Source organism: Schistocerca cancellata, chromosome 1, assembly GCF_023864275.1.
Source record: "Schistocerca cancellata isolate TAMUIC-IGC-003103 chromosome 1, iqSchCanc2.1, whole genome shotgun sequence".
Lineage (NCBI taxonomy): Eukaryota > Metazoa > Arthropoda > Insecta > Orthoptera > Acrididae > Schistocerca > Schistocerca cancellata.
Window position 1 is genome coordinate 1,171,069,672 of NC_064626.1, and position 123,539 is coordinate 1,171,193,210.

At 40.7% G+C, this 123,539-nt stretch overlaps 1 protein-coding gene across 1 annotated transcript; it reads left to right on the top strand.

The window, feature by feature from the left end:
- The first annotated feature begins 18,154 nt into the window (after positions 1–18,154).
- Positions 18,155–114,090, top strand: LOC126094026 (probable ATP-dependent RNA helicase DDX28). The gene is made up of 12 exons (XM_049908764.1): positions 18,155–18,437; positions 29,430–29,516; positions 45,282–45,428; positions 63,354–63,473; positions 76,162–76,371; positions 78,047–78,197; positions 78,327–78,433; positions 89,200–89,310; positions 91,366–91,523; positions 91,679–91,862; positions 105,429–105,581; positions 113,938–114,090. The coding sequence occupies exons 1-12, from the start codon at positions 18,345–18,347 to the stop codon at positions 114,031–114,033; spliced, it is 1,617 nt and encodes a 538-aa protein (XP_049764721.1). The 5' UTR covers positions 18,155–18,344; the 3' UTR covers positions 114,034–114,090.
- Positions 114,091–123,539: the final 9,449 nt, after the last annotated feature.

Genomic DNA, 123,539 nt, shown 5'->3' on the forward strand with positions numbered 1-123,539 from the left:
TCCAAGACTAACCGTATTTTACTGAATTTCGATGTGTTTCAGAAAGAAAGCTCTCTATTAACTTTAGTCACTAAATTAACTTTCGATTTTCCGATTTTGTTAATTCTTTTGCTAAATTAAGTCAGAGTGTAGCGAAATTTATTACTTCTGACAAACTTTCAGTTTTCACACTACACTTGTCAACCTTCAGTTGCCACGCTTCTAGTGCTAATTATATCTGTAATAATCTTTCTTTTTCAGTTACTATAGTAATTGTCCTTAGGACTGGCGACCGTAATTTCCCCCAAATCTCAAATATCTAATTACCGCTAGTTGATTGTTAACGTAACGGCCGCACATTTACTTTCTTTATTAACTTTACCCCTTTTTCAAAATTAATTTCCACCAGTTTCATTAGCATTTTTCCTTTCATTTAGATGTAACCCTTTCCTCCCTCTTTACCGACAAATTAACTTCGGTGACGATTGCTTTTCCCAAATTTCCATTAGGTACACGCGGTTTAATTTTTCACTGTCATTAAGGTCGATAAGTGAGGGGCAGGTTACAAACTTTCCAGTCTTTGGGTACGGATCTTTCGTCGAGCGAACTGTTGTATATGATTGTTAAGTATGGAGCTAATGCATCAGCATATTCCGCAAGGAACCGAATTGGTATACAGTCTGGACCAGCAGTCTTGCTTTTATGAAGTGATATAAGTTGCTTCACTACTCTGATGATATTTACTTCTACATTATTCATGTTGGCAGCTGTTCTTGATTCGAATTCTGGAATATTTATTTCGTCTTCTTTTGCGAAGGCATTTCGGAAGGCTGTGTTTAGTAACTCTGCTTTGGCAGCACTGTCTTCGATGGTTTCTCCATTGCTATCGCACAGAGAAGGCATTGATTGTTTCTTGTCGTTAACATACTTCACATACGATGAGAATCTCTTTGGATTTTCCCCCAGGTTTCGAAACAAAGTTTCGTTGTGGAAACTGTTATAGGCATCTCGCATTGAAGTCCTCGCTAAATTTCGAGCTTCAGTAAAATCTGTGTAGGTGGAGATGCAATTATAGAGTCCGACTTTGTAATGTTGAAATCGTGTCGGGAAGGAAAACTGAAGTTGTCGGTGACAGCTGGAGATGAATAGTGTAACTGACATTGGTGACACTGGTGTCCTGTGGTCGTCAAACTGTGGTGGGTGGGCAGTAATCCAATGTAGAATCAGGTGAATGTAGTCATTGGAATCGGTGATGCCTTGTGAAGATCGACAGCGGACAGTGATCAAGCTGAATTCCAGTGAGTCATGCAGAAGAGAAATGGGAACAATGTCCTCTCCAGCCAGAGGGGCATGCCTTAAGATGTCAATGACAGAAGAGCCAGGAAGGGAGGAGAAACACAGTGTGCAGCCGTGTGTGTTTTGTTGCATGTCCAGGATCGATGGCAGTGCAGATGCTGCAGCCAGTAGAGCCGAGAATGGACGTGGTCAGACGTTGGGTTTGTGTGACTGGTCAGAGGCACCCAGGATAGACGTGTGCTGCCACACTCGTCATCAAGATGGCCATGTGCCGAGACCATGAGCTACTCGTACATCATGATAAGGGACGTAGATGTGACATTATTGCATTGCAGGAGCAATGCGGTCTCTGCACAGAGTGCATCTGATGATGCATGGCAGTCAGTGCAGTGTCGGCGAATCATCAAGAACTCATCCGCTGAGGAAGCACACTGCTTCGCTATGTTGGTGAATGTACGATTGTTTTCCTGTTGATTGTCTTGAATAGTCGATGTACCAGGTCGCAACGGAGTCGCCAGGGCAAAAGGTTCTGGGATGCAGTGGCCCACGTCGAAGTGCAGGAGCGCAGCGAAATGTACACTCCTGGAAATGGAAAAAAGAACACATTGACACCGGTGTGTCAGACCCACCATACTTGCTCCGGACACTGCGAGAGGGCTGTACAAGCAATGATCACACGCACGGCACAGCGGACACACCAGGAACCGCGGTGTTGGCCGTCGAATGGCGCTAGCTGCGCAGCATTTGTGCACCGCCGCCGTCAGTGTCAGCCGGTTTGCCGTGGCATACGGAGCTCCATCGCAGTCTTTAACACTGGTAGCATGCCGTGACAGCGTGGACGTGAACCGTATGTGCAGTTGACGGACTTTGAGCGAGGGCGTATAGTGGGCATGCGGGAGGCCGGGTGGACGTACCGCCGAATTGCTCAACACGTGGGGCGTGAGGTCTCCACAGCACATCGATGTTGTCGCCAGTGGTCGGCGGAAGGTGCACGTGCCCGTCGACCTGGGACCAGACCGCAGCGACGCACGGATGCACGCCAAGACCGTAGGATCCTACGCGGTGCCGTAGGGGACCGCACCGCCACTTCCCAGCAAATTAGGGACACTTGCTCCTGGGGTATCGGCGAGGACCATTCGCAACCGTCTCCATGAAGCTGGGCTACGGTCCCGCACACCGTTAGGCCGTCTTCCGCTCACGCCCCAACATCGTGCAGCCCGCCTCCAGTGGTGTCGCGACAGGCGTGAATGGAGGGACGAATGGAGACGTGTCGTCTTCAGCGATGAGAGTCGCTTCTGCCTTGGTGCCAATGATGGTCGTATGCGTGTTTGGCGCCGTGCAGGTGAGCGCCACAATCAGGACTGCATACGACCGAGGCACACAGGGCCAACACCCGGCATCATGGTGTGGGGAGCGATCTCCTACACTGGCCGTACACCACTGGTGATCGTCGAGGGGACACTGAATAGTGCACGGTACATCCAAACCGTCATCGAACCCATCGTTCTACCATTCCTAGACCGGCAAGGGAACTTGCTGTTCCAACAGGACAATGCACGTCCGCATGTATCCCGTGCCACCCAACGTGCTCTAGAAGGTGTAAGTCAACTACCCTGGCCAGCAAGATCTCCGGATCTGTCCCCCATTGAGCATGTTTGGGACTGGATGAAGCGTCGTCTCACGCGGTCTGCACGTCCAGCACGAACGCTGGTCCAACTGAGGCGCCAGGTGGAAATGGCATGGCAAGCCGTTCCACAGGACTACATCCAGCATCTCTACGATCGTCTCCATGGGAGAATAGCAGCCTGCATTGCTGCGAAAGGTGGATATACACTGTACTAGTGCCGACATTGTGCATGCTCTGTTGCCTGTGTCTATGTGCCTGTGGTTCTGTCAGTGTGCTCCCTGCCGCCGTTGGATAAGCAGCTGCAGCAGCAAGTCGTATACTCCTAGCTCACTCATTTGTTACATAGTTTAATTCTTAATTTATTTGCGTGTTTTTGGTACTTGCATTGTTAAATTCATAAATTTCGGGCGTATTATAGTATTTGAGAGTTGTAGCATCGCGTTTTAGTACCTGAATAGTGTAAATTCGCGTAGTCGTCTGTCTTATGTTTTTGTTTTGAACGGCCAGTGTCGGTTGGTCACAGTCAGTGTGCTCCCTGCCGCCGTTGGATAAGCAGCTGCAGCAGCAAGTCGTATACTCCTAGCTCACTCATTTGTTACATAGTTTAATTCTTAATTTATTTGCGTGTTTTTGGTACTTGCATTGTTAAATTCATAAATTTCGGGCGTATTATAGTATTTGAGAGTTGTAGCATCGCGTTTTAGTACCTGAATAGTGTAAATTCGCGTAGTCTCCTTCCGCCGCCGAGCAGTGTGTCAGCAGTGCACAAGTTACTGCATTTACTAGGCAATCTCGTATTTTAATAACCGTTTAAATTTTGTGTCGATTTGTTTGCGCTCTGTGTAGATTAGTTCAGACGTTCTTTGCACAAGTTTTTAGCATGGATAGGGACTGCAACTGCTGTGTTCGGATGCAGGCTGAGTTGGCATCCCTTCGCTCCCAGCTTCAGGCAGTGTTGACTTCGGTCACACAGCTTGAGGCTGTTGCCAATGGGCATCACTGTGGGGGTCCGGATGGGAGTTTGTCGGGGACGGCCAGCTCGTCCCACGCATCCCCCGATCGGGCTACGACTGTGGTTGCCCGGGATACTGCCCGCATTGAGGCTGATCCCTTACCTGTGGTAGAGTGGGAGGTCGTCTCAAGGTGTGGCAGGGGGCGAAAGACATTCCGGAGGGCTGAACGGAAGGCCTCTCCAGTTTGTCTGACGAACCGGTTTCAGGCTCTGTCTCTGGCTGATACTCAGGCTGATACTGATCTTCGGCCTGACATGGCTGCCTGTCCTGTTCCAGAGGTCGCCCCTCAGTCTGCAAGATCCGGGCGGTCGCAGAGGGTGGGCTTACTGGTAGTTGGGAGCTCCAACGTCAGGCGCGTAATGGGGCCCCTTAGGGATATGGCAGCAAGGGAGGGGAAGAAGACCAAAGTGCACTCCGTGTGCATACCGGGGGGAGTCATTCCAGATGTGGAAAGGGTCCTTCCGGATGCCATGAAGGGTACAGGGTGCACCCATCTGCAGGTGGTCGCTCATGTCGGCACCAATGATGTGTGTCGCTATGGATCGGAGGAAATCCTCTCTGGCTTCCGGCGGCTATCTGATTTGGTGAAGACTGCCAGTCTCGCTAGCGGGATGAAAGCAGAGCTCACCATCTGCAGCATCGTCGACAGGACTGACTGCGGACCTTTGGTACAGAGCCGAGTGGAGGGTCTGAATCAGAGGCTGAGACGGTTCTGCGACCTTGTGGGCTGCAGATTCCTCGACTTGCGCCATAGGGTGGTGGGGTTTCGGGTTCCGCTGGATAGGTCAGGAGTCCACTACACGCAACAAGCGGCTACACGGGTAGCAGGGGTTGTGTGGCGTGGGCTGGGCTGTTTTTTAGGTTAGATGGCCTCGGGCAAGTACAGAAAGGGCAACAGCCTCAACGGGTGCGGGGCAAAGTCAGAACATGCGGGGACCAAGCAGCAATCGGTATTGTAGTTGTAAACTGTCGAAGCTGCGTTGGTAAAGTACCGGAACTTCAAGCGCTGATAGAAAGCACTGAAGCTGAAATCGTTATAGGTACAGAAAGCTGGCTGAAGCCAGAGATAAATTCTGCCGAAATTTTTACAAAGGTACAGACGGTGTTTAGAAAGGATAGATTGCATGCAACCGGTGGTGGAGTGTTCGTCGCTGTTAGTAGTAGTTTATCCTGTAGTGAAGTAGAAGTGGATAGTTCCTGTGAATTATTATGGGTGGAGGTTACACTCAACAACCGAGCTAGGTTAATAATTGGCTCCTTTTACCGACCCCCCGACTCAGCAGCATTAGTGGCAGAACAACTGAGAGAAAATTTGGAATACATTTCACATAAATTTTCTCAGCATGTTATGGTCTTAGGTGGAGATTTCAATTTACCAGATATAGACTGGGACACTCAGATGTTTAGGACGGGTGGTAGGGACAGAGCATCGAGTGACATTATACTGAGTGCACTATCCGAAAATTACCTCGAGCAATTAAACAGAGAACCGACTCGTGGAGATAACATCTTGGACCTACTGGTAACAAACAGACCCGAACTTTTCGACTCTGTAAGTGCAGAACAGGGAATCAGTGATCATAAGGCCGTTGCAGCATCCCTGAATTTGGAAGTTAATAGGAATATAAAAAAAGGGCGGAAGGTTTATCTGTTTAGCAAGAGTAATAGAAGGCAGATTTCAGACTACCTAACAGATCAAAACGAAAATTTCTGTTCCGACACTGACAATGTTGAGTGTTTATGGAAAAAGTTCAAGGCAATCGTAAAATGCGTTTTAGACAGGTACGTGCCGAGTAAAACTGTGAGGGACGGGAAAAACCCACCGTGGTACAACAACAAAGTTAGGAAACTACTGCGAAAGCAAAGAGAGCTTCACTGCAAGTTTAAACGCAGCCAAAACCTCTCAGACAAACAGAAGCTAAACGATGTCAAAGTTAGCGTAAGGAGGGCTATGCGTGAAGCGTTCGGTGAATTCGAAAGCAAAATCCTAGGAAGTTCTGGTCTTACGTTAAATCAGTAAGTGGCTCGAAACAGCATATCCAGACACTCCGGGATGATGATGGCATTGAAACAGAGGATGACAAGCGTAAAGCTGAAATACTAAACACCTTTTTCCAAAGCTGTTTCACAGAGGAAGACCGCACTGCAGTTCCTTCTCTAAATCCTCGCACAAACGAAAAAATGGCTGACATCGAAATAAATGTCCAAGGAATAGAAAAGCAACTGGAATCACTCAACAGAGGAAAGTCCACTGGACCTGACGGGATACCAATTCGATTCTACACAGAGTACGCGAAAGAACTTGCCCCCCTTCTAACAGCCGTGTACCGCAAGTCTCTAGAGGAACGGAAGGTTCCAAATGATTGGAAAAGAGCACAGGTAGTCCCAGTCTTCAAGAAGGGTCGTCGAGCAGATGCGCAAAACTATAGACCTATATCTCTGACGTCGATCTGTTGTAGAATTTTAGAACATGTTTTTTGCTCAAATATCATGTCGTTTTTGGAAACTCAGAATGTACTATGTAGGAATCAACATGGATTCCGGAAACAGCGATCGTGCGAGACCCAACTCGCTTTATTTGTTCATGAGACCCAGAAAATATTAGATACAGGCTCCCAGGTAGATGCTATTTTTCTTGACTTCCGGAAGGCGTTCGATACAGTTCCGCACTGTCGCCTGATAAACAAAGTAAGAGCCTACGGAATATCAGACCAGCTGTGTGGCTGGATTGAAGAGTTTTTAGCAAACAGAACGCAGCATGTTGTTATCAACGGAGAGACGTCTACAGACGTTAAAGTAACCTCTGGTGTGCCACAGGGGAGTGTTATGGGACCATTGCTTTTCACAATATATATAAATGACCTAGTAGATAGTGTCGGAAGTTCCATGCGGCTTTTCGCGGATGATGCTGTAGTATACAGAGAAGTTGCAGCATTAGAAAATTGTAGCGAAATGCAGGAAGATCTGCAGCGGATAGGCACTTGGTGCAGGGAGTGGCAACTGACCCTTAACATAGACAAATGTAATGTATTGCGAATACATAGAAAGAAGGATCCTTTATTGTATGATTATATGATAGCGGAACAAACACTGGTAGCAGTTACTTCTGTAAAATATCTGGGAGTATGCGTGCGGAACGATTTGAAGTGGAATGATCATATAAAATTAATTGTTGGTAAGGCGGGTACCAGGTTGAGATTCATTGGGAGAGTCCTTAGAAAATGTAGTCCATCAACAAAGGAGGTGGCTTACAAAACACTCGTTCGACCTATACTTGAGTATTGCTCATCAGTGTGGGATCCGTACCAGATCGGGTTGACGGAGGAGATAGAGAAGATTCAAAGAAGAGCGGCGCGTTTCGTCACAGGGTTATTTGGTAACCGTGATAGCGTTACGGAGATGTTTAACAAACTCAAGTGGCGGACTCTGCAAGAGAGGCGCTCTGCTTCGCGGTGTAGCTTGCTCGCCAGGTTTCGAGAGGGTGCGTTTCTGGATGAGGTATCGAATATATTGCTTCCCCCTACTTATACCTCCCGAGGAGATCACGAATGTAAAATTAGAGAGATTAGAGCGCGCACAGAGGCTTTCAGACAGTCGTTCTTCCCGCGAACCATACGCGACTGGAACAGGAAAGGGAGGTAATGACAGTGGCACGTAAAGTGCCCTCCGCCACACACCGTTGGGTGGCTTGCGGAGTAGAAATGTAGATGTAGATGTAGATGATGTATCTGACCCCAGGAATGTGTCAATAAAGTTTCCCCTTCCTGGGACAATGAATTCACGGTGTTCTTATTTCAATTTCCAGGAGTGTATGAACAAGGGAAGGTGGAACTGGCATAAGAGGTCCATCGTTAGGTCTGGTTTTGTGTAGCTCTTTTAAGAGAATGTCGATGTGAGGTGGCGAGGTTGGTCGGTTAGTTACATATTCATTGAATCAACATGGACAATAGATCGTAATTCTGTGGAACTAGTCATTTTACACTCATATCGCAAATTAATTTGTACATATGGTTACATTCTGAACATTTCTAATTTTTTTTTACAAAAAGAATAAAGATGTATAGACGTGAGTTAGTAATTGCTGCCCACCATCTTTTACACATTACAGTAATGCCGTAGTAGAAATTTTTCTACAGATAGAAGGAGTTATTGAGGAGAATCCTTCTCAGTTTGTTATCAAATTGTAACGCTGGAAATGCATATCCTCTTATTTCCATCTAGTGTAGTGTAATTTTTTCCTTGTTTTGTTACCTCAAGATATGACATTTCTGTCTCTTTATATAATGTAATTGTTTTACTGTTTGTATGTAAATATATTTATGCATTTATGTTGGTTTGTTTCGTAAATATTATTTGTACTTTTACGCTGGGTCTTGCCTAGGGAAGACTGCTATCGAACGATTACGTCGATAGGTCGTGTGAAGAATCAAAGTGTGTAGGATCTTTGGGAGTGTTAACTCTGCCGCGTGGAGCGCGGGCTGAGCAGAGGGAGTCTGGCGAGAGTAGCGAGTGGAGCAAGTGTGTTGTGTGAAGCTCCCGCGAGTTGCCGCGCTTTCGGGGTTTGGCAGCATGTAATTGCGCTCGACTTGTGATGATAGTTTCTGACATGGTGTCGCGGACGGGAAGCATTAGCTGGCGCACATCAAGAGCCCGTTTCGCCTGGTGACCGTATCGAGAAGAAGGCGCGCCAACATACAGCTTCTGCAACAGCGACGGCCGACAATGAGTGACTGTCGCCACCTCCTCGATCGACGGCTTCAAACCTTCAATCAACCAACAAGGAAGACTGGAAGCAAGTAAAGTTTTAGAAGTGTATGGCAGACCTCAGCTTTTCAAACTGTACCATTTTCGTAACTATAATTACAGCAACTTAGCATGAACCTTTGTTGCTCATTGTCCCAATTGCATTACCAAGCAGGGTCCCTTCCTTTTCCGGAATGAGCCCGAGTGTCGTTGAAATTCAGACGCCAGCATTAAAGTAACATCATTTCAATGCTTTAATTTCAAAGTTAGATTACACAAGCACAAATTAAGAGTGCGAGTTTTGTTAGCATATTTTAGCTTACCTGTGACTGCAGCTCAGCTTGGTACGTACTAAATTTTACTATTGTTAATTGTTCAGAATCATTTAATTCAAGTTCAAAGTTAAATCTCTTCTTTCTAAATTGCGTAGATTCAAGTAGCTTTTGAAATGATTGTTGAGGTAGTCCAAGACTAACCGTGTTTTACTGAATTTCGATGTGCTTCAGAAAGAAAGCTCACTATTAACTTCAGTCACTAAATTAACTTTCGATTTTCCTGTTTTATTAATTCTTTTGCTAAATTAAGTCAGAGTGTAGCGAAATTTATTACTTCTGACAAACTTTCAGTTTTCACACTACACGTGTCAACCTTCAGTTACCACGCTTCTAGTGCTAATTATATGTGTAATAACCTTTCTTTTTCAGTTACTATAGTAATTGTCCTTAGGACTGGCGACCGTGATTTCCCCCAAATCTCAAATACCTAATTACCGCTAGTTAATTGTTAACGTAACGGCTGCACATTTACTTTCTTTATTAACTTTACCCCTTTTCAAAATTAATTTCCACCAGTTTCATTAGCACATTTCCTTTCATTTAGATGTAACCCTTTCCTCCCTCTTTTCCGACAGGTTAACTTCGGTGACGATTGCTTTTCCAAAACTCCCATTAGGTACACGCGGTTTCATTTTTCACTGTCATTAAGGACGGTAAGTGAGGGGGAGGTTACAAAATCTTACTCTTCTGTCTGTTAGACACTTTATATCACCAGGTAAGTGATCAAAAATTTTTGTTGCAAGATTATGCATTCCTTTTTGTGCTAAAGACAACCTTAAATATAGTAATGAATGTCATTTTTGTTCTGGTATTGTTATTATGTACCTCATTGTTCCTTTTGAACTGTAGTGGATTATTTACAACAAACTTCATGAGGTAATAAATTGTGAAGCAGAAATTAGTGGAAGAAGCATCTGCAGTACCAGCAACAGTATCAGAACCTGTTACATCACAAATACCAGTAGTAGCTGATACAACTGAAGTAGCAGCAGTACTAGCAGCAGCGACACCACAACCTCCACTTACATAATACATACATGCATACATTAATACTTGTTCCATAGATCATGAATACGACATTTCATAATGATGTTGAATGTGACATTTTAATGTAAGTTTTCTTTACGCAAAATAGTTAGTTTTTTTTTTTACAGTTACTACTTCATATCTAGAAATTCATCTACTGAGTAGAAGGAGTTGTTATTCAGAAATTCTTTTAATTTAATTTTAAGTGTTGGTTGGCTATCTGTCAGACTTTTAATGCTACTAGGCAAAGTGAGATTTAATCAAGAATAATGAAGATCATCCTTTTTTCTAGTGTTGTAGCTATGCACTTCGCTGTTATTTTTAAATTGGGATGGGTTATTAATGACAAATTTCATAAATGGATATATGCATTGCGAAGGTACTGTGAATATCCCAAGTTCCTTATATAAATGTCTGCAATGTGATCTTGAGTGGGCTCCAGCTATTATTCTGATTACATGCTTTTGTGCAGTGAATACTTTCTTTCTTAGTGACGAATTGCCCCAAAATTGATGTCATATGAAAGCAGTGAATGAAAATAGGCATAGTAGGCTAATTTACTGATATGTTTATCACCAAAATTTGCAATAACGCTAGTAACATAAATAGTTGAACCTAAGCTTTTTAGCAGATCATCGATGTGTTCCTTCAAGTTCAATTTATCATCAATGTATACACTTAGAAATTTCGAATATTCTGTCTTAGCACCAGACTTCTGTCCATAGTCTATATTTATATACGGTGTTACGCCACTTACTGTACACATTTGCAGATTCCAGATCATAGATCAATGAACTGTGTCCGATGAGCCGGCAGCTTTGTATAGTGATGTAGATTCGTCCATTGTCGATAAACCATTAAGTGGTAGCGAGTTGATTTCAAATCGCAGTTGGAAGCACCACAGAACATTCGTTTGAATACGAGTCGGTGAAAAGATCATGTTCAGTGTGCAGTCAGAGATGTGATATGTGGTAGCAGCCATTGTCACTGGGGTGAGAGAACATTGCCTTGCGGCATGTAGAGGCAACCAGGATAGTCTTCTCGAATGAATGAAATTATTGTGAGCGCTACGGAGTAGTCATGAGATGGGCGGCAATTGTGTGCAGTGTTGGTAAACAGCTCCCACTTGGACGTGCTGTCTGTGAGATGTGAGACGTGGTTGCATAGCGCGAAGTTGTTTGTTTTCATAGATCACAGGTCACTGTACCAAGCTACAGAGATGATTTAAGATACCAGGTGCCAGCTGTAGTAGTTTTGCACGGATGTGGCGCAGTCGACCACATGGGATCGCTGCACAGGCGCATTGCACTTCACTATCTTCAATGCAGGTGAGGATGCAGTATACTCTACGGCGTTCCTCGAAGGGGAAGGGCCGAGCGCGATGAGGACAGGCATGATCTGCACAGGTGCGACCGCAGCATGCTCGGCGGCGTTCTGCATAGGTTAGGGCGTGACATGGATGGGGATAGGCAGTGAAGGCGTGGGATCAGTGTGTTCAGTGGAACCCTGCACAGCCCTGAGTGGATGCAGATGTTCAGTGCAGGTGTGAAAGCAAAGCGGGTTGGGGGGAGGTGTGGGTTTGTTGATGTTGCGAAGGTCGTCGATTCAGCCAGGTGAGGTGACGTTGGCCAAAGATAGTCATGTTCAGCAGCTGTGTGGAAGGAAGCAAGGCGAGGCTGATTCTGTGGCACATGGCTGTCACCTTTGTCATCGACAGTGGGAATATGTTGTATGTTCTTGATGTGAATGTTCGTTAGCTACAAACAAAATGTCGACACTCGCACGTTATGTCTGAGATTCGTCCTGTCAAAAGTGGGTATGTTCCACGTTCGCATTAGAAAGCCAAGCAACTGGCGGCAGCAAGGGTGGTTCGAAGGAATTAACACGTGGTGGGGAAAATGTGCTCTCTGTTGCGATCGAAAGGGAATCCATACAGCCAGAATGTTGTACTCTAGTCTTCGCATAGTATTTCTGCAAGTAGGATATGGCGATAAGGTTCCACAGTAGATCATTTGTTGCCTTCAGTTGTTTCATACTAGTTTGAACCACAGTATCTAGGCACTTCCCTTGCACAATTGATGTCTAAAGACGGTGGAAGGGTCAGTTGAGAAGCTCTGCGCTGTCCAGAAGGGAGGCCATCGGCATGACGTACGTATGTCAGCGGTCGGCAGTTACATGTGGATCGCGTTGTCGTAACTGTATTGGCGTGAATTTTACCTCATACGCGGTCGTCGCGAGTCACTAGTATGGTAACTTGTGATACAGATGGATGTAGATTATTCAATAAATGATCTGTATGAAGAGAAATACCACTTTGTTGAAGACAGTGCACGCTCTCACTGTCAGTGATGTTCTTATAGAGGTCGATAGGCACCACAGATCTGTAGACTAAAGCTACTTGACGAAAAATTTAATAAGTCCACAAGTTGTAAGATCGTCGATTGGGGCTTCTAAGGGCTATCTTTCGTCATCAGATGTACAGTGACATCCCAGTAACTGATAGTAATGACATCTGCAGCTCATCAGCCTACAGCAACAGCAGCTTCAGCTGCACACCTACCTAAAGCAGTACTGTTCACCAATCACGTCAGTCCAGCTTCCCATCAGCATCACGATATGACAATTATGCTAGCACTGTTTGATGAACTGTTTTTAATCCAAGCTGATTCTGTTTACTGTGGTAGTGGTGGTGTATGTATTGTGGGAGAAGTTGGGAGTGGGGTTGATAATCAGAGTTTGATAGGTTGGTACACAAAGTAATAAAGGCTGTGACAGAAATAGAAAATTAGGTGCAAACCCGTTATTGTTTCTACTTTATCCCAATAGTAACATGCAAGATGGAAGAGGTACTTTGATGTTATGGCAGATTTGAAATTTGAATTTAACAGTAGATTCTATACTCTAGCAAGAGTATTAAAGCTCAAGGTGATGAGCTGTGGGCTAGATTAAGTATTGCTAATACAAGTATCGAATCTCAAAGTAATGGTATAGTCTACATGGAATCACTTGCAAGGTTGTGTTGGTGCGAAAACTGACTGCAAAGCGATTATTTTAGCATGAAAGCACACACAGCATAATAACCTCTCTGTGTCATTGGGCAGGCCGATTCAATATAGGAACTGGAATTTTGTCAACAATTTCGCAATAACTGCATGGATTTAAATTGTCTGTTACCATCAGATGTTAAATTATATGATGTGTACGATATTTTCATGAGATTAAACACAAATTACTTAGTATTATCTTCCAGTGTACTAATTACTTATGAAAAGTACAGAGGGAGTTGTAGTACATTTTCGTTTGAATTTCACCTTATGTCAGGAAGTGATTTTTGAACTTTTAGGAAAATGAAAAGAAAATGTTAGGTTTGAAGTTGATTGTAGGAAGTCTTGTGTCAATATTAAGCAAACAGAGGTATTTGGTACGATTAGTGATATCAAGGCTAGCACTTTGTGTACTCTCATTGATGCCCTGGTCACACAGAAATAAATATCATATGCAATTTCCATCAGTTGAGTCCATGTTTGCTATGAACTATGCAGAGCAATGTCCACAAGGAACCCAGTTATCTGTATACTATTTCCTAAAAATGTTTGCATATAGCAGTCTCTTTATTTTTTACTTACATCTTCTTTATGACTACAATTTCTTCGACTATCCTATACCCAACAGTTACATAATAAGACATGAGCTACTGACACTTGAACCCCAACATAGTTAAGGTTTCTATCTAGTACGCTTTTTGTTGCCAGGCCATGTACAAATAATGAGCAGGTCTTACTTATCATTGAATGGGAACGTCACAGTCATCCAGTTTTTACTACATGTAATGATGGCGCTCTAGGCCAGACCTGATAACTTTTTTAGAGGGCACACAGGCTTCCCTTATTTAACAGTCAAATACATTAAATACCCATATATCTGGGAATTAGAAAAGGTGGAGTAACGTAGCCTCTATGCCTATCTTGCATTAATTATGTGCCATAGGTTAATAAACACCATAGCTGAAATAAATACTATGATCACTATTTGCATTTATACTAAGTTGCAAAAGCAAGTGAGAAGTATCATATTTGTAACTGAAATGCACAAATGGTAAGACATGAAGTAATGTTACAGTAACCATATAAGCATTACTGCCTGCCTCCTGCAGGGATTTTTAGCAGATGGAAAATACAAGTACTATGTCAGTTACACCCAAAACTAGAGAATAACTAATTGACTGAAATCGCTGGACATTGGTTTCAGAGTTGTGTGTTGTTTGTTCATAAAATACTGAAAATAATAATCATAAATAATACAAGGAAAAGATAGGTTGCTACTTACTGTAAAGAAAACACATTAAGTTCGACACACACACAATAAAAAGACTTCCACAACAGCTTTTGGCCAAAGCTTTCTTTCACACAAGCAAGCAAGCCTCACACACACACATGAGTGTTTTTAATAGTGCCTGAATTTCTTTGTCGTTTTCAGGCATCACTAAACAAAAAGAGATAGGCACACCAGGCTTGGCAGGGCAATACTAAGTCAGTCACCAAGAAAAGAGAATATCAAAAACGAAAGTGGAAGTGCACAGTCTCAAAAACAAAAGGTGGATGATGATATCTGAAGAAATGCAACATGTAGCAGAAAATAAGAACATGCACACTTTCTCCAACATGTCCAGTAACTGAAGATCTAAAACCACTTAAATCCAGGTTGCATGGCGTAATGGTTAAGATACTGGCCTCACATGGAAAAAATGTGGGTTCGAATCTTGTCATGTGCTATGAAATTTGTTGTTTTTAAATCTTTATGGAAGTGACTATGATCATTATTTTTGTTCAGTTAGATGGATTAAATGTATTTTTTTTTCTATTCTTCTGTCACGACATACTAGTCATCATTTGAAATACATGTTAGCCAATACACGTTATCTCTGTCTGCTAAAAAGATACAGCGAAGTAGTCAGACAATAACTTTTCATTTTCTTAAGCTCAAACGCCATTCAAATGAAAAATCTAAGTCAAAACAAATAATACTAATAAAAATCAAAGAGTAAAGTAGATTGTCTGTGTGCTCCTCACCACAGAAATATGCTGCATTTCACCGTGCATTCACAGATGTTCTTCTGGCGACTCTCACACAGGCCCCCTCTGGTAGAGCGGAGCTCCAGAGGGGGGAGGGTGGGAGTGTAGGGGTATTTATATTTCACCTGACTTCCAGGCCTCAAGTGTACTGAAGTCATTACTTGCACTTCTTCAGACTCCGGTGCTGGTAGTGTTGTTAGTACCTCCTCTTGTGGCGCCGAGACAATGTTGTGTGTGTACAGTAGTGTGGGAGGTGACGCTTCATGTTCTGCGTGCACATCCTCTTTGATCAACAACATACGTGCAGGTTTGACCCATTCCAGTGATACCACCTGGGTGTTCCCATGTTGATCTACATGCATGGTATGTTCATTCCAGGGAAGAACTATGTAAGGCCCAGAATATGGGGGCTGCTGCAGTTATTTGACAGCGTCTGTACAAAGCATCACATTGTACAAGACCATAGATCTTTGTGCACGAACGTAGTTACCGCCCCACGTCTCGAGACAGTGGATGGACGAAGTCTGGCCATATGTTTCGGCACTATTTACAATACATAAGGCAATTCGGTCTGTCATGCCCTGGTTTGATCAGCGAAGAATTCTGTGGGCAGTCTTAAAGGTTCACTGCAAATAAATTCTGCACTGCATGCTGCTAAGCCTGCTGTTAATTCTGTACAAAGGCCCAGCAAAATCAGTGGCAAAGCTGATGACCAAGACTGCACGTGACGCATTAACGCGGTTTTTAACGTTCTGTGCCACCCTTCTACCATTCCATTGCTTGTTGGGTGGTAAGCCGGTGTATCACGACGGTGGAAACCGCAGAGGTTGGCCAATTCTGAGAACAGCGAGACAATTCGAACTGACGTTCCTGGTCTGTGGTGACATGTAAAGGGTAGTCGAAACGTGCGATACACTACGAAAGAAATACCCTTGCCACCGTTTCCCCTGAAATGTCCGATAATGGAATTGCTTCCTCCCATCTGGTAAAGTGGTCCACTGCAGTGAGGAGGTAACAGTATCCTTCTGATGGCAGTAGAGGTCCCACGATGTCCAGGGGCATATGTGTGAAATGTTGTGTCGTAAGTGGATAGTCTCCTACCGCTTTATGCAAGTCTCGTACATCTTGGGCCCTGTGGCAAACTAAGCACGTTTATGCCCAACTACGGTAGTCCTTCTTTATATTGGACCACACGAATCTGTCCATCATCAGTTTGGCGCTGGCGTTTTTTCCCATATGAACCAGCCCATGGATGCTGTCAAATAATTGGTGTCGCAATTTCTTAAGTACAAAAGGTCTCAGTTTCCCTACGATAGTTTGCAACCAAACTCTCAAACATCCATCAGCAGGTTGTATTTGCCACAGATGTGAGCCAGATGTACTGTCGCAACAAAGTTCAGCGAGTTGTTGGTCTGTCTCTTGCGCAGCAGCTAAATCTTTGTAGTCAACACCCTGGGAGATGGATTCCAGATGTACATCTTGTAACGGAAAATACATTCTTGACACAATTGCTCTGTCAAAATAAATAGATTATTTCGTCTTTTATTTTTAAGGTATGATTGAAATTTTCAAATGTTTAAACTTTATAACAGATAGATAAACTACAATTAAATTCACATGCAGAAAGATTCCGAGTAGAAAAGAATGCTAGGAGAAAACAAAAATGCAACTGAACAAGTTAAAGCATTGATTAAAATAATGTGAGAAAGGAATACAAATAAAAGAAACTGAATGTAAGCCAGTTAATTAAATAAAAATAGTGATCAAAATCATTTTAATAAAGATTTAATAATAAAGAACTTTCACTTTCTCTGACAACATTTATTTACAAATTTTTAACAGTTGCAGATTTTTACAAGAAATATAGTACTATATTTTTAAATGAACAGAAATTTTTCTTGTTTTTTGTGGTTTCATAATGTCTTTTGTTAAGTAAGAAGATTTTTTTGATTGTCCTTCAAATGATTTTTGCTTAGGATGTTTATCAATTTTGTTAAACCAGCTGAATTACTTTGGTTTGTTGCAATCTGAAACTTTATGTGTTTAGATTTCACATATTTTGTCAGTTTTGTTTCTATGATAGTAGCATTTGTTATGTGCTGCAAGACCAGACAAAATGCACAGGTGCATTGGATTTAGGATGTGAAAACAAGTAAAGTTAGAGGCATGATAATGGCATAGAAAGACAAAAACATACATCCAAATAATACTATATAATTGATACTGATTTGTGTAGTAAGGGTTAATAGACTTCAGTTATCACACAGATTGTCACACGTATTTGTTTTCCTTCAGAAATAACTATTCCACTTATGAATCAGTTGTTTATGTCTTATGCCTTATCTCTGTTGGAGACTTTTTTTTTATTTGATAAGGCACATTCATCGGAAATATTAAATGAGTCTCTGAATACATGTATACAATAGAAATCGTCTACAGATGAATAAATAAGTAATATATGAGCACATAATAACTCCATTGCTTCCCTCGTCCTTGCAAAAGCCGATATATAGTTTCCATACATGCAGGCGAAAAGAGCTGCAACACAAGATTGTTTCTTAAATAAATAAATAAATAAATAAATAAATAAATAAATATATATATATATATATATATTCCTAGGAAATGATAGTGTGGAAGAATAAAGAGGCAGGAAGGATTATTTTTTCTTTCAATGATATGTAAATCGCAAGGCTCAGCACGTGATCAGAAAGATTTTTTATAATTCTAGCTGGGTCTCGCCCCTTGAACACTAGTGAAATTGTCAATTATTTTTTGCGCTTTTAGAGTAATCTCCTTCCTTCAATAGCTTGATCAAGAACTATGGCAAGTAATAATGTTAAAATAATAATACTTTATTCAGCATAAAATAAATCATTGCATATGTATAAAACAATTTATATTTATCAACAGGAAATCGCCCCAAGGCACTGATAAAATGTTTTCCTACATCTGAAGCATTGGCACCAAAGACATTTATTTTACGTTAATTTCGGTTTACTGGCGCCGTTCGATAGTCGTTGCGGTTTGTCTATACCTTTACGAATGACTTTGACACAATTAACATCTGTGCTAGTGTTTACTGTTTACTGTTTATAAACACATAGCTAATAACACTATGGGTTATAGAAGACGAAGAGCGTGACAGTTTTTGACTGATGTTATTTGCTAGGGAGATTTATGCGAAAATCTGTGGGAATTGTTAAGCATATATGAGAATTAGCTGTTTCGAAACTTTCTTTTAGCAGCAGGTATGAGGCAAATGATATTTGCCAGTGTTTTCGAGGAACTTTTGCATGTACCTCGTGTTTACCTGCCGACGAGGAGAAGTGTTGGTATTACGAAAGTAAGTTTGTTACTCTTAACAAATCGGTTTGGGTATTACGGATCATATTTCACAATAGGAATGACACCAGTCCTATTCTACTTGACAAATTAGCAAATAAGTATTACTACTGTACATCTTGCTAAGCTTCCCTAGTTTTCTTTTTGAGTTGAAAGATTACATTTATTTTACTTTGTAACCAACAACACTTCCACATTTTAATGAACTGTCATCTGTACGATTTTATTTCTTTACTTGACTTTGGGTCACTTCAGAATGTTTATTTCTTTACATTTTTTGCCAGGAGTCGTCACAGTGGTGCCTATTCCTAACTTTAGAAGTAATAGTATGACTGTAATTACACTTAGAAAATATGTTTATACTGTAGCTATTGTATATCTGTTTTATGCATTTAATACATTGCAGCTGATATGCTGCTGGTTCATGTTAGTCAGTGTCTTAAAATTCGTTGAATGAATATAAACATTTTTGTATCAGAACAGATTTCAGTTCTGTTTGAAAATAATTTCTTATATATGTTCTTGGAGAAGTTGGTAGTTTATTAAATCAAATTGAACCATTGATGTGTGGTCTTCTATCTCTTATTTTTAATGTTGTTCTTTTTTGCAAATAGTTGTGCATGCAAATTCAAACCAGAGACACTATCTCCAAACATGTCCTTCATTTTGTTCCCTAAAACCAAACTAGAGAGAGATACAAAAATTGGACTTGGGTCAGTAGTAAGAATCAAACCTGAACCAAAGGCTCAACAGTCTTTGCACTGCCACTTCCTCTGTGAAAAGAAGTGGCACTGATTTTACCTGATGGGTCACACGATTTTGCACATGCAGTGACCTGATTGGTGAACTTCAATGCTAAGTAACTTGGAAATAGTGCAACACATCAAATTTTTATTCTTAGCAATTCTTTCTCTGCTCAACCTATTGTGGAACCCTCTTACAAGGTTTTCAGACTGTTTCTGACCATCCTTGACATAAAAGGTGTAATTAGTGCTCTCTTTATGATACGGGTATAATTATAGAACAGTTAATGATACACCAAATGGTATTTTTTCTAAAATAATTCCTGGGTCTACAAATGTGAGTTTATTTTGAGTTTTAAAAAGAGAATTTATCCAGTTTTATCCGGCAAAAAACTTAACCGATTGATAAATACCACAATATTTTGCACTACATTTGAGACAGAAATTTATGCAATTCAGTCATGTCCTCTAATTCTATCCTGAGTTTCTCCATCAGAAATTATGTACTTCAGGTGTCTAATAAACTTTCATGAATTAAAATATCGTATCATGTCTTCCATTTAAATAATTGAAACCAAAGTGCAGTATTAAACCACGGGAGACGGCCGCTGTGGTCGAGCCATTCTACATGCTTCAGTCCAGAACTGCACAGCTGCTATGGTTGCAGGTTTGAATCCTGCCGCGGGCAAGGATGTGTGTGATGTTTAAGTAGTTCTAAGTCTAGGGGACTGATGACCACAGATGTTAAGTCCCGTAGTGCTTAGAGCCATTTGAAACCACAGGAAGAATAACAGAAAGTTAAGAAACTATTCATTATATTGTTACATTGGATTTTCCATTGTTTGAAAAAAAAAATAAATAAAGGTTACGTTACTCTCAATCCAAAGGTTCGTCTAAACATTGCATTGAGGTGCCCTTACTTTCTTCCAACATGTGAATTTAGTCAGCTAGCTATAGGAGAGCTTACAGCTTAATGCGGACTCCAAACCATGATGTTACATGGCATTTTTCGCTTTTTGAGAAATGAAAAGTGACAGATAAAAAACAAGGCTTTACTGAAGACTGAACTCCATACCTTTCGATTTGTAGTCTGATACTTAGCTACCAAATGTGCTTAGTGTATTCATCTCTTGGTCTCCCTCTACAGTACCCTCCAATACTAAATTGGTCATCCCGTGATGCCTCAGAACATGTCCTACCAACTGATCCTTTCTTCTAGTCAAGTTGTGCCACAAACTCCTCTTCTCCCCAATCCTATTCAATACCTCCTCATTAGTTATGTGATCTACCCATCTAATCTTCAGCATTCTTCTGTAGCACCACATTTCGAAAGCTTCTATTCTCTTCTTGTCCAAACTATTTATCGTCCATGTTTCATTTCCATACATGGCTACACTGCATACAAATACTTCAAAAACGACTTCCTGACACTTAAATCTATACTCGATGTTAACAAATTTCTCTTCTTCAGAAACGCTTTCCTTGCCATTGCAAGTCTACATTTTATATCCTCTCTACTTCGACTATCATCAGTTATTTTGCTCCCCAAATAGCAAAACTCCTTTACTACTTTATGTGTCTCATTTCCTAATTTAATTCCCTCAGCATCACCCGACTTAATTCGACTACATTCCATTATCCTCGTTTTGCTTTTGTTGATGTTCATCTTATATCCTCCTTTCAGGACACTATCCATTCCATTTGACTGCTCTTCCAAGTCCCTTGCTGTCTCTGACAGAATAACAATGTCATCGGCGAAGCTCAAAGTTTTTATTTCTTCTCCATGGATTCTAATACCTACTCCGAATTTTTCTTTTGTTTCCTTTACTGCTTGCTCAATATACAGATTGAATAACATCGGGGAGAGGCTACAACCCTGTCTCACTCCCTTCCCAACCACTGCTTCCCTTTCATGTCCCTCGATTTTTTTAACTGCCATCTGGTTTCTGTACAAATTGTAAATAGCCTTTCGCTCCCTGTATTTTACGCCTGCCACCTTTAGAATTTGAAAGAGAGTATTCCAGTCAACATTGTCAAAAGCTTTCTGTAAGACTGCAAATGCTAGAAACGTAGGTTTGCCTTTCCTTAATCTAGCTTCTAAGATAAGTCATAGGGTCAGTATTTCCTCACGTGTTCCAGTATTTCTACGGAATCCAAACTGATCTTCCCAAGGTCAGCTTCTACTAGTTTTTCCATTTGTCTGTCAAGAATTCACATTAGTATTTTGCAGCCGTGACTTATTAAAGTGATAGTTTGGTAATTTTCGCATCTGTCAACACCTGCTTTCTTTGTGATTGGGATTATTATATTCTTCTTGAAGTCTGAGGGTATTTCGCCTGTCTCATACATCTTGCTCACTAGATGGTAGAGTTTTGTCAGGATTGGCTCTCCTAAGGCTGTCAGTAGTTCTAATGGAATGTTGTCTACTCCCGGGCCTTGTTTCGACTCAGGTCTTTCAGTGCTCTGTCAGACTCTTCACGCAGTATCATATCTCCCATTTCATCTTCATCTACATCCTCTTCCATTTCCATAATATTATCCTCAAGTACATCGTCCGTGTATAGACCCTCTATATACTCCTTCCGCCTTTTTGCTTTCCCTTCTTTGCTTAGAACTGCGTTTTCATCTGAGATCTTGATATTCATACAAGTGGTTCTCTTTTCTCCAAAGGTCTCTTTAGTTTTCCTGTAGGCAGTATCTATCTTACCCCCAGTGAGGTAAGCCTCTACATCCTTACATTTGTCCTCTAGCCTTTCCTACTTAGCCATTTTGCACTTCCTGTCAATCTCATTTTTGAGACATTTGTATTCCTTTTTGCCTGCTTCATTTACTGCATTTTTATATTTTCTCCTTCCATCAGTTAAATTCAATATTTCTTCTGTTACCCAAGGATTTCTACTAGCCCTCGGCTTTTTACCTGCTTGATCCTCTGCTACCTTCACTACTTCATCCCTCAAAGCTACCCATTCTTCTTCTACTGCATTTCTTTCCCCCATTCCTGTCAATGGTTCCCTGATGCTCTCCCTGAAACTCTGTACAACCTCTGGTTTAGTCAGTATATTCAGGTCCCATCTCCTTAAATTGCCACCTTTTTGCAGTTTCTTCAGTTTTAATCTACAGTTCATAACCAATAGATTGTGGCCAGAGTCCACATCCGCCCCTGGAAATGTCTTTCAATTTAAAACCTGGTTCCTAAATCTCTGTCTTACCATTATATAATCTATCTGATACCTTCTAGTATCTCCAGGCTTCTTCCATGTACACAGCCTTCTTTCATGATTCTTGAACCAAGTGTTAGCTATGATTATGTTAGGCTTTGTGCAAAATTCTACCAGGCAGCTTCCTCTTTCATTTCTTACCCCAGTCCATAGTCAACTACACGTTTCCTTCTTCCCTTTTCCTACTGCCGAATTCCAGTCACCCATGACTATTAAATTTTCGTCTTCTTTCACTATCTGCCTAATTTATTTTATTTCATCATACATTTCTTCCATTTCTTCATCACCAGCAGAGCTAGTTGGCATATAAACTTGTATTACTGTAGTTGGCGTGGGCTTCATGTCTATCTTGGTCACAATAATGTGTTCACTATGCTGTTTGTAGTAGCTTACCCGCACTCCTATTTTTTTTATTCATTATTAAACCTACTCCTGCATTACCCCTATTTGATTTTGTATATATTCGCCTGTTCCTCCTGCCCCTGAACTTCACTAATTCCCACTATATATAACTTTAACCTATCCATTTCCCTTTTTAAATTTTCTAACCTACCTGCCCAATTAAGGGATCTGACATTCCATGCTCTGATCCATAGAATGCCAGTTTTCTTTCTCCTGATAACGACGTTCTCTTGAGTAGTCCCCACCCGGAGAATGGGGGACTATTTTACCTCCGGAATATTTTACCCAAGAGGACGCCATCATCATTTAACCATACAGTAAAGCTGCATGCCCTCGGCAAGAATTACAGCCATAGTTTCCCCTTGCTTTCAGCTGTTCGCAGTACCAGCACGGCAAGGCCGTTTTGGTTAGTGTTACAAGGCCAGATCAGTCAATCATCCAGACTTTTGCCCCTGCAACTACTGAAAAGGCTGCTGCCGCTCTTGAGGAACCACATGTTTGTCTGGCCTTTCGACAGATACCCCTCCGTTGTGGTTGCACCTAGGGTACGGCTATCTGTATCGCTGAAGCATGCAAGCCTCCCCACCAATGGCAAGGTCCATGGTTCATGGAATATTACATGAATATTAAAGTAAATAGAAGCAATACTTAATATAAAGCTGCCTTCAGCCAAAAGGTTGGTTTGAGTATTGCATTCCTTCTATGCATGGTCCTATTTGCCCTTTCCTTCCTCAGACGTTTGTAGATTCACCCAGACAGTTACTGGAAAACTTAAATTTACACAGACTCTGATCCACAATGTGACTTGCTATTTTTTGCATTGACAAATCAATGGCAGAACCGAAAAAAATATAACTTACAGAAGACACTAAAGCTTTGGATTTGTAGTCACATTTAAGGTGCTTACTGAGACTGAGAGAGTCACTATGAGAGAGAGATGCAGTCTGTAGTATAAAGTGAAATAATTGTGATCAATGGAATGATTTTATAATATATGAATGGCAATGGATATTCAAGTGATGTATGAATGAAATGATTAAACTTAGTTCATGAAATATTATTAAGAATTAAATGTATCAGATCATCAATCTCATTTAATATCAGTAGCTACAATAGTATTTACTATGCCTGTCTGTGGGATTAATAACAACTTGTAAGCAACATGTCATTTTTATATCATGAATTATTTTCAGACAGATTTGTTTGTCTGTCTTCCCCTCCGATCTGCAAACAAAGTCAGGTGCAAGCAGCTGAAATGGGATGCCTCTAGGAAAGAAAGGCCAGGTCTAGGAGCGACAAAATCCACCACTGTCGTGGTTTGAGGCAGTTCTCACATAACTCTATCCTGTGCAAGTCCCTCCATCTCCTAATAACTACTGGGACTACTTGCTTACCATATTCATCTCTTGGTTTCCCTCTCAATCCTCCCACCTAATCCCCACCCCCCTCCCCCCACACACACACATGCTTCCCTCCAATAGCTGGCTGGTGTGGCTGAGCAGTTCTAGGCGCTTCAGTCTGGAACCGCGTGACTGCTACGGTTGCAGGTTCGAATCCTGCCTTGGGCATGGATGTGTGTGATGTCTTTAGGTTAGTTAGGTTTAAGTACTTCTAAGTTCTGGGGAACTGATGACCTCAGATAATAAGTCCCATAGTGCTCAGAGCCATTTGATCAATTTCCCCCTCCAATACTGAATTTACGGTTATGGTTCCTTGATCTCTCAAATGTGTTTATCAAATGACCGGACGATGTAACACTGTGCCAAGATGTGCTGGCCGTTCACCAAGGCATGTTTAGTCACAGGGTGATCCTCATTACCAACAAACACTGTCTGCCTGTGTCCGTTCATGCGAATGGACAGTTTGTTGCTGGTCATTCCCACATAGAAGGCTTCACAGTGTAGGCATGCCAGTTGGTAAATCACATGGGTGCTTTCACATGTGGCTCTGCCTTTGATCGTGTACATCTTCCAGGTTACAGGACTGGAGTAGGTGGTGGTGGGAGGGTGCATGCGACAGGTTTTACACCGGGGGCTGTTACAAGGGTAGGAGCCAGAGGGTAGGGAAGGTGGTTTGGGGATTCCATAGGGATGAACCAAGAGGTTATGAAGGTTAGGTGGATGGCGGAAAGACACTCAAACCCGTCCGGGTTATCTGGATACTTCCCACTGACACCAACCTATCAGAACTCCGGAGATGGGAACTTGCTCTTCAATATATTCTCTCTTCCCGTTACCCACCAGGCCACACCTCCGCTAATTTCAAGTTGCCGCCCTTCGTACATCACTTGTCATTCAACATCATCTTTGCCTCTGTACTTCTGCCTCGACTGACATCTCTGCCCAACCTCTTTGCCTTTACATATGTCTGCCTGTGTCTGTATATGTGCGGATGGATATGTGTGTGTGTCTGCGAGTGTATGCCTGTCCTTTTTTCCCCCTAAGGTAAGTCTTTCCACTCCGTGGAATGACTCCTTACCCTCTCCCTTAAAACCCACATCCTTTCATCTTTCCCTCCCCTCTTTCCTGATGAATATATATAAATTGCAATGTATGAAACAAAGTTACACATTATAAAATATAGGGCAACTTGTACATTACATGACATATGTACACTTTCTTACTTCTGCCATAGCCAAATTAACTCAATGTAAAAATACATAGCATTTTATTTATAATATTTAAGCATTTTGTCAAAAGCCAATATTGTCAACGCTGCATAAAACGCTGGTGCAGCAATCTGCATCCAAGTTGATTCAGAACTACACATGTGACGAGACACTTTGATGCTTAGATAATATTTTATTGCATGAGAACCACTTTTCTTCCACAAACTTTGAGGACTCTTTGCTCAGAGAATAAGTATGGCCTGTTGCTGTGGTGGTATCAACTTCACGCTGAGTATGAGATAAAGAAACATCACAAACAACATTATCAGGCCAGTAGAAGGATGGGGATGCCCCATGAGGATGCATGAACCTTACTGTAACATCTCCTCCTTCACAATTCACCTTCTCAACAATTCCCAAATACCAATAAGAGTCATATGCACTTCAACATAGCCATATGCACTTCAACATAGCAACTTGGGTGCACAGTGCATTCTGGAATTAGTGGTGAACGTTCATCTGAGAAATCACGCATGTTACTAAAGTCCATATCACAGCTCAGCCTTTTTGCTCCAATCTTGGTTGGTGATATCATTGGTACAATGTGATGCATAGATCATGTTCCAGGAATTGTTTTTGCACTTGAGTTACCACTCCCCCATCATTAATGATTTTTTGTGAAAGCTTTTAACTCAGTTTCAGTAAAATCTTGGGAGTATCTGCATTGAAACTGATCTAACATACCTCTTGCAATGTCCTTTTTTTGCTGCTCCTGAGGGCATATGCTGCCTGTGTGGTGAAGGAAACAATGTGTGCAGCTGGGTAACAGTGCTGCTGCTGATAAAGATGTGGTTGCTTACAAGGTCATCCAAGCTGTGGAGCAGGTGTGCACCCCACAAGAGGTGGTGTGACATCCCATGTAACCAGTACTAGAGAGTTGACTGCTGCAATGTTTTTTCCCATCAGAAACGAACTCTGAGCAGCGTGGGCAGTTTTGTAGTCTCATAACTTCTGTCAGAGACAGATCTGATTTCTTCAATATTTGGTTCCTTACTTCAGAGTCAGCATTAGCTAAACTGTAACATCCCTGATAAGGGGGACCACATAGTCATGCCCACACGAACATTTAAAATTGCAAGTCGTACTTAACCCCTATAGGTTGGCAGTCCAGTCTGCGTGTGGTTGCCTACAGTCCCTTTTTTTATGCCAGAATTCTAATTTAGCAGCAATAACACGTTTCTTCATTAAAAAATGATCTAGCAATAAAGAAACAATCGAGGTAATCAAAGTTCCTTTGGATTTATCAATGAATCTAGTTTTTGTATTATAGCTGATGCTATTCCTAACAAGGAAGTTACCTTTGTCTTTCCACGCTGAATATCTGACAGGGCCAAAAAATGTAACTGCAGTTGTGATGTGACTCAGTTAAAAAAGTTGGCTGTAGGGAGAATTGTACCATTAGTAACTAATACTGCATATAATCAAAGAAATTTTAAACTTCACATCGTGTTTATCTCTTTTCAAGTATACGCTTAAAAGTGGAAAAATGCTCCTATCAGAGCACAAAAAAGGTGAATATGCTGCTCCACTGTATTAAAAAGACTCTGACGTTCCTCAGCACCTTTTTTCCTAAAAATATTGGCATGAACAAACGTTTGTTCTTTTTTTAACGTGCAACTCACCTCCGACTCCCGCAAGCTGTCTAAACTGTAACTCGCTTGCACCCACTAGTCCATCATTGTAAGTCTGTCATGCCCACCTACTCCCAATTGCTCATTCTCACTCACTTACTTGGCCCAACTCATTGTCATTATCCCTTTGTGGCTCTCCAACTGTCACTGTCTCCGGTCTCACAGCCACAGCTGCCTTCGTTCTGTCCTACTACTACTACTACTACTACTACTGCTTTCTCTCACTGTCGCTGTCTTCATCTTGTTCTCTCTTACTGCTACAGTCTCATTCATTCCTTCCCACTGCTGCTGTGTCTTATCACTGTCACTATATTTTTCTTATTGTCATTGTCATTATCACTCCCTAGTGTCCACTTGCAGTCTCCTTCTCCTTATTCTCTCCCACTAGCACTTTTTCCTCCTTCACCCATTTCCTAACACCTTTCTGTGACTGTCTATTATGTTCCACTGTCTCTCTGTCCCTCTCTCTTGCACTGCTATTGTCTCCTTTGATCTTTCTATACCACAACCACTGTCTACTATGTTCCTGTATTTATTACTTCTCTGGCTCTTTCCCACTGCCATTGTCTCCTCTCTCAGCATAAAAAAGTGTGAATGTGTTCGCATGTACATATCTATGTCTGCTTGTGTCTGTATATGTGTGGATGGATATGTGTGTGTGTGCGAGTGTATACCCGTCCTTTTTTCCCCCTAAGGTAAGTCTTTCCGCTCCCGGGACTGGAATGACTCCTTACCCTCTCCCTTAAAACCCACATCCTTTCGTCTTTCCCTCTCCTTCCCTCTTTCCTGCTGAGGCAACAGTTTGTTGCGAAAGCTTGAATTTTGAGTGTATGTTTGTGTTCGTTTGTGTGTCTGTCGACCTGCCAGCACTTTCATTTGGTAAGTCACATCATCTTTGTTTTTGGGTATATTTTTCCTTCGTGGAGTGTTTCCTTCTATTATAACTATATGAAAATATTTAGAGGTGCTAAGGAAGGTAAATAAGGCAGTTGGTACAACACTTTTCAGTCAGTTTTTTTAATAAAGAGGAGCATATACCTTTTTTGTGTTCCAATAGGGGCATTTTTCTGCTGGTTCCATCGTTTCCCTGCCGCAGCAGGACATGTCACTCATATGAAGAGAACGTGATGGGACAGTAAAATTTCCATAGTTTGCTGATGTGAAATTGAAATAATGCAAAACTAATTTTATGCCTCAATCGAATTTTACATGCAGAAACATTTTACTTATGCTTCAGTACTGCAGCAGACCCCTGCTGATACCAAAAACAATCCACCTCAAATTTCCTGTACTACGTCACTTAATGAACTATGTTTCTGCCTCACACCACATTTCATGTGCACAAGTAGAGTAACTTTGAACATCTGTATGTAGGAAACAGATAAGGATATATAGAAAATGTTTAAGGTTGTTTGAGACCAAGATCTTAGGAATATATCATAAAAATTACAGCCATTTGCTATATCCATCTTGGCATCCGCAAATGAGGTTTGATCCAATGGTGACAGTGAAAATACATTAAAAAAAACCTTCTTTTTTTTTAGTTTTATGAGGAACTGCCCATGAACTAACAGTGCCTCCATAAGTTCCATCAAACCCGCTGTAGACCACATCAAATGAAGAAGAACCAACTGACTTTCTCCATTTACCTAAGCAGGAGACTAATATTCATACTTTGACCCTGTACTGTAGGATAGTGACACCAAGACGATCCTTCTGTAGCCCAAGGTTATCCAAAAACACTTGGCCTACCTTTTTGTCACAATTATAACCTGAAGTATAAACACTGGAAAAATCCTATTTTTATGTGCGATGTTTTGTAACATATCGGTAAGCATGCTGTTGCCTGCAGACCAATTAAAGAACTTTACAAGCAGCGCATGATCCTTCTCAGAGACAGTCATGTTGGGCATCTCGTACAAAAACTGAGGAACAGCAGTGTGTCGCACATTTGTTGGTGTGTATTTCTTTCCTTCTTAAGTATATGGACAACCTGCACATTCAAAATTTCTGCGGAATCGAAGGTTTTGTCATGCAAATATTATTTCAGTTTGTTGGTGGGTGTTTGGATGGAACAGGGTGCATCACATCTGGATGTTTGTATAAATTTTGTGAGGTTAGATTTGATGTAACTTTCAGTGTAACATTGTGCAGTGGTTTGACAATCATATTTTATAAGTGTTATAAGTGAAATAGTTTTCTCTAATACCAGAATGACTTGATTATTTATGTGGCTTATGATTTGATAATATTCTGGAAATGTGTATCCCCCCCCCCCCTTGTTATGTTACTTCTTCTAAAATAGATCTTTGTATTCTGATTATTTTTCAGACAGCTTCTGCAAGGCATCGTTATAAAACCAAGGAGAAGCAAACTTTTCATCAGGATCTGGAATCATATCCAACAAAATATGAGAAGGTAGTATATGTTTAAGCAAATATGAAAATTTTCAATGTTATTAGTGATCAGTGAGGTAAGACATTCATTAAAAAAAAGGCTGTCATCAGACCGAAGGGTGATTTGAACACCATTGCTAGAGATGGCCTGGTTGGAGGTGGTATGACCTTCCTTCTTCCAAACACTGAACTGACCTTCTTGGTCTGAAGTAGGTGGCAGTACAGGTGAACATGTATTTTGAACAATGGTACGTATTCATTCGACAGAACTGACAATTATGGAAAGGGTAGATTGCTACTCACTTTAAAAATGACACATTGAGTTGCAGACAGTCACAACGAAAAGATTGTGACATGCTGAGATTTCAGCCAAAGCCTTCTTCAAGAAAGAGAGGAAAAAACACACACACACACACACACACACACACACACACACACAGACCTCAAAAACACATGACTGCTAATCTCTGGCATGCCAGACTGCAACTGTTACTTTGAATGGTAGCAGCAATTGGGATTGGGACAGGGAGGGGGGAGGGATGCAGGGTATGGGTGGGGGGCAGAGAAGAGTGCTGTCTCCGAGAGCGACCAGGGGCTACAAGGCTGCCTGGCAGAGCATTGGAAGGCTGTGGGAGAGGGTGGTGGAGGAGGGGGGGGGGGCAGGAAAGGAGAGGAGAGGGAAGACTAAAAAAGGGTGTGTGCGTTAGCAGAGGGTGTCACACATTGAGGGTGATAGGACCTGAATTGGGAGGAGATGTTAGGACGAAAGGGGTAGAAACTGTAGGGCGGAGGGCGTGGGGACATTATGTTATTGTAGGTTGAGGCCAGGATAATGTTGGGAATGCAGAATGTATTGTAAGGATAAGTCACATGTGCACAGTTCAAAAAACTGGTGATGGAGTGAGGATCAAGATGGCCCAAGTTGTGAAACAGCATGTTATGTTCAGCTGCATGTTGTGCCACAGAGTGGTACACTTTGCTCTTGGCCACAGTTTGGCAGTGGTCATTCATTCTGGTAGGCAGATTGTTGGTAGTCATACCAATATAAAAAAGCTGTCTCATGATTACAGCAGAGCTAATATATGACATAGCTGCTTTCACAGGTGTCCCAGCCTCAGATCAGGTAGGATAAGCCTGTGACAGGCCTTGAATAGGATGTGTTAGGTGGGTGGATTGGCCAGGTCTTGCACCTAGGTCTCCCACAGGCATACACATACGGTCTCTGTGGCAAGGGGCTGGGATTGGTACTGGCCTGGGGTTGGACGAGGATGTTGTAGAGGTTGGGTGGAAGACAGAGCACCACTTTAGGAGGTGTGGGAAGGATCTTGGGTACAACATCCCTCATTTCAGGGCATTACAATAGGTAAACAAAGCCCTGATAAAGGATGTAGTTCAGTTGCTCTAGTCCAGGTGGTATTGCGTGATGAAGGGGGTGCTCCTTTGTTACTGGTTCTTGGGGGGATAGTGAGAAGATTTTGTGTGTGTATGTGTGTGTGGAGGGGGGAGGTGGGGCAGTATGGCACGAGAAATCTGTTAGCGGACAAGTCTCAGGGATAGTGTCTGTCTGTGAAACTCTTTGCGCGACCTTCAGCATACTGGGCAAGGGAGTTCTTGTCAGTGCAGATATACTAGCCCAGATGGACAGTCTGTATGGGAGGGATATTTTGGTGTGGAAGGGATGGCAGCTGTTGAAATGCAGGTGCTGTTGGTGGTTGGTGGATTTGATGAAGATAGAGGTGTGGGTGGAGCCTTTAGAAAGGAGCTGGTCAATGTCCAGGAATGTGGCACTCCGGTTTGAGGAGGACCCTGTAAAGCAAATGGAAGAGAAGATGTTGAGATTGTGAAGGAATGAGGATAGGGTGTCTTGGCCCAGATCATGAAGATATCATTGAACCTGAACCAGGCTAGGGGTTTAGGATTTTGGGAGGTTAGGAAGATTTCCTCTAGATGGCCTATAAACTGGTTGGCATAGGAGGGTGCCAAGCAGGTGCTCATGGCTGCAATATTTCACGTAATAGTTCTCTCTCGCGAATTGTTAAGTTGTTGCTCTATGGTTTCTTTATTCTCTTTGTAACAACACATTTACGGAAAGAGTTACGTGAAATACTTTTATCAATGCTGTGCTTTGCTTTTCATTATCATCATTACCTTTTAGCGGAATAAAATGTGTATATGGAAGTTTGATTGTTCTGGATCTGGCCTACAATTTAAGGAACGATTTTTCGTAACTGCAACTCATGCTAGAAATCAATATATCTTCCCTACTTCATAATGAGTAAAAGTTGAAATTACTTTGTTATGCACACTAATGTTACAGTCCGTATGATCGTTCAAAAACACAAGTTCGCAGTGGATTTTATCTCTCGTTAAAATGCTATTTCACACCACGACTAGCCCAAGAACATGAGACTCTCATTAAAAAATACGTTGTCACTATAAAGTTTGCCAGATCAGAACGGAGCACAGCAAGATTCCTATCAGATTCTGAAGGTACATTAAATTATTTGCACTGTAAATTATATCCTATCAGCAGCCCGCGTCAATCTGCAACACATCATAAAATCCGCTGATCTTCACTGCCAGTCTGGGAGCTAAAAGAAATAATATTATTTTACTATTATTTTACCGCTTCCTTGCGGTATGCTCGACTATATCGTAAGTCGTTTAAATACGCCGCGGCAGCGGCTTTTCGTTCTCCACGCAGCTCAGCACCACAGATAATATTTATATAACTGAAAAATGTTTCAACAGGATGGGATAATATGCAAGCAAGCTTAACAATAAATGATACAAGTTTTCATTTAAACAACTCTATTAAAACCTTTAAATATCTCAGTGATTACAGACCTTTGTGAATTCAGACGTAATGGCGTAAAATGATTAGTCTCGACAAAAGAGTGCTACATTCGCGTTCTCTATGACAACAACAGGAGATCTTACTCGCGCAACTTCCAAACTAAGAAGACAAAGACATTAATCTACATCACGTATTATATACTAGTTCATTTCTTTTATCTCTGTTTAACATTTATCTTCTGTGTCGGTTTTATTACTCGCCGACGCAGACGTTTTCAAAAATAAATAATAAAAAAAAAAATACATAATTTTATGCAATGACACAATATGATACATCTAATTCTCTAATTACTACATAATATATTGTTTTTGTTTCTCTAGACGTTACAATGCCCCCTGGCAGCAATTGACTAACGTTGGAAATGTTCGGCAATATGCTGCCACTAACGTCTGTTTGGTTATTGTCTGTTACCTTGGTTGGAACATTCACCATACACTTCTTAGTTCTTTTACACTGTAGGTTTAATTACACTTTTTATACTGTTCTTACACTTTGCGAGGTGACCGTCAACCTAGTCCCAGGGTCATTACATTTATTTGGCTCCCCCATTCGGGCTACGTGCGATCAGAAAACCTGGGAAAACTGCGCCGGAGCCATGGTCATCTCGCCTGGTTTGTTTTAATACCCAGTTTGATCACAAAAAGTTCAGATTCTTTCAATGTTCACATATAACAAAGGCTATTTGTGAGATCATGTTAAACTTTTAGTCTCTTTGTTACCCATATAATATTTGTGTTTTGGATTATAATGAAAGTCACTTATTACACATTTTTACAGTAGTATCCTGAATCGTCCTTGCATTTGCTCGCGACAATTGGTTTAAAATGTCTAGCATTCATGCGAGTATACTTCATTAACATGACGAAAACATATTATATCTATATATCACTGAACCAATGAATACTTTGAGTCCGTATTGAATAACTCAAAAAAAAAACTGTTTGTCACGTCATTTAGTGTCCACTAAACCCTATTCATGTTAGTGCATTAAACACATATTTGATAGTTCATTTGAATGACAACAATGTTGTACGGAGCTGGCGGCGCGAAGCAATTGTTGAGTAGCGTCGTCTGGGACGCCGCGTGCCGACGGCCGCTGGGTTCGACGACCGGCTCTCAGTAACAGCGACGTCGTGCTGACGTGGCGCCCAAGCAGTCACGAACCGCGCTGAACCATTCGCCGATGTCGGCGAGTGGCAGTGGTTTACCGTGATCGGCTGGCTGGCGACACGGCACTCGTCTCGGCTTCTCCGCATGGCTCCCCGTCGTAGCGCATGAAACAAACATTCCACAACAGTGTACTATCTTTAAGAACACAGATTACTAGCTGTGGAAGAAGATGCAACTGGTTAAAAGCGTTTATTGTTCAGTAAGCCGTCGCTTCACTGGTATGCACAGGATGGTTTGGCGTGATAACAGGTTTCTTGTGGCATTGTGACACTGGTATTCAAGGTTCGTCACACGCACATTGTACTACACATTTTCACTCACTCCACGGTTGGTACACTGCCAGAGCGTCTTTCAACACGTGAAAATGTTTCGTAACACACATACTAAATGTCCCCATCGAGCGATGTTCGTTTAAATCGACTCCGAACGGATCAATAACTACTGTTTTTATATACTGTCTATTGTTCGTTGAGCACTGCCCTAGGACAGTCTGTCACTCAACACTAGACTTATCGACGTATATATTGGTGCAGATACAACAGTCATTTTCTGTCCCTGCTACACACAATATTCCGTCCTTTCCTCCATTGTTTATACGCACAGTTTATCTTTTTAGTACCTTTTAACTGTTCTTCGCATACTCACTCTCATCTACATGGCGTCTATTTGTTTTTACCTTATCACAACACACTTTTCATATTGTTACTAGGCGTATATAGCCCTTTTGTAAAATTTTTTAATTTTCTTATCAGTGCAGCTTGCCTGATTATCACCCATCTATCAAACAGATTTTACCATGTGCATGACAGCTTGACTTGGGCATATTGCTCAATAAATACTTCATTTAGCACTAGCATTATTTTTAATGATTTTTCCTATATGACTACAGTGTAGGTTCCACATTGGTTGACTTAATTCGCGTATCGCGTAATGAATATTCAAGGGCGTGTAACAAGTACACAGGCTTCAATTGAAGCATTGCTATATACAAAGCGGAGTTTCCACGGAACCGGCTTGTTTTTTGATTAGCTTATGCTCCAGTGTCGTTCTCAAATCACTACTGGCAGCAAACATCACATAATTGTTGCATATTACAAAGTCCATGTTTGGCTAGTCAAGACTCTCTCTCTCAGGGTTCCTTATTCTAATACAATTACAACAGTTACCTTACTATATTAGATTGCATCAATAATTGCACTTACATACTACATATAAAAAATGGTTCAAGAAATTAATCCTTTGTATAATGATTCAAGAAATTAATCCTCACTTATCAACAAGAAGATTGTTCGTTGCTTAATGAGCATATAATATTTTAAATGGCTCTAATTGTCTGTAAGCAAAATCTTTCCTGGGTAAGCTATTGCCTACTTTCTGAATCCATTTCCTCCAAGTTTCATTACACACAAATTTCTTTCTTAATACTAACATACTTATATTCTAAAACCAATTAAAATCTTCTTACAACTATTACTCATTATATGTGATATGTCACTGAATAAATAACTTCACATCTTTACGTGGATACAATCCTTTGATCTTCCCCGTATGGGGATGTGCTAACAAATAGCTACATTCGTGTGGCACGCTTATTACTTCAAAGGGCCCTGAATATAGCAATTGCCACTTACTATTCTGTTTTAAGGTGGCTGAGGATTTAGCGTGGTTACGAATAAGTACTAGATCTCCTACATTATATTTCTGTTCGTTAGTTACACCTCGGTCGTACTTCCTTTTCCTCTTTGCCGCACAGCTGGTTAGTCTGTTCCATATCTCTTTCATCTTTTCCTCCCTTGTTTCTGCCTTGACTGGTAGTCTCGGCAAAGGCGTGAGCCATTCATTCGGTGTCTCATTAAATCCATTCAATATCTCTACCGGTGGATAGCCTGTACTTGAATGGGGTGTTAAATTGTGTATTTCTACAAATTTTGGTACTAGCCCTGGCCATTTTGTATGTCGGTTCCCTATGTAGATTCTAAGGAACTTATTCAATTCTCTGAATATTCTTTCAACTAGACTTGCTTCTGGATGGAACCGGGATACCAGAATATGCTGTATATTTTGTTCCCGTAGGTAATTTTTCCAAGTTCGACCCGTGAAATAAGAAGCATTATCAGTCGTTATGGCTTCGGGTTTTCCCACTTGAGGCAAGTATTCTTGATTGATCCGCCTGACCATGGTTTTGGCAGTAGCTGATTATATGCAATAAATTGCCAAGTATTTGGAAAAAATATCGTACATGGCCAGTATATACTTCATACCTCCTCTGGCCATGGGATAAGGACCGGCTACATCCACAGATACTATTTGAAGCGGCCTGAGTGGAACTATGGGATGTAGTTCAAACTTAGTGGATCTATTATAATGTTTTGCTTTTTGACATATCACGCAAGTTCTAACTGTTGCCTGAATCTGGTGTTTCATACGGGGAAAGTAGCAGTATCTCGCCATGATCTCTGCACACTTTCCAATCCCTGCATGGCCCCATGCCAAGTGCGTGTGCCATATCATAACTTTTACCGACTGGTTAGGTATACATACTGCCCAGCAGTCTTCTTTCGTACTAAGTTTATGATACAAAATATGGTTCACTATTTTAAAACCTTGCTCATCTCTCTTGTTAACACCCTCTTCAATATTATTAATGATTTTTTTCCACATCGGATCTGCCCTTTGTAATTCGAACATGTTTTTACATATATATAAAAAATCCTTCATGTAAGTATTGTCACGCACTAACAGCACTTTATACTCCACGGATTGCTCTAACAATTCTGCTAAATCCGGTAATCCTACCGGCAGTCGCGACAGAGCATCCGCTATCACGTTATCTTGGCCTTTTATGTACATAATCTTTATCCGGTATTCTTGTAAGACAAGCATCCATCTCCTCAGTCTGGTATGGAATAGTTTGCATGACATCAAAAAACTTAACGCCTGGTGGTCACTATACACTCTAATCTCCTTCCCTTGTAGATAATAATTGAACTTTTTTACAGCCCAGACTACTGCAAGTGCTTCCAGTTCGGTTGCCGAGTAGGCTCTCTCGCAGCTAGTTAAAGTCCTACTGGCGAAGCCGATAATCTTTATTGTTGTCGGGTCGTTTCCTTCCCCCCACTGAAATAAGCACGCTCCCAGGCCATAGGAACATGAATCCGTCGCAAGACAAAAATCTTTTGACAGATCTGGGTGTTGCAAAATATTTGCATTCAGTAGAGCGGTTTTAATCGCTTCGAAAGCTTGTTGACATTTGTCAGTCCAAACCCACTGCACATTTTTTCGTAGTAGATTTAGTAGGAAATTCTCGGATTGCCTCTAGTTTTTTGTTGTCTGGGTGGATACCAAGTGGTGTAATAAGATGGCCTAAAAATTTAATTTTATTTCGTCCAAATTTTGACTTTTCTAGGTTTGCTGTCACACCTGCTTGCTTAAATCTCTCTAGTACTCGACGCAACAATTCCATATGTTCGTCCCAAGTAGCAGTAGCGATTACCAGATCATCAACATATACAGTGATTTTTTCTAATAAGTCTGGACCCAATACCGTGTCTAGTGCAGTAATAAACACTCCGGCACTCACATTCAATCCGAAGGGAAGTACCTTGAATTGGTAACTTCGCCCTCCGAATATGAAAGCTGTGTACTTCCTGGATTCCGGTGTAAGGGGAATTTGCCAATATGAACTTTTAAGATCGACCGAGGTCAAGTACTGTACTCCATGAAATTTTTGTATCTGCTCATCTAAATTCTCAGGGCGAGTCCGGACAGGTATGATAATTTTGTTAATGTCCCTCGCATCTAACACTAGCCTGATTTTTCCATTGGCTTTCGCCACTGCTACAAGAGGACTACTATATGGAGAGAAGGAGAGCTCAATGATATCCCACTCTAACATCTTCCGAATCTCTTTAGCTACCAATTCCCTCCTCGACCAAGGGATGGAGTAAGTTGCGCGACAGTATGTTTTATGGGGCTTCACCTCTATGTGATAGTGGTACCCTTTGACTATTCCTGGTCGGTCGGTAAATACCATAGTGTATTCCGATAGCAGCTGCGTCAACTGTTGCTTTTGTGTATCGCTTAACCCTTCAGATTCCTGCACTTTGGTTTTAAATGCCTGAACATTTATTTCAAAATTTCGATCCTCTAAATTCGGATAATAGAGGTCTGCTGCATGTGACAAATCATCAAGGTGTAGTACCCAAGGGTTCCTACCCTTGATATTGATTCGATTACAACACGGCACAAGTACCTCCTTCGATTTCATCATAGATAATTCAATCCTCCTACCCCTATTAACTATGCTTAATTTCCCCAAGGAGAGGTCGATCAATGCGTCCCTCTCGCGGAGAAAATCTACTCCCAGAATGCAGGCCACCTTCAATCCTTTAACAACGAGGAACGAGCTCACTATGGCTTCGCCCTCCTTACAAATCTCCACCTGCACCTGGTACTTAACTGATTGGCTCTGTGCACTAATGGCTCCAGACACCTTACAATTATTAACCGGGAAAGTCGGAATGCTATGTCCTTTTCCCAGTGCCTTAAATAACTCCATACTCATTACACTTACTGAGGCACCTGTGTCGATGATTATATTCACTGCAACATCATTGATTTTCGCTTCGATAATAGCTTGCACATTTTCGTTATTATCTTTCTTACATTCGTGCGGTTCGTTCAGTAGATCTTTATCCATACTGACACCATCGTTGTATCGCAGCATACGTATCCCAGGTATATTATTATCACTCGTGTTGCTCTCACTCCATCCCTCGGCCATCGATGGAGAGCATATCGAGGCCGATTCTAGTTTGTTGGATTAGTTACTTGTGAAGGACTTGGACGGCTATTGTCCGCGACCTCCACTATATGTACACTCTGATTTGTCGGCCGCCACGGCTGCGCAATAGGCGCGTTTTGCGGTGGTGGTCTATTGTTATCATACCGGTCATTACCCTGTCGCTCTGGGCTTCTTCGCTGATTTTGCTGCCAATTTCGATTACTCTCACTATAATTGCTCTGCCACTGACCTCGCGCATTTTTCCAGCGGTTGGTCCCTGACATTCCGGATTCGTACCGGTCGTCAAATCGACGCTTTTTGTTATAAGTTGTTTGTCCATACCCGTTCTGGCCTCTACCATTACTACCATTTTGCGAATGTTCTTGCCGCTTGTTACCACCCCCACTATTTCCATGGTTGTGGTTTTGTGCACTACTATTTCTGTCATGTTTACATCCTGACCCATTATTCCGCGAGTGATCACACGCTGATTTTGCGTCTTCCTGTATCAAGTCTATAGAATCTAGAACAGACAGGAAGTTTTCCATATCGCTTTCTGGTACGTGTATTAATTTCTCTTTGATATGAATGGGTAAATGTGATTTTAGTAGTCTTATTATGTCTCTTGGTGATATAGGTTCGTCCCAGTAGCGTGTTTTGTTTATATATTTTTCAAAATACCGTCTCAAATTCCCCAGACGAGGTGAGTACGGTTCGGGGTTATATACTTCTTTTCTTAGCCGCTCTTGTATACAAGGCGACCAATATTTCGACAGAAATGCCCTTTCGAACTGTTCATATGTCACGCAGCTGTCTGCTACTTCTGTAGCCCACAACGCTGCGTCACCTTGAATGTACGACATTACGTATTGAATTTTCTGTGTTTCATTCCACACACTGGGCAAGATATTTTTAAAGCTTTTTATGAATACTACTGGGTGTACTGATTTCCGTTCAGTAGTAAACGTTTGAAATTGTCTATTTTTGATTAAACTTTCTTCCACTAATATTTTTGAACTACATGGTTTTGCTCCTGGGACATATGCTGTGTGCTCCGAACCGAAGCTACAGCTCTTCGCATTATCGACTACAGATTCCCCATTGTTGTATCGCGTATAAGTTTGTGCGTTGCCAAAACCGTGGGCTGTTGGCGACAGAGGTTCCTGTTCCAAATGCTTTCTGCTTTGTACTAAACCCTTCTCCAGGTCGGATATCCGTTTGTTCATATTTGCTTGCCACTGCGGAATATCCTCCCTGAGTATTTGTTTGATGGTTTGCACGTCGTTCTGTACCTGACTATTTACTGCGGTACTGAACGTTTCGGGATCTCTATTTGCTATGGCTGCTTGTACTTTGGAATTAATGTTCTTGTCAATCTCACACTCCTTCACTTCTAGCCATGAGTTGAATTCTGTTTCAATTTTAGTTGCTTGTTCGTTCCACTTCTGCTCTACAAGCTGCGTGGAATCTATTTCTAGCTTTTCTACTCGATTAGCTAATACACCTATTTCGTCTACCCTGTTAGTGTTTGCTACTTGCAGGTTGTTGACCTGTTCAGTCAGCTCCTGCACGGCCTTAGGTATCGACTCATAATTCTGTTTCATATCTGCAATCTCTTTTTTCATGTTTTCTAACGATTGCACAAGTTGCTGGTCCCGCTCAGCTTGCCGGCGATCTCGCTCAGCTTGCTGGGCAAGGAAACTTTCTGTTAACTGGCGATCTCGCTCAGCTTGCTGGGCAAATTCTGCCTGGTAATTCAGCACGCGCTCTAATATAGCCTGAAGCGAATACCCACCAGGTAGATTACCACTCTCTGGTTCCTGCTTTTCTGGTGGTGGTACAACTTCTTTCTCTACATCCCCTTGAGGACTAGTGGGCGGTGGCACCACTTCCTGTGCCCCTGCCCCCACATTCTCACATGTTATATCCTCAAAGAGAGTACTAGTACTACTTGAGGTACCCGGTTCCACATTTCCTGCACTAACTAATTGTTGTTCCTCAGTATCCATATTGCTCGGACGTTGACTACGCAACTTAACCATATTCCTAAATTGCTTACTAAAACACAAAGTCTGACAGTTTTGCCCCTTGCACACAAAATACGTTAATTTATCTACACTAACTGCACACTAAAATTTACTATCTACCAATCTTTGTCCTGTCACAAACACTAACATCAAACTACGTACAATATGCACACCACTAGCGAAATGAGATCACTTCACTGGAGCTCGACTTCTACAAACAGGACAACTACACTGTAGTCTTACCTTTAGTTTATCTTATCTCGGGGTTCGGCTGCCCCCGGATTACGTAGTCGTTACAGCTTCTCAGTACTATCAGGATCGTCTTCTCAGACTCGTTTGCAGTAGTACGTTTTGTCATGAAAGAGTGTTTACACATTCATTAATACATAGCATTGATCATGATATACATACATACATTCATCACTAAATACATATATATATCTATACATACATAACAATCAACACTGAAAGAAAAATACATAAAATTTTATATTTGTGGCCACTGCAAATTCGAGCCCCGCGTTTTTGGGCGACAGTTTCGCGTAATAATTCTCTTTCTCGCGAATTGATAAATTGTTGCTCTATGGTTTCTTTATTCTCTTTGTAACAACACATTTACGGAAAGAGTTACGTGAAATACTTTTATCAATGCTGTGCTTTGCTTTTCATTATCATCATTACCTTTTAGCGGAATAAAATGTATATATGGAAGTTTGATTGTTCTGGATCTGGCCTACAATTTAAGGAACGATTTTTCGTAACTGCAACTCATGCTAGAAATCAATATATCTTCCCTACTTCATAATGAGTAAAAGTTGAAATTACTTTGTTATGCACACTAATGTTACAGTCCGTATGATCGTTCAAAAACACAAGTTCGCAGTGGATTTTATCTCTCGTTAAAATGCTATTTCACACCACGACTAGCCCAAGAACATGAGACTCTCATTAAAAAATACGTTGTCACTATAAAGTTTGCCAGATCAGAACGGAGCACAGCAAGATTCCTATCAGATTCTGAAGGTACATTAAATTATTTGCACTGTAAATTATATCCTATCAGCAGCCCGCGTCAATCTGCAACACATCATAAAATCCGCTGATCTTCACTGCCAGTCTGGGAGCTAAAAGAAATAATATTATTTTACTATTATTTTACCGCTTCCTTGCGGTATGCTCGACTATATCGTAAGTCGTTTAAATACGCCGCGGCAGCGGCTTTTCGTTCTCCACGCAGCTCAGCACCACAGATAATATTTATATAACTGAAAAATGTTTCAACAGGATGGGATAATATGCAAGCAAGCTTAACAATAAATGATACAAGTTTTCATTTAAACAACTCTATTAAAACCTTTAAATATCTCAGTGATTACAGACCTTTGTGAATTCAGACGTAATGGCGTAAAATGATTAGTCTCGACAAAAGAGTGCTACATTCGCGTTCTCTATGACAACAACAGGAGATCTTACTCGCGCAACTTCCAAACTAAGAAGACAAAGACATTAATCTACATCACGTATTATATACTAGTTCATTTCTTTTATCTCTGTTTAACATTTATCTTCTGTGTCGGTTTTATTACTCGCCGACGCAGACGTTTTCAAAAATAAATAATAAAAAAAAATACATAATTTTATGCAATGACACAATATGATACATCTAATTCTCTAATTACTACATAATATATTGTTTTTGTTTCTCTAGACGTTACAAATACCACAGATTCGTTTGTATATCTTCTCGTCATAGGAGAAGTAGTGTGTGTTAGGATAAAGTTAGTAAGGTGTATGAGGAATGAGGTAATGGGTTTGTAGTCTAAAGGACTTTGGGAGAGGTAGTGTTCAATAGCAGCAAGGCCATAGACATGAGGGATGATAGTGTATAGGGAAGTAGCATAAACAGTGACGAGCAGGAAGCCAGGTGGTAAAGGGGTCAGGATGGTCGAGAGTTGGTCAAGGAAGTGATTGTTATCTTTGACATGAGAGGCTAGATTTCCGTCTCCATCTTTTCTAAACTGTGCAGATGGGAGTTATCCTTACAACACATTCTCTGTTCATCAAAATTATCCTGCCCTCAACCAAGGGTATTCCAACGTGGAGTTTCCGTCATTTGATTTAGACAGAACTAAAATTTCTATACAAGAAACTGGAGCAATAGTAATGAAAATTAAATCCCAACAGCTGTGATGAACTCAGTGACTCAAGATGTTCATTATTGCATGTGGTATAAATTCAGCTACTGTCTAGATGTCACACTTGCAGCCAGGGGAGGGCATATCGAAAATCTGTAAATTTTCATGTGTGTTAATCAGATGTGATTTACAGAATATGGGATATAGTCCAGGAAATATAGCCAGCTGAAATTAGGCCCATCTTTAGAATTACTCTGTGTTTCTGTAAGCCAAAACATTCATTTACACTGTACTAACACATCTGTACAAGAAATGATTTTAACTCTGCTCTAATCGGTGTTTCCTTCTCCACCCTCTATAAATATGTTGTTAATGCATTATAAAGAACAACTCTATGTCTTTGAGTGTGAGTTGTTCTTGCTCGCTCTACATCGAGGGACCCACAGTTATGAGTGTTATAGCTATAATTGCTAGTAGTTTGCAGGTCTCTGAGATTAGCTCATAAATATACATATGTGTACGTATAAGCAAATAAAACTTTTTAAACAGGGATTTGCAGTGCACCTTTGTACATATGTGTGATGAGATGTGAATAGTCCTTTTGTGTAATGTAAAATTTTATTCAACTGACAACTACTTTTACCCTAAAAAAACTATTCCCTAATCTACAAGGGACTTGAAGTAACCAGAGTAAGCCATTCAATTGCCTTGTGAGGGGTATACTTAAGAAATGATTCTAGAGCAAAGCAAGCAGAACTGAGTCTCTTGGAGAATTTTGAATTTTACTGACGATCTTTTTTTTTTTTTTTTTCCCCCAAACTGAACAAAATTTGTTTGGTTCACACTAAGGGTCAGCCTGTTGATATTGAACCATGACTAACACACTACACTGTGGTACACCTATTTCAATTCTTTTTGCTCCAGATACTAATCTGACTTTATGATTAAAATGAGCTGAAGTGAGTTCCTCAACCTGTGACCTATTTTGCAAATAAAATTGAAGCCATTTTTCAGTTCTCCATTTTTCCATTTATTGCCATTGCTTCCAACTTATCTAAAAGAGTTTCATGACTAACAGTACCTCAAGCTTTAGAATGATCTAAATTAAGTCGTAGAACAGTGTTGTTATCTGGGTTTCCAATTATTTCATCAGTGTAACGCATTGTAGCTTTTTCTGTACTTCTACCTGCTGGAAAGCTATATTGGTTTTTGTTCAACAGTTCATGGTAATTTAAGTGCATGATGATTTGTTATTCCATTAACCTCTCAAATACTTTAGAGAATGCTGAACAGGGAGATATAGGTCAATAATTTTCAACTTTATGCGTATTGATTCTTGAATAAAGGTATCACTTTCAAAATATATAGTCTGTGTGGGAACACACTCTCAGTGAGTGATAAATTAACACTGTATACCAAGGACTTTGCAATTTGTGAAGCAGAAAGGATTATAAGTGACAATGGTATTCCATCTACACCTGCTGACATTTTACATTTGATACTTTTAATCACCCTTACTACTTCATGTCCACTAATTGGAGCTAAACTTATGCTGTATGCTGATGTACAATTCATAAGTTTGTCCTGATTTGTGAAATTTAATGTTTGGGAAACATTGATAAAATAATCATTTATGTAATTTGGTGGGTCTTTTTTTGCCAATATTGATGTTGTCAGCATTTGTAAGTGTGATTTCCTGCTAGATATATCTCTTCCCTGTCTTATTTTGTACAGTTTCCCACGTAGATTTTGATTCATAGTCTGACTGACTTACTATGCTATCGTCTCTAAGCAAATTTGCCTGTGCAATTATCTGTTGACATATTTTGTTGTAAGTCTTTATATGTTCTAAAAAATTGGGGATCTATGCAACTGCTCGTATGAGTACTGAGTCTTTTTAGAGTCCTACAGGAAATCTTAATGCCTGATTTAATCTAGGTACTAGATTTAGTGATCCCATATGAATGGTCTCTGGTCAGTTTATTTGGAAAATACATTTCAAAATTAATCATGAACACTTATGAGAGAACATTAAAAGCATTGTCAGTACTTGACTGTGGAAGCACTTCTAACCAGGATTCATTAATTAGACGATCTACAAAACTAGCAGTTTTCTGCAGAGAATTTCTTTTACAAGCAAGAAATACATCTCTTCCTTTCACAGGGAGAGCTGGAATTGTAAGAATGATGGCACTATGATCAGACAGTCCTAAATTAGTGTTAATAATTTCTCTGACTGAGGTTTCACATTTGAAAATGTGTTGTCTATAAGTCTTGCTGTTCTACTTGTTATTTTAGTCAGCCTGTTTACAAGAGATAACATGTTGAAGACAATTAAAATGTCTTTTTTAGTAAACATAATGTCCAGCAGAGACTCTAATTTATTACAAGATGATCTACATATTGCTATAAATATTGTGTTACACAGCTCTCCATGCAACTGAACACCAGAAGCGTCAAGATGATATTCAACACTCAGCATTTCTGCCTCACACCTTCTTTTGTGTTCAACATCAGATTTAAGAAAAATACAGACTCCTCCACTTTTAGTATCCTTCTTACAAAACAGGCTGGCCAGATAATGAAAGACTGTTGACTTTAACAAGAATTTATAGGTCAGCTAACATGAGTGTCTGCTGGCTTTGAGTGCTGTTTATATTGATATCTTCAAATTGTGTCTATTATGCACATTACCCTCTACATCTGAAAATTATTTTTAATTTTTATTTTTACTTCATGGGTTGATAGAGTGTGTATGACATATTCTATGATACATACAGCCAAATAAAAACATTTTCATTAAAAAAATTTTCAGGAAGCTGTTATTACCTGCAAACGACAAGAATTTAATCACTACAAAAGTCAGACCTACAGAAAATTTGAAGTTGTACCTTTAGCATCAAAAGGATGGTATCATAAAAGGTCCAAAGGAGATTATTTTATCATCAATGCTTTTACAGAGGTGAGAGCAATTTTCAGTTAACATACGTACACTGAGTTACAACTGAATTATGACACTGTTCCATTGTATGCACTTGGTAGTGCTATGTTAAATTGCTCCTTAAATCTGTATTTATGTAAGAGCTAAAGGGTACTCAGAAAGTTGTGAACATATGCTGATGAAAGGAAAGAAATCTTTTATTAGTTTTTGATCAGTTTTTATCTTGGTGGCCAAGTTACCTCACCATTTACCTAATAAATGGTTATAGTTGTGGGATATTTCAGGACTACAATAATTAAAGAGTTGAAGTTTATTCATATTGTTGTCAGGTCATATGATGATTCGTTTGCACAACCTTAGAACACAGCAAAAGTTAATAGTGGTTAAGAGTAATGGGAGTAGTACTGCTTTATTATAATAGAGGAACACTATGGAGTGATCACCAGTACATCAGTAATTAGCATGCCAGTATAAAATGATGATCATTGATAATTTTTTTAGTAGATCTTATCAAGAGGGAGAATTTCAGGGCTGAGGATTGAGTCAAGGTAAACATTAACACAAGAAAATGAAATCGTAAACAATTGCATTAGCAATAAATTATCAGTATAATGCTACTCATGCTTATGCTTTTAAAATTAAATTAAGTAAATAAGAAAGGTAGGAGCTGCTACCTTCTCAATTACATTAATCCTCGAGTGGGCACAAGACATACTTTGTGCACATCTAAAAAGTAGCTGTCTTTATGTTACCAAGGTTAGCCTGCAGGAGTGAAAATGCCATTTACTGTTAGTTTAATTACGCAATGATAAGATAAACTGGCAATATATGAGCTAAATCAATGTTTAATTAAACCATAATAAAATAAGTTTCTTTATATCACCCCAGTGCTGTGTACATGTGTTATCCCATAGTAATGACCCACTTAAAGCATTAAACAGTGCAGCTGCATCAGATCCACCCAACTGCTTATTCATTTGCTAATTATTTTGCAGACAACAGCCTCAGCGTGGGATTGTGCTGCTAGCTGGGAATCTGGGTAATTTTCTTGCATGCATCATAAATTTTTTCTCACCGTAGCTTGCCGTCTATTTTATGTTACTGCTGCTTACTTGAACATATGACAGCACAGTTTATAACTGTGATAGCTGAAGCAGTAATGAAAGAATAGCTATGGGCTCACAATTGCAAAACAGCAGCGGAATGGTATAAGACAATGTTATTTGTGGCTGACACACTTTATACATAGGCGCACCCACTTGAGGATTAAATAACTGCTGTTTATCTCATAGTGCTAGCTTAATATTTTCTTTGATTACATTGATATTTCTCAAAGGAAGCAGTTGCATATGTCTGTACTTACAAAGCCCTTTTACATTATTTACATTACACTTGTCATGCAGGTTTACAGTGTATACTGTTACTTGCTAGAACTTATAAATCTTTGAATTTAGATATTTAGGTAATTTGTAGAAAGAGTGAGTAATGAGGTACATTTTTAATTTTATTTTGAACTGGTTGGGATTTCCAATTTCATGCTTTATGCAAGATGGGAACTTGAGGAATGCCTTTGCTCTTTGGACTTTTAGACAAGATGACATGAACATTATTGTAATGTGCCTGGTATTGTCATTTTGCAGTTCACAGTTTAGATGAAACTGGTTCTTCTTGTCTGCAACAAAAACCATTAAAGAGCAAACATATTGGGAAGTGAGTTTAAGAATTCCAAGAGACTTAAAAACACTCCTGAGAGAAGTGTCAAAATATTGAACCTGCTTTCTTGCGCTGAATAAACACTTAATTTACTTTAGTGGCAGTACTCCAGAAGGTAATTCCATAAGACAACAAGGAATGCAAATGTGCAGAATAGGCCAACACTGCTGTCTTCAGGTCAAAACAGTGAGAGGTTGTTCTAAGAAGAGAACATGCTGAACAGAGCGTCTTGATTAATTTTTCTTTTTGCACAAGTATTGGTTAAAAGGACACCTGCTCTGAGCTTCATGGTAGAATCAGATAATAAACCACTTTGGTTGTGAATAGTGTCATTGGCTCAGTCATGACTGCTTTACCTTTTGTCGACTCCATTTAAACTCATTATCCAGCTAGACTGCAAGGAATTTTATATATTGTGCTTCAATCAGTATGTGACTGTTAATGTCAGCTCCTGGTTCTAGCTGGTCACCTTTGCTGGTTTGAAATGGCATAATATAAGCCTTTGTGGTGTTAAGTATTTCCAGAATGAAATTTTAACTCTGCAGCAGAGTGTGCACTGATATGAAACTTCCTTGCAGGTCTGAACCGTGTGCTGGAGCGAGACTCAAACACGGTACCTTTGCCTTTCGCAGGCAGGTGGTCTACTAACTGAACTACATGAGCATGACACACGACCCCCGTCCACACAGTGCTAATTCTGCCAGTACCTCGTCTCCTACCTTCATTCTGGAAACATCCGCCAGGCTATGACTAAGCCATGTCTCCGCAGTATCCTTTCCTCCAGGAGTGCTAGTTCTGAAAGGTTTGCAGGAGAGCTTCTGTGAAGTTTGGAAGGTAGTAGAAGAGGTACTGGTGGAATTAGAGTTGTGGGGATGGGTCATGAGTCGTGCTTGGGTAGCTCAGTAGAGCACTTGTCCATGAAAGGCAAAGGTCCCAAGTTTGAGTCTTGGCTTGGCACACAGTTTTGATGTGCCAGGAAGTTTCACTTTTGGAGTATTTTGCTTATGGAGTAAAACAGACATGTTATAGCATATAAAAATTTCTCAGAGCATTAATATTTATTAAAGGCACTGTTTGTTTGCAAGAAAATGATCATAAAGTCACAAAAAACAATCCATTGCGGGGGCAACATCTGAAACACTATACATGGTCTATCATGGGAGCTACCACTAACATCACTGCTCACAATCTGTCTCTCAGATGACCACTATACGCACTGATCATAACTTGTCATACATGTGACTACTCAAAACACTGTACATAGTTGCCCAGGCAACCACTGTATGCACAGAACATATCCTGTTGTACATGTGACTTCTGATGACACTATACAACCTGTTGCTCAGGTGATCTCCGAAATCACAGCTCTGTCACAATATAAATTCACAGCACTGTCACAATATACATTTGCAGCAGTCATGACATAAATATGACTTACATGCACTGTGTATATATATATATGTGTGTGTGTGTGTGTGTGTGTGTTTTTTATATGCAGGTTCAGTGAAGTTGCAACGGTTGGGAACACATGTGGCCTCTGCATCAAAATCCTGCAGGATTACCAGGATTGGGCACACAGTGTGATGAAACTACAGTTGGCAGGAAGTGGGCCCTGCACTCGCAAACTCTGTCAAGTCTCGGATGAGTGTTGTTCCAGTTGATGCTATTGGTAGGTGGGGATACACTACAAATTGCCTGCACCTAAATAGGAAGGGGAAAGATAAGTTAGCTTCTCTATTAGCAGGTACTGTAAGGGGGGCCACAGTCACACAATGGATGATCCCTGTGGTTAATGGGACCAGGCAGACAGGTTTTTTAGATTAAAGCCAAAGTCCAGACAGAAAATAATCAAGAAAAATGGAATAAAAGAAGCTTCATGTACAGTAAATAGGGATAAAGCTAAGGGTAGTATCACTTTACTTCATCAAAATAACAGGGGAATAAAGAAAAAAGTAGATGAGCTGTTAGTGTGTTTAGATGATTTCAAAAATAAGAATGAGTTTGATATACTTTGTCTGTCTAAACACCACAACTGTGGTGATGGAAAGTGTCAGCATAAATGGGTATAATTTAGCATCTTACACTTGCAGATCTAGCATGGATAAAGGAGGAGTTGCCATTTACACAAAACAAAGGTATAAGTACGAAACTGTAGAAGTAAGCAAATTTTGTGTCGATCAGCACTTTAAAGTTTGTGCATGTGAACTACAGCTAGATAATATAGTGTTGATATTAGCAACAGTGTACAGGTCCCCATTAGGAGATTGGGAGCTATTCATAAAAAAGTTTGACTCCCCATTATGCTGTCTGTCAGACGAAAAGAAGAAGTTATTAATCCGCGGTGATTTCAATGTAAACTTTGTAAACAATTCTGATGGGAAAAGTGAACTAGAATGTTGTTAATGACGTATAACTTAGAACCATTGATCAATTTTCCTACATGTATAGCTCAAGACAGTAGCACTCTAACAGATTATGTATTTGTGCAGCAAGAGGATGTAAAACTAACACATGCCTTCTCTGTGATAAGTGGATTATCAGACCAGGATGCACAACTGATTAACTTACAAAACTTAGCAGTGCTTACAGTTCAGAAATCATTAAGTAAAAGTGTAAGGCTGGTCAATCTGGTATCTATAGAGCACTTCAGAGAAAGTTTAAGAAATGTTAATTGGGGAGATGTATATCATTAGCCAAATGCCAATGATAAATGCAACATATTTCTTGATAAATTAATATCCCTTTTTGAACACTGTTGCCTCCCAAAAATGACCAAGTGTAACACCAAACTGTTTCTTTGAAAACCTTGGATCACTACAGGTATTAAAGTGAATTTAGAAAGGAAAAGAAAATTGTTTAAGGCAGCAAGAATTAGTAAAGACCCAGAAGTAATTTTACACTATAAAAATTATTGCAACATATCGAGAAAAGTTGTCAGAAAATTAAAAAATATGTATGTTAGAGATGAAATTAACAACTTAGACAATAAAATCAAATAAGTATGGAATGTTGTTAGAAGAGAGACAGAAAAGTAACCACTGGGGTAGGTAGTGTTACTATTAATGAGAAGGAGACCATCTAAACCAACAGTACACAAGTAACTAATGTATTTAACAACCATTTCTTAAGTGTAGGTGAAGAAATTGGTGAGAATAGTTCAAAAGAAAAAGCCAGGCAGTACATGGAACAGTCAGTTTTTAGAAATCCTAGTTAGGTTAGTTTTCATCCATCAACCTCTTGTGAAATTAGGAAAATCATGAAATCTTTGAAAAATAAATGTTCTGTTGGAGTACATGACACCTGTAACAAGGTGTTAAGAAAATGTGGAGCAGTTACAGCTGATGTTCTGAGTCACATCTGTAATGCATCACTAACTCAAGGCATTTTCCCAGACCAGTTAAAATATGCCATTGTCAAGCCTCTCTACCAAAAAGGGGACACCACAGATGTCAATAATTACCAACCAGGATCCTTGCTCACAGCATTTTCAAAAATTGTCAAGAAAAGTGATGTACTCGAGTGGTTAGCAATCTCAGCAGTAACGGGATACTTAGTAAATCACAGTTTGGATTTCAAAAATGCTGTTCCACTGAGACAGCAATATTCAATGTCACTGCCCACATAATAGAGTCTTTAAATAGTAAAATGTCACCACTAATAATTTTCTTATCCAAAGCATTTGATTGTGTGAACCATGACATTATGTTACAGAAATTACAATTCTATGGTATAAATGGAAAATTGTATGAGTGGTTTAAGTTGTACCTACAAAACAGGAAGCAAAAGTTTCTTTATATGGTTTAAGTGATTTAAGGAAGTTTTCCACTTCATGTAACTGGGGTGAAATTATGCTAGGTGTTCCACAGTGTTTGATCATGGGTCCCCCTTTGTTCTTGATATATGTGAATGACCGCCCTTCTTATCTGAAACACGAAGCTAAACTGATACTGTTTGCTGGTGATACAAGCATCATTATTAGTTCAGTGAAAGAAACTCCAATAGAAAATGATACAAATAATGTCTTTGGAAAAGTTATTGATTGGTTGTCTGTGAATAGGCTTTCTCTGAACTTTGAAAAAACACAATATATCAAATTTTCTACTGCAAGGAGTACAGTTCCTTCAATAACACATCAGCAGAAGTGGAGCATACTAAGTTTTGTACATATAGATGAGTATCTTAATTGGAAAATTCATATTTTGGATCTCCTAAAGCGACTAGGTTCAGCAACTTTTGTAATCAGAATAAGTGCTGTTTTTGAGGTTACGGAAATTAGCAAGCTAACATACTTTGCATACTTTCACTCGCTGATGTCATACGGAATAATATTTAGAGGTAACTCAACACTTAGGCAAAAAGTATTCATTGCTCAAAAGAAAGTGATTAGAATAACGTGTGGGGCTCACAGTCGCACATCTTGTAGGCATCTCTTTAAAAGGTTAGGAATTCTTATAACAGCCTCACAGTACATTTACTCAGTAATGAAATTCTTTCTCAACAGCATGGACCAGTTAAAAAAAAAAAAAAACAGTGACATTCATTATTATAACACAAGAAGAGAGAAAGACTTATGCTATCCTCTGCTTAACCTATCTTTGGCACAGAAAGGCGTAAAATATGCTGCTGTAAAACTTTTTGATAAATTACCAGATGAAATACAATGCCTGACAGACAGCAGTAACAGTTTTAAAAATAACTTGAAATCGTATCTCCTTGACAACTCCTTCTGTACCATAGATGAATTTTGTGCCATTTAGAGGAATGGGGTAGGTAATAAAAATTGTAAGTGTTTTTTAAGAAGCCTTCATTTATGTGTGCATTTCTTATGCACTTTACACGTTCCGCATCATAATGGTTACTGTGAGATTGATCAATGAAACATGAAACTAACTTGGGATCCTGTTCTTCAGTCTTTATATCAAGTGGCTGAAACTACAGTTGGCAGGAATTGGGCACCACATTCGCAGACTCTGTCATTAGGGTCCTGTACTTCTGCTTTTATGTCTGGTGGCCCATCTGCACACTAGCAGCACCAAGGCATGGTTGATGCCGTATGCTTGCAGCTTGGCTAAATTTACTAGCAACACTGTCTATCAATCTGCACTGTAAATTCGTAGCTTGTCCAAAAGATGGCAGTACTTTGGCAGGATGCTCTTGGCATTTTCAGATGTTAGACACCATGAAGCATAACACTCCTCTTCCCCCTACCCCCACTCCCGCCTTCACCCCCACCCTCTCTCCCTCCGTTTTCCAGGAGAGGCAGAAGATGGAGGCAAATTTGTCTGGCAAGTGGATTCGTTGCCGAGAGTAGAACTGAGGGTCATCAGTCAGCTGCTGTGCTGACTAGGGAGCTGGTGGTTGGGGTGGTGGTGGTGGTGGTGATGGTGGTGGTGGTGGTGGCAGTGGCGTTGGTGGTGGTGGCGGTGGCGGTGGTGACGGTGACGGTGGTGGCGGTAGTGGCGGCGGCGGCAGCGGTGGTGGTGGTGGCGGCGGCAGCAGCAGCAGTAGTGATGGTGGTGGTGGCAGCAGTGGTGTCAGGGAATGCATAAGGAAAGTTCAGATGGGGAGGTGTAGGGTGGCTTTAAACAGTCCAGAGACACCATTGGGTGTTCCCATTGATAGCAACCTCCAGTGAATGGTGACTTCATCCACCAGTCTTCTGTGGACTGGAGTGTGGAGGTTGGAGACCAGACCGACCTCTCAGCCCATGTGGCAGTGGCCAAATATGTGTGAATAGATGACTGTAGGATGCCATGCCGGGAGCCAGGTTGAGGACAGATGCTTGCAGTATGGGAATGCAGCCCATCCAGGAAGGCCAGTATGTTGGAGGCAGAAATGGTAGCAGAGGGCTTGACAAATTCCTCAGGTACCTGAAGGGGTTCCCCGTAAACCTTCTTGGCCAATGAGGCACAGAGGTCCATCTTGAAGCTGGTGCAGAGACAAAGTAGGATAGTGGGGAGTGCAGTAGCCCAAGCTGTGTTGTGGCAAAGGAAAGCAGCCTTCAAAGTGCAACGCTGTCGCTCAACCATACCATTGCTGGCTGGATGATATGCAGTGGTGCAGTGACAATGAGTCCTACAGAATTGGGCAAGCTCATGGCACGGCTGGAATTTAAAGTATCTTCTGTAATTGATGGTGATATGGCTAAGGGGTTGGGGGTGTACCCAAATGAACTACCTTTGTACTCTCAAATGCTTTGCATCAATTCAGCTGAGTTGTCAGGATTTGTTTCGTCTCTGGCCAGCGAATGAAATAGTTGATGATAAGATGGTTAAAAGATACCACTGGCCATCAGAGATGGGGAAGGGTCTCACAATATCAATGTGGACATGAGATTTGCTCACTATAGCTTCAAGAAAATCACCAACATGCTGACCAACCTTTGTATGCTGACAAGCGACATAGCAGCAGGTCCGGCTATGAAATTCAGAGCAGCTGTCAGGCCACACGTAGTGATTGATAACAAGTCTGGTTGTGGCTTTAATACCGGGTTGGCACAGATTGTGGATGCTATCAGAGGCCTGATGACAGAAAGCAGGCAGCAAGAAAGGTTGTGGCTGGCCTGTGGAGGTGTCACAGAATGTGACCAGTCAGAAACAAGTTGTTGGGCCTTGACAATAGATGCCTGGCTGTGTATTGACATTCTGGCCTCAGGAAGTGTGGCTAATTGATGGAACTAGTGACCATGGTAGCTCGTGACAAACTGTTGGCAACATCATCATCCATTCATGAGACTGCCAAATGTCTGTGCTGAACTGAGTGACATATTCCAGTTGGAGGAACTGGTATGGTGAGCAGTGATTGTTGGTCCACTGGGAGGGATATGTGATGAATTTCTGGTCGATAAATATCATGAAGTTCCTGGCCTCTAGTGATGGGTGAAAGTACAGTATCGCCTCATAGTAGCAAACAGCTCCCTATTGCGGGCACTCCATTTGTGTGAAGTAGGCATGGGCTGCTCTGAGAAGAAATCTAATGGTCGTGTGTGGACTGAGCCAGAAGGGCAGCATTGGCAAGTCTGTTTCTGGGAGTGACGAAAGAAGTGTCCTTTTGATCTGTTCAGAGAATGGGATTATTGCCCTTTGTGTTGGGCCCATCAAGGGCATCTGTCAGCTGGTTTTGAATGGAAGCTGTGCCGGGGGGATGACTGCTGTAAAAGTTCATCATTCTGAGGAACTGGTGAAGTTCTCAGAAGGTTTGTTGGTGCTGAATTTCTTGATTAGCTTGACCTTTTTTCGGGAAGAGTGATGCCATCTGCACAAAACTGATGTCCCAGGAATGTTGCCTGGAAGGCACCAAAGATGCATTTGGAGGGGTGAATGATAACTACTAAATCATTGAGCCATTGAAACACTGCTGTCAGATTGCCACGGTGTTGTTGTGGTGAAGAAGAAAACCCCAATATGTTATTGAGACATGCAAAAGAAAAGGATAGGCCATGTAGCAAACCTTTGCTGCCATGCCTGTGCAGCATTTCAGAAGCCAAATATTGTGACATGTGATTTGAAGAGGCCAAAGGACATGTGATGGCAGTCTTCAAGATGTGTTGCGGGGTGACTGGTACCTGTGTAAATGTTTTTATGCAGTTTAGGATGCTCAACACAGAAGTGCCACTGAAGGCATGACTGAAGCTGTGGAGGTTGGTGATCAGATATCTGTCCGGAATGGTCTGTGTGTTAAGAGCATGATAATTGTTGCAAGGTCACAGGATATGCCCTTCGTGGGTATGAGGTGGGTAGGAGAGGACCAGGGGCATCCAAATGGTGAACGGTGCCATCATGGCCTTGAATTCAGCTTTAGCAGCAACAGGTTGTTCTGATGTGAGGCAGTGTGGTATGCTGAAAACCAGTGGGACAGGTGTGGTGCAGAAATGTTGGACTGTGCTGTGGCGTACCTCTCTTTGTGCTCCGGGTGGGCATGCAATACCTGTAAAATGGTCAAGAAAGATCTGGTACTGGTCTGCATCAACAGCAGGGATGAGCTTCAGTGCATAGTTTTGCGCAGCACAGTAGAACTCAACGGTTGTGCAACTTGAGGCCTTGTCAATGAGACAGCAGCCAGCAGTGTTTGGGATGAGTGGAAAATGTGCTAAGAAACTGGCACCAATAATTGTCCCTGTAATGTTCCTGATGATGAATTGCCAGCTGAAGGCAATGTGTAATCCCAGATCCTATTGCATTGGGTGGACACTATAGGTTATGATGGATGTGTTTTTGGAAGTTGACTGGCAGAATGGTGTTTTTGGTTGACACCAAGGGAGCATTGTATGTGGGTAGACACCACAGGCTGGACCCAGCGCCTATTAGGAAATGCTGGACGGACCTTCTGCCTGATATAAACAAGTGCTGTGAGGCAGCATGGCATCTGTGCATGCTCACTCGCAGCTTCCACTGGCGTTGGGGTAGTCGCACGTTGGGTAGCAACAGGAAGCTTGCTCGCCAAATTTGCGGTGGTACCAACATAAAGTGACTCGATCTTTGGCACATCGATGGTTGTGGGTTCATTGGTGAAGGTGTTGCAGTGTGGGAACACCAGCTGGCTTCATGCGAAGTGCAGATGCTTGTGATGTGAAGGCTTTGATATGGGCCCAAAGCAGCTAGAATTCCTGGCTGGCCATGGTGGGTGACAAAGTATTGCAGTCCACTGTGCTGGCAGACACTGTGGCTGTGGGCAGACCTAAATTGTTAGCTACGAATCTCTTGTAGTGCTCTTCTCCTATTACGTGAACTATGTATGGTATAGTTGAGTTTGGATCCTTGATTGGTGTACTTATGTCATCAGCCAGCATTAGAAGTTTTGAACCATTCTCTATAGTCACTGGAAGATAATCAGTGAGGCCGAGCCAGAAAGTAGCTTAAGTTTTGGTATTAAAAAACAGTGTAGAGAAAAATGTTTCATCTATTTGAAAGTGACACTTAAATACATTTTGCAGCATAGTCTCCACATAAATTTAGATATGTACCATTGTGACAAATGAGCTTTGAAATTCCATTGTCATAAAATTCTGCTGCCTTAGGCTTCAACTGGTTAATCAGGCCCCCTGCATTCCCAGAGTGTTGTCAAAATGCCATGATGCGGGCTAGGTCTTCGTCATTGGAAACAGATGGAAGTCACTGGCTGCAAGATGTGAACTTTATGGCGGATGGGGAAACACCTCCCACTTAAAGCATTGAGTACTTCTCAAGTGTGATTTGCCTTGTATGATGGAGCATTAGTGTTGCCGTGCAAGAGCAAAATTTCTGAGCTTGGCTTCCCTCTGTGCTTATTCTAAATTGCTCTTCTTAAGTTTTCCAATGACAATGCCTTGCAGAGTTTATTGTTGTGCCACACTCAAGAAAATCGACAAGAAGCATATGATTCTTGTCCTAAAAAACAGTCACCATAATTTTTCTTGTAGACAAAATTTCAAGCATTTGCTTGTTTTTTCTTGGGGGGGATTTATGTGCTGCCAATCCTTTAGACTGCAATTTGGTCTTGGGGTTCATGTGTTTGACCCAAGTCTTGCCTCCAGTTACAATTTGACCAGGCAACACGTCATCATCTATTTCATAAGACTCAAGAAATATCAGTAATGCAGCCATATGCTGGTTCTTGAGATTTTGTGCCAAGATTTTGGTATCCATCTTGCACAAAATTTGTGATAGCCTAGTGTGTATGAAATTATTTTATGCAAGAAACTGTGTGAAATTTGTGGAAAACTAAACAAGAGTTTAGTCTTTGTGAATCTGCAGTTTTCTTGAATCTTCTCCCTGATTTTTGTGACCAGTTCATCAGTCTCAGTGCTTGGTTGTCCGCCTTGCTCTTCATCGTGAACATTAGTTTGGCCACTTATAAACCTAATGCACCTTCAGTCATTACATTGTTTCCATACACTTCACACAGTTGCCGATAAATTTCGGTTGGTTTGTGGTTTTTTATTATTGACTGCACTTCACGATATGTGGGTTTATCGGCTGTGAAACACACTGAAAACTATTACTGCGAAATAACAGGAAATGGCATGAACTTCATGCTGGCATGGCTTGATGCTGACTGAATGGACCAATACTCAGACAACAGTATGCCCACACTAGCCCCATCCATTATTGCTACTGGTGAAAGTGTAGTATACTTACTGGATAGCCCTCATTTTTTGTAGTTTAAGTAGAATTTTAACAATACTATGAAAAGGATAGATTGCTACTCACCTTAAAGATGGCGAGCCAACAGCCTTGCCGCAGTGGTAACACTGGTTCCTGTCAGATCACTGAAGTTAAGCTCTGTTGGGCTGGCCTAGCACTAGGATGGGTGACCATGCAGTCTACTGAGGGCTGTTGGCAAGCGGGCTGCACTCTGCCCTTGTGAGGCAAATTGAGGAGCTGCTTGACTGAGAAGTTGTGGCTCTGGTCTCATAAACTGACATACGGCCAGAAGATACTAATAGGATATTTTTCTTGTAAGCTGTGCCATAATTTAGTAAGAAGTGACACAGGTCTGTAGATTTGGGTGGCTTGCTTATCTCTAGCTTTATAGGCATTACTACAACATACTTTAATCTGCTTGGAAATATGAGTCATTGATTGATTACAAACAATTATGAAAAGGATAGATTGCTACTCACAGTAAAGATGACACATTGTGTTGCAGGCATAATGAAGTACACAGTGAGATTTTGGCCATCACCTTCTTCAGAAAAGAAAGGAACACACACACACACACACACACACACACACACACACACACACAGGCAGGCACACCTCATGCACACATGAGCACATGACTGCTATCTCCGGCCGCTTTAGCCAGACTGCTACTGTTGTGTTGAACTCGAGCAACAGTCGAGAGTGGGAGGTGCAAGGAGGAGGATACTTTTTTATCTCAGAGTAGTTCTTGCAATCCACATCCTCAATCATTTCAATCTCTACCTTTCTCTACAGTTGTTACCCTCTACAGCTCCCTCCAGTACCATGTAAGTTATTCCCTGACGTCTTAATAATTGACAAACTGCCTATTGGCTTCTGTCTCGGGTTCTTCGGCCGACGTTCATCTAATGATTTTTCTCACATTTCGCCAGCACGAGTGGCTGGCATTGTCAAAGCTTCACCCTCCATTGCCAGTGGTGAATTGGAGCCGAGCTCGTGGCCGCAGACTATATGTACCTGGCGCGCCAACGTCCGAGGGCTTCTCCGCGGTCATTTCCGGTGTGGTTCTCCTCTTGCTACCTGCGACGGTCGCTCGCTGCAGTATGGGAAGCCAGGATCTGTTTACCTTAAGGCTTTCCTCTTTCTTGTTGAAACTGTTCGCGTATTTTTGTATTTCTACAGCTTCTCTGAACAAGCGTGTGTAATAGTGCTTCTCTACAGCCAGAACTTCCGTGTCGGCGAATTTTATTACGTGGTCGGTTTCATTCAGTGAATGCTCTGCCATGGCCGATTTCTCCACCTGCCCCAACTTGCAATGTTGCTTATGCTCTTTGATCCTGGTGCTAATTGATTGTCCAGTCATTCCGACATAAACTTTTCTGCATGTGCATGGTATACGGTATATTCCCGACATTGCAAGTGGGTCTCTTTTCTCCTTTGCCGATCTAAGACACTCTTTGATCTTCATTAAATGAATGTCAGCCGAAGAACCCAAGACAGAAGCCAATAGGCAGTTTGTCAACAAGTGGCCACGAAAACCTTAACAATTTTGTGTGTTAATAATTGTCCAATCATCTAAACCTTTATGTTGTCAGTGTTCTCCATATATTCCTTTCCTCTCCAATTCTGCACAGAACCGCCTCATTTCTTACCTTATCAGTCCACCTAATTTTCAACATTCGTCTGTAGCACCACATTTCAAATGCTTAGATTCTCTTCTGGTGCAGTTTTCCCACAGTCCATATTTCACTACCATACAATGCTGTGCTTCAAACTTACATTCTCAGAAATGTCTTCCTCAAATTAAGGCCTGTCTTGGACATTAGCAGACTTTTCTTGGCCAGGAATGCACTTTTCACCATTGCTAGTGTGCGTTTGATGTCCTCCTTGCTCCATCTGTCATGGATTATTTCACTGCCTAGGTAGCAGAATTCCTTAACTTCATCTACTTCATGACCACCAAACCTGATGTTAAGTTTTTCCCTGTTCTCATTTCTGCTAACTCTCATTACTTTCATCTTTCTTTGATTTACCCTCAATCCATATTCTGTACTCATTAAATTGTTCATTCCAGTCAGTAGATCCTGTAATTCTTCTTCGCTTTCACTCAGGATAGCAATGTCATCAGCGAATTGTGTCATTGATGTTCTTTCACCTTGAATTTTAATTCCACTCCTGAACCTTTCTTTTATTTCCATCATTGCTTCTTCAGTGTACAGAGTGAACAGTAGAGGCGAAAGACTACATCCCTGTCTTACACCCTTTTTAATCCAAGCACTTCGTTCTCAGCCGTCCACATTTATTAATCCCTTGGCTCTTGTACATATTGTATATTACCCGTCTTTTCCTATAGCTTACCCCTCTTTTTTCAGAATTTCGAACATGGTTCCGTTCTTCTGTACAGTATTCATGTTAGCAACTTGGAGGTATAAGCTGTTAAGCAGATTGTGCGACAATTCTCGCACTTGTCAGCTCTTGCAGTCTTCAGAATTGTGTAGATGATATTTTTCCGAAAGTCAGATGATGTGTCGCCAGACTCATACATTCTACACACAAATGTGAATAGTTGTTTTGTTGCCACTTTCCCCAATGATTTTAGGAATTCTGAAGGAATGTTATCTATCCCTTCTACCTTATTTGATCTTAAGCCCTCCAAAGTTCTTTTAAATTCAGATTTTAATCTGGATCCCGTATCTATTCACAATCAGCTCCTGTTTCTTCTGCTGTCACATCAGACAAGTCTTCCTCCTCAATGTATTCTTTCCACCTGTCTTCTGTCTCTACATTTAACAGTGGAATTCCCATTGCATTCTTAATTTCATGAAAGGTTGTTTTGACTTTTCTCTATTCTGAGTGTGTCCTTGCGACAGTAATTTATTTTTCAATTTCTTCACATTTTTCAATCAGCCGTTTCACTGTAGCCTACCTGCACATCCTGTTTATTTCATTCCAGAGCAACTTGTATTCCTGTGTTCCTGAGTTTCCTTGAACATTTTTGTACTTCTTCTGTCACTGATCAATTGAAGTATTTTGTCTGTTACTCGTGGTTTCTTTGCAGTAAACTTCTTTGTACCTATGTTTTTCTTTCCAACTTCTGTGATTGCCCTAAATATTTAGAGATGTTCATGCCTCTACAACTGAACTGCCTACTGAGATATTCATTATCACAGTATCTATCGCCTCAGAGAAGTTAAAGCTTCTCTCTTCTTTCCTTAGCAATTATATATCCAACTTCTTCGTGCTTTGATTCTTCCTGACTAGTCTCTTAAACTTCAGTGTACTCTTTACCACTACTAAATTGTGATGTGAGTCTATATCTGCTCCTGGGTATGTCTTATAGTCCAATATTATCTTGGAATCACTTCCAGACCGTGATGTAATCTAACTGGAAACTTCCATTATCACCTGGCCTTTTCCGAGTATACCTCCTCCTCTTGTGGTTCTTGAACAGAGTATTCACTATTACTAGCTGAAATTTATTGCACAACTCAGCTAGTCTTTCTCTTCTCTCATTGCTAGTACCAAGCCCATATTCTCCCATAATCCTTTCTTCTACTCCTTCGCTACAACTGCATTCTAGTCCTCCATTAGATTTCCATCTCCTTTTACACACTGAATTACCTGTTCAGTATTCTCACATACTTTTTCTGTATCTTCACCTTGAGCCTGGGATATTAGCACGTGTACCTGAACTATAATTGTCAGTGTCGGTGCGCTGTCAATTCTCCTGAGACCAACCCTATCACTGACGTGTTTTCAGTAACACAAACTGTGCCCCCCCACCTTTCACCCAACCCCCTCTGCATCTAAATTGAGAATTAGCATTTCCCTTTTCAGATTTTCTAGCTCTTGCCATGTTCAAACTTCTGACATTCCACACTCCAACTTTTAGAGCTTTATTCTTTCATTGGTTATTCAATCTATTTTTCATAGTCACCTGCCCATTGGCAGTCCCCTTCCAGAGATCTGAATGGATTTTTTTTTCACCTTTAGGGGCAGTTTTCCACCCTGAGAGCCAGAGAGTGCCCTGCCCTCAGTCTGCTTCTCCACCCTCATTTGACAAGGCCGTTGGTAGAATGAGGGTGACTTTTTATGCCAGAACTCTTCAGCTGCCAAAGCTGATGATTTTTATTCAAAATTTAAGCAGTGGTGGACCTCAAACACAGGACCAAGGCCATTATGATTACCAGTCAAAGATGGTACCTTTAGATTTTTTGTCGCTGTCATAAGAAGTCATTTAAAAACTTATTGGTGATCCTTGAGACTCTTCAGCCTCAGATTCTGTTCTTCTTGTACAAAGGGCACTAGGGGATATAACTGACGAAAAAGGATTGTCCATATTATCCTGGATCACCTAATGACATAGTAAAGTTGAAGCACACTTGCCAGTTTTGCACAAGAAACCATTTAGGGCACTAGGGGATATAACTGATGAAAAAGGATTGTCCATATTATCCTGGATCACCTAATGACATAGTAAAGTTGAAGCACACTTGCCAGTTTTGCACAAGAAACCATTTAGTGCCACATTGAGATTTCAGCCCATGGATCCTGTCCACAAACTAAGTGAATAGTCACATTGACTATGTTGGCCTTTTCTTAAAGTTAGTGTTTCTAGCCATTATCAGTGCTTTAGCCAACTTCCTTTTTGTCACCAACATGGAGCCAAATTTTTCCACGCAGGCAGGTAGAAATCGTTAACTAAAATCTTCATGATTGGAGACTTACCACAAACTAATATAATCAGATAATATACCCCAGTTTACCTCCACGGGATATTTTCTCAACAAAATGGAATTGGCCACCTGATGTCATCCGCATCCCATCCAAAAAGCATAGGTGAGGCTGGGATGTTTATGTATTGAATGTCCAAGATTTATCACAAAATCATCATCTCTAGGGATAGTTCTCATCACATTCCTGAGTACATACAGAAGTGTGTTGACAGATGGCAAAAGTCAAACAGTCATCCTTCACAGGCAGCAAAGTGTATACTTGTACTACAGACATCACATAAACACCATTACTGTGTCTGTCACTTCCATGAGGTGCATCAGTATGGGCTATGACCTTTATAGGGGATTCTGAGTTGATAGCTGATGGGGGTCACATATGGTGTCCTACTGTGTACCATGACCACCAGAAAGGGTGCCACAACAACCAGTTGAAACCTCTTTGGTCGCATTACTTGACATTGCTTCCACCATCTTCACTACTGCCAACTGTCATGCATCAGTGGAACACCATCAGTGCCACCCCTTGAAGCCTGCACCTTTGCCGCCGTCAATGAATGTTTAATGATCCATCCCTGTCAATGCTGCTATCTAGAGAATTGGCCAGGTTCTGCAGGTGGGCTACCCACTTACACCTATAGAGGTGACTGCGGTGCCACTGACAGCTACCAGTCTGTACAGGAATGTTGAGGACAATATCAACTTTGGTGGTGCAGTAGCAATGTAACACCATACCAAAGCAGCTAGGTGACATTGTGGTCCCCCAGTCCTTCTTCCCGTGCTTACTACAAACTGGGATTACATAGACCTTACATGCCAATTTCAATGCAAAGAGATGCTATTTCTCTGGAACTAGATGACAACATAGATGCCTGTGGAAACCGCTCAGCAAATGAGGATATAACCACAACACTTACTTCATTATCAATGATCTTAACAATGCCATATCACTTGGGCCATTTCCCTCGCAGTAGCTACATTAAAACCTGGAGGGCATGTGGATCACTTCACTTCATGGTATTCTCTTGGGGTGTACAAGTGGCTTTGCCTGCAGAATCTCTTTACTATGGACTAAGTGCTTACTCTTAGTACCTATTAAGTACACTACTGGATTATTATTTTTTTCCTTTTTGCATTGTTCATGCAAATGGCTGATTTGAAGCATTTGTGGCAATGCAGTGGGGCTCAGTACTATCATTATTTGTTTATCCAATAGTGAAGACTGTGTATTCAATAAAACAGTAATTTTTGTACTTGTAAAAATTAAAAGGGTGTGGTAACTGCTTTGCGCCATTATTGTGTTGCTTATTTATTCCACATTTATTCTCCATCACACTGGTGTCTAGGAAAGCAATGCATTTTATACAACTTTGTTTTAGAATCCGGCAACTGCTTACTCCTCCGACACTGGACCAGTAACATTTAATGATCTCGGTCTAAATTCCGGTATATGCAGTGCCCTTGAAAAGCAGGGAATTACTGCACCAACTAGGATTCAGGTATGTGTCTCAAAAGCACTTGTATATGTATAGAACTTACCAGATTATGACTGCAATGAAATAATTTATTGGTCTTGAAATTTTTGCTGTGTCAGTATTTTTTGTGCAAAAAATTTAATCTGCAAAATAGTTTTGTTTATACAACTTTTTAAAGCACTTGTGTAGTGACTATTTGTTCAAATGAAAAACTAGAATACCGTCTGAATAAATAAAAATGTAAATGTTTGCTTCATGAAAATAAGTATTTCCGAAAGTTCTTGACCAATTACTTTGAAATTTTGAACATTGCATTCTAATACAGGCATGTTTTTAGATATCTATATATAAATTTTTGAATTTTTTTGTAACAACATTTCCATAGTATTAAATTTATAAAAAATTATGTATTACATATATCAAAAACAGATTTATAGAACATGCATGTATTCCATTGCAACATTGTGTCAAAATTTCAAAGCATTCAGTCAAAAACTTTTGGAGATTGCGATTAGGAACATTTACAGTTTTTATTGAAGTACAAATGTAGATGTTCGTTTCTTCAGAATCTCAAATCTCTGAGAATCTTCGTGGATTGCTTTGAAATTCGGACACAACATTGCATTCAAATACTCATAGGTTTTTATATACGTACTGGAATGCTACCAGGTATATATGTACTATATACAGCGTGGGGCAATAAAAGTGGATACAATTGTATGTGAATGTATGCATGTGACCACACCCCATGATATGCAAACCACACGTATGCCCACCACATGATCCACACCAGTCCAGAGATGGTAGTGCGGGCTGTGTCAGTGTGAGTGGAGCAGTATAAAGGGGATGATGGTACACACAATGGAGCAATTTGTGCTCATTGTAGAAAGTTATGTGACAACAGAGTCATGGAAATTGTGTTTCCAATTGTTTGCTGAGAAGTTTAATGGTGTCAAGGTGCCGGCAAAAGTGCCATGCAACGCTTAGTCCAAAAATGGAGTTGGACAGGACCTGTTTTCAACAAATCAAAGAAAACATTCTGAAATGTGCCTGCATACCAGAAAATGTGGCTGCAGTGCACCAGAAAATGCTTAGAGTCATACCAAATCAACCCGATGCCTGTCGCAAGAGACCAGCATATCACATCAATTGTGCAGACGAATACTCCACAGGGCCTACACATGCATCCCTAATGAATGCCTATTGTTCACACATTAGAACCAGTAGATGCTTCTGTGCCACCAGTTTTGTGAGTGGCTGTTTAGTGATATGACAATGAATGACTTGAACATAGATCTGTTCTTTGTGTCTGATAGAGCCTGTTTCACCTGAGTGGCTATGTCAACTTATAGAATCACAGGTTCTGGGCAGCAGAGAATCTGTATAATTTCCACGAAATACCTTTGCATGATCAGTAGGTTGGGGTTGTTGGGGTTTGCTGTGCAGCATCTGCACTCAGCATTATTGGTCCTATCTTCCTTTATCAGACACTGACTTTGGCGTGCTACATTGCCAACGTTTTGAAACCATTTGTGGCAGCATTAATGGAGGAGGGAAAGACTAACAGTTACTTACAAAAGGACGGACCAACTGCCCATACAGCTGGCTGAACCTGGGAGCACATTTACACAATCTTCATGCATGGCAGAGTCGGTAGCAGAGGTCAGTCTGGTCACAGCCTTAGCTGGCCACACAGGCTACCTGGCCTATCAGTGTGTGATTACATTGTGTGGGGAGCGATCAAGTCTTAAGGTGTATCATAACAGCTCTCATAGTCTTCAAGAACGGCGGCAGAGCATTTCGAATGAGACTGCAGCAGTTCCATCAGTCCACCTTTGGTTCACCTTCAGCAACTTGCTAAAATGGTGGTCACTTTCAGTATTTCCTTTCCTCTTCTGTGTTTCTTTGTACCCTGGAACTCTATTTTCAGGGCCATTTTTATTTACCTCACCCTCTATGTAATAAAAGGGAACCCCTTATAAAAATGTAAATGTTGGTTCATTCAATATTGTTAATCTCCAAAAGTTCTTGACCAGTTGCTTTGAAATTTTGATACAGCATTGAATTCTAATGTGGACATGTTTTTAAGTGCCTAATTTTTAATATATTAATACATATAATATATATGTAATGCTACTAAAAATTTCAAATTGTACGGTTCCAGTATAATTCAAATTTTTATATATTACTGTAATAACTCCACATGAACCATGGACCTTGCTGTTGGTGGGGTTGGTTGCATGCCTCTGTGGTACGGATAGCCGTACTGTATGTACACTCATGCTCATAAATTAAGGACAATTGCAGAATGTGCTGCCACACAACGTGGCACTACACAAAACTGGTGCTAATAGCATAGGCACATAGGGAACACACATGACACAGATCTGTAAGGCCACGGTATTGGTGATAAGTTGAGAAAAGCATCCCAAAACACATGTGCTACAAAACGCCACTGTTTCCTGTGCATGTACCCCGACAGCAATATGGGATATGATCACCATGCACATGTACACAGGCCACACAATGGTTTGGCATACTCTGGTTCAGGAGGTCAAGCAGCTGCTGGGGTATAACCTCCCATTCTTGCACCAGTGCTTGTTGGAGCTCCTGAAGTGTCCTAGGGGTTTGAAGATGTGCAGCGATACATCGACCAAGAGCATCCCAGACATGCTCGATGGGGTTTAGGTCTGGAGAACAGGCAGGCCACTCCATTTGCCTGATATCTTCTGTTTCAAGGTACTCCTTCACGATGGCAGCTCGGTGGGCCCGTGCGTTATCATTATCAGGAGGAAGGTGGGACCCACTGCACCCCTGAAAAGGCGGACATACTGGTGCAAAATGATGTCCCAACACCTGACTTATTGCAGTTCCTCTGTCAAAGACATGCAGAGGTGTACGTGCACCAATCATAATCCCAACCCTCACCATCGAGTAAGGTGGCGCAGTGGTTAGCACACTGGACTCGCATTTGGGAGGACGACGGTTCAATCCCGTCTCCGGCCATCCTGATTTAGGTTTTCCGTGATTTCCCTAAATCATTTCAGGCAAATGCTGGGATGCTTCCTTTAAAAGGGCATGGCTGATTTTCTTCCACTTCCTTCCGTAACCCGAGCTTGCACTCCGTCTCTAATGACCTCGTTGTCGACGGGATGTTAAACACTAATCTCCTCCTCCTCCACCAACCCTCACCATCAAACCACGACCTCCATACAGGTCCCTTTCAAGGACATTAAGGGGTTGGTATCTGGTTCCTGGTTCATGCCAGATGAAAACCCGACAAGAATCACTGTTCGACTATACCTGAACTTGTCCATGAACCTAATCTGGGACCACTGTTCCATTGACCATGTACTGTGTTCTTGACACCATGCTTTACGGGCTCTCCTGTGACCAGCGGTCAGTGGAATGCACCTTGCAGGTCTCCGGGCAAATAAACCGTGTGTGTTCAGTCGCCTGTAGACTGTGTGTCTGGAGACAACTGTTCCAGTGGCTGCGGTAAGGTCCCGAGCAAGGCTACCTGCAGTACTCTGTGGCCGTCTGCGGTCACTGATAGTGAGATATCGGTCTTCTTGTGGTGTTGTACACTGTGGACGTCCCGTACTGTAGCGCCTGGACACGTTTCCTGTCTGCTGGAATTGTTGCCATAATCTTGAGATCAAACTTTGTGGCACACGGGGGGCCTTTGCTACGACCTGCTGTGTTTGACCAGCCTCCAGTCTCCCTAGTATTCTACCCCTCATAACGTCATCAATATGTGTTCTTTGAGCCATTTTCAACACACAGCCACCATTAGCATGTCTGAAAATGTGTGCACCATACTCTGACATGCACCAACACACCTCTGCGTATCTGGACTGCTGCCAGCACCACCGTGCGATGACCACAGATCATACCCCGAGGTGATTTAAACCCGCATACCGCCCACCAGAGCATTGTTTCACCATGTATCAGCATTATCCTTAATTTATAAGCATGAATGTAGAAGCACAGTGGAGGGGTATCTGTTGGGAGGCCAGACAAATGTGTGGTTCCTGAAGAGGGGCCACAGCCTTTTTAGTAGTTGCAGGGGCAATGGTGTGAGTTCTGTGAACAGCTGAAAGCTGCAGTGTATGATTAAATGATGATGGTGTCCTCTTGGATATAATATTCCAGAGTAAAATATTTCTCCATTGTGATCTCCGAGCGGGGACTACTCGAGAGGATGTTGTCATAAGGAGAAACAAAACAGGTGTTGTACGGATCAGAGTGTGGAATGTTAGATCCCTTAAATGTGCAGCTAAGTTAGAAAATTTAAAAAGGGATACGGATAGGTTGAAGTTAAATACAGTGGGAATTGGTGAAGTTTGGAGACAGGAGGAACAGGACTTCTGATTAGGTGAACATGAGGTTATAAATTCAAAATGAAATAAGAGGAATGCAGAAGCTGTTTAACAGTGAATAAGAAAATGGGAATGTGGGTAGCTACTATGAATAGTAGCATAGTGAACACATTATCATAGCCAAGATAGACACAAAGCTCACACCTGCTACAGCAGTAAAAGTTTATATGCCAACAAGCTTCGTAGAGGGTGAGGATACCGAAGAAATGTATAATGAGATAAAATAAATTGTTTAGATGGTTGAAGGAGATGAAAATTTAATTGTGATGGGGGACTGGAATTTGATAGCAGGAAAAGGAATAGAAGAAAAAATAAGTGAATATGAACTGGGGGAAAGGAATGAAAGAGGAAGCCACCTGGTAGAATTTTGCACAGAGCATAATTTAATCATCACTAATACTTGGTTTGAGAATCATAAAAGAAGATTGTACATTTGGAAGACACCTGGAGACACCAGTAGGTTTCAGGTTGATTATATTTGACAAAGCTCGGAAATATCTAAGACAAAACAAGGCTCTGGGAGTGGATGATATTTTGACAGTGGAAGATATTCCGTCAAAACTTCTGATAGTCTTGGGAGAGCCAAACAAGACAGAACTCTTTCATCTCGTGTGCAAGATGTATGAGACAAGCAAAATAGCATCAGACTGCAAGAATAATGTAGTAATTCCAATTCCAAAGGAAACAGTTGCTGAAAGATGTGAAAATTACTAAACAATCAATTTAATAAGTCATGACTGCAAAATACTAACACAAATTTGGTACAAAAGAATGGAAAAACTGGTAGAAGCAGACCTCGGGGAAGATCAGTTTGGATTCTAGAGAAATGTACAAACATGCAAGGCAATACTGAATGTACGACTTATCTTAGAAAAATAGGTTAAGGAAAGTCAGATCGACATTTATAGCTTTTGTGGACTTAGAGAAAGCTTTTGACTGTGTTGACTGGAATACTCTCTTTGAAAATCTGAAGATAGCAGGGGTAAAATACATGGAGCAAAACTTTATTGACAACTTATACAGAAACCAGACAGCAGTTACAAGAGCCGTAGGGCATGAAAGGCAAGCATTGCTTGAGAAGGGGGTGAGACAGGGTTGTAGCCTCAAGATTATGGCAACAATTCCAGCAGACAGGAAACGTGTCCAGGCGCTACAGTACGGGACGTCCACAGTGTACAACACCACAAGAAGACCGATATCTCACCATCAGTGACTGCAGACAGCCACAGAGTACTGCAGGTAGCCTTGCTCGGGACCTTACCGCAGCCACTGGAACAGTTGTCTCCAGACATATAGTCTACAGGCGACTGAACACACAATATGTATACTGAACAAGTAGTAAAGGAAACCAAAGAAAAATTTGGAGTAGGAATTAAAGTTCAGGGAGTAGAAACAAAAACTTTGAGGTTTGCCAATGACATTGTAATTCTGTCAGATACAGCAAAGCACCTGGAAGAGCAGTTGAACGGAATGGACAGTGCCTTGAAAGGAAGATATTAGATGAACATCAACAAAAGCAAAACAAGGATAATGGAATGTAGTCAAATTGAATCAAGTGATGCTGAGGGAATTAGATTAGGAGATGAGACACTTAAAGTGGTAAATGAGTTTTGTTATTTGGGAAGCAAAATTACTGATGACTGTCAAAGTAGGGAGGCTATAAAATGTAGACTGCTATGGCAAGGAAAGCGTTTTCTGAAGAAGAGAAATTTGTTAACATCAAGTGTAGATTTAAGTGTCAGGAAGTCCTTTCTGAAGGTATTTGTCTGGAGTGTAGCCATGTGTGGAAGTGAAACATGGACAATAAACAGTTTAGACAAAAAGAGAATAGAAGCTTTCAAACATGTGATGTTACAGAAGAATGCTGAAGATTAGATGGGTAGATCACGACATCTGAGGCATCAAGGGATCACCAATTTAGTATTGGAGTGAAGTATGGGTAGTAAAATCATAGAGGGAGACCAAGAGATGAATACAGTAAGCAGATTCAGAAAGATGTAGGCTACAGTAGTTATTTTTTCAAAGAAAATTCCGCACTGGCTGTATGAATAATTTTTATTAAATCTGCGACCGGTTTTGCATCACTTATCGGTGCATCCTCAGGCAATATACGCTATTTATAACATATTAACCTTATAGTTAGGATATGTACCAATTGTTGTTGTTGTGGTCTTCAGTCCTGAGACTGGTTTGATGCAGCTCTCCATGCTACTCTATCCTGTGCAAGCTTCTTCATCTCCCAGATGTACCAATATCCAATTTAATGTTATAAATAGTGTATATTGTCTGAGGATGCACCGATAAGTGGTACAAAACTGGTCACAGATTTAATGAAAATCACTCATACAGCCAGTGCGGAATTTTCTTTGAAACAATCTCAAAGTTTGGCTGTGTTCCTCCCCCCCCCCCCCAACCCCCTTCCTTCTACAAAACAATGTGCTACAGTAGTTATTTGGAGATGAAAAGGCTTGCACGAGATAGAGTAGCATGGAGAGCTGCATCAAACCAATTTTTGGACTGAAGACCACGACGACAACAACATCATCTGTAATAAATGTTTGGACTAAATACTTACATATATAAAATAAACAATAGTGAGACATTGTTAGTAAAGAGGAGAGTTGTATTTATGGCTTATTGGTCTGTGAGATAAAATACTACCACAGAATCTGAATTTACAGTAATAATAAACAAGGCAGAAGTTCGGGAAAGGGGGAGGAGGAGATGGACAGAGAGAGGGGGCAGGAGGAGATGGAGAGAGAGGGAGGAGGAGAAGTTGGACAGATGGACAGAGAAAGGGAGGAGAAGATGATGGACAGAGAGGGGGAGGGGGGGAGGAGATGGAGATACCACAGCAAAGTGTGGTCAGGTACAGCTAGTGTTGACATAAAATTCTTTGTTTTGGTTGACGGAATGTCATAGAAAGTTATTGATTGTTTGGATGAGGATTGATCCTTCATTTTCAAATGATAAGAAATGAGCAACTGATTCAAACATGGCCCTACTTCTTCAAGAAGAATGTTTCTAAACTGCAGCTACAGACAATAACAGCAAGAAAGTACACACAGTGGTATATGACTATCAGCAAAGAGCAGCCAAAGCCAATTACGTCAACTGGAAAGGTTGTGCTCAGTGTTTTTTCAGATGCAAAAGGGCTTCTTCTTATTGATTAGCTTGCAAAGGGTAAAATGACGACTTGCAGTTACTACCCTGGATTACAAAAGAAAAGAATCAGAACCTGAGGCTGTCCACAAAGATGCTTTGCAAATGGAAAAATGAATGGATTTGAGATAAGAATAATTGGGATGCCCACCCAACTCATCAGATTTGGCAGACTCTGACTATTGCAGCACCTAAAGAAATTTGTTGTCCGAGGACATTGCTGTCCAATGAAGAGATATTTTTTGAAGCATCCCAGAGTTGCATAAGGGTGTTGTATTGTTTCAGTGGAAAAATGTTGGACAACTTGTAACCTCCCTCTTACTAATCCGCCTATCCTGCTTGTGATATAAAATATAACTGTGGATCGCGTGTATGCCTAATGGATTTTTCTAATTGTATAAGACTATCTTTCCCGAAGAAATGATACCGATAGGTAGGAGGAAAGTGTACAGCTGACCCTTCTGATGGAAAGTCTGCTAAAAATAAAAGTAATTAAACTGAACAGGGCTATAATTTGGAAAATGAAAGTTATTTTGTGCATTCACTCAACAAACAACACTGGACGGAAAGGGGTACCACTAATCATGAATCCAAAAATTACACTAATGAATGAAAAGGAAGTAATTAATGGCTGCCAGTCCACTAGGGCAATTTACATCCTAAATCCTGTACAAGATGATGGGAAAGAAAAACATGTATTATTAAACACTGACGCGGCAACTAAAGGTTGCCACGTTTTTTTTTTTTTTTTTTTCACTAATTTTAAGTGAGTATGTAATGATAAAGAAAACTGAGAAGTCACTCTTACGTTATGTTTGGCATTAAATTTTGAAAAAGGTAATCGAGTAATGATTTGAAAATATGCAATTAAACTGTATGTTAGTACTGAACTTCGTTACGTGAACAGTGACTTTCAGTGACCTCAGGATTATGTTATCAAAGAAATTTAGAAAAAAAGCAAGCACTTTTTACTTTACCATTACTTATTTTTCAAATTGGATTTCATATTATTGTCTGAACAACTGAGCCTTTTTTACTGACTTGAACAGAATTAAATACTAGAATATGTACCAAACCAAACCGCCATGTGCTCCAAGCTATATGTAAAATAAATAAAACTTCTGCACTTTTAATTTGTGCATTTCTTTAGATTTGGATTTTTTCCAGTGATTGATTCTCAAACTTGAAAAATGAAATTGCTTTACTATAGTCATATATTGAAGCCTCTGTTGTACAACAGTTAATTGAAAGTAGACTGAGGCTAAAATTCTTAAAAGAGAAATTATTCATTAATAAACTGGCTGTAACTATTCAATTTGTTTCTTATGGCACTCCGTTAGTATATTAGGAAAAAAAGGTACAAGGATCCTGCTGCGATGATTTAACTGCTGTAACAATGTCTGGGGGGGCAATGAGGACACAATCACACTGAGTTTAACTGATTATTATTTAAATAAATCTTATTAGTCAAATCACATTCAGTTGTGCTGCTGGGTTAGCCGTTAATACTTTCTATCAATGGACAGTCTTACTTCAGTGCTGTGCATATGACGAAACTTGGAGCTGACAACGAAACTATGCTGCTAGCTGCTGTTGTTGTTGAAGACGGTAGCATATTGTGGAACCAAGGCTAATTATAGGAATGGGCAATCGTAATTAATACAGCCTCTTCCGCCCATCCACTGCCCGTACTCCTGCTCTAGACATCTGGCCGGTGCACGTACATGATGTCGAAAATGGTACTCTCTACTGCGAGAGTGTTAACACCATACTTCCGCACACTACAAGCACTGGAACCCGTCTCTTCTCTCTCCGCGCGCTCTGCACAATAACTCCCTACCCAAAGATTTTACAATGTACAAGCACTGCTATAATTGTTGCTAGTCGATGGAAATAACAATGCCTTTGGCTTTTTTTCCCAGAGCTTATAAGTTTCACAGTAAAATACAGATAAATACAATGAAACGTCAACAGACTTGTACCTAAATGTACACATACAGTGAAGCAATGTCCTTACTTATTAAAAAAAAGCATTTAAATTACAAATATTTACATACAGTTAAAAAATAAAGTTGTATATCGGTAGCAAGTGCCATGTATCCTGAATTTTTGGTGTTACAAACTGCATTTACCTAAAGGTGGACTACATAAAAAAGTGAATATTTAACCTTAAAACCATTGCTCTTCAGGCAAGGCTGCAAACTTTTCACTTGGCTGTCATATTTTTTCACAGAGGTTGTTTCAGACTCTCCATCCATTGCTATTGCTTCAAAACTCTGTTTATTGGAACTGGTTGTTGTTTGCATTTTTGACTGTAGTTATTGACCTCTTTGTGATGGACAGTAGGTTATCTCCCTTCCCACTTCTTGACTCTCTTCTACAATCTTCCTTTTTATCATCACCCCCACCCCCTCATTATTTGTGACTGCTTTGTGCCAGCTGCTGCCAGCAGTTCTTACAAAAAATAATTCTTCCTTTTTGTCTCTCTTGCCTCACATGCAATCACTCCCACACTCTCCAAAAGCTACCAGGGGCCCTTACATCTCTTTACATTACACCAAAAACTAATTTATGAAGTTTGTTCCCTGTCAGGAATTTAATCTTGAAGTTCATGTCACATTGTTGGGCATAATGTGACAAGATGCTCTACACAAAATCTTTTGCTTAGGGAGATTAACAGAATGGGAGAGACAAGTGCTTTCAGTGTCCTTCAGTGACAAGGTGGGATGGGGAGCTAAGCTTTCAGGTGACATCCTTTAGAGCTCTAAAGAAGAATGTCGTTCAAAAGCTCAGGAACTTTTTAGCCTTGTTTATGCATCTGTTGACTTCAGGACATCTCAGCTATATAGTAAGCTGTTGCCTTCACTCTTTACATTAACTCCCAGGTAAATTGAAACTGAAACGTGACTGATTCTAAGGGGTTTGGGGGGGTTGCTTCTCTGTTATTTGGCTGCATCATTGAGAAGATAGATTCATGTGGAATGTTTGTTTATATAATTTAATGGTTATAGTAATGTTCAATGTGTAATATAATTTGTACTGGTATCTGTTCCATATTTGACACTGGAATGACATCTCGTGGCAATAATGGGAGCTACAAGTTGGTCATCTAGAGAGAAGGCGGTATCTGGTGGGAAAATCATTAAAGGAAACAGCTGCTGCAACTTCAGGCAGCTACAACGCTTGTCCAATGTCTGTACATCTACATCTAAATGACTATTCTGCAATTCACACTTAAGTGCCTGGCAGAGGGTTCATTAAACCGCATTACCACTATTTCACTCTCAAACAGTGCATGGGAAAAACAAACTCTTAAATCTTTCCATAACAGCATTGATTTCGTGTACTTTATTATGATGATCTTATCTCTCTAAATAGATGTGCATCAACAAAATATTTTTGCATTTAGAGGAGAAAGATGGTGACTGAAATTTTGTGAAAAGTTCTTGCTGCAATGAAAAATGCCTTTGTTTTAATGATTGTCTCCCCAGCTCCCCTAACTATCACATCCGTGATGCCATCTCTCCTATTTTGCAATGAGCTGCCCTTCTTTGAACTTTTTCGATGTCATCCGTCAATCCTATGTTGTAGGGATCTTATTCTGTGCGGCAATACTCCAGAATAGGCTGGACAATTTTAGTGTAGTCAGTCTCTCTAGTAGATCAGTCGTATAGTCGCCTGCAGTATTTTCTTTGTTTACGCTAATCTGAGGAACTACTGTAGAAATTTTGAATTGGTTCTCACTAATAGAGAGACTGATTCAAGAGGAAAGTTTCCACATATCTCTACATATTATAAACCATTTGTCCGGCTGTAAATACTTATATGAGGGTCATTCCATAAGTGATGCCCCACATTTTTTTAGAAGCCAGTAATATACATAGACAAACGTCCTTGTTGGTGCTTCACATTTGATGTTTGTTCTGTGCGCAATGTTTATAACTGTTCTGGCAGATGGCAGAGCCATAGTAAAACATCAAAATGGCGTCTACATATGACTCACGTTACAAGCAGCATGCTGTTATTGAATTCTTGGGGGCGGAAAAAGGAATTGTGGTAAACAACCATACATGCTTGGGTGCAGTGTATGGCAATGCTGCAGTTGATAGGAGTACAGTGGGGTGATGGGTAAAGAAATTACAGCCTTAGGAAATGCGGAACCAGAGCACCATGGTCAGCCACACTCAGGACGTCCTGTCACAGCCTCATCCACCAAACTGTTCACACCTGGCACCCTCGAACTTCCATCTCTTTGGGCTGCTTAAAGATTCTCTACGGGGAACACACTTTGAAGATGATGAGAGTGTCAGTCACGCAGTGAAAACATGGCTACACCTACAGGACAAGAGCTTCTACTAGCAGGGAATACATGCTCTTCCACAATGTTGGCATATGACCATAGAACATGATGGAGACTACATAGAAAGATAGGACATGGACAACACATGTTGATGCATATTGTAACCAAATTCTGACTCTTAACGATAAACATGTTCTGAGAGGGGGGGGGGGGGATGTGGGGCATTACTTATTGAATGAACATCATACTTGGTGCTCCCCGTGTGAAGTCTGGGATGGTCAGTGCCAAGACATGGTCACAGCAGGTCCTGCTTTTCCTGGACTTGTCTTGCATTATTGGAAGTGTTTTCTCAATAAGTGTTTCCAGCAGACCTAGTAACGCTCACTCAAAGGCCTTATGTGTGGTAATTAGTTGAGAAATGAATCTGAAGTGATCCTCCACAAAGATGCCATGTCAGACTGAATGCTCCTTTGGTAACAGTAATAAGTTGTGAATGGTACACCAGAGTGTATTGTCTCAAGCTGACAAATCCTTCTACATTGGCATTCAAACACTTGATAGCCTCATGGTGTTTACTGGCAGTTCTAATATTACTTTCCTCTTAGTATCATTTCCTCTTCTGTGCCTTGTTTCTGAAATTGTCGTGTGTAATATAGCACCTCTTTTTGATATGTGCCATTACCGTTCTTTGCCATTAATTTTCATAGAAATATCGTGTAGTGTCAGGTTCGGTTTCTGATGCGACATTTTACTTCAGTGGTGCAGTTTTGATTTTTATTTAATAGACAATAAATCTGAGGTGAAAACAAGTTGCAGTTTGAATTTATATTATACTGAAATTTGTGATGCAGTATTATGATTGTTGCAGGCAGAAGGCATCCCTGCGGTACTATCTGGACACCATACACTACTCTCAAGTGAAACAGGTGGAGGCAAGACACTGGCATATCTGCTGCCACTGTTACAGCAAATACTACTGTGGAAAGAGTTTAGTGCCAGTCTAGATGTACAACGTTGTCTAAACACTCCTTTGGGACTTGTCATCTGTCCTGGAAGAGAGCTTGCACATCAGATTGGTGTACGTTTTATCAATTTTGTTTTGGCTAATAATTATCTTTGGTATGTCAGCAGTTTGGGGGGGGGGGGGGGGTTGGTTGTGTTGCCAACCTCTGCCTGACAAAGCCATTGGTGTCTGTACGAATAATTAGAATTGGAATTCTCTGTGACAGATAGAATACCCACCAGAGTACATTAGTACTGTTCATGTTTAGTGTTGTTACCAGGCCTGGTAGAGTATATGAAGGATGTGAACACTGTCAGATGTTTAGTGATCACTCTGCAGGACATATAGCTGCTTGTACTCATGTGATACAGCATAATCAGCACCTGAGTGAGTCTGAAAGGGACATCATTGTGGTTCTGCGTTTGGCTGGCTGGTTATTGTGCAGTGTCCAGATTAGTGGGGCATGCGGATGTGTCTGTGGCCCGATGTTGAATTGCATGGGGAAGTGAGAGCAGCTTCCAGTCAGCCAGGTCTGACCACCATAAGTGAGAATTGCCATATTGTGCACCAGCACATCATAACCCCTTCAGATTTGTGTCTGGCATTGGAGAACAAGTAATGGACTCCCTGCAATATTCTATGTCATTTCACATCATTGTCAGAGACAGACCCATGCATAGACTGCCCATACCTAGACTGCCATGAACACAACAACACAAAAGGCTGTGCTTGAATTAAGGTGTTGACTGCTGATGAATGGCTTCACATTGTGTTCAGCGATGAATTACAGTTTTGCACTGCCCCAGATGACTACCGTTGGCGAGTATGGTGGCAACTGGGAAGAGGTCCCATTATTCTGATGTTTTGGAGAGGCACAGCAGTGTTACTCCTGGGTTCATGCTGCAAGGAGCCGTCAGGTATGACTTCAAGCCATGGATGGAAATGATTGAGGGAACTCTGATGGCCCGATGACACATCATGGACATCCTGCATCCTCATGTGTTACAGTCCGACAGTATCGTCGTGTAGTTTTTCAACAGGACAGTACTTGTCCACATGTGGAATATATCTCTATGAAATGTCTGCATATGTTGAGGTACTCCCGTGCCCAGCAAGGTTCCCAGATCTCTTCTCGATAGAACATGTGTGGAACCAGTTCAGACATCAACTCCATCCTCGCGCCAGTGTCCAGGATGTTGCAGACTAACAGTTGAGTCACCGGCCAGCTTGCCTCAGAAGAGGATACAATGGCTTTACGATACCCTACATAATGGAATCAGTGTGTGCATCCAGGCCAAAGTGGGTGCAACGTCATGCAGATAGTGGGCTCATACTGACAAGTTCATTATAAATTTGATTCTATTTTTGTAATCACTAAAATAACATGACATACTATTGCAACCCCTGTAATTTCATACATCTTCCTCTTCCACTTCTGAGTGCATCATTTTTTTTGTCAGCCAGTGTTTGTGTACAAACTGATATTGTCAAGCAGTATTACAAGAGGAGCACATTTCAAAAGACAACATTGAAGATATTTAAACATTTTTGGCTCCTGAAATTAGATACAGCATTAAAAAGCAAATAATTTTACATATGACTAAAAAATAAATAAATGTGAAAATACTGAGATGCAAACAGATAAGTATAACATTTAGGGATAAAAATTATTGAGTCGTAGACTGCACTATTTTGTTTTCAGTTATTTAATTATTCTTGCCTTCATTATGCCCCTTCCTTCTTATTCCAGGATGTTGCGAATCTCTTCAAAGAGCCCCTAGGAATTTTGTCCAAAGTAATTGTAGGTGGCAGAACAAAAAAGCAAATGCTGAATCCAGATGTTCGTGAAGTTGACCTTCTGATTGCCACCATTGGAGCACTGAGTAAACTCACAACAACAGGTAAACTGTTATTACTGTTCATGCATATGATTGATTTACTATTACTTGCTTGGACTTACATATTGTGATGATGGAAATTGCAGTACGGTAACAGCAGATAAAACATTTTTAATTTGATAATTCTTATAGGTGTTTACAAGATGAATGATGTCTGCCATGTTGTTCTGGATGAGGCTGACACATTACTGGATGACAGTTTCAATGAAAAGGTGTGCCATCTGCTGAAGCGTTTTCAGGTGAGAATTTTTATACTTGAAAACCATTACAATATGGGATATCCACCAGTTAATATGAGGTAACTTAATATAAGCTTATATCTAGGGATGTGAAATGCTTGCTCAGTTAATAATTTGGTAAATTAAATTCAAAACAATTCTTCTCCTTCATATACTGCATTTTACAGAGTATAAGACATTACAGACTATAAGATGCACCGTAATTTTAAGCAATATTTTTACATTTAACATTTCTGAAAATTGTCATCTGAACTTTCTTCTTCCTCCTCCTCCTCCTCCTCTTCATCATCATCCTTGCCCTCTTCATATGTAAGATGCTCTTCATGCCATTGGAGTGTTACTTAGCCGCACTTCTTGAAAGATTTAACAATAATGTCTTCTCTCACTTTAGACCACAACTGTTTTATCCACTGACGTGCTTGTTTGATTGTTAGTGTAGATCATTTTGAAGCTCCCTTTGGTGTGAATTCATGCTGGGTTTCATCCATCATCCATTTGTTCCATTCCTCTCTCATATACACTTCGAATGTTTTATTTATCGATATATCAAGATGTTGCAATTGTGAAGTGTTTAGTGCCGCTGGAAGCCTATCTGTGTGTGGCAACATTGGATGCAACTGGCAACAGCAGTGCTCTGATGCGACATTTTTATATCTCGAGTATAAGATGACCTGAATTGTGGAGACAGTTTTTCGAAGAAAAAAGTGCGTCTTATAGTCTGTGAAATACGGTACATGACATTGATGTGACATGAAATTTCTCCGTCTCTGCATCATTGTTATCTAGATGAAGTCATATCAAAAAGAGCCTTTCCTCAGTTGTCACATTGTGTACAGGTTTTGGTCAGTATTCAAATTCACGTGACCAACAAACTAAACACAAGCACTCTCCTAGAGTGAATAGGCGTAGGCCACCTTCCTGGTAACAAATACACACATGTTATATGGTAGCTTTTTGGTGTTGCATTTCGTAGGTGATGAATCACACACTTTTTGCAGAGAGAGGGAAGGGGACGGGGTGGGTAGCAACAGCAGCGGGAAGTGGAGGAAGGAGGAGGGAAAATGAAAAGAATTATATAAAAAAAATGATTTCTGTTAATTTGTGAGTGCACACAACAGCTGTGACAATGTTTGTTGATGTGAAATGTGCCGAGTTGTACCATGGTTTGGAGTACATGTTTAACTGTACACACCCTTATAACTGGCCTGGTAAGTCAATTCAGATGTCGGTGGAAGGCAATGGCCTACCACCTCCAACAGAACCTCATTTTTATTCAGTTATCCCAAAACATTCTTTACTTGCTGTGTGACCCTTGTAGATTCATTCCCCACTTATAACCTAAAGTCTCAGTACACAGGTAGTTAAATTTTGAAACACATGCAGTGGAAATTACATAATTCACAGTCTGCTGGTGTACATGGCCTATCCCTCTCTTGTTGTAAAAGACATTCAAGGGACAGAAGAGCAAATGATCTCAGTAATGAAAGTTCTGGAAAGGGGGTGAGAATGTGCTCATCATAGAAGGGCTATGCAGGAAGTAACATGCTTTTGACCTGTTGCGGCAGTGGGCAGGGCAACAGCTGCCATCTTGCTGCCATAACATTCTGACACTAAGTACACATCCAGCAGTGGTAGCATGTGGTCTGTGTCTCTGGTACTTTGCTTTCTGTGACATACTGAAATACGTGCTGCAGTAGAAAATCATGCCACTTGTGAGGTGAGGTCTGTGATTTGGTTTTTGTTGACAAAAAACTGCAAACCAATTGAAATTTGTCACAGACTGACAAAGTTTGGGTGGGCAATACAAAACAAGCATGGTGGAAAACTTACTGCAAAGATTTTGTTTTTTCATGATAATGCATATCTGTACACAACCAATCATACCCGAGAGCTCCTACAGGGGTTTGATTACGCAACATACTGCCTGGATTTGGCACCAAGTGACTAAGTTCTTTTCCCAGCAATGAAGTCATAGCTGACTACACAATGCTTTGATATTGACACTGAACTGCCCACCAGTGTAAATCATTGGTTACAATTGCAGGCAGCAGATTTATACAGAGAGGGTATTGAAAAACTTGTGCCACAGTATGATAAGTGCCTCAATGCAGATATGTCAGGTTGTGTACTGCCTCCTCAATCCCATGCTGTTATTCATAGTGAGAGTTTGACTCGACACCCACTACACACTTTGATGTCCTTTTGTTTTTTGGAAGTCGCACTAATACTCTGTGAAATGTACATTCTCTCAGTGTTTCCCAACTATGGTGGATGTGATAGCCAGCAAGATCGTAATAAATTGAGTGCTGGACACCAAGCCTTGTTAAAAATGAAACCTCCATCTCAGTTTATTAGATTTTCTGAAATCTTTATTTCGTAAGACTGCTTAATTACGCTGACATAGAAACTTGGCATTTGCTTCACAATACTGCTCTCATCATATTTAGTTTCATTAGTATGTTAGAGGTGGTGCTCAGTGACAGCTGATTTTCTCTGTCCCATAGAGCTCGCATGACTCATGTTCTGAAGGAATCTGTACTCTGACTATAGAATTTGAGTGAGCTTTGTAGTCTCCATGTTACTCTATTCTGTGCAAGCCTCTTCATCTCCAAATAACTACTGTAACCCACATCCTTCTGAATCTGCTTAGTGTATTCATCTCTTGGTCTCCTTCTACGATTTTTACCCTCCACGCTTCCCTTTAGTGCTAAATTGGTGATCCCTTGATGCCTTGGAATGTGTCCTACCAACCAATCCTTTCTTCTAGTCAAGCTGTGTCACAAATTTATCTTCTTCCCAATTCTGTTCAGTACCTCCACATTAGTTACATGATCTATCCATCTAATCTTCAGCATTCTTCTGTAGCATCACATTTTGAATGCTTCTATTCTCTTCTTGTCTAAACTAGTTGTTGTCCACGTTCCTCTTCCACACATGGCTACAATCCATACAAGTACCCTCAGAAAAGTCTTCCTGACACTTAAATCTATACTCGATGTTAACAAATTTCTCTTCTTCAGAAAACTCTTTCCTTGCCATAGCTAGTCTACATTTTATAGCCTCCCTACTTCGACAGTCGTCAGTAATTTTGCTTCCAAATAACAAAACTCATTTACCACTTTAAGTGTCTCATCTCCTAATCTAATTCCCTCAGCATCACTTGATTCAATTTGACTACATTCCATTATCCTTGTTTTGCTTTTGTTGATGTTCATCTTATATCCTCCTTACAAGACACTGTCCATTCTGTTCACCTGCTCTGCCAGGTCCTTTGCCGTCTCTGACAAAATTGCAATGTTGTCGGTAAACCTCAAAGTTTTTATTTCTTCTCCATTGATTTTAATTCCTACTCCCAAATTTTTCTTTTGTTTCCTTTACTGCTTGTTCAGTATGCAGATTGAATAACATCAGAGATAGCAGAATGAGATTTTCACTCTGCAGCGGAGTATGCGCTGATATGAAACTTCCTGGCAGATTAAAACTGTGTGCCCGACCGAGACTCAAACTCGGGACCTTTGCCTTTCGCGGGCAAGTGCTCTACCATCTGAGCTACCAAAGCACGACTCACGCCCGGTCCTCACAGCTTTACTTCTGCCAGTATCTCGTCTCCTACCTTCTAAGCTTTACAGAAGCTCTCCTGCGAACCTTGCAGAACTAGCACTCCTGAAAGAAAGGATACTGTGTAGACATGGCTTAGCCACAGCCTGGGGGATGTTTCCAGAATGAGATTTTCACTCTGCAGCACACTCTCAGCGCACACTTGTCTCCACAGTATCCTTTCTTTCAGGAGTGCTAGTTCTGCAAGGTTCGCAGGAGAGCTTCTGTAAAGTTTGGAAGGTAGGAGACGAGATACTGGCAGAAGTAAAGCTGTGAGGACCGGGCGTGAGTCGTGCTTCGGTAGCTCAGATGGTAGAGCACTTGCCCGCGAAAGGCAAAGGTCCCGAGTTCGAGTCTCGGTCGGGCACACAGTTTTAATCTGCCAGGAAGTTTAACATCAGAGATAGGCTACAACCCTGTCTTACTCCTTTCTCAACCATTGCTTCCCTTCCATGCCCCTTGATTCTTGTAACTTCCATCTGGTTTCTGTACAAATTGTAAAGAGCCTTTCGCTCCACGTATTTTACCCCTGCCACCTTCAGAATTCGACAGAGAGTATTCCAGTCAGTATTGTCAAAAGTCTACAAATGCTAGAAACATTATTTGCCATTCCTTAACCTATATTCTAAGATAACTCATAGGGTCAGTATTGCCTCATATGTTCCAATATTTCTACAAAGTCCAAACTGCTCTTCCCCGAGGTCAGCTTCTACCAGTTTCTTCATTCATCTGTAAAGAATTCCTGTTAGTATTTTGCTACCGTAACTTATTAAACAGCCACGACCTTGTTTCGACTTAGGTCTTTCATCACACAGTATCATATCTCAAATTTCATCTTCATCTGCATCCTCTTCCATTTCCATAATATTTCTCTCAAGTACATTACCCTTGTATAGACCCTCTATATACTCCTTCCATCTTCCTGCTTTCTCTTCTTTGCTTAGGACTGGTGTTCCATCTGAGCTCTTGATATTCATACAGGTGCTTCTCTTTTCTCCAAAGATTCTCTAATTGTCCTGTAGGCAGTACCTATCTTACCCCTAGTGATACATGCTTCTACATCCTGAGAAGGAAAGTTGCTGCTCACCATATAGCGGAGGTGCTTCTACATCCTTATATTTGTCATCTAGTTATCCCTGCTAAGCCATTTTGCAACTCCTGTCAATCTCATTTTTGAGACGTTTGTATTCCTTTTCGCCCACTTCATTTGCTGCATTTTTATATTTTCTCCTTTCGTCAGTTAAATTCAGTATCTCTTCTGTTACCCATGGATTTCTACTAGCCCTCATCTTTTTACCTACTTGATGCTCTGCTGCCTTCACTATTTCATCTCTCAACAGTATCCATTCTTCTTCTACTGTATCTGTTTCCCTTGTTCTTGTCAGTCGTTCCCTAATGCTCTCTCTGAAACTCTCTATAACCTCTATTTCTTTCTTCTTTTTTTTTCAGTTTATCCAGGTCCCATTTCCTTCAATTCCTACATTTTTGCAGTTTCTTCAGTTTTAGTCTACAGTTCATAACCAATAAATTGTGCTCAGAGTCCACATCTGGCCCTGGAAATGTCGTACACTTTGAAACCTGGTCCCTAAATCTCTGTCGTACCACTGAAAACTACCAGTGTCTCCACGCCTCTTCCACATATACAACCTACTTTCATGATTATTAATCCAAGTGGTAGCTATGATTAAGTTATGCTCTGTGCAAAATTCTGCCAGGGGGTTTTCTCTTTCATCCTTACCCCCATTCCATATTCACCTGCTACTTTTCCTTCTCTTCCTTTTCCTACTATTGAATTCCAGTCCCCCATGACTATTAAATTTTCATCTCCCTTAACTATCTGAATAATTTCTTTTATCACATCTTACATTTCGTCAATTTCCTCACCATCTGTGGTGCTGGTTATCATACAAACTACTGTGGTAGGTGTGGGCTTTGTGTCTATCTTGGCTACAATAATGTGTTCACTACGCTGTTTGTAATAGCTTATCCACTTTCCTATTTATTTTTTTTTAATTTCAAAAATTTTGAGGTGTTTCTGGAAAAAAATGAATGATCTATAAATAAAGTAAATTCAATAAGATATGATGACTTTAACACAGACTTTCTCTGCAAATGTAGAAAGGGAGCCCCCCTCCAGTTAATCTCATAAAATCATGTAATCATACTGTTACAGTAAATAACAACATACTAAAGATGAAACGTGATCCTCAGTCAGGAAAGCTTAAACTATTTTATTTCATTATTGCACAGTGAAGATTGGTCTCCTGTCTACGAAATACAACATTTTGATACATCCTTCTGTTTGACAGTGGTAAATATCAGAAGTAATACAAAAGCAATGGATGCATCTCTAAACAAATTAGAACTTATTGCCAAAAAATGAGGGAACTGCTTCAGATCTGCAATGAAAATAATTTTACAGCAGATATGCGTACCTAGTATAAAACATACATAAAAATTGTACGTAAGGTTATAAAACAAGCAAAAATATGTACGATGATAGGTATATAACAATGTGCAAGTAATTGAAAGCTATGTGGAACATTATAAAAAAAGGGGCAAACATATGAAACCAATGAGAATATTGTCTTATACACAAAATGATAAAAATATTACAGAGCCTAGTGAAACAGCAATATATTCAACTGTTACTTCACTGGAATAGCTGAAAATTTAACCCATTCCTATCCACTGTTGGGCTATGTCCAACACTACTATTTTCTGCTACATTTCCAATATCGGATGATGTCCAACATGTTTTCATTATTGTGCTTTCTGTCCACTCCATTTTTAGATTTGCTAGGCACATGGCAGCAATTAGTATGAAGATCTGACTACTCAAAGCTGTTACAAAATGTGTAAGTGACGATGATATTGCCAGGTGGCTTCTCGAAGACATAGATGATGGAGGAGAATTCAGTGATGGAAAGAAACTTCTGCCATGTCCAGTGATATAAGTTCTTGTGAATCTGAACCTACTGATGGAAGTGGACAGTGATGAAGACACAAAACTTTTATCAGATACGTGGAAAGTTTATCATAATGGTGATGGTGATTTCATGAAGTTCTTTCTTTCTTTTTTGTTCATGCAACAAGATTTTACAATTCCTCATGGTGTTCAACAGATATCCAAACTTGAATATTTCCAACTCTTCTTCATTGGCAATTTTATTAGTGAAGTTGTGAATGCCACAAATATGTATGCTAAAGACAAGAAACAGAAAATCACTCCACTTACAAAACACCCCCTGTGGCACTCATGGAGGGATGTTCTGTTAGAAGAATTGAAAGCTTTTCTTGGTGTGATATTTAATATGACCGAGAATTTGAAGGCAGAATTAGTTGAATATTTTACAGAACACTGGCTGGAATGAACTCCATTTTTCAAGGATTTTTTTCTTGTCTCCTTTTCTTTTTTGTTCTTTTTAAAATATATTGGATGGTGCATTTAGTTCCACCTGTCACAGCTCAGGGGTGTCAAAGTATGAGAGGGAGCAAGGTGAAGATTCTTAGTGAGTTATCGACAGTAAATGCAAAAAAAACTTGATGCACCAAAAAGAAATGTGGCTATAGATGGTCGCACAGTAGGAGTCAAAAGAAGAATTCAGTTCAAGTGCTACAGTTCAAAGAAGCCTATGAAATTGGTTTACAAATTTTCTGTCTGTGTGAATCAGAAAACAGTTATGTTTGGTTCATTTGGCACAGCAATTGCTAGCTTGTACAGGTGGTTCAGGCTATCACATTTTTACTGACAGGTTCTACCCAAACCCTCCCTTTGCTAGGGAACTGCACAAAATTAACACATACAGTTATGCCTTATTTTCCATGTGATTTGGAGAAGACAAAACTTGCTGAATATGAGTTGTGTGCCTATCAAAGTGAGATGAAAACTGTGTCTTTCATTCCATAACAAGAGGTCAATGACTCTGTTGAGTACATTCTTTTGTCCTCAGATCCAGTTGGTCACTGGGTATAGGCAGAAAGAGCCTGTGCAGTTCATGAAATCTACTGTTATTTTGGAATACTCAAAGTTTATAGGAGGAGTGGACAGGACTGATATGTACTATGGTTGTTCTGATTTTACAAGGCACCCCTACAAATGGTTGGAAGAAGTATTCTTCCAATTGATTGGAGTTACTGTAGTGAACAGTAGCATTCTTTATTCAATAGACAACAACAAATGTGGGGAACAACTGCAGACTCATCTTTCCCACAGAAAGTATCTAATCAAACAGCTAGTTGGCCAGATGAGAAATAAAATTCAAAGAAAAGAGGAGGACCACTATTGTCTGACACTCAGGGGAGACTAAGTGGGAAGATTTGTAGCAAATGCATGGGAAAAGGAGGAAGAAGATAAACATTTTCTACTACAAAACATTGTTGCCTGGACTTACCAGGAGAATGTTTTAAAAAGTACCATACAGAAAAAATTATAAACAACCAGAAACAAAGACCAATGTAGTTTCTGTGGTGTCACCGCAAGGCACCACGCTTGCTAGGTTGTAGGCTTTAAATCGGCCACGGTCCGTCAGTACACATCGGACCCGTGAGTTGCCATTGTCGTCGCTAGCAGACCAAGACAAGCTAGCACACTGGCCCATTCTACAGCTGACTTTAACAGGAATGGTTCACTGGTTATAGCTTCAGAGATCTCATTTGCAGAGACACTAGTTAGCATAGCCTTCAGCTAAGACAGTAGCTATGTCCTAGCCAGGTGCCACATACAGTTTATGCATTGACGATTGATCTATATGTGTGAAGCAATAAGAATTGTAAAGAAGTATTCGCAGTTCAGTCTATAACTGCACTTGTAAATATTATTGTACAAAGTCAAGATCGACGTTAACTGCTGATGCTGAATTAAAGCTAAATATTTAATTGTATTCCTGTCTACTAACTTTCTAATCACCTAAGATGTTCCAGATACATCCCATCAAGTATAGTTCATTGATCCTCACGTCAGCCTACATGATCAATGCGTGTAATTAATGGCCAAACCTCATGACCAGACTAAGAGTAAAATTGTGTGACTCAGCCGGGTCACCCTATTTCCATGAGACCCGTAGTTCCGCCTCATAAGTAACAGTTTCAAAACTAGTGTAAAAGATAATAAAGTTGTCAAGTGACCTCATATTGCATTTTGTTTTTATTTTTTTAATAGTAGTGTAATAACCTGTAATGCCTCACATCCTTAATCACATAAAATAAATAAGAGTTGTGAAGAATGCTGTGAGTAGAAAAATTGGAGTAGGAAGGGTTAATAAAAACTAATGTCAGTGCAGATCAGCAGCAAGTGGAAAACAAGATCATTAGCTGTAAATTATCAATCCTTGTGGATCACTTTATTGGGGAGGGTACAATCAAGGCTGTTACAGACCTAAAAACAACATATTCAGCAGGAATTGATGGTATACCCAGCAGAATCTTACAGCTCTTTCTCTAAAATATAATTGACCCTCTCATTCACATATGTAACTTCTTATTAATCAGGTGTCATTCCTGATCAGACAAAGTTACTGCTATATCCAAAGCCAGCAACAAAGATAAATTTATAAACCATCAACCCATTACAATAAGATCCTGTTTTTAAAAGTATTGGAAAAAAAAATGTACAATAAGTTAGTAAAGTTTACAAACAAACATAGAGTATTAGCCAATTCTAAACGTGGTTTCCGAAGTAAGAAATCAACTGAGGTAGCATTCCATGAAGGTATAACCACAGTCTTAAAAGTGACTGATGGAGAAACAGTAAACAGCAGGTATATTTTTAGACTTAACTAAAGCTTTTGATGTGGTAAACCATGGAACACTTGAATACTACAGCATTAGGGGACTGTCAAATGAAAGGATTCGTTCGTTTCTCAATGAATGCAGACAGAAAGTATACATCAGACATGTACATGAAAAGGCACATATAGTATCAGTATGTCTGTCAGAAGAATGGTGATCTGGATGTGCATGTTGCTTCACACAAAATAATTCTGTTTGCTAATGATACAGTAGTGTTTGTAAATTTAGCAAAAAATGAAGACATCCAACATAAAGTAAACTCCATTACAAAACAACTAAGTAAATGGTCAACAATAAATCATACTTTCTTTACTGGCAGAAGTAAAGCTGTGAGGATGGCGCATGAGTTGTGCTTTGGTAGCTCAGATGTTAGAGCACTTGCCCACGAAAGGCAAAGGTCCCGAGTTCGAGTCTCGGTCCTGTACACAGTTTTAATCTGCCAGAAAGTTTCAATAATAAATCTGCTTATTATAAATAACATGAAAATAGTAGTATAATATTTCCATAACTGTCAAAACGACACCTTGCGTTATCCAGACATCACCATCAACCAGCAACCCTCTGTGAAAAAAGAGGCAACAAATTTCTCGAGATTTGGATTCAAAGTGACCTAAAATGGCACAAGCATATTGAACACATCAATGCCAAATGTGTATAGGTTGTTATCATTTAAGGGCTATGGAAAATGCATAGATGTGCAGACACTATTGTGTGCCCACTACACATATTTTAATGTCCATTTGAAATATGGACTCATGTGATGGCAGAATTCACCAGCAGTTCTGGGGACCTCCAGAATCCAAAAAAAGAGCCATTCAGATTATTATGAGGGGCAGGGCTAGACAGTCATATAAGCTGAAATTTAAAATACTGAGAGTGCTACCACTACCATGCAAGTTCATTCTTGACACATTAATGTATATTTAAAAAATGCAATTGGAAACTATAATACTATTAGAAAAGATTTTGATTTATATAATCACAATACTAGACTAAAAAGTAACTTGCATGTACTCCTAGCCAATAAAAGTTTGTATGGGAAATGTACATGCTGTATGGCAATAAAACTATTCAGTAAGTTGCCAAATGATATAAAATGTATACCAAATATTGAAGATTTTTGAGATCTGTTAGAGAATACCTACAGTACCACTGCTTCTATTCAGCAATCAAATTCTTGAATTACAATAAATGTCTAGATCTGTAACATTTTTAATTTTGTAATGTGTTGAACTATATACATCTTGTGATAATTGTTCTTTTTAGTGACTGGAGTTAAATCCATTTAGTGACTAGAGTTAAATCCAATATCATCTTGTACAGTGTACTACATATGATCAAAGTACTAAATAAATAATGAAATTATGCTATTGTTTCAGTTTTGTGGTCATGCAGATATGTCTACAAACCTTCCTCAAGGGACTCAGTTGACATTAGTGAGTGCTACAATGCCAACAAGCCTGCCAAGTATTTTAGGACAGCTGATTGAGGTTTGTGGTATTATAGTATAAAGTCGGTTAGCTTATGGGCTCCTGAGAAAGTGCTTTGAAGTGAAACAAATTTAAAACATCTAACAGTGCTGTTATATAATTAGCAAATAAAATCCTTCGTACTTAAGTAGAAAGTTTAGAGCATGGAGGAGGAGAAAGAGGAGGAGATAGATAGTAATATCTGATGACATAGTCTTCATCAGAAATCGAGACGTATGGAATATTTAACACTGTTTTCGATACTCTGCTTTGCAGTACACTGTAATCTTACGCGTACCACCACCTTGTGTAGAAAACGTGTATGTGTGTTTATACACAGGTCCATGTGTAGCGGTCATTGGCTGACATCAACACTAATTAACTTGGAAACATGTTTTTCTTAAAAGTTATTTCTCAGGACAACCTATACTGCAATATTCTTATGAGTTTTACAGATTGTTTCTGAGCACCCTGTATATGATACATAAAAAAATTCTGAGCACCCTGTATGTGATACATAAAAAATCTACTCACTAAGCTTCCCATGCGCAGTCTTCGGCCCAGGAGCCTTTGAATCTCAGAACTTACGGTAATCCTTGTCAGCTGATGGCAATAATCATCCAATATTACTGAAAATGTTACCCCAGAATCTCCTAGTTCTAGGAAAGGTTGGTTGTCTATGATAATGCCAGTGTGATTTCCCAATATCTTGAGTACTGTTGTTCATTGAGAATTTTAGTCTGTGGCAGCTGACCTCCATAGATGGTGGCTTTGTTTAGTTTGCCTAATTTAGCCTGCTGGAACTTCTTTATAGTGATAGGGAACTAATGTGGTGTACTGGAGAGCAATGTCGACCAGGGTATGATGATGGGCTCTATTGTGCAGGTTGGCTGTAGTCTTTTGCAGTTATGTGTATAGAACTTCCTGGTTGTCAATGTCTTGTAACATAACACTCTTCTTCCTTTCTTTACAGTAGCACCCACAATCAAACCATACAGGCATGTTGTCCTGTATTCTCCAAGTGTCTGTTTATCTGCACATTGATCAAATTAGGAGGAGGGCCAGTGTCTTCAACAAATTGGATATCATTTGATGGTTGCAGCATAAGTTGGTGTTTCCAACTCCATTCCTATATGTAGGTTTGATGTGTAGAGATCAGTGCCAGTGATTAATGAACCTCTTCTGAAATTAATTATACTAATTCTTGCTCCTGGCTGCATTTGACAATTAATGTTGATGTGTTTGGCCATCTGGGATTGATATTAACGGAGTCCACAAACTCACATATCTCTTCTCTTACCATTTACTACATTAAAAATATGAAGTTCTGGTGGTATTTCATGACTGCCATCTCTACAACATTTAGAAGTCTGTCAAACTTGTTTTAGCAAACTCTTTTTTTCAGGTGCATTGCCTCAATATGTCGGCACCAAGTGATGAAGTCCTCTGATATAGTGATATCCTTGATATTCCTTCTCTGCTATGTTCTTCATTAGGTGTGAAACTATGTTGGCTTCTGTCATGTTTGTCATCCACAAAACCTGTTAAATTACGAAACGCTACAAATTTATTCCCCAAGACATTTCCTTTTTGAGATGCAAAATATGCAGTTTTTAATCATTTAAATAACGTATTTTCAAAAAATAAAATGTGATTGTAATATATGGTTGTGAATATAGTTTTGTGAAGAGATTTGCTTACTTAGTATGATCATATACTCACATTAATGAACATTTTGTTTGGACCAACATCAGGTATGGGAACAAAATATAATTGGTTAACTGTATAAGATTAACTAGCAGATCAGGCCAATTACATCACAACATGAGACAACAGCTAGCAACTCGTGGCTAAGTCATTGAAATATTGTTTGCAAAAAGGAATCATCATATCTGTTGGATGTCTGAAAGCATGCCATAAATCAATCATGTCAAGAAAATGTAAGAAATCCCATGACACAAAAATATTGAAGGGTATGAAATAGTATACTTCTGCACAAACAGCAACAAGTGATTATAGTAATATGTTGAAAGGTTAATTGCTTGTAGCACATTTTCATTGTGCCATTAATTCTAGGTAGACTCATTAAAGAAGGTGACAACTGGCTCTCTGCACCAAGTGATGACTCATATACCACAGAAATTTATTCGCTTGGGCAAGTCTCAGAAACCTGAGGAATTGCTTAGAATTGCAAAGTCTGACTCAAAATCAGGCATTCCACTTCTTATATTCAGGTGAGACTATTATTTTCAACTAGTTTCTAAAATCATTTGGTTCCCTTTTCAGTAATGAAGTGTTTACACTTAGTAGTAATGCAAAAAATCATAACATGTTAAAATGACACACAATGTATAAAATTCCGCCTAAAGTTTTCTTGATGATTTCACAGCAATAAATCATCCACTTGTGACTGGATATCCCTCTTTTTAAATGAGAATGGTGTTAGCTGTATCAATCTCAACGGTGCAATGCCTGAGGCAATACGAACTGGGAAGTTCAAACAGTTCCAGTCAGAGAGAGTAAATGTAATTTCCTGCACTGATATTGGATCAAGAGGACTGGATACAGTGAGGGTTTGTATTTCTAACATATCATTTTAGATGAGTGTTACAATAAGCAAAAGATGGAAGACTTTTTCAGTCAGTTATGGGTCACAAGTGTGGATAGGACAAGAAAAGCGTTTATCTGATTACCTTCAGTTTTGTTCTATAATAGGCCAAACATTTACTTTTCTAGTACCAAAAGTGATGTAAGAAAAGTCTTTTTATGATTCAAAGACTCTTCGTAGTTCTCTTTTTGTTTTTAAGACCTATTATAGTTTTGTTTATTCGCTCTAGCTAGCTTTCTCATTAATCTTAATCTACATTTAAATTTAGTTACAGGATGTACCATTACGACCAGCTGTAACTATAAGCTTCATAACAAGGAAATTGTGGGGTGAAGTTATTGTTAGAATGCCTACTTTTTAAAAAAGTTTCATACTTGAGGTTTGAGGATGTATTATCCTCAAGCTTTTTTTGGCACAAGATATTCTTTTTTCCAGAAAAGAACTAGACTCTGTATGCCATTAGTGTATGGGAATATGCAAAGTAACGTAACATTTTGATGATATTGCCTCCAAAATCAACAATCACTTGCAAAGAAAACAAACATTTGGCAAGGTCTAAAAAAGCAATGTCCAATTAAAATTCTAATCTGTATGCATACCTATGACTTTTGAGTATTCAATTTCATATATTTTTTTCCAGCATGACCAAACAATGGAAACTCCAAGTACGAATATCAACAATGTAGGAAAAGATAGATTGCTACTTACCGTAAAGAAAACACGTCAAGTTGCAGACAGGCATGATTAAAAGACACTCACCTCTCACATGCACACAACATTCATCAGTAAAAATCACACACACACACACACACACACACACACACACACACACACACACATGGACAGAAGCAAGCAAGTATCACACACACACGACCACCAATTCCAGCATCTCGAGCCGGAATGCTACACCACATGGGATGCAAGCAGCTATTGGAGCGGGTGGGGAAGGGGAAGGGATGGAAGAGTATGGGTGGGGAGAGAGATGAACACTGTCTGGTGGAGTGTGCAGGGACTAGACTCCAATAGGTGCAGTGTCAGGAGGTTGTGGGGCTGGGAGGGGGAAGAAGGAATGAAAAAGGAGAGGAGCGGGGAAAGACAGGTGGTTGCATATACAGAGGACTGCAAATACTCAGAGTGTGACATCAGTATGGGGAGGAGATTACAGGACATAGAGGGTGGAAACCGTCAGATGGAGGGAAGATAGGGTTTCTTATTGAAGATATTATCAGTGAACCTGAAGCAGACCATCGGTTTGATGTTTTGGGAGGCTAGGAAGGTCTCCTCTAGATGGTCCATAAATAGGTTGGCATAGGAGGGTGCAAAGTGGGTGCCCATGACCATGCCATGGATTTGTTTGTATACCTTTCCTTCAAATGAGAAGTACTTGTGGGTTAGGATGAAGTTAGTGAGGTGTATGAGGAATGAGGTAGTGGGTTTGGAGTCTGAAGGATGCCGAGGAAGGAAGGTAGTGTTCAGTAGCGGTAAGACAATGGGCATGAAGGATGTTAGCGTACAGGGAGGTGGTGTCAACAGTGACAATTAGGGATCCAGGAGGTAAAGGGGTGGGGATGGCGGAGAGTCAGTGAGGCAAGAGGTTGATACCTTTGATGTGGGAAGCTAGATCACAGGCAGTTAGTTGGAGGTGTTGGTAAATAGTGCCAAAATTCTTTCGATGGTGGCACAATAACCAGCCATAGTGGGGCGTCCAGGATTGTTAGGTTTGTGGATTTTGGGAAGCATGTAGAAGGTGGGTGTGCGGGGTGTCATAGGTGTGAGGAGAGAAATGGATTCAGGGAAGATGTCTGGGAAGGGCCTAAGGCTTTAAGCAGTGATTAGAGTTTATGATGGACTTGTGGGATGGGGTCACTCTAGCAAAGTTTATAGGTGGAGGAGGCAGACAGTTGGCGGAGGCCTTCTGCCAGGTAATCACTGTGATTCATCACAACTGTTGTGGAATCTTTGTCTGCAGATAGGATGATTTGCTCAGGATTTGTTGTGAGGTTCTGTATGGCTGTTCTTTCTTCTACTGAAAGGTTGGTGTTCTGAGGAAGGGACCTGGGGAAAGATGGTGAGGATAAGTTGGAGGTGAGGAATTCCTGGAAGGTTACCTGGGGGTGGTTTGGTGGGAAGGGGAAGGGCCACAGTTAGATGGTGGTATTAACTGGAAGAGGCAGGGTTCAGTGTTGGAATTAGGATGGTTTTGGTTGGAGGATTTGGCAGCAAGGAAGTGCTTCCATTGCCGGGATTGGCAGAAGGAGAGTAGGTCATTGACAAGTCCAGCGTGGTTAAATTTGGATGTCGGGCTAAAGATGAGGCCTTTGGATTGGACAGAAACTTCTGTGGAGCTGAGGGTTTTGGTGGAAAGGTTAACAACAGTGTTATGGGAATATTCTGGCTCTGGATTTGGTGGGAGGTTGGTAGGAAGTTTTGGAGGATGTGGCAAGTTGGAAAAGTCAGCTAGGCAGGGTTTACTATTGCTAAGCATCTACATCTACATCCATACTCCTCAAGCCACCTGACGGTATGTGCTGGAGGGTACCTTGAATACCTCTATTGGTTCTCCCTCCTATTCCAGTCTCGTATTGTTTGTGGAAAGAAAGATTGGTGTATGCCTCTCTGTGGGCTCTAATCTCTCTGATTTTATCCTCTTCGTCTCTTCGCAAGATATACGTAGGAGGTAGCAATATACTGCTTGACTCCTCAGTGAAGTTATGTTTTCGAAACTTCAACAAAAGCCCATACCGAGCTACTGAGCGTCTCGTTTGCAGAGTCTTCCGCTGGAGTTTATCTATCATCTCCATAATGCTTTTGTGATTACTAAATGATCCTGTAACAAAGTGCACTGCTCTCCGTTGGATCTTCCCTATCTCTTCTATCAACCCTATCTGGTACGGATCCCACACTGATGAGCAGTATTCAAGCAGTGGGCAAACAAGTGTACTGTATCCTACTTCCTTTGTTTTCGGACTGCATTTCCTTAGGATTCTTCCAATGAATCTCAGTCTGGTATCTGTTTTACTGACTATTTTATATGGTCATTCCATTTTAAATCACTCCTAATGCCTACTCCCAGGTAATTTATGGAATTAACTGCTTCTAGTTCCTGACCTGCTATATTGGAGCTAAATGATAAAGGATCTTTCTTTCTTTGTATTCATAGCACATTACACTTGTCTACATTGAGATTCAGTTGCCGTTCCCTGCACCATGCCTCAATTCGTTGCAGATTCTCCCGCATTTCAGTACAGTTTTCCATTGTTACAACCTCTCGATATACTACAGCATCATCCGCAGATAGCCTCAGTGAACTTCCAGTGTTATCCACAAGACCATTTATATATATTGTGAATAGCAACAGTCCTACGACACTCCCCTGCGGCACGCCTGAAATCACTCTTACTTTGGAAGACTTCTCTCCATTGAGAATGACATGTTGCATTTTGTTATCTAGGAACTCTTCAATCCAATCACACAATTGGTATGATAGTCCATATGCTCTTACTTTGTTCATTAAACGACTGTGGGGAACTGTAATAAATGCCTTGCGGAAGTCAAGAAACATGGCATCTACCTGGGAACCTGTGTCTATGGCCCTCTGAGTCTCATGGACGAATAGCTCGAGCTGGGTTTCACATGATCGTCTTTTTCTAAAGACATGCTGATTCCTACAGAGTAGATTTCTGGTCTCCAGAAAAGTCATTATACTCTAACATAATGCGTGTTCCAAAATTCTACAACTGATCTACGTTAGAGATATAGGTCTATAGTTCTGCACATCTGCTCGACGTCCCTTCTTGAAAATGGGGATGACCTGTGCCCTTTTCCAATCTTTTGGAACGCTGTGCTCTTCTAGAGACCTACGGTACACCGCTGCAAGAATGGGGGCAAGTTCCTTCGCATACTCTGTGTAAAATCGAACTGGTATCCCATCAGGTTCAGTGGCCTTTCCTCTTTTGAGCGATTTTAATTGTTTTTCTATCCCTCTGTCATCTATTTCAATATCTACCATTTTGTCATCTGTGCGACAATCTATAGAAGGAACTACAGTGCAGTCTTCCTCTGTGAAACAGCTTTGGAAAAAGACATTTAGTATTTCGGACTTTCGTCTGCCATCCTCTGTTTCAGTACCATTTTGGTCATAGTGTGTCTGGACATTTTGTTTTGATCCACCTGCTGCTTTGACATAAGGCCAAAATTTCTTAGGATTTTCTGCCAAGTCAGTACATAGAACTTTATTTTCGAATTCATTGAACGTCTCTCGCATAGCCCTCCTCACACTACATTTCGCTTTGTGTAATTTTTGTTTGTCTGCAGGGCTTTGGCTATGTTTATGTTTGCTGTGAAGTTCTCTTTGCTTCCAAAGCAGTTTTCTAACTCGGTTGTTGTACCACGGTGGTTCTTTTCCACGTCTTACAACCTTGTTTGGCACATACTCATCTAATGCATATTGTACGATGGTTTTGAACTTTAACCACTGATCCTCAACACTGTCTGTATTTGAGATAAAACTTTCGTGTTGAGCTGTCAAGAACTCTGAAATCTGCTTTTTGTCACTTTTGCTTATAACAGAAAAATCTTCCTACCTTTTTTAATATTTCTATTTATGGCTGAAATCACCGATGCTGTAACTGCTTTATGATCGCTGATTCCCTGTTCTGCGTTAACTGTTTCAAATAGTTCAGGTCTGTTTGTCACCAGAAGGTCTCATATGTTATCACCATGAGTCAGTTCTCTGTTTAACTGCCCAAGGTAGTTTTCAGATAATGCACTTAAAAAAATTTCACTGGATTCTTTGTCCCTGCCACCCGTTATAAATGTTTGAGTCTCGCAGTCTATATCTGGTAAATTAAAATCTCCACCCAAAACTATAACATGGTCGGAAAAATCTACTCAAAATATTTTCCAAATTTTCCTTCAGGTGTTCTGCCACAACAGCTGCTGAGTCAGGGGACGTATAGAGACATCCAGTTACTACATTTGAGCCTGCTTTAACTGTGACCTTCACCCAAATTATTTCACATTACGGATCTCCGTCAATTTCCTTCGATACTATTGCACTTTTTATCGCTATAAACATGCCTCCCCCTTCACTGTCCAGCCTGTCTCTATGGTATACATTCAAATCTGAGTTTAGAATTTCATTACAGTTTACTACATCTGGTTTCAGCCAGCTTTCTGTCCCTAGTACTATGTGGGCATTGTGACTGTTTATTAATGAGAGCAGTTCTGGGACCTTTCTATAGATGCTCATGCAGGCAGGGTTAGTTGCTGTGAGGGGTGGATGAGGAGGAACACTGGGTACAATAGGGGTTGGATAGTAGTGCCCCGAGGCAGCAGCAGGATGTCAGCAGGTTGAATAATTTGTGGAGGTGGCCTGTAGCAGTGGTAGTTCTAGGATTCCTATGGCATAGAGATATGTTTTTGCAGTACCAGGTTTGTGAGGGCTAGGGATTGGTGGAATCTGAAAAGGTGTAGGTTATTGTGAAAGGAGGGGGTTGGATCCAGAGAAAGGAATCTTTACAGTTAGGCCATTTGGGGGATTCCATGGTTTAGACATCATTTGAGAAACAGGATGAGAGACTGGGTTTTAACCAGGGAAAGGGATACTGGTGCAGAAAGTTGGAGCAAGAGTCTATTGTGGCAGGAATGGTGCAAAGGAAATGGGAATGACGCAGAACTGGGCAATAGGTATTGATGGTTGTGAGAAGAGCTGGATACCTGAAAAGATGTGTAAAGATGCGTAAAGAATATGTAAAGACATGTAGAAACACACACAGATACACAGAGATACGAGATATAACATCTGCTCTCCTTCTCCCGATCCCTGCAATGGAAGCAGCAAAACCACCATAATTTCAACACTGAGTCCTGACTCTTCCAGTTTGTATAACCATCCAACCATGATCCTGACCCCCCCCTCCCACCTAACCACCTGCTGGTCACCTTCCAGGAATTCCTTACCTCCAACGTAGTCTAACCATCCTTCCTCAGGTCCCTTCCTCAGAACACCAACCTTTCAGTGGAAGAAAGAACAGCCATACACAACCTCGAAACAAATCCTGATCTAATCATCCTACCAGCAGACAAAGGCCCCAACACTGTTGTGATGAATTGCTGTGGCTGCCAGGCAAAGCCTTTCACCAGTTGTCTGACTTCTCCTTCTGTAAACTTTGCCATAGCGCTCCCATCCCAGAAGTCCAACACAAAATTTAATCCCTGCTTAAAGACTTATGTGAATCCATTTCCCTCCTAATCTCTATGACATCCTGCACACCCACCTTCTACATGCTTCCCAAAATCTACAAACCCAACAATCCTGGATGCCTTATTGTGGCTGGTTATTGTGCCCCAACTGAAAGACTTTTGGCACTCATTGACCAACACCTCCAACCAACTGCCCGTATTCTAGCCTCCCACATCAAAGACAGCATCCACTTCTCTCACTGACTCTCTACTGTCCCCACCCATTTACCACCTGGATCCCTACTCATCACCACCTCCCTATGCACCAACATCCTTCATGCCCATGCTCTTACTGCTATTGAACACTACCTTCCTCAACATCCTTCAGACTCCAAACCCACTACCTCATACACCTTACTAACTTCATTGTAAACCACAACTACTACTCATTTGAAGAGAAGGTATATAAGCAAACCCTTGGCATAACCATGGGCACCCACATGGCACGCGCGTATGCCAACCTACTTGTGGACCAACTGGAGGAGACCTTTATGGCCTCCCAAAATACCAAATCCATGGTCTGGTTCATGTTCATTGATAGTATCTTCATGACCTGGATCCAGGTCCAAGACAAGCTATCTTCCTTCCTTTGCAATCTCAACACCTTCTCTCCCATCTGCTTCACGTGGTCCCCCTCAACAAAGTGTGCCACCTTCCTAGATGTTGACCACCTTGTCTCTGATGTCTCCATCTGCACCTCTGTCCACGTTAAACCAACTAACCACCAATAGTGCATGCATTTTGACAACTATCGTCCCTCTCACACCAAAAAATTCCTCCCATATAGCCTGGCTGCCCAGTGTTAATGTATCTGCAGTGACAAAAACTCCCTTGCTCAATATGCTGAGGGTCTCACCAAGGCCTTCAAACAATCCCCCCACCCCCAAAAACCACCCACAAAGGAGTGTCACCTTTGTCACCCAATTCCACTCCGAATCGGAACAACTGAACTATATCCTTCACCAGGGCTTTGATTACCTATTATGGTTCCCTGAAATGAGAGACATCCTACCCGAGATACTTCCAACCCCTTCTCAAGTGGTGTTCCGTCATCTACCCAATGCCCACATCATCCTAGCCCATCACTATGTCACTTCCAATACCAACGCCTTGCCACAAGGATCATATCTCTGTGGAAGATCCAGATGCGAAACCTGCCCAATCCACCCACCCAGCAATTTGTATTCCATTCCTGCCACAGTTTTATCCTATCCCATCAGGGGCTGGTCCACCTGTGAAAGCAGCCATGTCATTTACTAGCTCTGCTGCCATCATTGCACAGCTTTTTGTATTGGTATGACTACCAACCAGCTGTCCACCAGGATGAATGGCCACAGCAAACTGTAGCCAAGAGCAAAGTAGACCACCCTATGGCACAACATGCAGCTGAAGGTAAAACACTTGTTTTCAATGGCTGCGTAGCTACTTGTGCCATCTGGCCCTTCCCTCCACCACCAGCTTTTCTGAACTGGGAGTTATCCTTACAACACATTTTCCACTCCCATAATTATGCTGGCCTCAACGTACAGTAACATACTGTCTCCACATCCTTCACCCAACAGTTTCCACCCCGTATGTTCTATCATATCCTCCCTATTCTCATATCTCCCCCCCACCCCCCCGCCCCCCAACCCCCCGTTTATGTGCAGCCTTCTGCCAACGCATCCACCCGTCCTTCCCTTCTCCTGTTTTGTTCCATTTTTCCCCACCTCCCTGCCCCACAACCTCCTGACGTCTACATCTACCTACATCTACATGATTACTCTGCAATTCACATTTAAGTGCTTGGCAGAGGGTTCATCAAACCACAATCATACTATCTCCCTACCATTCCCCTCCCGAACAGCGCGCGGGAAAAATGAACACCTAAACCTTTCTGTTCGAGCTCTGATTTCTCTTATTTTATTTTGATGATCATTCCTTTCTGTGTAGGTTGGGCTCAACAAAATATTTTCACATTCGGAAGAGAAAGCTGGTGACTGAAATTTCATAAATAGATCTCGCCGCGATGAAAAACGTCTTTGCTTTAATGACTTCCATCCCAACTCGCATATCATATCTGCTACACTCTCTCCCCTATTACGTGATAATACAAAATGAGCTGCCCTTTTTTGCACCCTTTCAATGTCCTCCGTCAATCCCACCTGGTAAGTATACCACACCGCGCAGCAATATTCTAACAGAGGATGAACGAGTGTAGTGTAAGCTGTCTCTTTAGTGGACTTGTTGCATCTTCTAAGTGTTCTGCCAATGAAACGCAACCTTTGGCTCGCCTTCCCCACAATATTATCTATGTGGTCTTTCCAACTGAAGTTGTTCATAATTTTTACACCCAGGTACTTAGTTGAATTGACAGCCTTGAAAATTGTACTATTTATCGAGTAATTGAATTCCAACGGATTTCTTTTGGAACTCATGTGAATCACCTCACACTTTTCGTTATTTAGCGTCAACTGCCACCTGCCACAACATACAGAAATCTTTTCTAAATCTCCTTGCAACTGATACTGGTCTTCGGATGACCTTACTAGACGGTAAATTACAGCATCATCTGCGAACAACCTAAGAGAACTGCTCAGATTGTCACCCAGGTCATTTATATAGATCAGGAACAGCAGAGGTCCCAGGACGCTGTGCCTATTGGAGTTTAGTCCCTGTATATTCCACCTGTTTACTGACGAAGGTTGTGGCCGAAAGCTACATGTGAGTGTTTTTAATTGTGCCTGTCTGTAACTTGACATTTCTTCTGTATGGTAAGTAGCAATCTATCTTTTCCCACATTGTAGATATTCTTTCTACTGTGCATTCTTGTTATTGGTGATGACACATCTTCTTTGTACAAAACTGTTTTTTTCTGAGTTATGTACAGAAAACTATTCAACTGTAAATAGCATTGAAAATTTCATTTATCATGATCCTCATTGAGCCAGCAAGATTTAAGTTTTCCATGGTTTCCCTAAATCACGTAAAGTAAATGCTGGGATAGTTTCTTTGAAAGGGCATGGCTGATTTCCTTCTCCATCCTTCTCTCTTCTGAGATTGTGCTGCCTCTCTAATGACCTTGTTGTGTCATATTACTTCCTTCTTTTGTCATTCCTTTTGACTATGGCGCAGATTGTTATAGTATGATGGCTAGAAATATGTCAGTACTTTTCAATATTATGAAAGAGAAAGTTGCTACTCACTATATAGCGGATATGCTGAATCGCAGATAGGTACGACAAAAAGACTGTCACAAATAAAGCTTTCTCGGCCGGTAAGGCTTTCGTCAAAAATAGATCTCTCTCTCTGTCACACACACACACACACACACACACACAAAAGTAAGTGTGTGTTTGTTGTCTATTTTTGACGAAGGCCTTATGGGCTGAAAGCTTTATTTGTGACAGCCTTTTCGTAGTGCCTATCTGCAACTCAGCATCTCCACTATATGGTTGGTAGCAACTTTCCTTTTCATAATATTGTTACATTCCATCCTGTACTTTTCAACAAAGACTTCAAACTTTCAAGAATTGTAGAGTGTGTTTATGAATATCAGTTGCTCTGTAGTTTATATAGTCTTACTACAAATAACCATGTACCCAGAAATTACAACAAAAGTGACATAACTCCAGTCCTAATCGGAAAGTGGAACCTCCTTTGAGTGCGAACATTCTGTTGTGGATGGTGTATGGTGCGTGAAGAAGTATGGGATCTCAAGCAGACAAAGAAGAACGTACTCTTTATTGAGAGTACCTCTTCGAGTAGCATAATTAGGCTACTGTCTGACGTCATAATTGGGCTACTGTCTGACGTTTGCTAAACAATAACACTTCACAGTTAAAGATAACACCTGGCAAGTAAGCACGGTCTTTAGTGACTCACGAAGAGAGAGAAAACTTGACAAGTAACACTGTTGAAATCTGCAAGTCCGGGCTGGTACACAGTTTGCTGTGGAATGGCTAACAGAAGAGGGTCATTGTGTGCTTCACAAGATGAGCCAGTGGACACAGCCAGCATAAAATCTGGAGTGTATGCTGAGTGAAAGCTTAAAAGAAGAATATGTGCTGTGACTAATGAGCCACTGGGCGCAGTCGGCATGGAGCCCGGTGTGGACGCTGAGCAAGTGCTGTTGCTCTGAAGGATGGGCCACTGGATGCGGCTGGCATAAAGCTTGGAGTGTCTGCAAATGCTGCTGCTAGTTGTTGAGTGAGGTTTTAAATAGATGGGTGAAAGGAATTCCATGTGGAGCATGGGACTCGATTGCAGTGCCACGGTCACTGAGGTGAGATCTGCTGTCGGTGGGACTGGCACTACATATGGCTGCCACAGGAGACACATTGTACAATGAGCCAGCATGTTTTGTTCATTGTCCTCAAACTTTACTCACACCTGGTGCTTGCGCTGGCTTTTGCTGACTTGCCACCATGTAGGATGGTTCCAGCAAATGACTGGAACCTGGTTATCTGCTGGTTGTGAATGTATGTCAGGTTGCAGAAATAGTAGGTGAGCAGTCATAGAGACAGTATTTCTTCCTTCTTAGGAAAGAGATGGTGGAGCCATCTTGATAATAGCTGAAGGTCCTGCATCCTCTGTTTCTTTGTCAGATACAGAGCACTTGTAGAATCTATGTCATTTCAAGTTGAAGCTAGTAGTCCAGTGAGGGCTAAGAAACTATTAAGAATGTGGCCATAATGTTTTTAACTGATTACCATATATTACACAAATGACATGTCTCTGTTAATGAGAGTGTACCAAAAGAATATGAATTGCAAAACTGGCAGACCAGGCTCAGAAATGATTTGTTTTTGTAGTGTTGTGATTTCATTGCATTCATATGAGCAAGTATCCAAACTGAGATAGATATAGAAGATCCAAGGAAGAACAGTGTGTTTAATCAAGGATTTGTTTACTGAGTGAGTGTGATAATTTTATAGAGATGTTTATCTAACTGTAGTAGTGGCTGCTATAAGAGAGGCATTTGCATCACTATGGTTTGCAACACAAATTCTGCGAGTGTAGATTTCTAGAAGAATCACCAAAATATTGCTTTCTCCTACATATATCTTGCGAAAAGGCCATGAAGGAACAACTAGAGAGATTTGAGCTCTTATGGAGACCTAGAAATCATCATGCTTCCTGTGCACAATTTGTGACTAGAACAGAAAAGTGGGAAACAGACAATGATTCACAGAGTATGCTCCACCACACACTGTAAGGTGGCTTGCAGATTATAGATGTAGCAGACTCAGAACTACAGACAAAGTACAGTGGTAGGTTCTCAAGAATTAGTGTAGTGTCATCATTGAAATGACAATGGTCTGGCACATTGTGCGGGTGTCTCCACTATCTCCACCAGAAATGTGTGAAGGGGTATTGTGCTGGATTCCTACAACATTTGGTGACTTAAGTAGTGTATTACATAAGTCTCCATGTGACTTACTACTTCTTGCCTGTCCCCCAATAAATAATTTACTTCCCTTTGCACCCCCCCCCCTTCTCTTTGCTACTTACAGGCTCATTCTTAGTGTGTTAAACCAAATGGGTTGTATAAGTGTATCATATCTGCTGGAAGCCAAGTTGTTTGGGAGACTTGCATTTTTTGGGCATTGTTCTGCCAACAAAGAGAGTTTTCATGATTTCCTTATTTAATCTGACAATGTTTGTTATTTATTCACTAATTGCGAATTGTTTAATGTCAACTGTATTAGGTGTAAATATGCTATCTATTCATGACACATGAACATTTGTGCCAGACAGGGACTTGAACCCACATTTTCCACTTATTGTGTGTGGTTGCCTTAACCACTTTGAGTTTAGTTTTTGTTGCTTACAGAAAATTGGCAAAATGAATACCTGGGCAATGCCCCATTTGTCAGCTAGTAATCAATAAAGTTTATCATGGTATACAAGAAAGTAAGTTTCACTATTTTTTAAAAACAAAGATAACACAGTTACATGGAAAACTTTATTGGCAACATGTACAGCAATGTTGAGCTATTTTTCAACATAGTCACCTAAAGAATTGACACACTTGTAATATTGTGGGATCAACTTTTGTATTACTGTGTCATGTCTGCTGCCAGTGAATGGAACTGCATGTGACAGTCATCTTCAGCTCTTCGTCATTGTGAAAATGCTGACCGGTTGCTGAGCTCCATAATCTTGAAGCAGTGGTTCTCCAGGATGCGCTGCCACACCAATTCAGTCAGGTGATCATTGATGAGGGGCAGTCACACACTGCACTCTTCATCATGGACACTTTGATTACCTCTGGAAAACAGCCTACGCCAGCGATGCACTATCTGTTTGCTCATGATGTTCTACCCATAGACCTGACAATGAATACTGATGGGCATCATCATTGGGAAACTTACTTTCTAGATGCGCCTCATATGTATTTGTCATCATGTTTTACAGACAAACGTCATGGACATTGTTGCACGCCGTCTTTGTCTGGGTGGTGTATATACAGTGAACCAGTTCTGTGTTCAGATCTTATATAGTGTAAGGATATGTTACTTCTAATTGTGAAGTTAACTAAAATATGTGCTATTGTCAGTGAAGAAAATCATTTTTGTGTGTTTATCTGGGACAGCCCAATCAAATAGATGACTGAATATTTTACCCACTGGCGAACTTAAAGAAACACATCATTTGTAATAAGTTATCCACATAGAACTATAAGTTATTCCATTTTTGCAATTTTGATCTGGCTTGACACTGTTAAACATAGCTGCTACAGAATCAAAGCTACAGTAAATAAGGAAGGAAACAATATTGGGATTTAATCTCCCTTTGCCATCAAGATCATTACAGATGGAACATGAGCTCAGCTAGGGCAAGTGTGCAGAGGGAGATCAGCGATGTCCTTTTCAAAGAATCCTTAACCGATTTAGGGAAACCATGACAACTTATATCAGGGTGACCAGACAGGGCTTTGAAAACAAAAACAGAGTTTAATGTTCCACAAGCACTAGCTCAATAGAGACAGAAGGGAACTCGAAGTGACACAGCATAGAAAGAAGTTACTTAGCTTGTTTACCATGGGACCAAGTAACTGTATTGCTGAATTCAGTTTACCAGTTCTGTAAATCTAAGTCAGTTTCTGTTTATTCAATACTCACAGAAGTATTTGAAATGTGCTGACCACCAACTCCCTGTCTAGTACTGTCACATAATAATTTTGTGTCTAAGTGGCAATTTCAGAGCATGTATAGTTTTATTGAAATATATGTTTTTATGTGACAAATAAATTTTCACAACATTATTGGCTGTGCGTCCTTAAGCATTATAATTTGTTTTCCAGGTGAAACATGTTCTGAACTATGACTTCCCGGTATACATGGCAGATTACATCCACCGATGTGGTCGTACAGGTCGTGTTGGCAGCTCTAGTGGTTGTCACATAACCAATTTTGTGGAGGGACCACGTGAAATCAAGCTCTGTCAGGATATAGAGGTATAATATCTTCAGTCTTATAAATCAACAATTATCACATTAAATTGCAGACAGGGACAATTAAGACACTTACACAACTTGTGCAAGTGTCCTTTAATTGTGCCTGTGTGCAACATAAGTAATGTGTCACCTTTATGGTAAGTAGCAATCTGTCTTTTCCTACAGTGTTGATATTCCTACATGGAGTTTTCATTGTTCAGTCTTATAATTGTCAATTTTCAAATGTATACTTATTTTTAACTGCAGAATTTTAGTGTCTTTACTGCCTGTTATTGCTCTTTTGCATCTGTAATTTTTGTATCAATGCAAATGTTAATCAGTATTTTTTGTTGTTGTATCTTGCATCAGCTGATTGAATAATGTATTAGGTCTTTAAAAAAAATTATCAAAACCTACAAGGGCATACTGAAAAGTAATGCTTTCAATTTTTATGTGAAAACTCTTAAAGCTATTTACATAAAACAAAGGTTAGCGACATTCTAGATGATGATGATGACCATTATCATTATTCGTTTCCTTTCTTTCACTTCAGATTTTGTGTTCAATATTTGCTTCTGAATTTCTCTTTCATTTATAATTTCAATACTGATCCCTGCTTGTTTTAGGTCTTTTTTTATTTCTTTTTTTGATTGATTGAACTGTTTACTACATCAAAAATCCTCTTTGTGTTTCTGTTGTTGTTCATTCTATGTGTGTGTCCATAGAATGTTACTTTGTGTTTTCTGATGTCTGTGAGCCTTTCGGTGTGTCCATATAATTCTTTGGTCGGTCTCTATGTACTATGCCAAAATTTTTTTCTGAGCATTTTACATTCTATTTTTTCTGTCCCTATGAGGCCTGATGCTCCGATTGTGGTTGTTTCTGATGCATAGAGTGTGTCTGGTAGTACAACTATACTGTAGTGCCTTTGTTCATCCTGTCTTGAAATATTTCATTTATTTTAGTGTGTATATGTCAGTCTGCCTCCCCCCGATGAACCATGGACCTTGCCGTTGGTGGGGACGCTTGCGTGCTTCAGCGATACAGATAGCCGTACCGTAGGTACAACCACAACGGAGGGGTATCTGTTGAGAGGCCAGACAAACGTGTGGTTCCTGAAGAGGGGCAGCAGCCTTTTCAGTAGTTGCAAGGGCAACAGTCTGGATGATTGACTGATCTGGCCTTGTAACAATAACCAAAACGGCCTTGCTGTGCTGGTACTGCGAACGGCTGAAAGCAAGGGGAAACTACGGCCGTAATTTTTCCCGAGAGCATGCAGCTTTACTGTATGATTAAATGATGATGGCATCCTCTTGGGTAAAATATTCCAGAGGTAAAATAGTCCCCCATTCGGATCTCCAGGTGGGGACTACTCAAGGGGACGTTGTTATCAGGAGAAAGAAAACTGGCGTTCTACGGATCGGAGCGTGGAATGTCAGATCCCTTAATCGGGCAGGTAGGTTAGAAAATTTAAAAAGGGAAATGGATAGGTTAAAGTTAGATATAGTGGGAATTAGTGAAGTTCGGTGGCAGGAGGAACAAGACTTCTGGTCAGGTGACTACAGGGTTATAAACACAAAGTCAAATAGGGGTAATGCAGGAGTAGGTTTAATAATGAATAGGAAAATAGGAATGCGGGCAAGCTCCTACAAACAGCATAGCGAACGCATTATTGTGGCCAAGATAGATACGAAGCCCACACCTACTACAGTAGTACAAGTTTATATGCCAACTAGCTCTGCAGATGAAGAAGAAATTGAAGAAATGTATGATGAAATAAAAGAAATTATTCAGATACTGAAGGGAGACAAAAATTTAATAGTCATGGGTGACAGGAATTCGGTAGTAGGAAAAGGGAGAGAAGGAAACGTAGTAGGTGAATATGGATTGGGACTAAGAAATGAAAGAGGAAGCCGCCTGGTAGAATTTTGCACAGAGCACAACTTAATCATAGCTAACTTGGTTTAAGAATCATGATAGAAGGTTGTATACATGGAAGAACCCTGGAGATACTAAAAGGTATCAGATAGATTATATAATGGTAAGACAGAGATTTAGGAACCAGGTTTTAAATTGTAAGACATTTCCAGGGGCAGATGTGGACTCTGACCACAATCTATTGGTTATGAGCTGTAGATTAAAACTGAAGAAACTGCAAAAAGGTGGGAATTTAAGGAGATGGGACCTGGATAAACTGAAAGTACCAGAGGTTGTACAGAGTTTCAGGGAGAGCATAAGGGAACAATTGACAGGAATGGGGGAAAGAAATACAGTAGAAGAAGAATGGGTAGCTTTGAGTGATGAAGTAGTGAAGGCAGCAGAGGATCAAGTAGGTAAAAAGACGAGGGCTAGTAGAAATCCTTGGGTAACAGAAGAAATATTGAATTTAATTGATGAAAGGAGAAAATATAAAAATGCAGTAAATGAAGCAGGCAAAAAGGAATACAAACATCTCAAAAATGAGATCGACAGGAAGTGCAAAATGGCTAAGCAGGCATGGCTAGAGGACAAATGTAAGGATGTAGAGGCTTATCTCACTAGGGGTAAGATAGATACTGCCTACAGGAAAATTAAAGAGACCTTTGGAGATAAGAGAACCACTTGTATGAATATCAAGAGCTCAGATGGAAACCCAATTCTAAGCAAAGAAGGGAAAGCAGGAACGTGGAAGGAGTATATAGAGGGTCTATACAAGGGCAATGTACTTGAGGACAATATTATGGAAATGGAAGAGGATGTAGATGAAGATGAAATGGGAGATACGATACTGTGTGAAGAGTTTGACAGAGCACTGACAGACCTGAGTCAAAACAAGGCCGCCGGAGTAGACAACATTCCATTAGAACTACTGACGGCCTTCGGAGAGCCAGTCCTGACAAAACTCTACCACCTGGTGAGCAAGATGTATGAAACAGGCGAAATACCCTCAGACGTCAAGAAGAATATAATAATTCCAATCCCAAAGAAAGTAGGTGTTGACAGATGTGAAAATTACCGAACAATCAGTTTAATAAGCCACAGCTGCAAAATACTAACACGAATTCTTTACAGACAAATGGAAAAACTAGTAGAAGCCGACCTCGGGGAAGATCAGTTTGGATTCCGTAGAAATACTGGAACACGTGAGGCAATACTGACCTTACGACTTATCTTAGAAGAAAGATTAAGGAAAGGCAAACCTACATTTCTAGCATTTGTAGACTTAGAGAAAGCTTTTGACAATGTTGACTGAAATACTCTCTTTCAAATTCTGAAGGTGGCAGGGGTAAAATACAGGGAGCGAAAGGCTATTTACAATTTGTACAGAAACCAGATGGCAGTTATAAGAGTCAAGGGACATGAAAGGGAAGCAGTGGTCAGGAAGGGAGTAAGACAGGGTTGTAGCCTCTCCCCGATGTTATTCAATCTGTATATTGAGTGAGCAAGCAGTAAAGGAAACAAAAGAAAAATTTGGAGTAGATATTAAAATCCATGGAGAAGAAATTAAAACTTTGAGGTTCGCCGATGACATTGTAATACTGTCAGAGACAGCAAAGGACTTGGGAGAGCAGTTGAACGGAATGGATGGTGTCTTGAAGGGAGGACATAAGATGAACATCAACAAAAGCAAAACGAGGATAATGGAATGTAGTCGAATTAAGTCGGGTGATGTTGAGGGTATTAGATTAGGAAATGAGACACTTAAAGTAGTAAAGGAGTTTTGCTATTTGGGGAGCAAAATAACTGATGATGGTTGAAGTAGAGAGGATATAAAATGTAGACTGCCAATGGCAAGGAAAGCATTTCTGAAGAAGAGAAATTTGTTAACATCGAGTATAGATTTAAGTGTCAGGGAGTCATTTCTGAAAGTATTTGTATGGAGTGTAGCCATGTATGGAAGTGAAACGTGGATGTTAATAGTTTGGACAAGAAGAGAATAGAAGCTTTCAAAATGTGGTGCTACAGAAGAATGCTGAAGATTAGATGGGTAGATCACATAACTAATGAGGAAGTATTGAATAGGATTGGGGAGAAGAGAAGTTTGTGGTACAACTTGACCAGAAGAAGGGATCGGTTGGTAGGACATGTTCTGAGGCATCAAGGGATCAACAATTTAGTATTGGAGGGCAGCGTGGAGGGTAAAAATCGTAGGGGGAGACCAAGAGATGAATACACTAAGCAGATTCAGAAGGATGTAGGTTGCAGTAGGTACTGGGAGATGAAGCTTGCACAGGATAGAGTAGCATGGAGAGCTGCATCAAACCAGTCTCAGGACTGAAGACCACAACAACAACAACAACAACAACATGTCAGTCTGTGTACTTTCTGAAGTTTTTCTGCTCTATGTTGGATGCCTTGTTTGATTGTCCTATTTGTATATATTCTCCAAGTTATTTGAATTTTTCCATTCTATTAATCTTTCTGTATTTTGTGTACATGGCTTGGTGATTGTTGTTCTTTCTTAGCATGCATTGCGTTTTCTTATATGATATGTGTAACCTTTTTTGGCAGAGACTTCATGTAAGTATTCCAGTGCTTTTGTCTATTGTTACTGAGTATTGCCAAGTCATCTGCAAATGCCAGGTATGTTAAGATCATCTTGTTTGCACACATTCTTCCTAAGTGAATTCCTTTTACTTTTCCCCCTCATCCTTTGATAATTTTGTCCAAGACCACATTGAGTAAAAGCGGTAAGACCATCTCCTTATATGACCCCTGTATGTATCTTGAATGGGTCTGAGACTTTTCCCATAAATTTTATTTTGGATGTGGTGTCTTGTATGAGTGTCCTAGTTCTTCTAGTGTGGCAAGGAGAATCTGCCTTTTCACGGTGCCATAGGCCTTCTTAAAGTCCATGAATGTGAATACAGTGTTGGTTGTCTGTCTGACCTTCAGAAGTGCCTACAGATTCCAAATCTGTTCAGTACAGGATCTCCCTTTTGTGCAGCCTGTGGTTGTAGTCTGTTGAGTAATGCCATGGAAAGAACTTTGGTGGAGACTGGTAACAGTGAGTTATCTCTGTAGTTATTAGGGTCTCTCTTGTCACTCTTTTCGTGGAGTGGGCAAATCAATGCACATTTCCATTCCTGTGGAATTTTCTCTGTATTCCATATTTGTGATGGTTTAGTTTTTGAGTTTACAGATCTTGGAGGTAATGCTGTCTTCTCCTGAGACTGTGTTGTTTTTTAGTTGTTTTATAATCTCATCTTCCTTTGTTATTGAAGTTGGTTTTGAATCTGGGTTTGGTACTGTTTTCATGAAGTGTAATTTTTCTTTGGGCTTCTCACAAGTGCTGTGCGGAGTGGCCACATGGGATGAGGTGCCATGTCATGGATTTCATGGCCCCACCTGGCGGAGGTTCGAGTCCTCCCTCTGGCATGGGTGTTTGTGTAGAAATTTCTTGTGTTATTTCTCTTGAAGTCTTCCTCAATTTCATTTAGTCTATTTTGTGCTTTTGACTCTTCTAATATCTTTAAGGGATTGTTTCTGGACTTTGTTGAAATCCTGCCACATACCTCTTGTTCTGCTGCTGCTGCAAACTTCTTCCAGGGCTGATCACAAGTTTCGTCCCACCATCCATGTTTTCGTTTCCTTGGAGGTTGACCGCAACACATTGCATTCTGAATTGTGTTCGTGAGGTCTGTTCAATTTTCTGTTGAATTGATCAATTTCTTCAATAATTTTGTCTTTGTTTATCTTCAGATATTCTGGGTCTGATCTTATAATTTTTTTCTGTGTTTGTCTTCTTCTGTTTCTTGGGATTGACCTGATTTGTATTTGTAGTAAGTGATGGTCAGACTCAAAGAATCCTTTGTGTATTCTCGCATTGGGAATTTAGCTTGTATTTTTGTCTGTTTTGGCTACATGGTCTATTTGAAATTCTCCCCATATGTTTTTTGGTGTTTTCCATATTGGCTTTTGAAATTGCATTTACATGATTTTTGTTAAGTTAAAATTTTGACGGTAAGGTATGAATGTTCCCCATTCTTGTTGATGTGTTTGTTTGCTGTTTATGGGCCTGTGATTCGGTTATACTTCAACTCTTTGCTTGGTTGTGCATTGAAGTCTCCCATAACAATTTTAACATGTCTTTCTGTTTTTTTGTCAATTCTTCTGTCTTCCCAAATATCTTCGACTTCTTGTAGTTTCTTCCTATTTTGATCATTTGTCGGCGCATGTGCATTGATGATTGCAGAAAATCTTTGATACTGAATTGAAATGTAGGATTTTGTCTTTGATTGATTTCTGAACCACAAATCATATGCCAAAGATTGTTGGTGTTCCTCTTCTGACTGCAGGCTTTCCTTTGTATATCCTGTAGTTTTCTGTGTTGGAGTGGTTTTCATCTGTGAAATGTGTCTCTTGTATTGTGAAGATATTAATATAATAAAGGTAACAATAAATTTTTGGTGATACAAGTATAGTGTAATAGGATAGATAAAAGAATCTACTCACCAAGTGGTGGCAGAACACATACATAAAAGAATGTTATAATTAGGCAAGCTTTCCCAGCCAGTGGCTCCTTTTTCAGGCAGAAGGGTTGAAGGAGGAGATTTTGGAAAAGTCATCCAGAACCACTGGTTAGGGGAGACTTACCGCACAGGATGAGAAGGAAAGACTGATTGTTGGGGACTGCAATGGATGAGATTTGAAAAAGGTGGAAGACAGAGTAATATGCAAGACAGAGGTTACTGTTAAAACATCATGTACAAGTTAATAGAGTGAACAAAAGTTTATTGTACATAACAGAGATTGGGGGGGGGGGGGGGGGGGCGGTGGCAGGCAGCGAAAAATAGACAATGAAAGATATAGAAAACTAGAACAGAGTGAAGAAAGTAATAGTTACTGCGAAGAAATGCTGAAACGGAAGAAATTAAAGTAAATCAAGACCAAGTACATGTACTGCTAGTTCCCTCCTGAAGAGTTGTGGGAAAGGGGAAGAATCCAGATGGTGCATGTGGTGAAACAGGCACCGAGCTCACGATTGTCATGCTGTAGAGCATGCTCTGCAATAGGGCATTGTGTGTTGCCAGTATACACCCTCTGCTTATGCTCATTCATCCTAACTGATATCTTGGTGGTAGTCACACTGACATAAAAGGCTGAACAGTGTTTACATAACAGCTGGAATATGACACTGGTGGCTCTCCCGTTGATAGTATATGTTTTGACAGTTACAGGGCTGGTGTAGGTAGTGGTAGGAGGGTGGGGTGCAGAAGTTTTTCCAGAACAGTTGTAACATATTAGAGTTTGCCCTTGACCAACATATTTGTGTGATTGCGAAGAGGTGTTGAGAAGCTCCAACTCTTCTCCTTCTCATGATGTTCCCAATCCCAAAGAATCGGATGACCAGGAAAGTCCAGTATACGTACTGGGACCTGGGGTAGTGGATTTTTTCCTGGTGTCCCATCACGATTTTTTTCAAGTTGATGTTGTTGGAGATCACAAGTGTTAAAAACTTGTTTGTTGAGGCTCAAGGCATATTTGTAGCAGCTGCATCAACTTGGTGAAGAGATGCTGACTGCTAGCCGCAGCATGCCAGAAAATTGTCAAAAATGGGTTTAGGACCAAGGCAGTATTTGGTCCTCCCTGGGTATTTCATTTCCCCAATACCACCCATATCTGGGAGTCTTGCCACTATCCGCCACTTGAGGAGTCGCCCAATTGGGGATCTAACAACCCCACATGGGTAACATTCTAAACTTGTCCCAATGAGAGATCAGTTTGCCAGTGCTGTCGCTGTATAATTTTGGTTTTATTGATGGTGTCACTCTTCTGTGCTTGCGACACTTCATAACTATCAAAGTGAAATCCTTAGAAACAGGTGAAAATCGAATGGGACCAAATCAGGACTGTACAGAGGATGACTGATGGCAAAGACGCTGGATTGCTGCAGTACTCATGACTGGTCTTGCATTATCCTGCTGAAGGAGAGGTTGCTACATGTGTAAGCAAACTTTTTGGATTCAAAACTCAATTACAGCACATTCTTTCTCACACACAGCAACAGTTATGTTACTAACTGCCATGTTAAATGCAACAATTCAGAGCTCTCAAGCGACAGGGCTACAAATATGTAGACACGAAAAATAAAGAAATAAAATATTACAAACATTTTTATTTTTATTTAAAAAGCTTTAAGAGTTTTCAAGTAAAAAATTTGGAGGCATTACTGTTCGGCATGACCTTGTAACATATAGTGTAAGAAAATATTCTCTCTTTTGATATGAAAATTTTACTTTGACATTATGCATGCAGGTAAAATTACATTCCTAATATAAAGGAAAGAGCAAACACAGTTAAAACTCTGCCGCCGCCCCTGCACGCACGCACTTTTGTGCTTTATGCAGTCTGCAACTTATTTTGAAATATAATGTAATTGTTGTTTCTCTTTCAGCATTCTGTCCGCAAGATGATTGCCCTACCAAATGTGAATGCTAATATAAAGAAAATCATATCATACAGACTGATGAAAGGTCTGGGAGAGAGTTGATATATTGTATGAAAGCAAATTCCACTACTTTATAATGCTGTGATAGTTTCTCAAATGTGTGTGTGTGTGTGTTTTTTTTTTTTTTTTTTTAAGTTATGTTTGAATAAAATAAATTTCAGAAACAAGAAAATATGAATTTTTCTTTGACAAACACTTCAAAAAGCATCTACACGGCCAAATTTATGCTGGTGAAGGATAAAGTCAGCCTGTGTGTGTTTTAACCCCTTTCCTTTCCCAGCCAGGACCTGAATTTTTGTAAATATGGAATGAGTAAAGGTAACTACTCGCTATATAGCTGAAGCATTCAGAAGTTTAGAAAGGCGCATAAACAAGGTTGTCCAAAAGCTTAAATCCAAGGAAGAACATTGAATCAGCCCCCACCACCTTTGTGCTCTCAGGGCTGGGTTTTGCTGACAGAAGTACATGAAAGTAGTTTCTATATGTGTTAGTTCTTTCTTCAGGAAGGAAAAAAAAGAGGATAGGTTGTGAGGACAAGATGATACATCAGAAAGATTAGGAGGTAAAATACAGTAGAACTGCTCCGCCGCCAGTCTGAGGTGATAGGATAGACAAAGTAAAGATGAGGAGGTAAGTGGGAAAGGCTTTGTTTTCTAAACAATTCCAAAACTGAAATACATAGGTAAGAAGTAATTACATAAGGTTACTACAGAGAAAACATTCACATTTTTATCTTGTGGTATTTTCCTGAAATATTCTTAAGCCTATGATTAACTCTTTAATGCCATGAATATATGCAAGTATTGCATTCACTAGAATCCTCTTCTACTTGTGCCAAATGAATAAAATGGTTGAATTTCCCTCATGTTTTGTTTGACATTACAGGCCTAACAGATTGCTAGCATGCAATTCAAAGTGAAGAGAGGGCCAACCTCCATATAACTCTCACAGAACGATGATGTGAGGAGAGTATTCACAATTTTGGCAGTTTCATGAGGCATGCTTCGTGAGAAATACAACCAAAGTTCTCAGAGTCATGTGCTCTCTTTTCCCATTCACACACAGGTGGGCCTTTCTCAGCATTGCACCTGAGTAACTTGCCCTCCTTCCTTCCAATATGAAAACAATTGTGCCATCTAGCTCCACACCCTCAAGTTTGTGTACAGAGCCACAGGTCCTGAACTGATACACACATACACACACACACACACACACACACACACAAAGGAAAGAAAGATAGATTGCTACTCTGGTGAGTAGCAATCTATTTCATAATATTTTTGAATTCCAACCTGGACTTTTTATTGTTTAGTGCCTGAACTGAGTTGTTCATGATAGACAATTCTCATATGTTCTGCCACAAGATCAAGATTTGGTCTTTGATTCTCTGTACAACTAAGATGGATTAGTCAAAGATGAGTGAAATTGTGGTCACATCCTATAATGAGCACTCTTTCTCCCACATGGCAGCCATCTCTATTTCAGTTGCACATCTGCGTATATGTAACATGTAGCCCAGTCAATGAAGACCGAAAAAGGTGAAATAGGGATGTTTAAAGTTAATGTTTGATGTTTTCCTTGAATAATCTAAAACTGTGGGTTCTACCAAAAATGTTTCCCAGTACAAAATTAAAATACAATAATTTCCCCCAAAAAAGATCATATTCATTTTTTCCTCTAGTGTTAATGGTTTCTTTCAAGGGGTGATCACAAATTATTAAAAATAGTGTTTGTAATTTTTTATAATTAAGTTTGTTAAATGAAGTGGGTCAAGAGTTGTATTAAATGTGTGTACCACATATAAGTGCAATAGAGCTTATTAAGGCATAAATCATGTTGTGGGGGATGTAAGAGGGCAATGGACGTGGAGGTGGAAGGTTGACGTCTGAGGGAAGGTACTGGTCATGCAGTTCCCTCCTTTGTAGGTCTGCAAACTGTAGCAGATGATTCACCACTTGTATATACACCAGTATGCCACAAGAAGCAACTAAATGACATTTCACAAGTTCTACTGACCCTCCACAGCGTGCTGTATGAATCACTAGCGACACAGTGCACAGATTATTTTTCACAAAGTGCACATCAACACTACATGAAATACATGTTTGAGTTACTGTTCTAGACTTGCACATGGTGCATACTTATGCAAAAAAATTGCATAGGGATACACTGCTAGAGGGCAAATTGATTCTTAGTCATTGTGTACTGCAGCTGTAGCATTCTTCCAGGAAAGGCAACTTCCTCCACCAGAGAACTGTTCAGTTTTCATTTTGTAGACGGACTATACCTCTGTATCATTTCCTATCCAGTTCACTTATGTGAGTAGGTAATAACTTGAGCTTGCAATTAAATCATAGAGTTATTTTCAGTTTCTTAAGTGAGTATGTATTTGCAGATGTTGGACGAGTTGTTATATAAAGGAGCTCAACAGCTGGAGCTGTCACCTGTGTACCACACTGAAGAGCCTGCCCCGAGTTAACATGCTGTCAATATTATTAGACATTGTCAATTTCACTGGCTGGAATACTTTTCACAGTGTGAGGAGTATCAAATACATCACTACAACCTTAGCTCTCCCCACATTTGAAGAGGCTCAGTGGCTTAAATTATCTCCTGTTGCAACAGAAATAGGTCATCTAGACGTTATACAACTTAAGACATTTCACCATAAGCTAAGCAATGCATTACAGCAGATTACTGTTCCAGATTTGCACATGGTCAGTCCCAGATATATTTACACTCATCTTGGAAAGATATACAGTGGATGTGTAGTAAGTGGCTCATTAGTGAAGCCCACTCAACAAATGCCAGCAATTCCTGCAGTAACACAATGGCAAGATAAAATGCAGTAACTATCTGGTCACTCATTAATTTACCATGAAGTGAGTGCAACACAATGCAGTAACTTTCTGGTCACTCATTAATTTACCATGAAGTGAGTGCAACACAATTACACAGATTTACAATTCGCTGTCAATTTTAAGACAGCAGCAAGGTGCTACATTTACCAATCCAATCCCTTTCCCACTGACACCACATAGGTCACTGACATCATCATCACATTTACAAATTTTACATTTCTCAGCCATTGTGTATAAACATATTTTATATGAAAGTTCTCTTAAGACTTGCAAGTAAGTATTCATTTAGTAGGTTGAAAATAACTCCACTGTATAAACAAATGCTGCTCATTGAACTTACAGGGTGTTTCAAAAATGACCGGTATATTTGAAACGGCAATAAAAACTAAACAAGCAGCGATAGAAATACACCATTTGTTGCAATATGCTTGGGACAACAGTACATTTTCAGGCAGACAAACTTTCGAAATTACAGTAGTTACAATTTTCAACAACAGATGGCGCTGCGGTCTGGGAAACTCTATAGTACGATATTTTCCACATAACCATCATGCGTAGCAATAATATGGCGTAGTCTCTGAATGAAATTACCCGAAACCTTTGACAACGTGTCTGGTGGAGTGGCTTCACATGCAGATGAGATGTACTGCTTCAGCTGTTCAATTGTTTCTGGATTCTGGCGGTACACCTGGTCTTTCAAGTGTCCCCACAGAAAGAAGTCACAGGGGTTCATGTCTGGCGAATTGGGAGGCCAATCCACGCCGCCTCCTGTATGTTTCGGATAGCCCAAAGCAATCACACGATCATCGAAATATTCATTCAGGAAATTAAAGACGTCGGCCGTGCGATGTGGCCGGGCACCATCTTGCATAAACCACGAGGTGTTCGCAGTGTCGTCTAAGGCAGTTTGTATCGCCACAAATTCACGAAGAATGTCCAGATAGCGTGATGCAGTAATCGTTTCGGATCTGAAAAATGGGCCAATGATTCCTTTGGAAGAAATGGCGGCCCAGACCAGTACTTTTTGAGGATGCAGGGACGATGGGACTGCAACATGGGGCTTTTCGGTTCTCCATATGCGCCAGTTCTGTTTATTGACGAAGCCGTCCAGGTAAAAATAAGCTTCGTCAGTAAACCAAATGCTGCCCACATGCATATCGCCGTCATCAATCCTGTGCACTATATCGTTAGCGAATGTCTCTCGTGCAGCAATGGTAGCGGCGCTGAGGGGTTGCCGCGTTTGAATTTTGTATGGATAGAGGTGTAAACTCTGGCACATGAGACGATACATGGACGTTGGCATCATTTGGACCGCAGCTGCAACACGGCGAACGGAAACCCGAGGCCGCTGATGGATCACCTGCTGCACTAGCTGCGCGTTGCCCTCTGTGGTTGCCGTACGCGGTCGCCCCACCTTTCCAGCACGTTCATCAGTCACGTTCCCAGTCCGTTGAAATTTTTCAAACAGATCCTTTATTGTGTCGCTTTTCGGTCCTTTTGTTACATTAAACCTCCGTTGAAAACTTCGTCTTGTTGCAACAACACTGTGTTCTAGGCGGTGGAATTCCAACACCAGAAAAATCCTCTGTTCTAAGGAATAAACCATGTTGTCTACAGCACACTTGCACGTTGTGAACAGCACACGCTTACAGCAGAAAGACGACGTACAGAATGGCGCACCCACAGACTGCGTTGTCTTCTATATCTTTCACATCACTTGCAGCGCCATCTGTTGTTGAAAATTGTAACTACTGTAATTTCGAAAGTTTGTCCGCCTGAAAAATGTGCTGTTGTCCCAAGCATATTGCAACAAACGGTGTATTTCTATCGCTGCTCGTTTAGTTTTTATTGCCGTTTCAAATATACCGGTCATTTTTGAAACACCCTGTATTTTGTCCACTCACGTAAGTTGACTGGGCAGGAAGCTGCCGTACAGGATAACTTAGAATCAATTTCCTCTCTTGCATGGTAGAAAAGTGTGCAGAGATTTATGTATATTCTGTCTACATGTTTTTCTTGTGTTAATATTATTAGTAACTCACATCTTTGTAGAAAATAACCCCCCCCCCCCCCCCCCCCATCCCTGGTATTTCTGTGGGTCTCCAGTGTTTCATAAGCCATGCTGTGGCGGATCGGTATAATTTTGTGAAACATCCTGTAGTTGCTTCTTATGACAGAGTGGAATTGATAGAGTGGGGAATCACCTGCTCATCTTCAGTTTGCAGCACTATGAAATAGGGAATTGCATGACCACAATCTACCGATCTTCCTTGCCTCTTTCCCTTCTCCACTATTACATCCACATAGCATAGAAGCAAATAAAGAGGCCAGTGGGCACCCACAACAACTGAGGTGCTGGTCGCTCCAAGCAACATGTATCGCACGATGCATGGGGAAGTGAAATCGCAGGTCATCCTATGTGCCCCCCCCCCCCCCCCCCCCCAAAAAAAAAAAAAAAAAGCCACTGTTTTGGATACGCATGTGTTCTCTGCTTTGCAGCCTTTCTCATTCGATTTTGGGGAAACTATGTGGGAAGAAAGTATATTTTTTCCACATCTTGTAGTCACACACATTTCAGCTTGATAATGAGGTTGTTTTCTTTTATTATGCCCCTTAGTTATTGTGATACTTCAAAGTACAGCACCGCACATATTTTGAAAAGTTTGCAATGAAAAATGTAGTCCCTGGGCAGTTTATGTTTGGTGAGTTTTAAGAAATAGGCTGCTGCATACAAAATGTAGCTAACATATCAAAATTGTTTTTAATGGTGGGAGGAGAATGAAACCTCTTTCTGTTCTTGTGAAAATATGAGATATGTTGGAGATTCTCTGCAATGAGGTTGGAAGTTATGTCCCAAACGCGCAGCTATTGTCTCCTGCTGTGTGAAATGCGGATCTATCTCAGGTTCCTCTTTCTCATATGATGCCAATACAAAACAAAGCTGGAAGTGAAAGAAAACCTTAATGAAATGAAAAGACACCAGAAGTCATCAGCTCATGATGCCGATTGTATGTTTTTTCAGTCTATGCTGCCCAGTTTCAGGAAACAGTACTTCCTATATTATTGAATTTATTTGCTTGTTTATGTATTACCTGTTAACAATGCAACTGCCGTTTTAGCAAAGCATGTTGTGAAATGTTGACATGGTCTGCTATTGGTTGTTTCGAATGACACATAAGGGATATAACTACACTCAGTCAAAATGTAACATGGTTCCAGAGCTGTACTTGGTATAAGTGCAGCAAACAGTACATTCTGTTAACACATTTGCAGAACAACAATTGAAATGGATGATAGGAAAATAAAACTTGTTTTATGGTTGAACAATGCAGCTGTGCGTGTATGAGACAACAGTACTTTCTTTTTTAATATATTCTACAGAAAGTATAGGAAATGAAAAAATAAATATAATATAGCTGGTGTTACTGTCTAATAACTAAAGCAACTGCTATTACATTCTTCTAAAAGAAGCATTGAAATTAAGATAAAACTGTTGTTTTATGATCTAACAAATGGAATTGGGGCTCAGATCACAGTTTTAGGTTTTTTCGCACCTTATTTTCTCTTATTGTTCTAAGAAATATCATACTTTTAATTCTTTAAAATTTTGCAGACCTTTTGGTTTTTCTTCTTGACAGAACTGAACTACATTATTTACCAACACTTTTCCACCTGAGCGAACTCTTAGATAATGCATATTTGTGCGATGACTATCCATTTCAGCAGATGCTAAGAATACGCAGAAGTAGTAATGCAGTATGACTATAAAATGACTGTATAATACCGAGGTGCTTGCACCAGTTGTGTACTGCTGAGTATTGTCAGATGCCTTTGGTTCCATGTGTATGTAAACAAAGTTTAGTTCCACATTCTGCCATCAGCAATTGTAAAATGAGCACATTATAATTAACTTGAAAACTAACAAATCTAAAGCAAACTCAGTAGAAAGGTGAAATGAAAAAGTGAATAAACACATACACAGAGAGAAAACAGCAGTGTGACTAGTGCTGCACTAGGTGCTCTAGGTACCAAAGGGAGTCTGGACACAAGCCTTCCACCATCCTTTGAAACAGGAAAGGCCCCTCTACTTACTTCTGTACTCTGTGATTACACCCCCAGAACACAATTTATCTCCTATTATGGTTCTATTGTGTTTAATATGCAGCAATCATATTTAATAGTTGTTCTTAACCCACTTCATTTAACAGTACACTGTAACATTTAAACCATATTCTTAATAATCTGCGATTTTTCCATCCCCTGCAACAAGGAAACTATTAGTGCTAGAGAAAAAATGAATAGGGCATTTTTAGTAGTACAGTGAAACCCTATTTTCCTTTTTCATGCAGCCTGGACTTAAAAAACACAACACTGAGGAAAATATTCAAACCCCACAAAATACACTCCTGGAAATGGAAAAAAGAACACATTGACACCGGTGTGTCAGACCCACCATACTTGCTCCGGACACTGCGAGAGGGCTGTACAAGCAATGATCACACGCACGGCACAGCGGACACACCAGGAACCGCGGTGTTGGCCGTCGAATGGCGCTAGCTGCGCAGCATTTGTGCACCGCCGCCGTCAGTGTCAGCCAGTTTGCCGTGGCATACGGAGCTCCATCGCAGTCTTTAACACTGGTAGCATGCCGCGACAGCGTGGACGTGAACCGTATGTGCAGTTGACGGACTTTGAGCGAGGGCGTATAGTGGGCATGCGGGAGGCCGGGTGGACGTACCGCCGAATTGCTCAACACGTGGGGCGTGAGGTCTCCACAGTACATCGATGTTGTCGCCAGTGGTCGGCGGAAGGTGCACGTGCCCGTCGACCTGGGACTGGACCGCAGCGACGCACGGATGCACGCCAAGACCGTAGGATCCTACGCAGTGCCGTAGGGGACCGCACCGCCACTTCCCAGCAAATTAGGGACACTGTTGCTCCTGGGGTATCGGCGAGGACCATTCGCAACCGTCTCCATGAACCTGGGCTACGGTCCCGCACACCCTTAGGCCGTCTTCCGCTCACGCCCCAACATCGTGCAGCCCGCCTCCAGTGGTGTCGCGACAGGCGTGAATGGAGGGACGAATGGAGACGTGTCGTCTTCAGCGATGAGAGTCGCTTCTGCCTTGGTGCCAATGATGGTCGTATGCGTGTTTGGCGCCGTGCAGGTGAGCGCCACAATCAGGACTGCATACGACCGAGGCACACAGGGCCAACACCCGGCATCATGGTGTGGGGAGCGATCTCCTACACTTGCCGTACACCACTGGTGATCGTCGAGGGGACACTGAATAGTGCACAGTACATCCAAACCGTCATCGAACCCATCGTTCTACCATTCCTAGACCGGCAAGGGAACTTGCTGTTCCAACAGGACAATGCACGTCCGCATGTATCCCGTGCCACCCAACGTGCTCTAGAAGGTGTAAGTCAACTACCCTGGCCAGCAAGATCTCCGGATCTGTCCCCCATTGAGCATGTTTGGGACTGGATGAAGCGTCGTCTCACGCGGTCTGCACGTCCAGCACGAACGCTGGTCCAACTGAGGCGCCAGGTGGAAATGGCATGGCAAGCCGTTCCACAGGACTACATCCAGCATCTCTACGATCGTCTCCATGGGAGAATAGCAGCCTGCATTGCTGCGAAAGTTGGATATACACTGTACTAGTGCCGACATTGTGCATGCTCTGTTGCCTGTGTCTATGTGCCTGTGGTTCTGTCAGTGTGATCATGTGATGTATCTGACCCCAGGAATGTGTCAATAAAGTTTCCCCTTCCTGGGACAATGAATTCACGGTGTTCTTATTTCAATTTCCAGGAGTGTATGAGCAAAAACACGTAATTGGCATATACAATTAAAAATCGCAGTCCTCTCAAATACTTTGAATAAACTCTGTCTATGTGAAGGAAATTAAATATACCATACTACATTTACACAATTTTTTGAGAGTTCATTCTTTGTGCTTACACAGAAAAAAGCAAAAATTGATGAACATGTTAAATTAAACCAAAAACATCACAACAGCTAAGTGTTAAAACCACATTAATAAATGCGGACTTCTGCATAATGACACTTTGTCACCATTGCTGTTACTGTTTAATGCTTTTCTTACGAGACACACTTCAGATGCTTACCACCATTAAAGTGTTATTTTAGGTTTGATGAGAGAAACAGATGTGAAAACATGAGATTCTTCCACAGTTGATATTATAAGCTTATTAGAAGTTGGCTCACTTACTTTCTGTACGCTGTGTCCACAGGTAATATTATGAGCTTATTAGAAGTTGGCTTAGTTACTTTCTGTACGCTGTGTAAAATACAAATTTGAAAGAAAGCTCAAGCACTACAGTTTTGCTTCATGCCCTCTATCACTGCTGCCAATCCTTACGATCTGCAGTGTGTGGTTTGTGCAGTGCAAAGAATACATATAAGTAGTGTACGTAGTTGTTGCAACTTTATCATGTTAGATTTGAACACTAAAGTCTTTAAAATGTGCTATCACAAAACCCTTGTTCTATTTCCATGTGACATCTCTGTCATAGCACATCATCTGCACAAGAAGTATATTTTTCATCACTTCACAAATGGCTTTCACCCCTACCTGCACTCCTGTTGCTGAGGGGCCACTCTCCCCACACATCCAGTAGGCGAGCTCATTTTGCGTGTGTTAGTGTGGTGTGGTGGTT

What these genes read in the sequence shown, in the direction of transcription:
- LOC126094026 (XM_049908764.1), top strand. Translation starts at nt 18,345, where the DNA reads ATGAGGCAAATGATATTTGCCAGTGTTTTCGAGGAACTTTTGCATGTA. An exon ending in TTTTAGGACAGCTGATTGAG is followed by an intron (nt 89,311 to 91,365) that starts GTTTGTGGTATT and finishes CATTAATTCTAG; the next exon opens with GTAGACTCATTAAAGAAGGT. An exon ending in ATTCCACTTCTTATATTCAG is followed by an intron (nt 91,524 to 91,678) that starts GTGAGACTATTA and finishes ATGATTTCACAG; the next exon opens with CAATAAATCATCCACTTGTG.